The sequence below is a fragment of the Schistocerca americana genome, chromosome 1 (genome assembly GCF_021461395.2).
Source record: "Schistocerca americana isolate TAMUIC-IGC-003095 chromosome 1, iqSchAmer2.1, whole genome shotgun sequence".
Lineage (NCBI taxonomy): Eukaryota > Metazoa > Arthropoda > Insecta > Orthoptera > Acrididae > Schistocerca > Schistocerca americana.
Genome location: NC_060119.1, coordinates 512,315,230 through 512,442,090, shown reverse-complemented (window position 1 = coordinate 512,442,090; position 126,861 = coordinate 512,315,230). Strand labels below are relative to the sequence as shown.

The 126,861-nt window shown below is 37.2% G+C and overlaps 1 protein-coding gene across 2 annotated transcripts; it reads left to right on the top strand.

The window, feature by feature from the left end:
- The first annotated feature begins 33,946 nt into the window (after positions 1–33,946).
- Positions 33,947–98,140, top strand: LOC124604909 (AP-1 complex subunit sigma-2). 2 transcript variants are annotated; one of them, XM_047136518.1, is made up of 5 exons: positions 33,947–34,149; positions 37,511–37,689; positions 50,042–50,150; positions 61,135–61,272; positions 95,154–98,140. In XM_047136518.1, exons 2-5 carry the CDS (start codon positions 37,511–37,513, stop codon positions 95,196–95,198), a joined length of 471 nt encoding a protein of 156 aa, XP_046992474.1. In that variant the 5' UTR covers positions 33,947–34,149; the 3' UTR covers positions 95,199–98,140. The 2 variants fall into 2 exon arrangements, with proteins under 2 accessions (XP_046992474.1, XP_046992475.1); XM_047136519.1 differs by lacking the exon at positions 95,154–98,140 and adding an exon at positions 76,072–77,632.
- The last annotated feature ends 28,721 nt before the right edge of the window (positions 98,141–126,861 follow it).

Sequence of the window (126,861 nt, the reverse complement as noted above, 5' to 3'; positions counted from 1 at the left end):
TCATAAAATATTTACAACAGCTTTCAAACAATGGAAAATCGAGGATGGAATGTAATAATATCATGAAAAGGATAGTTGCTACTCACCATATAGCGGAGATGTTGAGTCGCAGAGAGGAGCAACAAAAAGACTGCCGGAAAGTTAGATTTCGGCCAACAAGGTCTTTGTCGAAAATAACATACACAAACACACGCTCACGCAACCGCAACTCAAACACACAGGACCACAGTCTCTGGCAGCTGGAGCCAGAGACTGTGGTCACGTTTGTCTGAGTTGCTTAGCGCACGTGCGCGAGACTGTGTGTTCGTGTGTGTGTGTGTGTGTGTGTGTGTGTGTGTGTGTGTGTGTAGTCTATTTTCGACGAAAGCCTTTTTGGCCGAGAACTAACTTTACAGCAGCTTTCAAGACAATATAAAATCAGGTTCCAGGTGGTGATAGTTAAACTGACATTGTTCTCAGTGCTGCATTACTGGCTGTATACACAGCAGGACGCTGAAACATCATAGATATGTTCATTTATCGGTGCACCAGCAGAGTAAGCAGAAAAAAGGTAAGAAGTTGAAGTTTTCTGTACAAAACACGTATGTATTTGCGACAGTCTTTTTGTTGTGCCTATCTGCGGCTCAGCATCTCCGCAATATGGTGAGTAGCAAGTTTCCTTTTCATAATATTGTTTATATACTATAGCGCCAAAGAAACTGGTATAGGCATGCGTATTAAAATACAGAGACATGTAAGCAGGCAGAATATGGCGCTGCGGTCGGAAACGCCTATATAAGACAAGTGTCTGGCGCAGTATCAAGATTTGAATTTGAACGTGGTGTTATTGTCGGCGCACGAGCGATGGGACACAGCATCTCCGAGGTAGCGATGAAGTGGGGATTTTCCCCTATGACCATTTCACGTGTGTACCGGGAATATAAGGAATCCGGTAAAACATCAAATCTCCGCCATCGGTGCGGCCGGAAAAAGATCCTGCAAGAATGGGATCAACGACGATCGAAGAGAATCGTTCAGCGTGACAGAAGTGCAACACTTCCGCAAATTGCTGCAGATTTCATTGTTGGGCCATCAACATGTGCAGCGTGCGAACCATTCAATGAAACATCGTCGATATGGGATTTCGGAGCCGAAGGTCCACTTATGTACTCGACTGCACGGCACAAAGCTTTACGCCTCGCCTGGGCCCATCAACACCGATAGTGGACTGTTGATGACTGGAAACATATGGCCTGGTCGGACGAGCCTCGTCTCAAATCGTATCGAGCGGATGGACGTGTACGGGTATGGAGGCAACCTCATTAAGCCATGGACCCTGCATGTCAGCAGGGGAATGTTCAAGTTGGTGGAGGCTCTGTAATGGTGTGGGGTGTGTGCAATTGGAGTGATATGGGACCCCTGATTCATTTAGATATGACTCTGACAGGTGACACGTACATATGCATCCTGTCTAATCACCTGCATCCATTCATGCCCATTGTACATTCCGACAGACTTTGGCAATTCCAGCAGGACAATGCGACATCCCACCCGTCCAGAATTGGTACAGAGTGGCTCCAGGAACACTCTTCTGAGTTTAGACACTTCCGCTGGCCAGCAGTCTCCTCAGACATGAACATTATTGAGCATATCTGGTATGCCTTGCAAAGTGCTGTCCAAAAGAGATCTCCATCTCCTCGTACTGTTACGTATTTATGGATAGCCCTTCAGGATTCATGATGTCAATTCCCTCCAGCACTACTTCAGACATTAGTCGAGTCCATGCCACGTCGTGTTGCGGCACTTCCGCGTGCTCGTGGGGGCCCTACACGATATTAGACGTGTGTACCAGTTTCTTTCCCTCTTCAGTGGATATATGACTTGTAAATCAGTTTGTCACTATTGCCTTAGCGATTTTCAACAGTACTATAAATCGAGAGAATGATTACAGTGCACTATGTGCAACCTATGTACGACTACATGCTGTATTGTTGCCAAATTTATTCAGTATGGCGGCGATGCCGTCATCCAAGATGGCGGCATGTAGACTTGGCAACACTACATGACGCCATCCAAGATGGCGGCTTTTGGCGGGAAAATAGGCCAATTGTGCTATGTCCACTAACCTAACCTCCAAAAAAAATGTTGGCAATTTTGAATTTTGGTGCGAAAACAGACCAGTTGGGCTAGGTCCACTAACCTAAGCCTCCAGAAAAAATTGGCGCGAAGTTTGAATTCCAACAGGATAATGGTGGGCTTCTCATTATTATTTATTATCATTTATTATTATTTATGTTCATTTATTATCAATTATTGTTATTTATGTTCATTTATTAGTATTATTAATTATTATTGATTATTATTTATTAACATTCATTACCATTCATTATCATTTATTATCATTTCTTATTATTTATTATTATTATTATTTATTATTATTATTGGCCTACTTCCACTAGAAAATTCCCTCCAAATTCAAATTCCAAAACGATAATGGCTGCAAAACCATATTTCTCTTTATTATTATTCATTATCATTCATCATTTATTATTATTTGTTATCATTTATTATTTATTATTATTTATTATCATTTATTATTATTTATTATTATTGACCTACTTCCACTAACATAGAAAATCCCACCATGTTCAAATTGACATGCCATAATCTCTGGAAAACCGTACTTCTATTTATTATTATTATTATTTATTATTATTTATTAGCATTTATTATCATTAATTATTATTTACTATTATTTATTCAAGATGGTCGATTTTTGTGGCAAGAAAGCTAATTCCCTTACATCCATAACAAAAAATCTGTCACAAATTCAAATTCAAACACGATAATCTGTCACACCTACGAAAAAAAAAAAAGAAACCAATTCGGCCATATGCAGTAACCTAAGTCCATCTCATCCTACGAAGTTTGAATTTTTCGCTGTCACTTATTGTTTCACTCCTAAGCTATGAAAATCGCGTCAAATAATAATAAAGTGCACTTTTACTAACGTAAGTCACCTCCTGTGAATTCTTGGGAAAAGGACTGAAGTCTTTATTTTAAACAGTACCGTAATCACTTGTTCTCCAACAGAGTACACATTCTACAGGTCGCAGTCCAGCCGCCATGAGGTCCCCAGTCCAACTGAATTAGTTCATACGGTCGCCGCCGACCCACACCGGAGCGCGCGCCACCGGCAAGCGAGCGGTGTCATGTTGCACAGTCGGCAGACACGCAAACAGCTCCTAATTTCACTGCACAATATCAAACTGCTCTTAAATAATGCAGTACACATAATGTAAACATCATCAGTACTCGTAATCTGTCCAAATAACGCATAGCAAAATAACTCAACAGACGCGCACAATCAACCTGTCCCACACTAAGTCACACGTCCGACAGCTCTGGATTCACTCAAAGGTCTCTGTTCGACCCCTCAAACATGACTTGATCACAGCCGCATTCACACCTAACACCTGAGAAATTCATATCACCTAGACGCCGTACATGACTATCCAAGCCAGGCCGCGCGCGTCGTCTGTCACCGTACTAACTCAGTGGGGTCCAACACACATGTTAAGGCCGCATTCCATTGCTTGTCGGCCTATTTGCGACACATCTCCACCTTCACGTCTGTTGTCAGAATAGCCGAGAGCGAGTTCACACACACACCGTCTTCACACATCCCAGTGCTGCCCTCCCCTCACAATCTAAAACGATCATCATACTATGTAAAAAAAAAAAAAAAAAAAGAGCCCAGTCAACCTCTCCGAAATTGTATAGTGCCCACAGAAATAGTTAACGCTCGCTTTCGTGTTTTCTCAGCTTATTTGTAAATTCAAATTCTTACCCTAACAGAACTTGGTCACGAAAATAATACTGAATGCGCTCCTAACGTCCTAACCTTCCCGCTCTCAACATACGCAAAAGATCTCAACCCTCCTATATCCCAGAACAACCGATTAATCATTCTTATTCCTTCTTATCGAATTTACAGGCCTAATTTCCTAAGGACCCATTATCGAAGTAGCATCTTGCTTTTCTTTATGAGGTTTTCTGTGCTTACTTTTACAGAGATCGCTAAATTAGCCCCACAGCTCCCTCAGTTTATATATACAAACACACACACACGGTCATCCTCTCTACTCATCGCATAACATAAGCAATACTAACTTTACAATCCCTACACAATGTAAGCCACAGTAACTTTTCAATACCGACTATATGCCCCAATGCTCTCCATTCCTAAGGAAGCGCTGTGAACCTGCTCTTTCTTTCTACACACGTGACTCTCAGCGGTAATTAGCGCTTCTACATCAACGGACAGAAGTCCCTCTGAGAATTGTTCCACAATTTCGGCGATCGCTTCCCCTCAACACAAATGCGTTACTTTCTCTTCTTCCTTGCCTTCTCGCTTTTTTTCTAGAAACATCTCCACGCTCATAAACTACAAGAACACACCAAAATTTTTCGAAGTACAGCAGCCTGTAAACCACTGAGTAACTAGTAACAAACAGACCAAAAAATGATATTCGCACTCTCGAATACCGAAGTCGTTGATGTCATTATACTTACAGTTAAATGTTATGATCGTGGTCTCAATTGGCTGGTATTCGACAATGAGCTAAGTATCCGAAATACGCTCTCTTGACCCCTGTTACTCTGGAAATATCTCTACCGTCCTTACAACTTCCTCTCTACTCATCATATAACATAAGCAATATTAACTTTACAATGCCATATATACAGACTCTACACAATGTATACCACATTAACTTTACAATACAGTATATAGACATTTGACACAAAACAGTGTACTTATCCAGTATATCTCTACAGCATGCGAAAAAAATTTCCTATTCCTACAGCGTCTATATACCACAATGCTCTCCAATCTTAGGAAAGCACCGTCAACCTGCTCTTTCTCTCTACAGACCCGACACTCAGAGCTAATCTTCCCTCTTACATCAACGGACCTAAGTCACCCTCAGAACTCTTTTTACAAATTCAGTATCATCCCACCCTCAGCACAAACGCCTTACTCTTTCTCCTTCCTCGTCTGTTCGCTTTTCTACAAACAATCTCAGACTCATAGACTGCAAGGACACATGTACTTTCCCCATAATATTACACGATTTTAGCTATACTTCTCAATATCATGCACTAGGCTACACCCTATCGATCACTAGTTCATCATAATACCCAAGATATAGACTTCAAATTAATTCTCTACAAACGCTGAACTTCATCTATGTGCAGCATGCTGTAAACCACTGACTAAATAGAAACAAACATACGCAAAATGATATTTCCACTCTGAATACCAGTCAGTCATGTAACATATTCGAGATCTTGGCTATAGTTTACACGTCAACTAAGGTCTGTCCCAGGTCTAGAGAACAGACAAGCTTGTATGCAACACACCACAATCGATCTTCACTCAACTAAATAAAGGAAGCAAATGTGCAGAAGTAGTCAACCGAACAATCTACATCCCATCGAATAACACTCCAACCCAAATCAATCATCTTCTCAAATTCTGACTTGACACCAAAGCTGCCCAACACATACTATTACTTCGCTATTCGGTCGTCTAGAGTACATCAAAGTTAACTCTTACATATCGATACACAGTTCTCTGCTTTCGGACAGCTGCTCCAGTTATTTATTATTATTTATTATCATTTATGGTCATTTATTATTATTTATTATAATTTATTATTTATTATTGTTTATATCATGCGCGTGTGTTCGCCACGAGGTCCGGAGTCCAACTGGGTTAGTACACATCGCCACCAGCAGAGGGCCTCATTCAAGATGTCTGATTTTGGTAGGGAGTTTGAATTTTGGCGGAAGATCATACAATTCGTTTACCTAACAAAAATTGCTCCAAGTTCAACTGTGTTTAGCTGCTATCACAAGCACCAGAGCGCTCTGTCATCGCGTCAGATGATTACGCAATTACCATTATTCAAGATGGCTGCACCCAGTGCAAAACGTGTCACCTTTCCCGAACCTGCACGCTACAGTAAAATTCCAACTTCGCTTTAGTCACAGCCTACACATCGTTCAGCTGATCCCATTTCCAGATCTTTGCGCATCTGATATCTGCAATTTAAGTCCGAGAAAGGTATATCTATTACCTTCTGCAGCCTGATTACAAACAGAACGACCTCATTTACTGCAACAGGACCTTGTCTTGACCATTCGCCGGAAATGCGAGCTCCGTCGGCGGAATTTCAAAGCCACATATCTGTCCATCTAAACAGCCGTCCACTCAGCCCCAGGACCAGCATGCCGAAGTGGGCTCTCTCTATACCTGCTCTCCAGTTACTGTCTAACCACATACACTGCACAAATGGATTCCTGATTAGCGCAGGTCTCTATCCTCTCCTGCATCTCCAACTCGACATGTAAACACTGTCTCTCCCCCTGCCAGCGAACCCGACGTCATTCACGCTGCGCTGACAATTTCCACTCACAAATCTTAAACACTCTCATATATAAGAGCCTATTCACTCCTGGCAAAACTCACTTAAAAAAAAAAAAAAAAAAAAAAAAAAAAAAAAAAAACATTCTCCCTTCCTAAGCATATACGAGGGTTATTCCAAAAGTAAGGTCCGATTCGCCGTAACTATTGAAATTTGGCGCCAATGACAAAACACGCATGCGCGCCGACTCCCGGCAAGCCTTGCACGTCAAACGCCGCCATTCGCTTTGTTACTGTTGCTGAGTGTAGTTCACAGTGTCACTTTACAATGTTTAAGACAATTGATCAGCCCGCCGATTGTGAAGTAAGGGCAGTGATACGGTTTTTGTCTGCAAGAAACAATTCAGCGGCGGAAATCCATCGGCAGATTACTGAAGTGTACGGTCCTAACATAATGAGCGACAGTAAAGTGCGCAAGTGGGTGCGAGCTTTTAATGAAGGACGGGATAATGTGCACGATGAACCACGGTGTGGCCGACCATCAGTGATTTCAGACGATTTGGTCAATGCGGTTGACAAAAAAATTCGTGAAGATCGCCGATTCACTATTACAGACGTAGACATGCATTTTCCGAATGTGAGTAGAACAACTTTGTACAGAATTGTGTCTGAACATTTGAAGTTTCACAAATTGTGTGCCCGTTGGGTTCCCAGGCTGCTTACTGAGCCCCAACGAATGAAAAGAATGGCTTTTGCTCTTGATTTTTTGGAGCGATATCATAAGGAAGGTGACAGTCTTTTAGACAATGTTGTCACAGGGGATGAGACATGGGTTTCTCACATCACTCCAGAGTCTAAACGTCAGTCAATGCAATGGCGTCACACGTCATCGCCAGTCAAGGTCAAGGCAAAGCAGACAATCTCAACACGTAAGGTTATGGCGACTGTGTTCTGGGATAGACGTGGAGTATTGTTAGTCGACTTTATGGAGAGAGGAACAACGATTAATAAAGCCGCCTACTGCGCTACCCTGACTAAACTTCGACGTGCAATCCAGAATAAGCGACGTGGTCTTTTGTCGTCTGGAATCTTGTTGTTGCATGACAATGCCAGACCCCACACTGCAAATGAAACGCAAGCTCTGATCAAGAAATTTGGATGGGAACAGATGGACCATCCTCCTTACAGTCCGGACCTGGCGCCAAATGATTTCCACCTGTTCCGTTACTTAAAGGAGTTTCTCGGCGGCAAGCGCTTCGACACAGATGATGAAGTGAAAGAAGCAGTTAAGGACTGGTTATCGTCACAGGCGGCCGATTTCTATAACATGGGCATTCAAAAGCTTGTTGAACGATGTGACAAATGTTTAAATAAGTGTGGAAGTTATGTAGAAAAATAGATAAAGATGTAAGGAATGTAAATAAAACAATTGTTTTGAAAAAACATTTTAGTTTTGATTTTTTTTTTTTTTATAACCGGACCTTACTTTTGGAATAACCCTCGTATTAGTATGCGTTTAGAACTAATAGACAAACATAATTCCAAGCACAAGTCATACATACAGGGTGTTTCAAAAATGACCGGTATATTTGAAACGGCAATAAAAACTAAACGAACAGCGATAGAAATACACCGTTTGTTGCCATATGCTTGGGACAACAGAACATTTTCAGGCAGACAAACTTTCGAAATTACAGTAGTTACAATTTTCAACAACAGATGGCGCTGCAAGTGATGTGAAAGATATAGAAGACAACGCAGTCTGTGGGTGCGCCATTCTGTACGTCGTCTTTCTGCTGTAAGCGTGTGCTTTTCACAACGTGCAAGTGTGCTGTAGACAACATGGTTTATTCCTTAGAACAGAGGATTTTTCTGGTGTTGGAATTCCACCGCCTAGAACACAGTGTTGTTGCAACAAGACGAAGTTTTCAGCGGAGGTTTAATGTAACCAAAGGACCGAAAAGCGATACAATATAGGATCTGTTTGAAAAATTTCAACGGACTGGGAACGTGACGGATGAACATGCTGGAAAGGTAGGGCGACCGCGTACGGCAACCACAGAGGGCAACACGCAGCTAGTGCAGCAGGTGATCCAACAGCGGCCTCGGGTTTCCGTTCGCCGTGTTGCAGCTGCGGTCCAAATGACGCCAACGTCCACGTATCGTCTCATGCGCCAGAGTTTACACCTCTATCCATACAAAATTCAAACACGGCAACCCCTCAGCGCCGCTACCATTGCTGCACGAGAGACATTCGCTAACGATATAGTGCACAGGATTGATGACGGCGATATGCATGTGGGCAGCATTTGGTTTACTGACGAAGCTTATTTTTACCTGGACGGCTTCGTCAATAAACAGAACTGGCGCATATGGGGAACCGAAAAGCCCCATGTTGCAGTCCCATCGTCCCTGCATCCTCAAAAAGTACTGGTCTGGGCCGCCATTTCTTCCAAAGGAATCATTGGCCCATTTTTCAGATCCGAAACGATTACTGCATCATGCTATCTGGACATTCTTCGTGAATTTGTGGCGGTACAAACTGCCTTAGACGACACTGCGAACACCTCGTGGTTTATGCAAGATGGTGCCCGGCCACATCGCACGACCGACGTCTTTAATTTCCTGAATGAATATTTCGATGATCGTGTGATTGCTTTGGGCTATCCGAAACATACAGGAGGCGGCGTGGATTGGCCTCCCTATTCGCCAGACATGAACCCCTGTGACTTCTTTCTGTGGGGACATTTGAAAGACCAGGTGTACCGCCAGAATCCAGAAACAATTGAACAGCTGAAGCAGTACATCTCATCTGCATGTGAAGCCATTCCGCCAGACACGTTGTCAAAGGTTTCGGGTAATTTCATTCAGAGACTACGCCATATTATTGCTACGCATGGTGGATGTGTGGAAAATATCGTACTATAGAGTTTCCCAGACCGCAGCGCCATCTGTTGTTGAAAATTGTAACTACTGTAATTTCGAAAGTTTGTCTGCCTGAAAATGTACTGTTGTCCCAAGCATATTGCAACAAACGGTGTATTTCTATCGCTGCTCGTTTAGTTTTTATTGCCGTTTCAAATATACAGGTCATTTTTGAAACACCCTGTATAATTAAAAAGACCTCAAATTAGGTTATCCGACATTTATTTACATGTCCTAATAATACAGTGGTAGATGAGTCGCGTCATCCACTCGCTCTGTCCTTCAACACACACTTTCACAGAACTTGTTCTACTTATATACCACCCACCCCGTTATAATAATTTTGTTCAAGCATTTACGCGCCCCACATACAACCCAGCTCAATAGAACATAGTAATTCCTTTTTCCACAAATAGTCATAATCGGTGAACAATTAAACGTACTAAATTACGCATACATGTAGTCAAATAAGCAAATACTTTTACCTACATACACACCCCCCTCACCGAGGATAAGGCATTTAATATTATATACTTAAACACAGACCAATGATAACAATAACTGACTCGCACCTTGTCCTTGTAATAAAGATAAAATTCATTTTCCTATACGGTAAAAAATAGCCATTTTACATCAGTGCTCCCTCAGTCGACCCAAATCGCCCTCAGAACAGTTCAGCTAATTCGAGAGCCTTTTCCCATTGGCAGAAATGCGTCAGTCTTTCTGATCAGAGCCTACTCCCCTTTTATACATACATCTCCAGACTCGCGTATTAGAAGACCAAAAATATTTTTAATATAATATTATAAAATTCACCTTGTACTCGTCGGTATTAAGCACAGTCCTAGTACTTAAGCGCGCCATAGACCTCTGACTAGCCAGATTTCTTGCCCTGCACAGACATTAACACAGATTGATGCACAGCCTCTCACAGGAAACAATACCTTGCACCTTGTAAATCATATTCTTACAGTCGATAGCATAACATTGAATGATTTTAAATAAAGGACAGCCACAACACAAGGAAACTAGAATAGCCTGGTGGCGTTGTGGCGACTTTTCAAACTACGGCCTCTATATTTAAACTCATATGTCGCAATGACCCAATAGTTGATAACTCTGCCTTCCATCCCTAGTGATTGCTCATTTCGCGCACAACTACGGGATCGCCGTTTTTGGTGCTAGCAACCCCAGAACTTGCGGTCCGTCAACCAAAATTTGTTCCCCAACTCATACAGGCATTGTCACTCAATCATTATGTGGTAACCAATGCACGGATGGTATGGATAAGACACCACGGATCTACTGTAATATTATCCATCACAACTGATATCGTGAAAAATTTTACAGCATGTCCGACACTGGCCAATCATGTGACAGCATGTTTTCCTAATTACAGTATCATAGCTAAACCATACCTCGTCTACTTTGCAAGTATCATTGCGAGCATTGATAGATGACTGCTCAGTACGTCCATTCACACTTAATTCTCGAACACGTAAAAACGATCCAATTATACTAGTCAACGCTATACATATTTCTGAGACCTTGCGCATAGTACTCGATCAATCTCTCTGCGTATGGCGGTCACAAAGCAATCTCACCCTCTTGCGTTAAAGACCATCCTCACCTCGGCATTGACCAGCCTATCCGGCAACATCACTACCCAATTAATCCTCAACCGAGCAGACGAATATAGCTACGCTTCACCTCTCTTGACTGAATAGAGCTTTCCTAGTCCTAACAGCTCCAAGTACACCGCATTTCTCGAGATGTAACCAAGTCTTGGAGCTTAGCACACCATATCGATCTATAGTAACAGATCTCAAAGTGCCTTAATTTAATAGCATACAGTTAAGAAGAACAGAATGGAGTGATATTTATACGCAACGCAGTTCGACACATTTTTACGTAAATCATCCAATGTATCATGTGTAAAGTATTTAAGCTGCATACAACTAGAACGCAGGCTATATCACATGACTAAAGTTTCCAGATAGAACACTGGAAAAAAAATCGACCTTCAGTAACTTGTCTTTCTCTAGAATAAATGAGTCAACGGTTAAATCGTACCTAGTTACAGCTCTGTCTCAATCGATCATCCATTACACTCTCTGTTATCCTTTAACACAGAGGTGAGTAAGTTTAGACGTGAATGATTCTCTGTCCTCCTCAAAAGCATCAAATACAGTATTCAATTCGAGTGTATCACTGCTACCTCAGTAGACATACACTATAACACGAATTCAACGAGAAAAAATTGACTACCTTCCTTATTCCACTCGCTTCGATGTCATCGTTTTCCTACATTCCTCTTTTTGCAGCATACTTTGCTCCATGTACAAATTGCTCCCTGCGAACCAGAAGATAAGCAAGTACGTCTTCATTTTCACCGCAATTCGATGTATATTAGGTTAGTTTATACCTATGCGCTAATCAGTTTTCGCATTTCTTTCGATTTTATGTCACATCCATCCATACGATCGCGACATAACCTATCGTTCTGTGTTCTAAAATTGCCTGTAAATGTTACCCGGGCGAATCCAGTCACCTCCACATTCGGAGAGCGCTTGCTCTGTTTTCTGTATGTCTGTGTACATGCACGCCTCGCGGAAGGCCCCCAGGACCAGCAGTAGACTCGAGTTAACTTTCGAATGTGGATCCACCGCGAGTTATATCGAGAGCGGTGTTCAGATGCGAATCCACAATACGCCGCACACGGGGTAGTGTTTGAAAGGTGGATCCACCTTGCACAAGGTAGGAAGCTACATTCGAATGCAGATCCACAGTATAGAATACCTGAGTTAGCATTCAAGTGTAGATCTGCTGCGTACTATATATCCGAAGCTGTGTCCGGGGGAGGATCCACCCAACGCAGCATCTGCGATAGGGTTCACGGGTGGACCAAGCACGCGTTATGTCCGCACAAGTATTCTATGCTCGAAGTATGGTCCACCAGCCGATGGGACTGGGTCCTTGGAGCCGCCCGCGAGGCGTGCATGTACACTGACATACAGAAAACAGAGCAAGCTCTCTCCGAATGTGGAGGTGACTGGATACGCTTGGGTTACATTTACAGGCAATTTTAGAACACAGAACGATAGGTAATGTCACGGTCGCATGGATGGATGTGACATAAAATCGAAAGAAATGCGAAAACTGATTAGCGCATAGGTATAAACTAACCTAATATACATCGAAATGCGGTGAAAATGAGGACGTACTTGCTTATCTTCTGGTTCGCAGGGAGCAATTTGTACATGGAGTCAAGTATGCTGCAAAAAGAGGAATGAGGGAAAACGATGACATCGAAACGAGTGGAATAAGGAAGGTAGTCAATTTTTTCTCGTTGAGTTCGTATTATAGTGTTTGTCCACTCTAGCAATCGTCTATATATTTTTCTACATTAGCTGCTATTTTTTTGCTGCTTTTGTCTTGCTCGTGAAGTATAGTTCCGCCTATCTCTTCGATCTTTTTGTTTTGCTGGTGAATGGTCTCATTTTATACTCGGATTACAAGTGTAACTTGCTCTTGAAATTGATTAAATGGCTCTATGTGCTGACTGAGGCGTTAATTAAGACACGTTTCTTGTTGTTCAAAACATTCGTTAATTTGTTGTTCTATACTGTGTCAGTTCCTCTTGTTTTTGTGTCTGTTGGTTCATCGTGTCACTAATTTCAGTGAAACGTCCGTCTTGTTTCTGTTGTGACTTTTTATTGCCATCCATGATTTGTTGAAATATTATCATAATGGCATTATTCGATAACTGACCATCAGTGATTAAAGTATTTTGCATAAACTGTTCAACAGCGTCAGCATTTGACATGTCTGTTGAAGTTTGGGTATTGTCATTTTGATTGGATTCTAAAAGTAAATGATCAGAATGCAAATTTTGTACATAGGAAGTATGTGTATCAGTGGCTTCTGCATTTGTGAAATTTGCCATCTGATTAATTGCGAGGTCATAGATACAGCAAAATTTAAGTTAGTTTGAGTGTTTGGCATTGTAGATGCATTTTCATTGTGTGTTGTGTGATGCACTATCATCAATGCAGTATTGTCAGAATTGGTATTCATTGCAACAGAGTTATTTGGCAAATGAGTAATTTTGGCATTGTTCACGACTGACAAGGGGAGGCCGCCAATTGTGAAATTCAGATCCGATTCATACTGCGCATAATAAAAGCTCATGGCCAGAGGTGTAATGTGGCAAAGCACCAAGATGCACTTCTCAGCCGTTGTCGAGAAAATCGACAGTTAAAAGAAACCGTTGCGGTGAAATACTCTCTACGATTAATAATTTTATACAGCGTCGTGGAGCAGCGGTAACGCCAGCGTGCCTTTTATACCCGGAAGAGGAGTTATACCCAACCTGGAAGAAAAATGCCGTCAACTGGTTGAAGGGACACGCAGTATTTTACCTGCTGTCCAGTAAAGAAAGGAGCGAAGAAGATTTTTGGACGTACATTTCCGACCAGCATCACAAGCTACTACGCATGAATAGTTATTATGATACATACGCCAACTTCCTCAGAAGAACAGTCATGTGAACTCCATTTTCGATGATGCGATTCAGAACATGAAGAAACGAGAGACAATTTGATCTTTGAAAAACAAATACGATCAAGTGACGAACATCACTATCTGGTTTAGACTTGGATTTTTTTTTCTAAAATGCCAAGGAACCTTTGTTTTATTACTTTTAAATGTCAGTTGAAAAATATGTACTACTGTAGAATGTTATGACTAATAAAAAAAAAATGGTAGAGAAAAAAAAAAAAAGAGTAAGCGCTGGGGTTCGTAATCCGAAGGTCGCCGGATCGAATCTCGCGCCATGCAACATTTTTTTATTATTAGTTTTTTGTAATTCAAATATATATATATATATATATATATATATATATATATATATATATATGTGTGTGTGTGTGTGTGTGTGTGTGTGTGTGTGTGTGTAAAAACTATTAATGAATTGCTTATGCATGTTGATGAAGGCGGATCGCTCTCCAACTGTACCGCCTCCATTTTTCCGTTTGTTTAACATGGTGTACCAAAGCTCTCAAGTCTGCACTGATTTTCGACGATGTTATAAGTTGCGCTAGGGACCGCATCTACCTTCTTTCGAAGTTAGCAGGCAACTACGCTGTTATGCGGCGGCTCGTTTCGGCCCATTCAACATCTGTCCTTCAAGTGTAACGAGCGAGTAACGGAGTTTATATTTCATACCTGCCACAGCAAATTTTTGTTCGTGGGGTTTCTATTCTAATTCGAACGTTTGACTTACGCTATACGTATTCGTTTCGGAATATCGTTTCTGCGTCTTCCGTTAACTATACTTGGTTAACATTATGAAGACAATTAATAACATTTCTGAAAGACAGCTTTGTTTGCGGAAAACATAATGATGGTCGAAGTCGCCAGTTTTTCCACGACAAACGACTTTCAACAACTTACTATATTCATAATTGTTGCCCGCCGGGAATATTATATATATATATATATATATATATATATATATATATATATATATATATATATATATATGTGTGTGTGTGTGTACACACATTTGAATTACAAAAAACAAATACTAAAAAAAAAAAAGTTGCATGGTGCGAGATTCGATCCGGCGACCTTCGGATTACGAACCCAGGCGCTTACCGCTGCGCCACAACGCTGTAAATAATTATTGATCGTTGAGAGTATTTCACTGCAACGGTTTATTTTAACTGTCGATTTTCTCGACAACGGCTGAGAAGTGCATCTTGGTGCTTTGCCACATTACACCTCTGGCCATGAGCTTTTATTATGCGCAGTATGAACTGAATCTGAATTTCACAATTGGCGGCCTCCCCTTGTGAGCTACGCATAGTACAATTAATCGTTTTACGTGGATGATGCACAAACACAATCAAAGAACAAACAGACAGACAAGAAATAGCGAGTAATTTGTCATTGAACTGTTAGGGATAATTGACAGAGATTAGTAAATGTGCAGTGCAAAATTGCCAACTACACTTACTAAATAACGAAGAATAGAGTGTATGCCTGACTGTATTATTTCAAAAGATTCCAAAAGGAAATTCGATCTGCACAAAGTTGTCGCCACGTGAAACATGTACAGTCGTGCTCAAAAGTATCCAAACGACCTGAATTGCATTTCGCCTGATTCGCATGCAACCAGCATAGCGCAGCTGTCTAGCAGCTTCTCTAATCGCTCCCTGGTACAGTCGCTAAACTATTGAAAATGGTGCCAACAAGTTTCCACTAGTAAACACTGCTCTCTATCGCAATAACTCAAGATGTAAACTTATACCACGATACTAGAAAAATAACGGAACACCTTATCACAGATAAGACTGTCCTTAAGGCTTGTAAGCTCACATTTATTGCAATAAATGACATACCTGAAATGTTACCACTCTCATTATTACATCAGATAAGTAATGCACGTAGTAAGTTCGTCGTATTCGTGATTTCCTCTTCAAAGTAACATATCGTACTTGTTATTTAACACAAAATTACATTAAAAAATTAAGTTATTCACGAGCAGGTAGTTGAGAATATGTATGAACTTCAAATGACTCGACGAACTGTCCGTTCTGCATATGGGTTCAAACCCAAGCCATGCAGACCAAGATTTCGCGACTGACGGAAACTAACAATCATTCCTGATTAGGCATACAGAGAGTGATATACCTCGATTTTAGACAGTACCAGTTAGCAAATATCACCTTTAAATTACGTAACGTAAACCTTTTTAATGGACGCTAATTCCTCCCCAGCATCTATTGTCCCTGTTAACGAACTACGAGAGATGTCAAATATTGCTTATTCACAAGTAACTTCCTTGAATAGCCGTGAGGTAAAGCTTTGTGTAGGACAGGGATTCGAACCTAAAACCTAATCGAATTGTTATCGAAGCACAATCAACTGTGACATATCCGATTTTCTCGGCAGTAGCTGATTGTTTTAACTGAAATAACTAAACGAAACATTAATTTTTTCCTTCCCAGAAACCCAACCGCCACCTATTCCTGTTATATTCTAGAGAAAACGAACGTTATATATGGGTTTGTTACACGAGCAGCGACATGTGAGCATGTTTCAACTAGAAATAATATGAAGAAGAGTTGATTGCTGACTGGGAATCGAACCCCACACATATTGTTGTTGACTACACACACAGAGACGTCAGCCACAGAATTTTTCTCCGCCAGCAACTCGGAATAACATCCTTGAACTTACAGTGATCTCTCAAGTAGTTTTGTGTCCCACTGGGAGTCAAAAACGTCAGATTTCGTTAGTGTTGACAGCGAATGAAAATGCATTAAAAAATCAAAATTGTTATCCACCAGCAGATAAGTGTTCTCATGCTAGAGCTTGCTAATACATAATGACAACTTTAGTGCCGGGCCAAGATTCGAACCCATTCACGCGCAATATGTGGAGATGTTGAGGAATCTGCAGTACTGAACAAACAACAAATAGTAGTCGAGCTGTATTGTCACGAAGGGATCAATTTCAGCGTTAAGGGCGGTCTGAGTTGCATTCCAAGCTGAGAATCAATTTCATCGACATACAGAAGCTCAAATAAAGGATGGAATAAGTGTCCTGTGAGCCTATATAGCGTTTGTTTCGTCACTAGAAATAAATAACTAGTATAAGAAAGCTTTCTGGTGATAAGAGTTCCCACATTTCGCCACTCCTGACATTATTGTGGTTCAACCTAACGTCTACTTTGTAGAGAAGGAATATCACGTTTAATGTGAATTTCAGACCTCAATGCCATTATACCTTCTTCACTTGGCGTAGCCAGAAGAGAATGGAATCTGTCTCTCCCTATTAAAAATCATTGGCAGAAGTTGGAATCGAACCCAGACCATCAGCATAGGAACCTATCATCAATCCAACAGACCACCAAATCCTACTCAGTGTACCACATTTTTCTACCATAGTACCGTTGCGGCAAACCCGATGAGAAATCCTGACACACAGGCTACCTGTAGTGGTTTGCGGCATGTTCAGTACATTCATTTACTTGGTTGACCGAATCACCATGAACTAGCCGTCTCGGTTACCCAGTGCATACATTCGACTCTATTTTGTAATCACCTAAATAAAATCACGTAACTGCCACCTACACAGAACTGCCAACAGTGCAGGATGCAGAAATTTAAATAGGAACCGTTCCTTTCCATTTGAGCTAAAGTATTGCGCTATCTGTTTGTTGAAAACATCGTGCAGTGCAAAAGAAAAGCTGTAATTGTCAGTCTCTCAGAAGTCTAGATTCGGCCATACACATTATCTCACAGCACTGTGGAATGCCTAAGTTCTGGAGGAACTGTTGTTGACTTCTGGATCTGCTGTACGTATATGATGGGTAGTAGTGTAATGGTAAGCGTCGCGCATTGTAGAAAAGACGTCTCGAGTTCTATGAAATTCGCTGCTACATTTTTTAAAACGCAATTCTGCTGTCTCCTGAAGTTACCAAATTAATGGAACTTTGAACATAATTCCCTTCACTTCTCAAACCAAACAGCCCCATGTGGAAAAACGGCTAACTTCTGCGACATTTTGTTCTTTTCAGGTTTAATAGACGGCCAGACAGCAGATGCATCTCGAAACTTTTGTGTTATCTGTGGGGTGAGCGCATCGTGTCATCATAGAAAAGTATTTTCTACATTAGCTGTCGTCTGGCAGTGTGCATTTTATTCTTCTTCAAACCTTGTTTGACAGCTTTACCTTAGAACAAGTTTTCTACGTGGATGTAATCAATAAACTGCATGTGCATTGTCAGACTGTTATAGATAACATCTGAGGATTCGCATGTATCTTTGATGATTAATTTTTCTCTCATGTTTAGTATGGGTTTAACAACACCAAAAGAAACCTTACGAAAATTGTGCACTGTATTATAAGAAATGAAATAAAACTACCCACGATAACCTTACGACGAAAGTCTGTTTTAATAAAAGTGAGTATCTGTACACCAGCGTGCCTCTATCGGCACGAATTAGTTAAATACTACTCACTTAGATTTCTATTGGGTCTGTGTTTAAGTGGTATGCTGTGTCATACTCAACAGGTATGCAAATGTGACGTTTCATATATAAAGTTATATGCCGCGTGAGATTTGCCGAGCGGTCTAGGGCGCTGCAGTCATGGGCTGTGCGGCTGGTCCCGGCGGAGGTTCGAGTCCTCCCTCGGGCATGGGTGTGTGTGTTTGTCCTTAGGATGATTTAGGCCAAGTAGTGTGTAAGCTTCGGGACTGATGACCATAGCAGTTAAGTCCCATTAGATATAACACACATTTGAACATTTTTCACACACAAATAAAGTTATGTATTCCTAGAAACCAAAAATTTGTTAGTCAGCAGCGGAAAGACGCGTTACCTGTTGTGCAGCATTGTAAGTTTTTCACTATTGCACTATGAGCTGAAAGTATGTTCTTGCGATTTCCTTATCGATGTTTGATCTGACTGGTTGCAGCTCTTTCACAGAAGGGATAAAAATGTTGCAGTCTGCGAGACTGGAACCTCGACCCAGGAGAGACACTTCTTCACAGCTCAACACATCACCACACAGCTAGCAAAGAGGTATGTGTTGTCCTTAATCTCTCGAGGCCAATAGGGGGTAGAGCCCGTAAACCGCTATTTAAAGGACGAGATTAGTTGCGATTTCCACGTGCAACGGCTTTCTTGGGCTGAAAACAGTAAATTTACAATCTTTTGTTACACCTCAAGCGCTAATAAGTCAGATTATTCAATGGAAATGACAGGAAATATCAAGTGAACTTTGAGGCTTAATTCCGTGCACACCAGGAAGTAACTCGTCGATCACAGAGTTGACAAACATACCTTGCCTTGTTGCCAAATCTCAGTTATAGTACCAGCAGGAAGAAGACGAACCGAGGTGATCCTACAGCGGTCTGGGAAGTGACCGTAGCTGACGTCTCAAAGACGCGACTGCTACGGCGTGGAATACGTAATGCGTCTGATTCGGATTTCTGTAACTGGGTTTAGGGACTAGAGTGTAGTTACTAATTATACTCAGAACTGACTGCAAACTAAGCATCATAAATCAGTAACTCTCATAGTCGTTTTTATATTTCTTTCGTAACTGTACTCAAAACTAAGAAACTCATTCACGGACGTTTTCGTGCCTCGCCGATAGTCGAGCACACCAAACAAATAAAAATAAAAAAAGAATGTGTGTGAGTGTGTGTGTGTGTGTGTGTGAAAGAGAGAGAGAGAGAGAGAGAGACAGGAGAGAGAGAGAGAGAGAGAGAGAGAGAGAGAGAGAGATAAAAGTAAAAAAGAATGAGAGAGAGGGTAAAAAACTGTTGTAAAGAAATTGAATACCGCTATGAAAAGAAGTCTTTCATTAAGATGACACATTCCACGTCATTACGAAATGTCGTATTCATGATCTATGGAACAAGTATTAATCTAACCTAATCTAATCATATCATATTGCTGTCTAGCCGTGAACAGTTATGAATTATCGAAATTTTCGCCCTATCAGTAAACAGATCTAAACTTGAAAATAAAAGACGACAGTTTTTGTAATAAACCGGGTCCTCTAACAAGACTCATTCATCCCTGTTAACTAACCACAAAGGATGTCTGATATGCCTCCATTCAGAAGTAACAAAGTGTGTATGCATTTAAAGATGAATCACATTATGTGAAGTTCTGTGACGGAGATACGAACCCAACACGTAATCAGATTGTGAACTAAGTAAAATCAAATGTTACGTATCGGTTTTCCTTACCAGCTGCTAGGTGTTTGAATCTAAAATAAGGATACAAATTGTTGTGCCTGAGCGACAGGTGGAGGTCGTGGTAAACAGAAATACTGTCGCCAGTAAACTTACATTAGAAAATTTTATTTTATTTGATGAACCCATAGCCATTTAAAGAAACAGGGCTCTTATTTTACTTGTACTCAAAGAACTAGAGGCGTTGAAAAATTTGGTTCTGGACTATCTCCTCTTTCCAGGATCTGAATCTCTCGGAACAGTATAGTTTAATCATTTCGTTTCATTTTCCAAGACTGCAATCTTCTCTAGGTCTCCTCCAAAGGTAAGTATGTGGGTCTGATTCCTGATCCAGTACAAAAATATTCATGATTTCATTTAAAGTCCTATCACGTGCACACCGGCCTGATTGTGAAAATTAACGTGCATTTTTAATGTATGTTCATGTGTTGCCAACAATTTCTGGTCACACACGCACATATCTTACTGTTGGTGAGTAAGCAATTGATACTTAAGCTATATTCGTGGACGATAAAGAAGAGCGATAGGAGTGTGGTTCGACTGTCGCTCAGGCACAACAATTTGTATCCTTATTTTAGATTCAAACACCTAGCAGCTGGTACGAAAAACCGATACGTAACATTTGATTTTACTTAGTTCACAATCTGATTACGTGTTGGGTTCGTATCTCCGTCACAGAACATCACATAATGTGATTCATCTTTAAATGTATACACACTTTGTTACTTCTGAATGGAGGCATATCAGACATCCTTTGTGGTTAGTTAACAGGGATGAAAGGGTCTTGATAGGAGACCCGGTTTATTACAAAAACTGTCGTCTTTTATTTTCAAGTTTAGATTTGGTTACTGATAGGGCGAAAATTTCGATAATTCATGACTGTTCACGGCAAGACAGCAATATGATATGATGAGATTAGGTTAGATTAATACTTGTTCCATAGATCAGGAATACGACATTTCGTATTGACGTGGAACGTGTCATCTTAATGAAAGACTTCTTTTCATAGCGGTATTCAATTTATTTACAACAGTTTTTTACCCTCTCTCTCATTTTTTTTTACTTTTATCTCTCTCTCTCTCTCTCTCTCTCTCTCTCTCTCTCTCTCCTGTCTCTCTCTCTCACACACTCACACACATTCTTTTTTTATTTTTATTTGTTTGGTGTGCTCGACTATCGGCGAGGCACGAAAACGTCCGTGAATTAGTTTCTTAGTTTTGAGTACAGTTACGAAAGAAATGTAAAAACAACTATGAGAGTTACTGATTTATGATGCTTAGTTTGCAGTCAGTTCTGAGTATAATTAGTAACTACGCTCCAGTCCCTAAACCTAGTTACAGAAATCCGAATCAGACGCATTACGTATTCTACGCCGTAGCAGTCGCGTCTTTGAGACGTCAGCTACGGTCACTTCCCAGACCGCTGTAGGATCACTTCGGTTCGTCTTCTTCCTGCTGGTACTGTAACTGAGATTTGGCAACAAGGCAAGGTATGTTTGTCAACTCTGTGATCGACGAGTTACTTCCTGGTGTGCACGGAATTAAGCCTCAAAGTTCACTTGATATTTCCTGTCATTTCCATTGAATAATCTGACTTATTAGCGCTTGAGGTGTAACAAAAGATTGTAAATTTACTGTTTTCAGCCCAGGAAAGCCGTTGCACGTGGAAATCGCAACTAATCTCGTCCTTTAAATAGCGGTTTACGAGCTCTACCAGCTATTGCCCTCGTAAGATTAAGGGCAACACATATCTCTTTGCTAGCTGTGTGGTGATGTATTGAGCTGTGAAGAAGTGTCTGTCATAGTTCGAGGTTCCAGTCTCGCAGACTGCAACATTTTTATCCCTTCTGTGAAAGAGCTACAACCAGTCAGATCAAACATCGATAAGGAAATCGCAAGAAAATACTTTCAGCTCATAGTGCAATGGTGAAAAACTTACAATGTTGCACAACAGGTAACGCCTCTTTCCACTGCTGACTAGCAAATTTTTGGTTCCTAGGAATACATAACTTTATTTATGAAATGTCACATTTGCATACCTGTTGAGTATGACACAGCATACCAGTTAAACACAGACCCAATCGAAATCTAAGTGAGTAGTATTTAACTAATTCGTGCCGATAGAGACACGCTTGTGTACAGATACTCACTTTTATTGAAACAGACTTTCGTCGTAAGGTTATCGTGGGTAGTTTTATTTCATTTCTTATATACAGTGCACAATTTTCGTACGGTTTCTTTTGGTGTTGTTAAACCCATACTAAACATCAAAGATACATACGAATCCTCAGATGTTATCTATAACAGTCTGACAATGCACATGCAGTTTATTGATTACATCCACGTAGAAAATTAGTTCTGAGGTAAAGCTGTCCAACAAGGTTTGAAGAAGAATAAAATACCACTACCAGACGACAACTAATGTAGAAAATACTTTTCTATTTTGGCACGATGCTCTCACCCCACACATAATACGAGGGCTATCCACAAAGTACATTACGTTTTGGAATTAAAAATAAATAAAGTATTGGAAATTCTTTTTATTATATAAGGATGCAAGTCACACTTAAATACTACTTTTCTACATAGTTGCCATTTAAATTAAGGCACTTATCGTAGTGACGGACGAGCTTGGAAATTCCTTCGTCGTAAAATTCGCCCGCCTGCGCCTTCAACCACGTGGTTACCTCTTTTGGGACAGAAAAGGTGTGATTTTTGTAGATTTCCTGGAAAGAAGCACTACAATAAACTCTCAAAGGTATTGTCAAACTCCGCACAACCTCAGAAGAGCAATACAAAACAAGCGCAGGGGAAAGTTGGGCTCAAAGATCTTGCTGATTTACGACAACGCCCGGGCCTACACAGCAAATGCCACTCGTGAAGTTCTCGAATCTTTTAAGTGGGAGTTGTTTCCTCATCCGCCGTACAGTCCCGACCTGGCACCAAGCGACTTCCACTTATTCCCAGCAATGAAGAAGTGGTTGGCTATGCAGCGTTTTGATGACGACGCACAGCTTCAAGAAGAGGTAACCACATGGTTGAAGGCGCAGGCGGCCGAATTTTACGACGAAGGAATTTCCAAGCTCGTCCATCGCTACGATAAGTGCCGTAATTTAAATGGCAACTGTGTAGAAAAGTAGTAATTAAGTGTAGCTTTCATCTGTATATAATAAAAAAATTCCAATACATTATTTATTTTTAATTCCAAAACGTAATGTACTTTGTGGATAGCCCTCGTACAATAGTTTCGAGATTCATCTGCTGTCTGGCCGTCTATTAAACCTGAAAAAAAAAAAAAAATGTCGCAGAAGTTAGCCGTTTTTCCACATGGGGCTGTTTTGGTCTGAGAAGTGAAGGGAATTATGTTCAAAGTATCATTAAATTGGTAACTTCAGCAGACAGCATAATTGCGTTTTAAAAAAATGTAGCAGCAAATTCATAGAACTCGAGACGTCTTATCTACGGTGCGCGACACTTACCATTACGCTACTACCTATCACATACGTACAGCAGCTCCAGAAGTCAACAACAGTTCCTCCAGAACTTAGGCATTCCACAGTGTTGTGAGATAATGTGTATGGCCGGATCTAGACTTCTGAGAGACTGACAATTACAGCTTTTCTCTTGCACTGCACGATGTTTTCAACAAACAGATAGCGCAATACAGTAGCTCAAATGGAAAGGAACAATTCCTATTTAAATTTCTGCATCCTGCACTGTTGGTAGTTCTGTATAGGTGGCAGTTACGTGATTTTATTTAGGTGATTACAAAATAGAGTCGAATGTATGCACTGGGTAACCGAGACGGCTAGTTCATGGTGATTCGGTCAACCAAGTAAATGAATGTACTGAACATGCCGCAAACCACTACAGGTAGCCTGTGTGTCAGGATTTCTCATCGGGTTTGCCGTAACGGTGCTATGGTAGAAAAATGTGGTACACTGAGTACGATTTGGTGGTCTGTTGGATTGATGATAGGTTCCTATGCTGTTGGTCTGGGTTCGATTCCAGCTTCTGCTGATGACTTTTAATAGGGAGAGACAGATTCCATTCTCTTCTGGCTACGCCAAGTGAAGAAGGTATAATGGCATTGAGGTCTGAAATTCACATTAAACGTGATATTCCTTCTCTACAAAGTAGACGTTAGGTTGAACCACAATAATGTCAGGAGTGGCGAAATGTGGGAACTCTATCACCAGAAAGCTTTCTTATACTAGTTATTTATTTCTAGTGACGAAACAAACGCTATATAGGCTCACAGGACACTTATTCCATCCTTTATTTGAGCTTCTGTATGTCGATGAAATTGATTCTCAGCTTGGAATGCAACTCAGACCGCCCTTAACGCTGAAATTGATCCCTTCGTGACAATACAGCTCGACTACTATTTGTTGTTTGTTCAGTACTGCAGATTCCTCAACATCTCCACATATTGCGCGTGAATGGGTTCGAATCTTGGCCCGGCACTAAAGTTGTCATTATGTATTAGCAAGCTCTAGCATGAGAACACTTATCTGCTGGTGGATAACAATTTTGATTTTTTAATGCATTTTCATTCGCTGTCAACACTAACGAAATCTGACGTTTTTGACTCCCAGTGGGACACAAAACTACTTGAGAGATCACTGTAAGTTCAAGGACGTTATTCCGAGTTGCTGGCGGAGAAAATTTCTGTGGCTGACGTCTCTGTGTGTGTAGTCAACAACAATATGTGTGGGGTTCGATTCCCAGTCAGCAATCAACTCTTCTTCATATTATTTCTAGTTGAAACATGCTCACATGTCGCTGCTCGTGTAACAAACCCATATATAACGTTCGTTTTCTCTAGAATATAACAGGAATAGGTGGCGGTTGGGTTTCTGGGAAGGAAAAAATTAATGTTTCGTTTAGTTATTTCAGTTAAAACAATCAGCTACTGACGAGAAAATCGGATATGTCACAGTTGATTGTGCTTCGATAACAATTCGATTAGGTTTTAGGTTCGAATCCCTGTCCTACACAAAGCTTTACCTCACGGCTATTCAAGGAAGTTACTTGTGAATAAGCAATATTTGACATCTCTCGTAGTTCGTTAACAGGGACAATAGATGCTGGGGAGGAATTAGCGTCCATTAAAAAGGTTTACGTTACGTAATTTAAAGGTGATATTTGCTAACTGGTACTGTCTAAAATCGAGGTATATCACTCTCTGTATGCCTAATCAGGAATGATTGTTAGTTTCCGTCAGTCGCGAAATCTTGGTCTGCATGGCTTGGGTTTGAACCCATATGCAGAACGGACAGTTCGTCGAGTCATTTGAAGTTCATACATATTCTCAACTACCTGCTCGTGAATAACTTAATTTTTTAATGTAATTTTGTGTTAAATAACAAGTACGATATGTTACTTTGAAGAGGAAATCATGAATACGACGAACTTACTACGTGCATTACCTATCTGATGTAATAATGAGAGTGGTAACATTTCAGGTATGTCATTTATTGCAATAAATGTGAGATTACAAGCCTTAAGGACAGTCTTATCTGTGATAAGGTGTTCCCTGTTTTTTTAGTATCGTGGTATAACTTTACAGCTTGAGTTACTGCGATACAGAGCAGTGTTTGCTAGTGAAAACTTGTTGGCACCATTTTCAATAGTTAAACGACTGTACCAGGGAGCGAGTAGAGAACCTGCTAGACAGCTGCGCTATGCTGGTTGCATGCGAATGAGGCGAAATGCAATTCAGGTCTTTCGGGTACTTTTGAGCGTGACTGTAAATCTGAAATAAGTGAAACATGTATGTATGAAATATGATTGACATTATGTAACTGACAGTAGTCTGAAACACAATTGTTAGAATGGGAATGGCATGTTAATGTGTATTTTATTTCGTCGCTTTTGCGCTTTGCTCTGTACTGAACTTTTCTGACTGTGAGAACGTACATTTAATTTAGCTGTGAGAATGTAAACTGTCAATAACGTTAAACCAAATCAAAAGTCCATGAATTTGCATAACTCAAAAACTGAATCTGATGCAACACTATTAATTTGAAATTGGTTCTGGTAATAAAACAAAACTTGATCGGTTGGAAATAATGGTCTCTCTGCTTAATGAAAGCTATCCCTGATATAATAAAATTTCTTAAGTTTATCTGCACATTGGTAATGCTCTTCACACTGCTCTCGGTTAGTACTTTAAATTGTATAGTTAGCAAACAGCTATTGTGTAATGCTGTTGCTTAGCATACATTTTGATTAAATTGAATATGGCAGAGACTACAACTTCTTGAGAAAAATAGTTAACCAAAAATGACATGGATCTGAGAACTAGTATTGGCTTGAGCTAAGTAACAATATGGCACTAACTTCAAAACTTATATTTTGACTATTTGAAAATTAATAATGCTCACAATTAACACACTCAGTAAACTGATTATACATTAACAATTACTTTTACAAAATCACTGGATGTGAGTGCTATGCATTGTCTCAATCATCACTTATGAATATGCACATTGCAGTAGTAACAAAACAACTTTGTTTACCTTAATTAATTCCAACTTCTTTTGAGATTTAATTTACAGTTAGTAAACATCATAGTATGTTGCAAATAGAAGAATAATTACTGCCTGTAGCCAGTAAGTGTATGTCCAGCTCATTTCAGATACGATATGTATTTACATTTGAGAGTCTTCCATACATCTCTCGATCTGAAGTTACTCTAACACATTACCTATAACACCTTGAATCAGTGATTGCCATTGGCCAGCTACACTACTACACAATCGATACCACATTTGACCATCTCTGGTTCAATATAATATTTTCTACAAAACGTGAACTTACTCTCTGTATTTACCGTTCAAAATTTAAAAGAAATCAAAAGCCTCAAAATTGACGAATTTTTACAGAAGCTCGAAATTTAGTGCGAACTTCAATGTGGTACACTTTTAATATTTTCTGCAATGAAACTCTACCTCGAAATCTGACCATATGTAAAGTACACAAATGTCAAGATGCAATCGGTACCTTCACTGCACAATAACAATGGTGATGTTACTGATGACTGTACAACTAAAGCAGAGTTACTAAACACAGATTTCTGAAACTCCTCCATGAAAGAAGACGAAGTAGATATTTCAGAGTTGGAATTAAGAACAGTCGCCAACATGAGTAACTTAGAAGTAGCTTAAATCACTTAATAAAGGCAAAGCCACCCATCCAAATTATATACCACTCAGATTCCACTCAGAGTAAACTGATTCCACAGTTTCATACTTAACAATCATATAAACAGCTCGCACATAAAGTGATCCATATCCAAATACTGTAAAGTTGCACAAGTCACACAAATACCGAAGACTGAACATAACAGTAATCCGCTGAGTTAAAGACTCAACCTCAAATTGGATTTTGAAACATATACCATGTTCAAATGTTATGAATTACCTTGAAGGAAAGGATTTATTGACAAATGTCCAATGTGGATTCAGAAAATATCGTTCTTGTGAAACGTATATAGCTCTTTATACTCATGAAGTAATGAGTGCTATCCAGAGGCGATGTCAAAATGTTTCCACATTTTTAGACTTCCAGAAGGCTTTTGACACAGTTCCTCACAAGTGATTTCTAATCGAATAGTGTGCCTATGGAGTATCGTCTCAGTTGGGTGACTGGATTCATGATTTGCGTCAGAAAGGTCACAGTCGCAATAACTATCGGAAAAATCATGGACTAAAATAGAGGTAATGTCTGGCATTGCTAAGGAAAAGTGTTATAAGCCCTCTGCTGTTCCTGACGTACATATCGATTTAGCAGACAATCGGTTTAGGAGACAATATGAACAGCACTCTTGGATTGTCTGCAGATGATGCTGTCATTTACCTTCTTGTAAAATCATCGCATGATCAAAACCAACTGAAAATTGATTTACACAAGAGATACATATGGTACAGAAAGTGATAATTGACTCTAAATACTGAAAATTGTGGAGTCATCCACATGAATACTAAAAGGAATGAGCTAAATTTCGGTTACATGGTAAAACACACAAATCTAAAGGCTGTAAATTCAACTACATACTTAGGGATTACAATACGAATAATTTAAACTGGAATAATCACATAGAAAAAGTTGTGAGGAAAGCAAAGCAAAGACTGTGATTTTTTGGCAGAACACTCAGAAAATGCAACATATCTACTAAAGAGACTACTTTCGAACTGCCAGGCTTGTCAACCTCAACCGACCACCTACCAACGATCCTCTGCTCATATGGCACGTCCAAAACACTTTGCTCATCACTCGCACAGTGAAGTGTAATCCCGTTAACCAAATTATTACTATTACCAACACAATTAAACTCAAAAGAACCAGACAGTAATTCACGAATGAATACATCATCATCATTTGGCAAATTGTCCCTCACAAGCTTGCAAACAGTACATGCTTCTACATCCATGATAATACTTCACCTCAGCAACAATACTATTCTTTCTTTTCAGCTTAGCCATACACAACTTAAACAGATTTTGACCATTAACAAAGCATACAGTAATATAAGAATGACCAGGGTGAGAACAGACAACAATACATCCATTATTTGCCAAATACACAAGACCAATATCCACAAATGCATTACTCATATATGTACCACAATGGAAGAAACTTTCTTTTCCTTAAATGCCATTAACGGTATTGACACCACTCATGATTCTGAAGACATACATGAAAGTCGTTTCCCTCCAAAAATAAATTGACAATCTCCTGCTGATCAGGTTCAACTCAAGCCCAGAGACCAATAAATAATTCACTTGCACCATGAGAGATGCGACTACCATAGAAGAGTCTACTCATTGTTAATATATTGCCTCCAAGGTCACCATTCATACTCATAAAACTAGCACATAAAATAAATGAGTCTGAGTCTGTTGCTGTATGGTTTAATGGTGATGGTATTTGTAAATATATTAGTTTCTGATGATGTTACATTTTATTATCGCAATGAAAATAAAGTACATTTCCTTATCTCTCATGAAATCTTTTTTTTTTTTAACTTCTATTGATCACACTGCCCTCTTCAAAACTATTGCTGTGCAGAGAGGGACCTGCACCAGATGGAGGCCATCGAAAAAGTTCTAAGAAAGACAGCTCTTTTTGTATATTATCATGAAATAGGGGAGAGACTGCCACAGCTATGATATGTGAATTGAGGTGGCAATCATTTAAACAAAGACTTTTTCGTTGTGGCAGGATCTTCTCATGATATTTGAATTATCAAATTTCTGCTCATAGTATGAAAATATTTTGTTGGCACCCAGCTAATAAAGCACAAGAATTCAAAGCTTGCACAGAAAGATTTGAGCGTTCATTTTTCTGTGCACTGTTCGAGACTGGAATGTTAGAGGAATAGCTTGAAGGTGGTTCAATGAACCCTCTGACAGACACTTAACTGTGAATTGTAGAGTAATCATGTACATGTAGATGGGTAACTTGCAGTCTATTTAAGCAAATGCATGTATTTCATGCACCTCAATGTTTATTGTGTTATGTCTCATGAACTATGTTTCTTGCACATTCATTTAGTAGTAAAGAAGTAATAAATTAAAACGTCATGTCTGAAGCATTAAGTTCTAGTGCATGAACATCGAAAGTGTAGTAAACGATAACTGTTTTTCCTTTCATCATTTTGTGACGCTGTCAGTGAGAAAAATTTCGTTACAGTTTGATATTATGTGGAAAGTTTGTTGGAAGTTGCAAAGTGATCTCATTCTCAAATACTGGAAGAATATGGTCTGAATATTTGTGCACCATCACTCACACTACCTCAAGACCAACTCACAGTGTCTAACAATAATATCTGTCTTAGTGTGTCAAACATCTATTTTTGAATAGATTATGATAGCATTTTAAATTTTTAAATTTGGTCGATAAACACACGTAAAATTGAATATCAAATTTTTGATGGGCATGGCAGCCTTGGGATAGGCAACCAGCAACTTAGGTTGGCTTCTTGGCTAGTCTCTTAGTAAGGTAGATATGTGCCAGAAGTCTTGTCTCTGGCTGACAGCTAAAGGCTGATCCACTACAGACGTCAATGGACCATCATGTCACATCACCATCACTCAGGGTGTATCCACAACAGATGCCATGTCATGCCATATCACTTCGCTTACACCCAGTACTGAACTGTGGAAATAAGGTTAAGAGACACCATCCACGATACAGTCGGCGAGATGTACCTAATTATTGTGTATAACATCTACAAACTCGTGGAGAATAAAGTTGATTCAAACCAGGCAATTAATCTGAAAAGTGTCTAGTCATATGCCGCTGCAGCTACGGGTATATAAGTAAGCCGTCTGAAATGCATTGTGAGTGAGGATGTTATGACTGACCAGCAATCTGGGGCACTTACAACGCCAAATTAGAAACGTTCTTCGAGAATATGAAAACTGAAATGGTTGATATCGGTAAATGTGTCGTTCGATGATTGGAACATAATGTTCACGAAATGAATTGTAAATGACCAACAGAAAAGTTCATCCAGCTTTAAAGGAAAAGGTAAATTTTTTGGGCAGCATCTAGGAACTATGAAAGATTATCACTGATTTAGGACTTAATGCGGAAATTACTAACTGAAAGAAAGATATTTGCGAAATTACAGTATTTACTGCATATACAGAACTACAGGAATAGTGGGAGACCTGTTATATACACAGATGAGATTTCCATACTTTCATTGCATACCACTCGTCGCTCTTGGAGTGGCAACGGAAACAACCAGTTTCCAAGAGAAACTGAACTATAATTTTATGTGCTGGTGGCGATAATGCGTTCAAACCAAAAACATTATTAATTTTTATTCTGGGATTAACTGTTCTGCTTATCAGAATGATATGAACTCTGAAACTTTGGAGGAATGGTTCAGAAGCAAATTAGTCCCTTGCTCTCTACCAGACTCAGTATTATAGACTGATAATTCTGGATAACATCAAACTTAATCCATCTCCAGCCTCTTCTTCTCAGAAAGAGGAGATGTTTAACTGGCTTCCACAAAGAGGTATTCCATTTAATGAAATAGAAATGTATCCTCTTATTAAAAGCAAGAAAGAAAGATTTCAGATGTTTGATATCCTGCATTCCAAACATCCAGATTAAAACGCAGTTGAACTTGTATGGACTATAGTAAAAGAAAGTTCACAGAACAAGAGTGTGACATTCACTCTAGATGATGCAATTAATTTGTGGCAGAAATGTTTCAGACAATAGGAAAGATGAGTGGGCTTTATGTTGCAGTCACGTGCCTATACGCAAAGAGTAGTGTCTTCTACTTGAACAAACTCTTGACTGAGGACAGAGCAATTCGTCGCCAATGAGAAGAGTAGCAATGACCACAGAAACAGCAACAGCAAAAAATCTGATGCGGAAGGCACTGACACAGCAGACAGCAGTAGCAGCGACACTGACATGAGAGGTACTGAGCCAATACAGATCTACATTACAGGTACATGTGATTTGACAGTATGATACTTTTTAGATGGATAGTAGCAGGGGTATGCATTTTCCCTTCAGCGAGCGTCTCCTTGTTTTCTGATGCCACATTTCTCTGATGCACAGTTCTCCCTATATTTCTTAAGCTAATCAGAATTGAGCAACTAATAATGATAAGTTTATTAATCTCCAAAGCAAGCTTCATAACGTATGTTCTTGATCAATTTTGTGTGATAAAGTGCTGAGAAAAGAAACAACATTGCAAATTATCGGCGTTTATTTACTAGTGAAAAAATTTATGTACATTCAAAGACATTGAAATAGAGCCTGTTTATCCTACCCATTACTGGTTTTTTTCCTCACATAAACTAATAACATTATAAACGACTATATTTTTGTCCTTCAACAAGGCCGATTTTTTCACCTCATTAACTTATGGTCTTATTTGTACACAGTGTAGGCGTCAGCTCTATTCTGCTATTTTAAAACTGACCTCGTTTATGGAAGAACACTCAACGGAAGAAAAATGTCATGACATTTGCAATTTGCCACAAAACCAAAGCATAATAATAAAATAAAGTTTGAAGGGCCATACATATGCACCAACCAGCGGACTATCAAACTGGACATTTGTCTTGACTGACATGCCAACTACTCAGCAAAAAGTTATTCTTTGCTACTGCATGCAGAAGTAAGTGCTGTTCTAATATACATGACAGGAGCGAGGTGGACGAAACTTTAAGGACACAGCTTTTGGAGACATTTAAAGACAGCAGATGTTTGTGGGATACGTCATGCGAGAAGTATAGCAATACAGAAGCAAGAAGTGAAACACGTCTTCATTTTTTAACGAATCCGTAACGGTTTCGTGCGGCACATAGATAGAATAAACGTCTGTCCACATTCTAAATTTCTGGTTTTAGGTGTCATTTCCGATACTCATCGGAAATAAAATCTAAAAACCGAAATCTCGACATTCAATTGTCGTTAATCCATAGAGTATACTTTCTTTTTTTTTTTGTAAAAAGTGTTAGGAAAATCCAGTGTATATCTAAGCTTGCTGCTATGAAGAGTGAAGTGTGAGATCGTTTTTTTACCGTTCTAATGGTTGTTAAATGCTTCATTTCTTATATATCTGTTGTTGTATATGTTAGCTGATTTTTGGTCTTTATTCTTCGAATCTGAAATGAGTTTGTTAAACTTGCAGGGGCATCTCTCTTGCTAAATGCATGAATAAATTAATAAAGTTTAGAGGAAAATCTTTTGTTTTATCTATTTTGCTTTACCATGATGTACTTCCTGAGACAACTATAAATTGCGTTGCAGATTTCAGGAGTCATTTTAATTAATAATTGTAGGGATACAACCGGGCTGAATTTGAGTTCCTCGTAACTCCTGCCATTGGCTAGAAACCGTACCTAACAGCCTCTCCTCGCAGCTTACAGCCATTCTCATGAATATATTCTTTTTCGTTAAGAATTGTTTGAAATGCATGTTTCATCCATTCTTAGATAATTGCGAAAATCATTGGTTCTCAGCCCCTAAAGTAACAGAGCAGGAGTGAAGTATTCTCCTTGCGTTAGCCCCTTCTTTGCCCACCGCTCTGTCTGGTCTTTTTTCGTATTGTTATCTCCAAAACAGCCAAGACAAACACCAATTTTTGTTTCTGTGTAAAACCAAAGAGGATCTCGTAAAACGCAAACTCAATGTACTTAAAATAAACAAATCACAACAACAGCGCTTCGCTGTAAACGCTGAGTGGAGTCCATTGGTACGTGCGTAGGCTGCCACGGACTTGTTCGGTCCCTCTGTCTGCCAATAAATTGGTGCTTGTGTAGGGATCTTGAGAAGCCACAAAAGAAGAAAACCTACTACTATAAGACGAATGGCGAAAATGGGTTAACTTGCGATGTTAGCAGACGACTACAGCGTCAAAATTTTCTACCTGAGGAACCTTGACGTGACGTGACGGTCCGTTGACGGCCTCTGGGAAAGCCACCATTTGAAATGCATAGTGGAATGTTTCGACGTGACGGCTAGTATAAATTGACCTTCAGTGGTGGAGGGCATGGAATACGAATCAATGCATATTGTATGTTATCACTCCGATGTACTTTGTGGTAACTAGGAGGACAAATGTATTGATGACGAGGAAAGCGTACTATGGAGAGAGTCGTTTGAAGTACTCATTTCAGTTTTTTCTGGTATAAAAATTTGTTTCCCATGGAAAATAATGGACGGTAGAAAACAATGCACAGACTTTTCCGTAATTAGGGCTGCAGACTGAGCTGCCTTTATAGATATCGTCTGCTCGTTCCTCGCGAGAACGCGATTCAAAATTATATCGCAACTGAATTCGGAACATCTGTGGAGTGTGGACTGTCACAGAGTGAAAGGTCGACTAAATGTGGTGTATGTAGATGTGGAACATTTAACATTGGTAGCAATTCAATGTTGCTTGAAAATACCTGATGAAATTATTGTAATGACAATCTGTTCCACGAAGTAAATACAGATAAGGAGCTTTTTTTAACTTGCTGGACGCGCACGTTTAAAGGTCCTTTAAGGTACAGAACTTCTAACAAATTTTATTGCGAGAAGAGATTTACCTCGTAAATTAAGTTGGATAAAAAACTGAACACATTAGACAGTAAAATGTATAGTGACTTGCAGTGTTAAATATCGTTATTTGCAACTAACTAAAAGTGACTACAATGCAAGTGTTCTCCAGCTGAGAAACCGGAAACATCGATAAATTTTTGCCGGCTTCATATATTGTGTGGCTAGTAGTCAACTAGAATGTTAGCTGTATTAACTGCATGTGGTAGTCACAGACATATTGTGAACAGGAATAGTTAAAATGATTAAAAGGCCGTTTATACCTTTTTCGATAGTAAAAAAAAAGGATAGAATTATACATTTGCGACTGATATAGGTTGTGAAAGCTTCGAGAACACATTTCCGTTAAAATAAAAATGGTTCTGTAATAAATTTATGTAAAAACTTATCCAGAAACAATGACGTTCAGTAGCACTCACCTTTAGTCCACAGGCGTCGAGATAAGAACTGCTAGCTTATCAAAGTAATTACATCTTTGCCTGACATCCAGAAGTTTTGATTTTATGTTTTCGTGTTTATCTTGTCCATTGCTTAATAGAAAAAAAGTTTCGCCATAGCGGAGAAAAATGGCAAGTGTATTACATTATTTGTTCAAACAAATGTGGGGTTTGCTTTCGTATACAGCCAGACTGGCAATGTGTATGAACAGCATTAAATGTCCCTTCCACACTCCAGATCCTTGAATAGGGGCAAGCTGTGTTTTCAAATGTTATCGATTTACTGGATCTTATGAATTTATGATGTACAGTTACTTTTACCACTTAATTTTCAGTACATTACTTTTTACCATTTAATTTTCATTTTTCTTAGAAGTTATTGTAATTTGGGCCCCAAGCAACTCAGGCATTTGGTTTCCTCAAAAGAGTAGAAATATGCCATCGACTCTGCACATCACCTCGTCACCTGTTTGTGGCATCAAGCCAGCATTTGATGCAGTTAGATGGTGTCATGTAGTAAACAAAATTTATGTTAAAAGAATAGATAATATTTTTTTATCTTGACATCACATTTTCTGACATTTGTATTAATAAGTACATACAACAATTACAAATGCAAAAAGTGTTGAATGATATGCAGCCCAATGCAAAGACAATGCTGGCTCTCAGTATAAACATGTGTAATATGACATGCATAAGTAAGCAGAAAGATAACTAAAATCCTACAATAGCTGCTCAATCCTAGTCATAAACAACCAAAATCAAAACTTTTGCATTTGTGTATGCAGTAGTGTAACAGACTGTTATGCAGTTGCCAGATATTGTTGATACAAAGTCACGTTACCAGGATCCATTCTGGATGATTAAAATTAATTATGAATCATGTGGCCAAGTTTTAAGATTATACACTGTGTTGACTGTGTCAAATTTAGTAAGTCGAATATATAGGCTTTAAGGTCTGGAGCGACATGTGCTGCATTGACTATTTTCTTGTAGTCATCAAAGTAATTCCAGGCCTGAAATTCCTGGGAATAAACATTCAAAATGTAACTGGTTTGTGGAAAAGGTCATTTAGTAGAGATATATTCCGCTTTTTAGTATTGTTTCCATCTGGAATATTAACAGAGCAATTGTGAGATTAATGATGGATTTGTTTTCACAGTCGTTAAATTCCCAGTGTGTGTTACATACATACGCATAAATTTTTGAAAATTGACCGTCCCTGGGAATTAAAAAAAAAAAAAAATTGCCATTTGCAGCATTCCTATGTTGTAATCATTATGACAGTAAACTGAGGGAAATTCTAGCCCATAGAGTGATGTATAAGCAGTTTTTGCTAAGCTCCCCATGGAAGTGAGCTGGAAAGGCAATGCTGGTATTTTTACACCATGTGCACTGCACTTGTATTGCACAAGTGTAATGTAGATGTAAATATTGTTCTTGGGAGGACAGTTTTACTAGCTTCCAAAAATGTTAGGTTTCTTCAATGCTATCGAGTGATAACAAAATAATACGCCATCAACACATTCCATTGACTGCCCAGTGGAGACATCTCAGATCAGGAGGCCATCTGAACAGAATGTCATATGTTTTCCTGCCTGCAATGTCACATATGCTGAATGCCCTGGTCTGAAATGCAGCAGCCTTCTCCTCAGACATAACACTTCACCTACTTTGCAATTAAACCAGATAACTGCAGGAATTTAATTGTAGTCAACTTATTGTGGCACACTGCATCCTACTCATGAACTTCGTTGTCGTATCCATAACTAACAAAAACAAAATATAAAATTAAACCTCAAACTGTAAACAACACACAGCACTGGTAAATTGTGAGCCCGAAAATGCCCATAACTGAAAGTGTCAAAATAGCTCATTAGCAAACTGCCTCAAAATTGGCCAATATTATTCTCAAAAATAGCACTCACGGAGTCCAGTGAAATACTGACATCACCCACAAACAAATTAGAAATGTAAACATCCCACTAGAGCTTGCCATTGAAATGCCATCACATCCTCTGCAAAAACAATCTGTTTCAAATACGCCACACCTCCATAACATCACACCGTGCAACGCAGTTGTGTTATGAGTAAAAGCAGGTAGGTGGTACCACAAACTTTGGTTGACCCAAAATAAGTTAGTATTTGATAAATGCCATGTGCCATTTCAGCATTGTTCCACTGGTTGTCAAGAATCTTTAGGTGTAGTCTAAAAATAATGGAACTGGCTGCCAATACCTGAAGAATGTGTTGTATCCTGTTGCAGTTTTCAGTTAATGGATTAGACATGTGCCGGCTGGAGTAGCCGAGCGGTTCTAGGCGCTACAGTCTGGAACCGTGCGACCGCTATGGTCGCAGGTTCGAATCCTGCCTCGGGCATGGATGTGTGTGATGTCCTCAGGTTAGTTAGGTTTAAGTAGTTCTAAGTTATAGGGGACTGATGACCTCAGAAGTTAAGTCCCAGGGTGCTCAGAGCCATTTGAACCATTTGATTACACATGTACAAACATTGCTCGACTATTACCAACAAACTGATGTTCTCACTGGCATTGGTGGACAGTTGGCACATGACAGAGATATGATTTGTGTTGGAACTTGATTCCCAAGCTGTAAAAAGTCAACTAAAAAGTAATTTCAATCAATCTGTTAACTTACCAGTGTCAGTGCGCACTCAAGACAAATTTGCACATCTTGAACTACTTTTGGTGCCTTTGGTCAAGTTATTTGTTAAACCTGTATAATGACAAATGATTTCCCCCCCCCCCCCCTTTTTTTTATTTTTTAAATATGCTTGCTCTTTTCAGAATAGTGCATTGACATAGTGGAAAATAAATACAGCTTTATTATTATTATTATTATTTTTCATTTTTAGATGCAGTTCATGTTGCTATTTAGCCGCCAAGGAAAGCTGAGACTGCAGAAATGGTATGTTGCTCACCCTGACAAAGTAAAGAAGAAGATCACACGAGAGTTAATAACCACAATTTTGGCAAGAAAACCAAAAATGAGCAGCTTTCTTGAATGGAAGGATGTAAAAGTTGTGTACAAAAGGTAAAATGACAATAGGTATTTCCTAGTATGCAGTAATTGTGCATAAGCTTTTGTTGTTGAGTGAAGAAGATATTTAATTATCTGTATTTTAGATTTTCCATTTCTGAACTTAATTGTCTGTCTACATGCTGCACATTCATGTTTTATAAACCACCCTTTATTCCCTTTGTTGTTTATGTATTGTGTTTTGTATAGATTAGAGGAGTCTCCCCACATCACAGTAGTTATTATTTTCACTGAAAGTACCAAGCACTGATATGATTGTCTATTATCCCTTCATGGAAGAAGGGAAATACTAAGGACACTAATGATACACATATACAACAGCAGGTTACCATATTACAGCTTACATACAATAAGGTTAATGCTATGTACTCACCACAAAGGTGATCGGGTTACTCAGAGTGCAACTTTGTGCACTTTACGTGGCAGAAAGAAGAGACACAGGAAATACAAACAGGAGTGCATAATGCATATACAGTGTGATAAACAGTGAGAATATGGTGGGACACCAATGACAGTGAACCCTCCTCTGCCCTTTCAGCCTCCTTCCCTTCTCCTTCTTGGAGATAAATTGAAGAGGTTGGCAGAAAAATGTGCTAACCCACAAAAACTTACTTTCAGCTGTTGTAGACAATAAGCCTAGTTAAATTCAAAGAAAAGAGCACAAATAAAATGATACAAATCACTTTGTATAGAAGACAGTTTTTTCTAGTGGTGCCAGTGGTACACTTGATAACACCAAAATTTGCCACCTTTCAGAAGTCAAAGTCTGGCCATCTGCACAGACTGGCAATGCCATGGGATGTGGAAGTGTCTTAATAAAAAATCATCTTCTGCTTGAGCTGTTGCAGTCCTTTTGGTGCTCATGGTGTAGTGGTAAAAGTAGCACAAGTACTCATTCTTTTTTATTTATTTATTTATTTTTTAAGCATTTCGGCTGAGCCCTAACAATAACAACAAAGTTCATTGTTGTTTGATTACATTAATTCTGAAGATAATTGCATAAAAAATATTACCATCTGCTATGCAACTGGAAAGACAGACTACACAGGTTCTATAAATCACACTTAAGTAATCAGTTCATTGCAGTCCTACTTGCACTGTTCTGAAATATAATGACCATTAGTTATTTGAATTAAAAGACACAGCATTCTGATTCACATATTACTATAATCTGGCTAACAATGACCTCTGTTAAAATAAGATAGTGGTAAATTCTTCATTTGTGTGGCCGAGGGTATTTTCGTTCTTCATTGCAACAACAAAAAAACATGCAGTTTTTGTAGTTTCAACGACAGAACAAAAATATGCTTTACTAAGGTAGTGGAAGTTTGGCATCACGAATCAGCACCTTATGGGTAGTTTCCACAAATTCTAGAACTGTCTGCTCATCTCTGCTGTCATATTACACCTTGATAATTCCAATATAAATGTTATGGTAGCCTATAGGTGTCATTCGTATGAAACCATCAGGAACTAAATTAATAACATTTTGTGACAACTGGGGTGCTGTGTAGAAAATTAGTACCATACTTTACGTGGTGAAGCTATAAAAATTTGGGGTTCTCTGTTTCTTAAAAGAATTGCAAGTTGAAAAGCTGTTAAACATAAGTGTCTTTCACGTTTATGCTCTTCACAGCTGGATATGATTGCCATCTTCAGGTGAAATCGCTGAGCACACAATCACACCGGAACGGAATGAACATCAGAAACAGTGGCTCCTTTATACCCCGGGTCCAGGCAGTGGCAGTGCACCTGCGCGAGAAGTGAAAGAGCTGCCCCCTGTGGAGCAAAGAATTGCAGCGCCACTGGCGGTAGAAACTGGCGAAAGTGATAAATCGCAAATTAAGATGTAGCGGGTCAAAAAGCAGACTGTTGCTGTTTTATATCAGATAAAATAAGGTTCCATATCTTGCTTAAAGGAAAACCTTTATCTCTATTAATACTGTCATCAGTTGATTGTATTTTGATGGATTCCTTGAGCATACAATCCCAGTAATGAGGAGGTGGAGCAGTAATTTGTGTCTCTTTTAAACGACATGTTATGCCCCCCATTGAATCAATGTTCGGTGACTGCAGATTTTTCAGGCTGGAGTAAAAATACGTGATGCTGATATTCCACACATCGGTCATGAAAATTGCGAATAGTCTGTCCAATATAAGCCTTTCCACAGTACAGAGAATTTTATAACCTCCAGGCTTCCTCAATCCCAAATCACCTTTGACAGATACAAACAAAGCTCTAGTCTTGGCCAAAGGCAAAAGGACACTTTATACCATCTTTCCTGAGAATTATACCGAGCGAGGTGGCGCAGTGGCTAGCACACTGGACTCGAATTCGGGAGGACGATGGTTCAATCCCGCATCTGGCCATCCTGATTTAGGTTTTCCATGATTTCCCTAAATCACTCCAGGCAAATGCCGGGATGGTTCCTTCGAAAGGGCACGGCCGGCTTCCATCCCCGTCCTTCCCTAATCTGATGAGACCGATGATCTCGCTGTCTGGTCTCCTCCCCCAAACAATCCCATCCTGAGAATTATAGAAATTTTTGAGAAATACTTCCAGCAAAAGGTAGAAAAGTGACTGATTTACTAGTAACTGGCACTGGTTCACTTGATGGTCCAAACTGAAATGCATGATTAATTTGATGATCGGTATATCTGTTGAGCTTGAAGACAGTCCTAAGATGATCCAGTTTACATGTCAAATTTTTGGTATCAGGAATGGCATAAACTCATTTGACCAATGTATGTAAAACTCCGATGCGCTGATGTGGTGGATGACAGCTTGTAGAATGAAGATAGCAGTCCGTGTGCGTGGGTTTATAGTATACGCCATGTCCCAAGGTTACATTTTCTTTTTTGTGTACTAGAACACCCAAAAAAGGTAATTTGACATCTCTTTCAATTTCCATCGAAAATTTGATAAGTGACTGAAGACAGCTAATGATCTAAAAACTGATTAAGAGCTTCCATTCCAAGTAGCCCACTGAAAATATCAATGTAAAAACATGTAAGTTGAACAGTAGCCGTCCTGAGTGCGATATCTTCAAAATCTTCCATAAAAAGATTGGCGACAATAGGGGAAAGAGGACTCCCTATAGCCACGCCATCAGTTTGTTCAAAAAATGCGTCATTAAATTAAAAAAAATGTCGATATCAACACATGGTGACACACCTCAGTAGTTTTATCATCCAAAAGTTGACCAATTAACAACAAAGACTCAACCAAAGGTACATGGGTAGAAAGAGAAACCACATCAAAACTAACTAAAAGTTCAGATGTTCCAATGTATAAAGACTTCAACCGTTGAATAAAATCAGTCGAGTTGGATAAATGATGTTCACATTTCCCAGTGTAAGGGCTAAGGACGGATGCAAGATATTTAGCTAAATTATAAGTGGGAGTGCCCAAATTACTAACAATAGGTCAAAGAGGAGTTCCAGGTTTATGCACCTTCGGTAAACCATACAGCCTGTGTGGTACTGCTGCCCCTGGTTGAAATTTTTGTGATGGTGTCCTTTGGCAGGGAGCTCTTCTTAATAAGTGAAATGGTCTTCCGCTTTATCTGGTCTGTAGGATCACTCCAAAGCTTATGGTAAGCAGAATCATCCAATAAACAGGCCATTTTAGCCAAATAAAGTTCACGAGACAAAAGAACAGTGGCACTACCTTTATCAGCAGGAAGAACTAAAATATCCTTAACTTCCCTCAATGACCGAATGGCCGTCTTTTTCACTGGAAGAAATATTCCTTTGTGATGGCAATGCACAACAAAGATAAGAAACTTCCTGTCTAATTTCCTCTGCCAAATCTTAAGGAAAGCGAGCAATGGCCCTTTCAACAGTGCTAATAAAATAAACAGTTGGCAAGTTCCTTGGTGGAAAGTTTATACCTTTTTCCAAAACCGACAAAGTAGCATCATCCAATTTCTTGTCAGTCAAATTAATAACAGTCCAACGATGAGTAATGTCATTGGATGTGGATGGTTGTTGGCGAAGTTGAAGAAATTTTGAAGATTGTTTCTTACTCGTATTCTTCTGTGTAGAATCCGAATATGCCCACGAAGGTTCCTCAGCCCACTTCCAGGATGCAGGAGACAGATGTGGAGAAAGTTCTAAATGCAAGAAATACAATTCTTTGTGTATCAGATCCAACTGTTGACATGTGAAATGAATTCCTTCCCATACTAACGCCAAAATAGCACGTTACTTGATCCTTTTTGCCATCTTAGTATCAGTAAAGTGAGAAAATTGAGCAAATTTTGGAATAATACTGTTGTTATGGCACCTCAATAAAAATACAAGTGAACTCAGCAACTTTCCTTTCTTCTTGCAAAATTTATCAAACTTCATAATAAGAATTACCACCTCCTCCACGTAGAGGCTTCTGATGTGAATCCGTAGATTTTCCTGACATCTTATATGTTTATGCTCTTCACGGGTATTCCTGCCTGTTGTAAGAGACGACTAAAAGGGGTCTCACATGTGTTGGCCTTTATGTGATGGTCCCCTGTAGGGTTTGACCTCCATTCTTCAAAACTTTTTCCAAAGAGCGAGCCAGTTGAGGAAGGGTGCCTTACATGGTGCATCATGTCCATCGTGCCTTGAGATCTGCAGCCCACTTTCTCATCGTCGCATTGCAGTCCGGCTCATTCTCCATCTCTTGGGCGAGGACACATCCCTGGGTCCATTTTCCACCATGCACTATGCAGTGTCACTTTCTGTGCCAACGATGACCATGGACGTTTTTGCGCTGATATCCAGCACGGTAGCCAGTCCGTTGTGGTGGGACCTCCACGTACCCTGTTGGTTGTAGCCCCCTGACAACACAGAGATCACTCTGCTGATGCCTGCAGTGTTAACTCCCCATGTATGCCAAGGAGTAGTTGCCTGTCACCCTGGGGCATTGGGACTCCTGGGAATGGCCATCCTGCCAGGTGGCCTTTGTTGCAGCTGGGTGGCGCCCGCGGGAAGGCCCCCTGGTCAGAGTGCGTGGCATCGGGGCAGATGACGCGTGATGAAGCGTACCACGTCACTACTTGTTGGTGATCAAACACCAGCAGTCTCTAAGCATTCTAAGTCTTAGTACAATGCAAGGAAGTGCGACTCTAAATCATTCCCCTCCCTGGTCACATCATGGGAGGAACGGCAGGCTAAGGATGGCAGCGAACCTTATTCACCCTGGTACCTCGTATGTACGAGAACTGATGGGGACTCCTTCGTTTCAGTGAAGCCACAGTTTTTTGTAGACCATTTGGAGGACTTGTCCAAAATACGGTCCGGGTCAGTCTTGATAAAAACAGCATCCTCTGCCCAATCACGGGCATTACTCGCTTCTGACAATCTGGAGGATGTATCCGTTACCATCATGCCCCATAAGAGCGTAAATATGGTCCAGGGACCTTCTTTTGCAGTCTGACGACGAGCTGCGCACCAACTTAGAGCGACGATGCATTCATTTTGTCTGGTGCTTCCATCAGGGTCCGAGGGGTAATCAGTTTGCCACCGGTGCCTTCATCTAGGCCTTCGAGGGTGACACATTGCCCGAGAAGGTCAAGGTGATGTAAAGCCATATATCCCTCCACCTATGCAGTGCTTTTAGTGCTAGAAGTTTGGCCATTTGTCTTCCCGCTGTACTTCCAGCGTCACATGTCCAGACTGTGGACATCCATCGCACCCCAATACTCCATGTGCCCTGCCTCCCATCTATGTCAGCTGCGGAGAGCATCTTCTCCTTGCTCACCAGACTGCAGGATTTTTGCAGGATTTTACAGGGCGAAAGGAAAATCGTGGAATACAAGACCCTGGACCGACTGACCTACATTGAGGCTAAGAGGAAATTTGAGCGTCTACATCCTGTGGCTATGACCTCCTCTTACGCCGCCACTATGAGAGCAGTTGTAGCCCCATCCTTTCCGTCAATTCTGGCCGGCTCTCCGAGCCGGAAGACACCAACTGCCCCCCTTGATGGTGAGGGCATTTCCCTCTCTGTTGCTCCGACACCACCCACCTGGGGAGCAGCACTGCCTCCCCCCCCCCCCCCCCTCCCCCCCATCGGGGACACCAGTCCCCACTTCTCAGCCGGAGAACCGTAAGTCTTGTTCGGCACCTCTCGCTAGGAATGGGTCCCTTGGGTCACTCCCTTCCCAGGTCTGTGAGTGGGAAAGATGAGTTCAGCTAGTGGCTGAAGTGCCCAAAAGTAGCTGGTGGTAGGGCTTCATGATCATCCTTAGTCCCAGCCAGAGAAACCCAAGGAGCAGTGAGAGAAATCCAAAAAGAAGACCTCCCCAAGATCAAGGGACTTGCGGTGGCACCCACACTGCTGCTACCTACAAGCTTTGCTTCTGAGGATGAGGTGGAGATTCTGGTGTCCACTGAGGACCTAGAGTTCGCCGGACCCTCAGACACCATGGATACAGACTGCTCAGGAAATAAATTGGTGGTAGCAGGTGACCCTGAGGTGTAAACTGCCTCATTGAATGTTCCATGCCTTCCCAGACTCACCATCACGTCATCCTCCAGTGGAATTGCGGCAATTTTTCCACTGCCTGGCTGAACTACAGCAACTGTTAAGCTTCACACCTGATTTCTGCATTGCCCTCCAGGAAACCTGTTTCCTGGCAATGCAGAACCCTGCCCTCTGTGGCTATAAGGCATATTACAGGAACCGTAGCGACTATAATAGAGTGGCCGGTGGAATTTGCATCTATGTCCTGAACTCAGTATGCAGTGAACCTGTGCCCCTCCAAACTCCTCTTGAAGCTGTGGCTGTCAGGACAAGGGTGACACAGGAAATAACTGTCTGCAACGTATATCTTCCTCCAGATGGTGCAATACCATTGAACACATTGGCTGCACTGATTGATCAACTCCCTAAACCTTTCCTACTTTTGGGAGATTTTAATGCTCATAACACCTTGTGGGGTGGCACCGTGCTTACTTGCCGAGGCAGAGTTGTTGAAAATTTACTGCCACAACTCGACATCTGCCTCTTAAATATAGGTGCCCCCACACATTTCAGTGTGGCACATGGCACATATTTGGCCATTGATCTCTCAGTTTGCAGTCCTGGCCTTCTCCCATCTATCCACTGGAGAGCACATGACAACCTGTGTGGTAGTGACCACTTCCCCATTTTCCTGTCACTGCCCTGGTGTCAGGCCCATGGACACCTGCCTAGATGGGCTTTAACCCTTTGCACTCCATAAGGCAGACACAGGGCGGCTCCGCCCGCTCTTATTTAAATCGCCGCTGCCTGGGTGGCACTGCACCGCAGAGATTTGCGAGAATCTCTTTGTGGAAACAATGTGGCCACTGGCCAACAATTGGGGTATACATTAAAACAAAATGTGTGCTTTCATTCATATATTTACGTAAGCTTTTACAGTACAAAACTTTCCATTGTGTGGTATTTTTTTAACCACTCTTCAGGGTGGAGAGCTGGGTTTCGTGAGCATGTTTCACAGTGATACACAGTTTCATGCCTGCCACCTTTCTTGTTTTCTGTCTGAGCACACTGCACAATCCTTATGCTTGTTCCCAGGAAGCTTGTTGATAATGTGCAACTTTCCATTCAACCGTTCCTCGTCATCAGAAGTTGAACGACGTCCTTGTTTCTGTCCTTGAGTTCTTTCTTCAGCAACTAATCCTCTTATAACACTTTTACGGAATGCTTTGTGAGACGGTATTGTCAAGTTGTTTTTCTCACAGTGGTTCTTGTATAGTAAATAGCTGTTTACAAGTCCTACCTCCAACAGCCAGAAGTATAGTTTTCTCCACCATTTGAGACTTTTCATTAGAAAACTGTAACTGGAAATAAAATGCTCAGATCAATCAACTCCACCCATCTTTGAAGTATAATCAATAATCACATTTGATTTCTTTATTTCTTCCCTTTCCTTTCTGTTTCTCCTTTCTGTAAGTGACACCAAGTTATTGGCTTTTGTAGAAAGCATGAGAACTGTTTGTTTATCTTGCCATGCCAGAACCATCATTTTGTTGTTGCGGAGGCATTTTATTTCGTGCTTCCTTAGACGCAGAGCTCCTTTCTTGATTGCAGCTGGAAGGTTTTTGCGATTGGCCTGAATCGTTCCTGAGAGATGCCTGTTCTGTTTCAACAGCTCATCAGCTAATGCAACACTTGCATAAAAACGCTCAGTGTACAAATGATGCCCTGATTGCCCTGTAGCATTTCTGATATTAGCTAGCAGCTGAAGAACTATTCTCTCAGAAAAATTCAAGTGTGGACAAATCAATGACTCAGTTGTTACAGCGCCAAAATAGGGTATCAAACTGCAGATATAACCATTTTATGAATCCGAAATTACATAAACTCTGAGTCCCCATTTTGTTGGTTTTTGAGGATTGTACATTTTGAGTAATACACGACACTTGAACGATACTGTAGATTCATCACCAGCTAAATACTGATATGGTCGATAAATTTCGAGAAACCTGCCAGACAAGTAATTCAGTACATTTGTCACTTTACTCAGACGTGACTGAACCTGACTGTTGACATGTGTAGCACTCGTCGGATTAGAAACATGAAGTGCCCAGAAAATTTGCATAAATCATTGGCGACTAGAACAGTCTGGAAAGAAGTTGGATGATTGTAACCATTCTCCTGAAAAAAAAATCTTGCAAGTTCTTACACTTCCGTAATGCCATATTCAGTAGCACACCATGGAAGCGTTTCATTTCTTCCATGGTAACATTTCTCCAGTCCCACCATGCAGAATGTTGTGGAAGTGGTGTCACTTTACGTATTTTCGATGTAGCATACCTATTCGTTTCATCTGCTATTTGTTGAAATAGGTTATCTGTAAAAATTAATTGAAAGAATCCGACAGGCGATGATGGAACAGAACTACTTTCTGTTACAAAACCACACTTTGATTCTCAAAAGGAAAATCTGTGAAGTCGGTGTCAGTGTTGCTCCACACTCGCCACGAATCCTCTGCTGAATCACTAGAAACATGCACATTCTCACTGTTTTCTTCGTCATTGTCACTCGAATTGTTTTGAAATGAATCACTGTCATAATCAAAATTATTTTCACTCTTGTTTTCACTTAGAGATTGCTCTAAAAGATCTAAAATCTCTTCCTCAGAAAGGACTGTACGTGATGAACTAGCCATTTCGAGCGTGTAGACTTGAACGTAATAATTACAATCTTTGACTTAACACAGCTGCAACTGTTTGACACCGAGTTAACACTAGTTCTCCTAGATGGCAGCACACTGCAGCAATAATGCCTAGTAGACTCAAAATACGTTTGAGAGCTTCGAAAAGTCGTGTCGAATGAGGCTCAACATCGGGGCAGAAAACAAATTTCGCAATGTTGAGTGGGACTCGACACTGGAGTGGAAAGGGTTGAACAAGACTCACTGGGAAACTTTCACCTCTGCTGTCACCGTTGCATCTCCCCCACATGGTAACATCGTTTCCGTGGCAGAAAACGTGATCTCTTGCTCTTTAGGGTGCCCCCGGCGAAAGGTAGTCCCTTGGTGGTCGCTGGAAGTCATTGAACCAATTAAGGTGCATCAGCGAGCTCTTCAGCAGCATAAGTGGCACCCTTCCCTGGAGCACCTTGTAGCCTTTAAACGGCTCTGTGCCCACGTTTGCCATCTTATCAAATGACGGAAACAGGAGTGTTGGGAGAGATACATCTCGACCATTGGGTGCCATATGCCATCTTCCCAAGTCTGGGCAAAGATCAAACGTGTTTTCGAGTACCAGACCTCAACAGGTGTTCCCGGTGTTAACATAAAAGGCAAGTTATCTATTGATGAAAACGCTGTTGACGAGAACTTCGCTGAGCACTATGCTCGAGCCTCTGCGTCAGAGAATTACCCCCCAGCCTTTCGCACTCTCAAACGGCGGCTACAAGCCATAGTGAATCCTATAACGCCCCATTTACAGATTGGGAGCTCCACAGTGTCCTGGCACATTGCCCCAATACAGCTCCTGGGCCAGATCAGATCCACAGTCAGAGGTTAAACATCTCTCATCTGACTACTAGCAGCATCTCCTCGCCACCTTCAACCGGATCTGGTGTGATGATTCTTTCCATTGCAATGGTGGGAGAGCATCATCATTTCGGTGTTCAAACCCAGTAAAAACCCGCTTGATGTGGATAGCTATTGGCCCATCAGCCTCTCCTACATTCTTTGTAAGCTTCTGAAACGTATGGTGTGTCGGTGGTGGAGTTGGATTCTGGAATCATGTGGCCTACTGGTTCCATGTCAGGGCAGCTTCCGCCAGAGTTGCTCTAGCACTGATAGTCTTGTGTCCCTTCAGTCTGCCATCTGCACAGCCTTTTCCAGACGCCAACACCTGGTTGCCATCTTTTTTGATTTATGAAAAGCTTATGGCATGACCTGGCGACGGGTCCCTTAGACTTATCATTGACGTGCCACTCACAGTCACTTGGACATTTTGTGATAGATCCTGTACCTGTTGCAGATGATAGGTTAGTACTTGAGGTACCTATGATATTCTTGATTCATGTCTTGCAGTAGCCCTCCTGACACACCCATTTGTAGCTGCTTTTAATCACTTGACAACAGTCAAGTTGATTTCTAGCTGCTTATGAGCAGCAACTAACTTGTTCTGTGCCTAAGAACAGCATTCATGGGGGTCTGCATTGTGGCTTTAAACTAAGCTTGCTGATTCTATTTTAATTTTTTTGGTCCATTGAGCTCCAACTACTACAGGTTTCCTTTAAGAACTGAAGTGATTAACTCCCACCAGAGAGATTTCAGTTTTAATAAGGGAAAAACTTGGAATTGAATTTGTTTCACTGAATCCACCTGGAACTTTTTTGCAAAGTGTACGTTCCTGTTGAAAGGAAAAACTAAATGTAACACAATATGTGCCACAGTAACTACTGATTTATTACAAAATTTGTTATGTACTACACTCATAACATCTTAAAATTATCAGAAATGTATATTTATTTATATAGGTGTGCTCTGAAATTTGTAGTGAACGAAATATGGTTTTCATGATACTCAATATTTCGAAATACACAATACTATCATGATATTAATGCTACTTATGAAACAGTCAACATGAAAAGCAGATTTAATTTTTGTGTGAAGTTTCAGGATCATGTTTCTTTTGATGAAAATTTATCTGAGCGGCGTGGATTTTGTTCGAAAACAAAGAAAATACTGGAAGTTTCTTTTATACACAAATATATGAAAATAAACTAACAGAATTTCTGAATTTTGCACTTTGCTAGTTTTGTTCTGCACTAGAGTGCCAAAGGTGACTGCTATATCGTTAGTATATCCCACTAAAGACAGCAAATCTTATGGAGCACAGCGAAGCACATGTACCCCAAGAGACAGCTAACAATGAATTCTCTTTCTCTCTCTGCACAGAATGCTTTGCACACCTGTGTTCTCTCTTGACTCATGTCTTTCTTAAAAATGTGAGTAGGAAGCAAAACTTAGTCCTTTTAAAGGTTTCCATTCTGATTGCCTTTCAGCACACTACTTTATCATCAAGATTACCTACAATTTGAGGTAACTGGGGTTGTTCTGACAGCCAGTTGGCATCTCTGAGTGTCACACTAGGTATTTGTCAGGTGTGGTGCTTGATACAGCCTTCTGAGGATTGGCAATAAGTGCTATAGCATCTCATGCATACTGTGGCATTGTTATTCTTTAGACTAACTAATGTTCACAAAAGATTTGACAACTGTGAGCTCATGATGGTCTGTACTTGTAAGTTAGTAGTAGGTGGAAGCTCTTTGATTTGTCTACCTGCACAATGTAAAGCTTGTATGCACTGCACAGTATAGTAGGTCAGCAGACATGGGAGCAGACAGTGATATATCCATTATAGCATCCCTTGTGGATAAGGTCTCTGTCGTCTCACATGCAATTCATTTTGTGGTTTCTTGCAGGATTATGGTTCTTTACATCGTCTTCTGCTTTTATCTTGTACAGCAAGTTCTTCTGTGTGGCTAAGTAGTTAGTAGCATTTTGAGATGCGAAAATACATTTGGGAAGGATGCATATTTACTTCTTTTAAGACTATACAACTTGACTGTGCCGTGCTTTTTGTATTAATACAGCGTATTTTACTGAGATTGCTGTTGTTAGGCAATGATACACTATTTGTAATAATTTTCTTGAGCACTCAAAAGACTATTTATATCCAATATGGCCATTCAGAGGTCGCCAATCCATTCAGCCCCAAAATGCTGATCTTTGTCATTTTCAGCTTTGAGCGTCCTGTGTATTTTATCTCATTTTAATTCTTTTTTGTGCTACAACTTTTGCTGGTGTTGTACAAAGTAATTTCCTAATGTTTTCCTATTTAATTTTTATAGGTATGCAAGTTTGTACTTTTGCTGTGCTATTGAGCAAAAGGATAATGAACTGCTGACACTGGAAATCATTCATCGTTATGTTGAGCTGTTGGATAAATATTTTGGAAGTGTAAGTTTAAGTGTTTTCCAAAATAGTGTTAAGTTTTGAGAGGTTTTGAAAACTGTGTGAACATTCAGCTTGTTTTTTATTTGTTTGGTGTTCAGTGTAGTTTATTATTAAACATATTATATGTATAAGTCTTGATCGTTAAGTCAAGTCATGAAATGTCCCGTAGTTTCTATTCTCTTTATTTCTCCCTGATCTCAGGGGGGTAGGGAGGGTAATGATCGCTGTGTCTGTGTATTTTTGATAAAGCCACACACGTCCCTCGGGTCATCCCAAATGGTAAGCTCTACAGAGAGGTCAGCATTTGTTACTTGGGTACAGGCTTCGTGAACCTGGATTTCCTGTGCTGAGGCTGGTGAGAACTGTAAGTTCTCTTCATCATTGTAAGCTATTGGCATGCTTCAGTGGCAAATACACTGGGTGGTGGTGGAGCATTGTGTGCTACAGGGAATGGGGTTTTCTGCCTGGATTGGGAAGCTGGATAACACCTTTATGAAAAAAAAAAAAAAAACTCGATATTAAGGTGTGTTGTGCACCAATGAGATGGTTGGTTATTGAGGCAGAACAATCTCTGGGAGGTAACTCTGGGGACCTCTGCCTTGGTGGACATTTACTAACATAGCTGCTTGTGGGATGCCTATGAAGCTTATGTCTCCAGTGGTTCAGGTGATCAGTTGGGAAATATTAATACCCGAACCCCAAAGAGACATTGTGTGGTTAATCCACCTGAGATGTCTGTCAATATAAGAGAGACCAGTGACAGTAATGTGCCACATTGCGTAGTAACAGTCACAAAATAGGTCGCTATAATCTGGGCAATATCTCATGGGTTCACTGTTACATAATTAGTTCTACTAAACATGTAGAAGGTTCATTTGGGAGAGGAAAAAAAGGGGGGGGGGTTGCCTTTGTACATATACAAAGCTTTGCAGGGACTTGCAGGGCAACTAAAAAATATCACAAGGCTACACAATGGTACACTGCTGATTGAGACACTGAAAGCTACCCAAGTGAACAATTTGTTAAATACCAAACTACTTGGAGAATATGCTATCAACAGCAAGCTGCACACTGAGATAAATTGTTGTTTTTATGAGAAGTAACGTGCTGGGGCATTAAGAATATAGATTCTAAAGAACTCCAACAGTAATGGGAAAGTGAATATATTACTGAAGTTCAGAATTTCTTGAAAAGGGTTTATTGAGCTCCATGAGTCACTGTTTTGTATCCTGACATTTAATTTACTGAACTTGCCTATCTATATTGTGGAAAGCTTTCTCTACATTACAGTTATGCCCTGTGTGCCCAATCCAGCGCACTGGATTAAGTATCAGTGCTTTGATCATCGCAACAGGGGTTGCAAACGTCAGGCTGTGTGTGGAAGATGTGGGTCCACTATCTGTGAACATGTTGTTCTGTGTACTATCGCACCCAGGTGTGTCAACTGCTCCCAAGCCTATCCAGTTTGGAGCAAAGAATGTCTTGTCTAAGCAGAAGAAAAGCCAGGAGACTGAAGTCAGCTAACACATCTCATTCTATGGTGTTTAAGTTAACATAGCCACCTACCTTTGGGAAGTTGCCTCAGCATTGAAGCATCACATGCAGAAGACTATGGTTGGCCCCTAAACATTGGTAGCTGAGCCGAGTGTGTCAGCGAGCAACTGCACTACTAGTCTGACAGCCAAACTTTGCTACCACTGAAATAATGGTAGCTGCAGAACCTCGACAAAAAAGATAACCTTAGTTAAGAGAGAGGGGCTATTTTCATAAACACCACCTACCACTCCTGGGTTATTCCATGTCATCATCCAGAAGTTTTAGGAAATGACACCCATCATCGTGCAAATCTTAGAAATTTTGGGTAGTGGAAGTTTACCTAGATATATTCATATTTCCAAAATGTAAATGTTGCAGGTCAATTACTTTTTCACTTATGATAAAAAGAAGTTGTATAGATTCAGGAATTCAGGCTTTCATAGATAAGCTCCTTTATAATTTAAAAACGCAATATTTTCTACGGTTTTTGGAGTGGGAGCTTGAATTTTTTTAAGTTAAAGAGGAAGGTTTATGTTTTTATAGTCTTGCTTCTTGTAGTGAATGTCCATCATCTACATCTCAGAAAAAAAAATGTGAATAATTTTTTTTAAACAAAATCCAAGCATGGACATAATAATTTTTTTTAATGTATTGCCCCCTCATAGATACCTTTGAAAAATTTACAATATTGTTATAAATATGCCATTGTGTCACACAAAAAGAATCAATGTCTGGAAATAATGGGAAGTGTGAAAAACAACATTATTGTAAAAGAAATATTGAAGTTGCTAATTCACGAGTACCATGTCACCACGAAATTGCTGAAGTTGGCTACACTGGATTTCCCTAGGAACAAATCATATTTGAGAACACTTGTTTTATTGCCACTAAGCGTATTGCATCATCCAGTTCCTTTATTTTGAGTCATGTGTTTATTGAGCATGCAGTTCTAAGCTCTTGTACTTAATTGTACCCAGAGTCAATTATTGGTTAAAAATTCAAATGTTGCAGTTTTTAACTATTCATTCCAAAAAAAAAGTAAGTCCCCTAACGTTACAATAATAATGTGAAATACTTTAGTAATGAAACAGTGAGAGAGAATGATTTTTCATTATTTAATTACTTTTTAGGTTACACTAATCATCTTTTGAATTATTTATGACAAATATTGGTTTTATGACTGAAGCAGCTCTGAAAGTACAAGGCGGCAGTGTTGTCTTGGACAGTATCTGCGAGATCCACAGCATTTACGAAAAGACTATGTAACATCAGTATGACCTTATTGTAAAGTTGTTTTTGTAATGTGATTTAACCTGAAGATGAGGTATAAGCCTTGAAACATGTCACTAAATAAATAAGCAATGCAATAGTTGACAAAGTTTGTGACTGGTAGTGGTAATTAAAAAAAGAACTTTACATATTCCCTGACTTGTGTGAATGAACTGACCAGTGAAGAACAAGAACTTTTATTATGGTGAAGCACCAGTCATTCATACTGTGATTTAACTATTTCATGTGCGTGTGTTAAACACAAAGACAGGTACCTGCGCAGATTCCCTCTACATAAGAAAATTTGCTGTGATCCCTTCAAGTGCCATAAACGATCTGTTTCATCTGGATTGCATGAAATTAGTTTAGAAAAGGCAAATACCTTCAAAATGAGAGGCTTTAGCATTATTCCTAAAATTTCACGTACATATCAAGTTGAGCTGGCTGCTGATGCAAACACTATCCCTGACAGTGATTTAACAGAACTGGAAGAAAAGGCAAAACCTCATGATGAACTCATGGAAAAAATTAAACAAAAAATTGAATGTGCAAATAATTGTGAAAAAATTCAATTATTTACTGTTGTGCCGCCAACTTGGTCTCTACAGTAAGTACGTTTCAAATTTCAAGTTTCTGAATATTTGGTATGACAGGCAAGAGCTCTTTTAATGGAGAAGGGTATTTTATCTGCGGCTGAGCGGAAAAGAAGAAAGACATTGCCACATGGTACAGTGCAAAAAGTAAAGAGTTTTTATTTGGATAACGAAGATACAAGAATAATGCCTGGAAAAAAAGACAAAGTGAGCACCAGCAAAAATACCTATGGACAAAAGTGTCTTGTTTTAAGTAATTTAACTGAACTGTATTCTCTGTATAAAAACAGTATTCTGAAGACAAAGTACGATTCTCAAAATTTGCTTCTTAGACCAAAACAGTGTATACTTGCAGGATCATCAGGAACACATACCGTATGTGTGTACATTTAGCACCAAAATGTTAAATTGCTTCTAAATTCCATTTCTATTAAAGAAACATACAAAGATCTAATTAAAATAATAACATGTGATACAAACAACCGAGCCTGTGTGCTTTGTCTGTGTGAAAAGTGCCCCACCAGTTCATTGCTTCAAACCCACTTAGAAAATGAATTAGGAGACTATGATCCTGATGAGATAGTTCAGTATGGTCAGTGGATATCAACTGATAGAATGACTTTAAGTGTTCAAATCACTTCTCTATCAGAATTCTGACACACTAATTAAGAAAATTGAAAAACTTATTCCACACTCTTTTATTTCTAAATCACAATCTGTTTATCTGAAAATGAAGAAGGAAACACTTGATGAAGGCTCAGTGTTAATTTTAATGTATCTCAGTGAAAATCTCAATTTTGTTGTTAAAGATGAAGTACAGGGGTACCATTGGAACAATGGCAGCTGCACTCTTCACACTGTCCATATATATTACAAAAAGGACAAACAGTTGCATGCAAAAAGTATTTGTATTGTTTCTGATTATCTAGAACATGATGTTGCCTTGGTGTACCAGACTCAGAAGACTGTATTGAATTTTTTTAAGTGTGAATTTCCAGAAATTCATCTTGCATGTGTTGACTATTTCACTGCTGGTTGTGCTGCACAGTATTACAATTATAATAAATTCAGAAATATCTGCTACCATGAACACAACTTCAACATAAAGTGTATATGAGGCAATTGTCCAAAATGTTTTTTATAATTCAACAATAAAATTAAATAAAATTAATTTACAAAAATTTAATTGGACAGTTCTAACTTGTTTTCAGAAACTACATGTCCGAAAGGATATTCATGGAAAAAACAGTCAGCATACCATTTTTTGTTTAAAAACTGCAGCCAATTTTGAAATTGTTACCGTTTGCTTTGAAGCATCCCATTGCAATAAAAATTGGCAAATGTTTATGATATTAGATACAAAAGCAGTACACAAAATCTCAGTTCACAACTAGATAATGGGTGTCATGGCCTGATGGATGACTTGACATGGAAAGACCCTCCTTACTTCTGTTCCTCCCAACTGACTTACAAGCAGCCACTGTATAAGTGCATTTGCATTGTGAGTCAACAATATGTTAACTCTATCTGCCTCCACATGACGTTTTAGACAAAGAGACTCTCAGTTCCCCCAAACACTTTCTCCTCTGTGGCAAATTTAACACACACAATGTGCTTTGGGTTCTGACAATATGCTCCAAGGGTAGAGCAATTGAGAGACTTCTTGTGTGTGTGTGTGTGTGTGTGTGTGTGTGTGTGTGTGTGTGTGTGTGTGTGTTTTAACACCAGGCGCAGCATGAATTCCAGCATTGAAACAGGACCATTCACAGCTATATGTGTCTAGGTATGCTCTCTAGCCTTTGCACGTACTGCTGAATGGGAAGAAATAGTTGATGACAAAGAAGTGGTTGCTTCCGAATCTGGATTCACCTGCCAGACTCATGCCCAAAAGAAAGACGCCACAATGGGTGGTCATTAGGGCAAAATGGACACTCCGCATACAGCTTTCTATGTCTGCATACAGCTTTCTGTGGATCCTGTTACTAAAATGATCCACCACACCATTGAAGCATCCATTCCACAGCCTTTGTGTCAGCTGAAAAGGCAGCTTGTCCGTTGGTGGATGGCGAATGCTGCTCTGCAGTCAGGACCAGTCAGGTGACTCTATTTAGGTTCAAGTCCTAGCCAACTTCAGAGAACACAGCCTTCTGGATAGTGAGGACAAAATGTTGCAGAATTATTACTGGCAGCCAAAAGAGATCGTGGCAACAGTTCCTGACTACCATACACCATTTCACAAAAAGTACATTATAGGAAACTATCAAGAGGATTTCTGTGAGAACTGAGAGGTGCCCAATGACTGTTGTAATAGTGAATGGAAGTCTCCAGATAAACCGATGAGACATTGCTGATTATAGTGGCTTATTTTGTGACTGTTGCCACCACTGTCAGTCAGGATTTAGATTTCCGACACTAAAGAGTAGCTGCTGAGAAGAGCAATAGAACTTCAGTCTCACCACGGATAAAGTGTAAAACTCCCCCTTTCTCATGTGAGAGCGAAATTATATATTGTCTGTAGCCCTTGACACATCACCAGGTCTTGATAGGGCCTATTATAGTATGTTATGGCACCAGACAGGACATAGCAAAGAAATCCTCCTTGCTCCTGTAATCTCCTGTGGACATTGAGACGCTTTCCCAGTTTGTGACGAGAGGCAATTTTAATTCCACTTTTAAAACCTGGGAAGGACTGTACATACCTGAGTAGCTGTTATAGTGTTGCCCTCATCCTTGGGTGTATGTAAATTGCTGCCTTAATTCTCTTAGCTGTTTTCAGTGTGGCTTTAGGAGACATCACTGCATCTTTGATAACCTGGCCCCCTTGGAAACTGCTGTACAACAGACTTTCCTGCAATGACATCACCTAATGAGTGTGTTCATGACATCGAGAAGGCTTACACTACTGCTTGAAGGCACAATATCCCCAGGCTCTTCCATGAATGATGGTTTCAGTGATGTCTTTTTAACTTAACACAATCTTTCCTCTCATCACACTATTTTAGATATTGAGTTGGTGATGTCCATTCTGCAGTTTTGAGCAAGAGAACAGACCCTCTCAGGGTACTGTCTTAAAAGTGACTGGCTTTGCCATTGCTATGAAAAGCAAATGTTTACAGGTAAATGTCCTGTCCAATGCTCCCTGAGCCTTTCAAGAACAACTCGCCAGTTGCAGCAGACTATTTGATGTTTGGGGGAAAGGGATTTTTAAATTCTCAACCGAGAAATCTGTGTGCATTCTTTTTAACTCTTCATGTTGTGTTTTAAATTTTCCTGAGTTGGCAATTGGGACACTGTTCATAATTTTCAAGACACTGTGAGATCTCTGTGCCTCACATTTGACTCTTAACCATACGCGGTTGCCACACCTTAAGGACCTTAAGAGATGGTTCCTCAAAGTACTCAGTGTTTTGAAATGTTTTAGCGACAGTTCGTGGCAAGCAGACCAAATTTGTCTGTTCCAGTTTTAAGGAGCCTTTGTGTGATCTCACAACCCAAACTTCCAGATGTGACACACTCACATGGGTAACAGATGTATGTCAATTGAGTATGAACCAAAACACCGATTTAGTTTGTGCCGTGTGCTGTCGTCCAGCAGAACATGTGTGAACGGTAAGTAAAAGCATCTTAAGAGCTACGGACCATAGGAAAAGCGTATATGTGAATTATTGTATTGTTGATCTCATGTGGGTGAGATGGTAGAGCGTTCGGTCGTTGTACCAAATCCCCCTGATTACTTTTTTTCTTAAGTGTGAAACTTTATATGGGAGAACACTTTCCTGGCATGTAAAAGGACTTCTTGGAATTTGTAGCAATGTTCTTTTGGCCGTCTGCTTTCACTTGTTAGTTGAACATTTTGAACTTATTACTGATTTTATTATTTTGTTTATTAATAATTATTATTATTTAGGTTTACTATTTTCAAAGAAACAAAGTGAAAATAGAATGCCAAGAGTACATGGTTATAAACTCCAAACAGCCCTTTTACATGTCATAAACACGTTATCCCATATAACACTCTCATGCATAATACATTAAAAAATGTTTGTCATCATCGGGGTTTTAACATGGGACCACTGGTATGAGGCTCTAATGCTCTACCTCCTCCCCCCCCCCCCCCCCCCCATTAAAAGAAATAAAACAAATTGTTTTATTTGTCACCATAGAGCCCGAAATAATGCCAAGCATTACAAAACTTGCAATAGTGCAAAATATACACATAAGCAGTATCATGGCCAGAATATAACTAATTACTGTATTAATATACAATATTAATATGCAATCATTTATAGATTACTCATTTTGTCTCTATGAATAATCATGATCGTCTCATGGCACATAAAGGCTTCGGACTCCTCCTTACATTGACAGTTGCCCAGGTGTAGGAGAATTCCTGTGCCGCACGAAGAACAATCGTCAGCTTGTGTGCCAATTGTCCTTCCGAGCTACAGCTAGAAAAATGTTTTCCCTGTGATAGCAACATATGTTAGCTACTCACAGTTATGCTTTTGATGTGCTCCATAGTTCTGGTGCTACTTTTAATTAATGGTTGTGCCCATTCTGCTGGACGACAGCACATATTACTAACTAAATCAGAGTTTTAGTTGATACTCTATCGACATACAGTGTTTGGTACCGATCTGAATGTCAGATATATGAAGGTTTGGGTGTCAGCTTGATTATGGATATACTATGTCTAGGTATGCGAGACCCTCTTATTTAAAAATCTTGGACATGGTGCACCATGAAGGACTTCAGCTGACCACTGGGGTATTTAGAACCTGCCTTTGCACAGAGGCTAGTGAGTCACTGCTCAACATCAGGCAGGCAGCGATGGGCACGTTGTGGTTGGTGAAGTCATCTACTTGGTTGTGGCATTACTTATGCCAGTCACTCCGACAGGATGAAATGACCCTGATCTGCCTCTGAATTTGGCAATCTCCTAACACATGGCATCCAATTCAGCAAGAGGATCCTCCCTCCACCCTCCTCCCTCCAGACTGTGATGCCCGTGCATGGAAATCGCTACATTTTAACTGAACACACTTTATTGTGAGAAGTGGGCAGTAACAAATTTAGGTTAGGATCTACCCTGATGATAAGGTGAGTGTGGTAAAGCTTTTAAAGTTTTGTGAAATGTCTGGACTCCATCCCAAGCTTTTAGACTGGAAATTTTAATGTGTTGCAGAATGTCTGGGTCATTCATTCTATTCCAGTGAACAGCACTGCAGTACTATGTTAATTCTTTCCACTGCGTTTTCCCTTTTTCCTCCAAGTTATAGATCTGAAAACATGATTTATGGTGCGTGTGTGTGTGTGTGTGTGTGTGTGTGTGTGTGTGTTTGTGTTTGTGTTTGTGTTTGTTTTGGGTGGGGTGGGGTGGGGTGGGGTGGGGTGGGATGGGATGGGGGATTAGGACATTCAGGAATTTTCATTATTGTTACAGATAATTCATGTTAATGTTTTGCAACTGTGCCAGTGATTCATAACTTTCACACCTATCATCTTATGAGTTCTTTGGTGTTGTGATTATTACATCCTCCTGGAGATCTGAGGGTATTGTGCCTGTCTCATGTATCTTGCAAATCAGGTGGTTCAGTTTTGTCATGGTTTGTTCTCCCACAGTTGTTAATAATTACGAGTGAACATCGTCTATGCCAGGTGCCTCGCTTCAAAATAAATCTGTTAGCACTCTGTCAAATTTTCTTAACAGTTTTGCAATCCCCTTCTCATCCTCATTCACTTTCTCTTTCAATATGAGTGCTAAGGGATGTAGTATTAAACAATTAACCTTAGCCTCTAGTTACAATCAGTCCTCATGCAAGAATCGTGGAGAGGATCAGGGAATGCATTTGAAGTACAAGCACAGATGTAATGAGTAATGAAGCGTGAATGTAATGTTTGCAAAAGATTTGTTGAGGGAATAAGACAAATGTGCAGCATTAAGGTTGTATTTAAAGTTTGGAGTTGTCATTGTAGGACTTCAGGAGAGAACAATATAGAAAAGAAGTGAATGAAGCTACAATTTAAAGGACATTGATTGGGAAGGTAAGGACGAATGGATACTATTTAGTGGAAGTTGCTGCAGAACATTAATTCACTGACTCATTCATTTGCCCCATCTATGTTCTGTAAATCTAACATAAAGAAGAGTCTTCAGGGATGTCGAACAAGTAAAGCTATACATTAGTAGACTGAAGCAGGCACTGCAGACAACTTTTGTTTGTGTTCTTTGTTTTATGGTTAAAGCAGATGCAGTTTGTGCAAATGAAGTGACTTACTTAAGTTACTGAAAGAGGTGGCCGGAATGAAGTAGAATTTTATTTAAAAAGCTGAAACTAATGTTGGTGATTGATGTGTTTAAAAACTGAAGCTGTTTTGGGGTCTGTTAGCACTTTATGTTGCGTGTTTTTCCAAGTTTCATTATAAAAATTTCATTTTCTAAAAACATTCTGGTAACTGAGCATCACTCACATGGTACTCTGGAGACCACCAAGAAGGCTAGTTGAAGGCACAAGCAATGCGGAGAGGGACACCACAGGCACCACAGTTGTAAGACTTCCATACAGGATGTATTACAGTTAGTAGCAGCTACGTGGGACGCCAAGTTGAAAGGGGTGCCAGGATTTATACACAATGCATAAGACAGTTAATGGCAAAAACTGACTGTGTGAAATTGTATGAAGTAATGGGAAGGAGAAGAGGGAGTGCCAAATAATAGATCACTTGTTTGAAAAAATGTTCTTGAACCAGTCCTGCACCAGGAAGAAGAGAAACAACACATTCTTCTACAGCCTCTTTCAATCTTTTGTATGAACTAATGAGGAGTCCTGTCAGACTGCAGTAATGGTGTTAATAGTTGCAGCCATTACAACACCCCCCCCCCCCCCCTCCTCACACTGCTAAAAGGAGGACTCTGTTTTAGCATGTAATGTATGTCAGACTCCTGCAGTTGATTGCTTTGCCATCATGTGATCCTATATTTGTATGGCCTTCTTTCAATACTTCTTAAAGATGATGATAAATCTGACTCTTATTTTCTTTCTTTTTAAACATGTCATATTGTGACAACTTTCTGACAAGTCAGAACTGGTTATGGTAACATATGTGTTAAGCAAAGCTAGAAAAGGACAATAAAAGAATTTTTAGAACTTTTGTGTTTATCCAAAAGACATTTAGTCACTTTCAGTAAGTTTCTTGTTTGGTAAGCAACTTGTAAGGTCATACTGCTCTTAACTGAAACTTCATTTTTTATGAGAGCTGCTTACTTTCTAACTGTACAAATAATTACTTAGATCCCATGCACTGCACAGAATGTATTTTTCTTGCTGGTTTTCAAGTGACTAATGTAGTATTTTTAAGTATATGTTTCTAAAATCTATTTCAAAAGAATACTAACCATAAACTTCTTAAATTAAATATAAAAACTGTAATCTATTTGTAGTATGTAAGAGAACAGTTATCAACTGTATCAGCATTTGATGCCATCAAATTTGTGTGCCACGTAACAGCATATTTTTGCCCCTTAATGCATCAGACACATTTCATAAGTATCTATTCACATTAAATTAAAAATGCATGTATTATTTCAGGTTTGTGAACTGGATATCATATTCAACTTCGAGAAGGCATACTTCATTCTTGATGAGTTATTATTGGGTGGTGAAATTCAGGAAACGAGTAAAAAGAATGTACTGAAAGCAATTGCTGCCCAGGATCTGCTGCAAGAGGTTAGTTATGGGTCCACTCACGTTGAACTTTAAGTTGTTTGTATGGAAGTATCATCTTTGATTGTTGATTTGTCATTATCCATTGTTTCTCAACATATCTGGAAGTTCGTTTTAGTGATGGACTGCTAGTTGTTTGGGTGTAGTGGACTTGTTCATTACAGTTTTGAAGAGCAGTTGTTATACATTTTCTGCCTAATGTATGCAGATAATGATAAAAAAATGTGCCTGTTATGCATGCAATAAAACGTTAGGTGTCACGTGGTTTGCTTTGTGAGGTGCATATGTTGTAAAGACTTTGATTACTTCTATTTATTGCATGATATATACAATGCATGATCTCTTAAAAGAAATTAATGATTAACTTACAATATTCGCACTATTTACAATACCTTACACTCCAGTAATTTGTCATTCTGCATTAAAATTGCAGATGAGAGCCATGAGTTGACAGGTCTGTTGAATTTTTATATTTAAATGGTGCAGGTTGTGATTTATTTTTTATAGGAATCATTTGATGAATATTAGGAAACACACTGTAGTTCTTGAGCACTCTTGCTTTTTTTATAAATATATAATGTGTTCCTGTATACTACTTTTGTGATCAGTCTTCAGAGAGCCTTACTGTGGAGTAAGGGGCATCTGAAATTACGATCTTCTGACACTTGGGCAAAACAGTATCCACAATTCTCAAAGCATTTTTATAATTTCAAAGAAGACTGATGAAAATGGTTTGTCTTGCCAGTTGTCATTGCATAATGTGCATAATGTTTTCCTGATAATTACCTGTTGATATTGTTTTGTGGTCAGCTAGTAACATTTATTGGGAAGTTGGTGGGAGTGCACTGATAGGCTGTACAGATTGACAAGTATGAGTTGTAGTTATTTCCCCATCCTTACGGCTTCTGAACAACAGCTATATTTGTGTTCATTTCTTGAACAGGTAACACAATCAGTACTTGATTTCTTTTTAGTTGTTATAAGCAAACAGTACAAGGATATGTTATTAACTTATGTCAGTATGTGTGGCTTAATAAGGGAAACTTTAATGACATTTTGTTGGTTACATTCTAGTAGGCACTTTGTGGTTGCTCTTCACTGTGATTGTGTTACACATGTTTTGTCAATTCTGTTTTTTATTATCTTCTCTTTTTGTATTCAGTTTGTTTCATACAATGCCCTCAGTAAGAATCTCATGCCATGAATTGCCGTCCAGTAGTAATAGTAGCTGTTACTTGTATTTACTTTATCATTAGGTAATTACACAGGTAAAAGCTTGGTATTCTCAGCTTTAGATTGTGTTTGTCTTGCTTGAATGTCTTGCACACTTGTAAATTTACTTGATGCTGAAGTCTGATGATATATCTGGGCAATTTGTACAACATAAGCTCATGAAATTTGGAAGAAAAACAGAATGGGGTCATAAAAGTATTCTAGTCATGTGGACAAGGTAGGTGATACAAATGTTCTGACATTTGGTACCGTGTTAAACTTTGTTACAATTTGCTTTGTGTTAGATCCTCTGCAAACAATATTTTTTTCTAATGTGAGCAATACTAGAATATATAATGGGAGAAAAAACCACCCAGAATCATTCCCATTCTGCTTTTCTTTATTGTCTGTAATGATTATGAGAATCCGTGCACATGTCTTTTGTAAAAGCTTGAGAATTTAAACTAAAGGTGCTAATGTTCCTGTTGATATATTTAATATAATTAAAATATTTATTGAAGAAGTTTGTACTGGTGTCTTCAGTATGTGCTCAGTATTTACCATCTTAACAGTAAAATTATTTGAATCTCTTATCAGTAGCTAAGTTTCCTAGTGCCATATGAAACTTCATAGATATTATCTTGTTGTCAAGTTCCATTCTGTGAAGAACAGTTATGGGCTTAAAAATAGAATATAATATAGTAAAGTGGCAGCTTGTTTTTTTTTCCCTGAGAATATTTAAAAATCTCATCTGCAGGTGTAATAGGTATTGGTGGTATTACTTTAGCATACTGACTTTTGGAAGGTTATTTTATTAGTTCTTTCGTATGATGTTTTGTTGTTCTTAATTTTGGGCAGTGGAAATGAATTATGTATTTTGTTCACATTTTCATGTTTGAAGAATGTAATTTCCTGTGATAGCATTTTTAATTTGGTTATGTATACTTTGATCTCTCCTTGGAGATACACAGGGTTATGACAAACTTGTCACCCAAAATCAGAAAACTTCCTCCTACTAAAATTTGTAGGCACAAAACATAAAATTCATAGATAAAACTTCTTTCCATAGAGACTGGCTAATAGATCCATTTAATCAACCTTTCGTCCCCAAACTAGTAATTTCTCACGGCCTGATCTGCTGGTGAGATCTCTACATTTCCCCTGGTGGGTTTTTCTGATTTTAGTTTTTTCATAAGCATAAAAAAATGATGTTGTGAAGTGTAAAACACTCAATAATAGCTGTTACTTTATTCCCCACTTTAAGTTCTATTTTGGGTAACTAGTTTTAATTAACTCTGTAAATGTGTCATTGTGAATAGTTTATTGCCATGTTGGCTTCTTACAAGGTGCTGATTATATAATTTGTTTATTTGAAAATATGAACTGTTATGACATTTGGGGGTGTGAATTGTAGGAAGCATGTCATACATAGACTGTAATCAGAAGATACATTGATGACCATTTGAGAACATTAAATAAATTTACTTGTAAGTGGAATTATCTGTGTTCACTATTTTTCTGTACCCTTTTTTTCAGTTACTTTATTCATGAGCATAAGACTGTCTATCCACTATAACAGCATGGCATTTTAATATGCATGCTACTAATGATTACTATCAACATTTTTAAGCAGCAAAAACCTGTAACATTTGTAATATCACTTCAGGATCTCTTTGTATTGAGTTGCACATGACAGGCTTTAAATTGTTGACTAAATTGTGTAACTCTACTAAATTGTTTTGTTGTGTGATAAGCTTATAAAGATTATCTTCTGTTCACTGTAGTAGCATGATGAATGTAAGTGAAATGCATGGTAATGCATGTAAAATAAATCATTGGTTTGAAAAGTGGAGAGCATTTAAGAAACAGAATTTCAGTTTGTATAGTTTGTGATAACTTTACAATAATTTCAGCTTCTGGTGAGTACACTCCATTTTTCCCCTTATTTATGTGTCATTAAAATATAATTTGCTTACTACATAGCTCCTTAAAATGGCATGGTATTGTCCTTACTGTCTACATTGCCAGACAACCATTATTGCATGTTTGAACAGTTTGTACTTGCAAATCAGTTACACCATCATTCATTTGGTAGTGGAATATTACGAATAGCGTTATTGACATGTATGTGATTGGTACTAATGCTGCATCAACACTGCAATGTATCAAGTAAATCACTGCTTCAGAGCTGTGGAAACTTGAAATTTGTACTGTGTCACTTTTTATTAATTTTTGTGAGTAGTGGGCTTCTGATTTTGCTTGCTTGTAAGTCAGAGACAAATCAGTCGCACTAGCAAAGTTGTACTATTTAATGGAATAAGTACTTTGTTATGAATCAGAGAAGTTGTAAACAGTATTTTCAGTTAATGTATACATCTATATACAAGGGAAAACTCTACTCGATATGTGGCGGAGTACCCAACAGCTTCTAGTGAATGAAAAAAGGGAAAGATACAATTTACAGTGAGTTAGTTGTTGATGTTTTGAAGTGACCAACACATTGATGGCCACATGTTAGTCATAGTTTAAAGATTTTTGAGGGAAAGAAATTGATACAGAAGGATGAACCATGACAAACAATAACAAAATACGTAGAAATGAACTAATACAAGGGAAGATGCTACCAGGAAACTCTGAACACTGAAATATATATATATATGTGTGTGTGTGTGTGTGTGTGTGTGTGTGTGTGTGTGTGTGTGTGTGTGTGTGTGTGTGCGCGCGGAGAGGGAGGGGGGGGGGGGGTGCGCATGCGCGTGTAACAATGGATTCCTAAATTGCATGGGTGTGGACACACGTGCGTGTGTAACAATGGATTCCTAAATTGCATAACTTCCTGTGGCTACTTATTCCAGCACAGATTTGATGCATTTGAAAATATTGAAAAAGTGTGGGAGAAATGAGAAATTATGAAAAAGACAGTTGCTACTCACCATGTAGTGGAGGCGCGCGCGCTTGCGCGCCCACACACAATAGAAGCACCCAAATAATTTTTCAAGTGTCATACTATTATTTATGATGCTCCTTGTGGCAAGTCTTACTGGGGTAAGTGAAATTAAAACCATCCTCTTTTAGTGATGTCAATAATAAAATGCATTATATAATAAAAACAAAAGAATGGAGCCTGATCATTAAAAATGTTCAAAGATTAATAAACTATATCAGTGCATGGTACTATTGCTGGCACTGACACAGGATTGTTTTTATTTTACTTGATACCACAGTAATAATGTTGTTGCACAGTGTGTTATAAATAATTTTATTGTGCATGAAAATGATTGTAACATCTACATATGTATGTCTACTCTGCAATACATACCCAAGTGCGTGACAGAGGGTTCATCGAACCACTTTCATGTATTTCTGTACTGTCCACTGTGTAACAGTGCATGGGAAGTATGAAAGCTTAAATCTTTCTGTGGGAGTTCTGGTTTCTCTTATTTAATAAGTTATTTCTCCCTATGTAGGTGGGTGTCAAAAAATATTTTTACGTTTGGAGGAGAACTGATAGCAAGTAAATATATATTTATCATCAGTAGTTCATGACAGTTGTCATGACACAGTACAACTTTGTTATGGCACTGTGGTGGGTCTGAAATTATGTGAGGAATATTTTTGTACCATCATTTGAAGTTCACTTTGCCACTGAGTCAAACAATCAAGTGACCTACACCAGTTTTCCATCTCTCCCCCTCCCTCTCCCTCTCCCCCTCCCCCTCCCCCTCCTAATTGCGTGGAGAGAGTAATTTCACCTCATGAATGGCTGATAGTGACATCATTATCCTTGATCACAGGGAAAAGTTGCAAATATTTGGAATTTTCAACAGCAATGTCCGAACAAGCATTGAGTGAAACAATACCTGATACATGCGAAGCTATATAACTGTTCTGAAGCTAGAGTTCATGAAGACAAGTACAATATCTCAGTTACATACTATATCAACTGTGACATATTATAGATTCTATTTTATATGTTTTTGGACTTGTTTTGAACTTCATATATTCTAGTAAATTATAGGAATGGCTAATGGGGTAACTTGTATTTTGTTACTGAGTGTATGCAAATTTTCACTCCCCTGCCTGAAGTCCACCAGCAGCTTTTGCGCCAGAATATAAAACTCCCATTCTGCACTCAAGATGTAGGGATTAACACTCTGTCTTAAAAGCTTAACTTTTAATATTGTGGGAATGAAATGTACCGTTTACCTTTAATTCACTCTCTTTATGAACCACAGACTCCATAATATAAAGACACAAAGGAACTTACGACATTTAACTGCTAGTGGGTGTTATACATCAGTGGTGATGTTGAAAACTGGAGTATCCTGCTCACTAGCCAGATACTTTGACCACTAACCCATCCAGCCACAGTGGTCATTGAAACTGTACGGATTACTCTAGCAAGCCTCCCATCAGACGCAAATTCTCAGCTTACACCACACACGACTGACATAGTGTGCCTGTCCATTGTCCTCATTACTTATGACATTTCGCCAGTTATAGGAGCTTGAGTGTGGTGTGCATCTGCATTGAAGGGATTATTGACCAGTCTCACTGTAATTATATGTACGGTGTCTGTTCCTTCGGGCATATCCAAAAGATCAAAAATCATTTTGATCCTGTAGCTATTATGAATGAACACACAAAGGAATTAATGCCATTTAGCTGCTCATGGGCATCAGTATACATCAGTAGGGAAGTCAAAAGTGTGTGCTGGACCTGGATTTGAACGCATCTCTCCTGCTTATTAGGCAGATGCTCTGACCACTAAGTCATCCGGATGCAGTGGTTATTGCAGTTGCATGGACTGCCCTAGCACACCTCCCGTCAGACCCAAATTCTCAACTTATCCATATACTACTGACATAGTGATCCTGCCCATTATCATCATTACTTCCAGCATTTCACCAATTCCTAGCATTTGAGCATAATGTGCATTTGCACTGATGAGATCATTTGCCCAGCCTTGCCTTAATTATGTGTGCGATGTCTATTCTTTTGGACATGTCTAAAAGAACAGACACCACTTATATAATGTAAGTATGAGTTTCTTTATGACCTAAGATACAGCTGCATGGTGTTTCTTTATCAGTTTAACACAATATTCTTCTGTGTAATATATACTTTTATTTTGTTTGCACTGACACAAGAGATGATGACATGGAGCAGCATTGAATGAAAATACGCTAACAATCCCATATTCAAGTCAACATAATGAGAGAGGTTTCCAAGTTAAAAGCTCATGGCAGACAGACTAATAATTTTGGTTTAGTCTGCAACAATTTTTTTTAGAAATACTATTTCTGTGTTTGCTGTAGGGTCAACAGCTCTGGTTGTGTCTATTAAGGAATTAAAAGTAGCTGCCTTCTTATTTAAATCATTGTAATGCTTGCTCTTAACTTTCCATGAATATATGTGACTCTTCTGAACAAACAGATGACTTATCAAGTTTCGTGTACCAGATTTGTGGCAATCTCCTGTTCGCAGTCTCTGATTTATAAGCACAGATGTGATTTTCATCCATTGATTTAGCAATTTCTCTCAGTCCTTTAACCCCAGCTTACAGAATTACAAATGTCTCATGCACACACAAATGTTGTATCCACATGCTACAACCTGTCTGCCAGATTATATGTGGACTGGTCAGTAGTACAATCACATGGGACAAGAACTTAGTCACCCCCAGGAGACATCACTCTGATACTTTAACACACTGCCTCTAGCCTTGGTAGTGGCCTCAGTTCATTGGGAAAGAGAAACCACAAGTTTCTTCAGCTGTGCCATACCCAGCTCAAGTGATTGTTTGATGACAGATCCCATAGAGGTACCAAATTGAGGGGGTGTTGATTGCTGTGTTTCACCTGTTGTTCTGAGAGATTAAGATTGAGTGGCTGAATAGGGAGTTGAGTTGAGGTGTGATGGAGTGCCTCGGTGTTTGTCAGACCAGGAATGTATGTGTGTGGCACTGTGAACATGGCTGTTATTGTCTTGGAAGCTGTGAGTGTGAACAACATGCTTAGGAAGGCGTAGAAAAAAGTATAACACTTGAAATACACATCCTAGCTCATATTCACCACAGTCTGAATGAGTGAAACCCCAAAGCATCTCCAGAAATAACTTTGGCCTGAATCCTTAACATAGTGCATGTTAAAAGTGTCACTGGCCCTCAGCGTGCTCGTCACCTCACACCATTTGAAATGAGAAAAATCATGACTCATTAGACCACACTGCGTGCCTCTAGTCACCTATTGCCCAGTTTCTGTATTGTTTCGGCCATGGAAGACTTGCAACTTAAAGTGCTGCTGTGATCAGTGGCCTTTTGTGAGGTTCCTGCAATCAAATACTTATTGCATGCAGTTCCCCTTGCAGCGTTTTCTCAGAAACTGGTGGAGATGGTTGTGCATTTACTGTCGGCAGCAGTTCCTTTTGGATTTACACTCTATTGTCACTGATAAGACATGACACTCTCCTCCAGTTCTCATCAGTTAGGATCTTTTAATGTTCGCTATTCTTGTGTTACGTTACATGACTGTGAGCGGTACACTATTCCTTGCAGACACGTTGGACAGTCCACATTGTTATACCAACAAACTGTGCAACTTCATTTGTGGTCTGGTCATGGGCATGTGCAAAGACGATAGTTCATGACTTGACATTAGTGGAGGACCAGTTCTGCACCATCTGCAGCGTTCCAAAGCAACTAGTGTGTTCTTTTAAGGTAGTCACTAATATGTGTAGTGAGGTGTATTATTTGGAATTGTGATAGATAGTCTACTGTGTTCTATTTCTTGTTCATGCTCCTGTTCACTTCTTGGTGCCTTCACCATACAGCGAGTGGTTATTCTTATGATTACATTGTTTACATTACACTCACAATTTCCTGTTTTATTTTAACTGCTTGTGACTGGTTTCAAAAGAATTCTGAATGATTTACAAAATAGTTTCATGAATGTATACATAGTTTCTGTGTCTTAGATATTGTTGGATGACTCATTTTTGCCCCATATTCTCCAACCTTCTTTATGAGCACTTAACCAAATAGAAAAGTCTGTCGTTTGGCTGCTGCTTGCAGAGGTCAAAAGTAGCCTTACACAATGTTTGTAGATTTGTCTTGAATTTGGCTCTACAATGTAAATGAATTTTCATACACTCTGCTCACTTAAGTGCTGATAATTACCAGTGTGATATCTACAGTTTTGGCAGTCATTACGTTTTAAACTACTTATCTGCCCAACAGTTTCAGGTGTGACCCTTAGCTCTTTTTCAAAATGGCATCTCCTTCTTCCACTCCTCCCCTCTTTTTGCAGTATGAAACACCCTTTAATGCTGTTTTTGTACCCCTCCAATGTGTAGTAGTTACCTGAAATCTCTTCAGGGGAAATTTTCTAAAAAGTTTTAAGTGTAGCAGGACCTGTTTTATGCCAGCAAAGATGACGTTTATTAGTTAAGTCTTATAGGAAGACAGAAAATTTCCTTATATGACATTTGATATGAGTACACAGCTGTACTTACTCTTTATTTTAATAACCAATTTCATCTACCTTTAAGATTATCAACATGCTGTATAAGAATTACTTAGATGAAGAGGGAATGGTCCAAGATGACATGTCAGAACTTGCCTGGAAATTTCTTTATTCAAGAAGAATGCACCGAAAGAAAGACTGTCAGAATTTTAGCTGCTACGGCAAACTCCAAGCATTTTTCAAAAAAATGTTGAAAATTGCCAAATTCTTAGCTTGCTGGGCTACTGGAGAACTGTGCAGTCAACTGGAGCTGTAGCGGACTGTGCATGGGCAACATGGCAGGTGCAGATCCTTCGTTGACAACACATTGACAAACAGATAACACGATTTACTGTGAGCTTAATTTGTAAAGCGAATTTCAGTTTTTCTACTATTCAATGAATTTTGCAACTCATTTCATATCTGGAAGAATTACCAGTGGCATTTGTGATAGGTCCGCCCCGATAGCTGAGTGGTCAGCGTGGCGGTCTGTCACACCAAGGGGCCCGGGTTTGATTCCCGGCTGGGTCGGAGATTTTCTCCACTCAGGGACTGGGTGTTGTGTTGTCCTCATTATCATTTCATCATCATCAGTGGAAGACAACGGGAAACCACCACTGGAATCACTTCCCTAGACACTCATATGGTGGACCTCTCTGACATGACAAGACAGAACAAGGCAGAACACAAAGTTTTTTTTTTGTGATAGGATAAGTGTTAGCAATGGAGTTGAAGCTGAATTAATATTCATTGTGTTTAATGTTAGGCAGTGTGCAAAAATGGTCCTGCTTCATAAAATCTGACTGTGAACTATACAAATAGAAAAACTATCCAAAAGATTTACTGTACAGGTTGACCACAAACTCCCATCAACCTCTCCCCCCTATACTAACCAACACAAACCCCAAACTTAAATACATAACACCAACAACAGGAGTATTCTTGAGATATAAACCATGTAGAGCTGCTTGTGAGATGCATTGCACCGTTACCAATGAAGATTTCTTGTCTGGGTCCTCCAAATCCCAGTTGAGATGATCATTGCTGATTTCAAGACTTCTTACAGTATAGGAAGTCAAAAAATAACAATGTTTACTTCTAGTAAAGGTATAGAAGAGATGCCATTAGTTTGTACCTGATGTGAAGGTGAAGCTTCTTGTTACCTCCACTACATCTGTTGCACTGGTGTTGGTTGGTCGCATTTCCTGAAAGAACTGCAAGAAAACTGCACTTTATCATTCCGAGATGAAAAAAGACAGAGTCTACTGCGCAATCAGTTAATGGTATGAAACATTCTTTTGCAACGATAGCAGTGAGGAGTATGAGCGGATCACTGTTCTGGAGCTTTAAATCTGTCCTCAGGGACCTCAAGGCACAGTAGGACCAAAAATTAAAAATGAGACTGCTTAGTGGCAAGAATCTTATAACAGACCTATTGTAATGTGAAAAGATAGGAAAGAATAAGTTTTAACATTTCATTGAAAACTGTTTTTAAACACTTGCAGAAATTGATTCATTGCTTGTATTCGACTCTTCATACGGACATAACGACCCCTCTGTCTTTGAGGAGGATGATGAAAAGAGGGTTGATATAATTCAGATTCCTCCCTGAACAACCAGTGAGACTCTCAATAACGAATTTATTGACTGTGGTAAGTATTTTTAAGGAAATTGTTGGAAATAATTTCCGACAGTTCCATGTCGCTTGAGGTTTATCAGGAGAACGGAATTTTTAAATTTAAGTCATTTGTTCTTCATTAATAATTTTTTCATAATGCGGGGCCACAGTCATAATATATTTCTTTAAAGTCAGTACCGCCATTAGACTGTTGTTTATTTACAGTGTTACGTTTACACTTACACAATCATGATTTCGGCTTCAAAGTGCCATTATCAAGTGTTTTAAGTATTATACGGTGTCTAAGATGCCATACTGTCATATTTAAAATACACTATGTGACTAATAGTGTATTTTAAATACGAGAGTATGTCATCTTAGGCACTATATAACACTTGAAACACTTGATGATGGCACTTTGAAACCGAAATCATGATTGTGTAAGTGTAAATTTATCACTGTAAATAAACAACAGTCTAATGGCCACACTGACTTTAAAGAAATGTTCTTTATTAGTTTGCATCAGCATGTTTTATGAACTGCTTCAAGTGAGCTGAGCAGTGACCAAAACTGTTCCTTACTCATCTGCAGTTCTGTCTAAATAAAACTATTAATTACCGTAGAGTGCCTGAAAGCATTAATTTTTTTTCATCAGGTGTGCCTGGTGGAAGGAAAATGTTTGTTTTCGTCATTCAAATGACTCTTCACTTTGTGTCGACTATGGGGAATAAACAAGCAACTGTTTCATTGTTAGTAAAATATGTTGTTCAAAAATTATCATGAGAACTATGCTATAGTAATATTTATAAAATGATGTATGTGTAAGTATTATATCATTTCAACACATTTAAGTGACGACTGATGGAAGTTATCTGTAATGTAACTTCAAACACTCCCTTGATTTATTTTCCTCTGTTAGTCACCTTTGTAAGAATTACATCCGCAACAGTTTGGCTGTTGATAGAAATTGCCTCTGATTAAAAAAAAAATGATTCATGACTATTTTGTATAGTTTAGGTGCTTCAAATTGACAGTGACACTCTGAATATTCACACTAAATGGTGCTACACTCTCGTCATGGCTAATTACGTGCTACGGAAGGAGGGCTGTATAAACTGCTGTCATAAGTGGTTCTTTATGCGACAAAAACAAATAAATTCAACAGTTTTTAAGAAATACTTGTGGTGTGTCTTAGCAGCTGTGATTTTGGCACTGCATTTATTTTGTTGTATTCTTTCTGCATAAAAGAATCTCATGGTGGGTTTTGACATGTCAGATTGGACCATTCTCGTTTGAGTTTCATACATATAATTTTTTTTCTGTAGAATGTTAACCATGCTATGGTATTATAAATATAAAACCTGGCAGGATTATGCATATGTTGTATGTTGTACTGATTTGTACTGATTTATTAATATTAGTAGATCATAGAAGATAGGTATAATTCTGTCAAGTTTGGTATGCATGTTGCTATATGTATGACTCAAGTCTATTTCCCTGCAGTAGATCTGAAAATCATTCATATAAACATAATTTTCCAGGTTTTGCATTTTTAATACTGTGGAATGTTTTACATTCTGTGAAAGAAATTTTATCTATAAAACACTCGGCTGATTACTTCTTGTATAACCTAAACCTACACAGAAGTTACTTAAGTATCTGAAAGCTTTACATTACTGGCTATACAAAATACTAGTTATATGTGGCATGACTTTCATAAAAATGGTTTCTCAGTTAAAAAAAAAAAAAAAAAAATCTACTGACTTGTATGTCAACCTAATGATTTACTGCTCTGTGCTGTGCAATGCAAGACATTACAATGAGGTATTTATATTTTTGAAGTATGCTAAATCAATAACTTGTAAGATTACTGACACTACATTCATACACACTTGATAACAGTTTGTATAAGGAGCTGTTACTAGCCACAGTGGATACGGAACACAAATGTCCACAACCACCAGTGAAACGTGGAAAGTCACAGTGCTTAGTTTAAAGTGTTTGTCGTTATCCTTAGCATACACGTGATACATTGTTGATGGAGAACACTTCACAGTAGTGTATTATATGTCTCCCATTATATAGTAAATGAACTAGAGATATGCATTATATATATTGTTATCTTTTTAGAATGTCTGCCACACTATAAGGTGAAGGGTTAATGATGTTACATTAACAAACTTTTGTAATTGTACTAATTTATGAGCATGGTAAAATATGAAAACATATTGTTTTTTCTTCTATAAGTTCTCTACTGATTTTATTGTAGTTGAGAGAGCACACAGACAAATGTTGTTAGTAATACTAAGGTGTAAACTTAATAGTGGCATACGGTATTTATATTCTTCTGGCTGATGATTTGCACTCATATGATTTTGATCCTGTACAGTGGGAAATTGCAATTACACCTGTGTACCATAGTGGGCTGACACTCCTTATTCGAAACAGTTGTTTCCGACATGAATAACAGATATTTTATTTAGAATAAACTGTGAAATGATTTTCTGACAACCTCAGCCCACTTCCCACTTCTTCTTCTCACTTCCATTCTCTTGCACTCCTCCACCTTCTCCTCCCTGTGTGCATTCTTTCCTTCTATTCTATCCTCAGCCATAAGTTTATGTAGTTTCACAGGAGAATAAGAGAATACTAAGAGCCATCTCTTCAGCGTACTCTATATGCACTTCAAAGAATCTGTAAAATATAATTAATTAGATACATCTTAAATTGACTGCGTTTCATGAAATGATCATGTTTTAAATAACTCTGATGTGGGATAATTTGATTTTTTTAGTCTTCTCTGTTGTACCCTTTTTCTGAATGCACTGAGATAAGGGAAACTGATTAACATAGTTGTTACATACTTTTTAGTGTAATTCAGAATGGATTGTACATTTTCTGGTCTTCCTTTAATTCCTATTTCCTCTTTTCAGCTTTCTGAAAGCATCTTACATCATCTTATTTCCTAAATTAAAATACTGTCAGATATTACATCTGTTTGTCATAAACAGGCTCGTTAGCAAAAAAATTTTTGTTGCTTGGTTATCCGATTTCTTTATTTTTATTTTTGTAGCACATTTTCTCTTTAGGTCATTTTCACTGATGTAAAGTAGTCCACGTGCCATTAATGCTGGTGAAAGTGCCACCTGATGTTAAGACTTCTCATAGTAAAAATGCGTGCACATAATCTTCAGTACTCAAATTGCATATTACTGTAACTGCCTCTTCCATCTTTGTTGAATGGATTTTTGATCCATAGGGAGTTTGCATACTGGTGAAGTCCACATTTGTACCATATATATAGAGAAAAAAATGGAAGCTGCATAGATCTTTCATCTAACTTTTTTCCTTACAGGTACCTGACTGGCAGACATATCTAAAATAAATTTTATACTTGGCTTTCTTGTCTTCCTAAAGTTATTTTAAGTTTGTGTGATTGTTGATACAGTGATGAAAAACTATGTTGTTATTTAGGGACAATATATTCTCATTTCTTTGTAATACATACATAAATCATTGTAAATGATTCTGTGTGCTTCTTTCAGTAAACTCTAAGCTGCTGGTATCCAATACTAGTCCCAAGCATTTTTTTTTTTTTTAATTGAAGACTTCATTGCAGGCATTGCCTGCAGGACAATCCAGAAGAAGAAATCTCTAGTTTGTAATATCCTCCATCTCCCCTCCCCCTTCCATACTTTTGTGGTACCATAAGGTGCATAACTGACAAATATTTAAAATTTATGATTTAACATCAACAGCTTTAAAGAGAACTGGTGTCTTGCAGTTAATCTGCTGCCTCAACACTAACAATTGTTGCATGCTGTACGTAATATAACATTCATTTTTAAAAGTTTTTGTGTTCGGCCTACTACAGTAGTATTCTATAAATTAGATATATAACGTAGTGTTCACAGAAGTATCATTGTGCAAGCCTCTCAGTTGTGTTGATAGTTTTCTTCTTTGTTACTATGCTAGTCAGTAGAATAAAGCCTGTTGATAGATATCTTGCATATTATTTCTTTGCTTTGTCTTTGAATCTGTGTTAAACTAAAAACTTAATGTAGATCAGTATAACATACGTGAATAAATTTATTGTTTCACTGTAGTAGCTGTAGTCATTCTTTACTATTTACTAACAGAGCTTCTCATACAGTGATGATTTACTCGTATTTTTATTGTTAGGCAGTGTTATGATATTTAAAACAACATTGTTGTTTTTGTTGGTACTTATTTCCTGCTGCAAGAACTCTCTCCATACACACACACACACACACACACACACACACACACACACACACACACAGATTGTGCCAACATTCCTCAGATTTCTCATAGCTAGTAAAATATTTCATTTTGTTGACTGTGCATTCTCTTCTATTTAACATGATTATTGGTTCTGTAGCTCTCAGCTTTAGTTTGCCTGGATGTGGAATTTGGTTTTGCAAAAGTTGATTTTCTGTCATTCTGAAGGATGAAGCAGTGGAAGGGGCTCTGAGGGAGATAGGGCTTCTGTAGTGGCTGGTGCACCCAAAGTACAAACCTTCAGACACATGGACAGCAACAGCTGAGGTGGCTTCTAGTCTTCTGCTGCATGTTGTTCACACCAGAACTGTTATTTTTTAAATATTTTGGAACCTAAGAAGTAAATTTATTGGTGAAGATAGTTGTTCATTGTTTGACTACTGTGAAGCAAATACACATTTCAAATTGTGATTTAAATTTGATACTTGTGTGTGTTACAACAAGAGTTAATATGAGGATAAGAGAAAAACCTCGTATATTGTGTTTCCAGGCTAATATGCAATAATTCTGGTTATAGAGAGTAGATTTTTATAGAGATTTTTACAGAGTTCAGAACTCAGTATGTGCACGAATTTATATTGCTGTATTGTAATCAGCGGAAAAAAAAGCTTCCAGCTATTCCTTAAATTATGTAATTTAAAAATACGTTATTAAGAATAATTGTACAAAATTTTTGAGAAAAGTCTATCCTCCAACAAACTGAATGGAATAGTAGATTTGTGACTGACATAGTATAAGCACAAGAATCAAGATTAGCAAAACTGTCAGATTTAACCTCCTTGGTACATAGCAATAATACTTAGTGTGTTAATGAAATGCAATACTGAAATTATATTTTTCCATGAAATTAATTTTGTTAGCATTAACATTCTGTGTGAAATAATTCAAATTTGTAATGTGAAAGCTGGAAGCATATTGTGACACATTATTGAATAGTACATAGTGACCTCATTCCTGGTGTTCGTGAAAGTTGAAGTATGTCATTGGCACAGCAGGATACAAACGTATTCCAGTTTCCACATGTTGTTTCCAAACCTACTTCATAATCGCAAAGTTCTCTACAAATATAAAAACAAAACTTCAAGGAACAAAATATTTTCTAAATCTGTTGTCCTGAGATCTTTTCAGAAACAAAATGTGGCTAGGAAGAAATAAGTGAAAGCTTAAAAGTATGAGTAAAAGCCAAGGAGTAGTCTCTATTCACTCTGAATAAAAACAGCAGTCAGGAAAGAAAAAGTGAAAACATAGAGCAGTGAGCATCCCTTTCAGACACACACAAATTACAAAAACGACATAGTGTCATTGTTGGGATAAGAAAGCACTTAGAGTACATTTGATGTGACACTAATACCCATAGAAGATAACATTAGTTAATTCTCTGTGATAGATCACTTATGTACCTCCCACACACTTATTTCCTCTCCATTGCAGTGAGTGAGAAAAAAAATGTTTTTGTACCCCTATCAGTTCAACATATTTGTTACTACACAATGTCTAGTGTGTGTTACAGCTTGATCTTTGTTGATATCAGTTGGATGTTAAACTCTGATCACCTTAAATCTTTATTTTCATTCATACCTGAGTGGAAAGTGCCTTTCATTGCTGGCAGATTGAGGCTGTGTAGACAATGATGGAGAAAAACTAACATGTAATTGACATTTGAAAATAACCTATTGATAAAATTCTTAGAATATGAGAGCATGATAACGCTATGAAGTTGTACAGAGACTCAGTCATTGAATTTCATCTGGTAATATGGTGACATAACCGGGAAATGTTTAAAAAACAACTCCCAAGTGTTGAAGCCTGATTTCATATAAATACATATCTACTTCAACATCTGGGACTTGAGGAAAATGAAGTTATTGTTTCACTAGTCAGTCTGAAGAGAGAAATACTTGAAAGATTATGAAAAAATTTTAAATATCATATTCGTGGAATTCACCAGTAATAGAAATACCCCAAACATTGCTCCTCACTGATCAAGCACCATCTGCTAATATGTTGCTGTTTTCCTACATTGATCTCTTTCTACTGTTTCTATGAATAATTTTTATCAGGTTTTGTGTCATTGTTCTTATTGTTTCCATCTACCAAGGGAAATTTTTGATTTTGAGAGATCAGAATTGAGCACGCATTTCCTGGTATCAATCAGATGGGTAATGATTTTTAATAAAGGTGAACATCATGTCTTATTCATTGAAATGTCTTTTTAAAACTTTCATTTGGACTTAGGTTAAGGTTATGGTCTTGTTTTGGTGTTGTTGCTGTTCGCTTTGATTAGTGGTTGCTGTGCCATTGACAAAAATTTCCGTACTGTAACAACTTCCTCCACTTATTCCTGTTTGTGGATTGAATGATCTTCCAGCTGTAAAATTTGCTATATGAAAAATTAAATCATGAAGATAATTTAGAAACGTTTATATAGAAGTATGTATTGTGTTTCTTCTGAAAGGTACTGGAGGCTTGTTTCATAATTATTTAAGTGGACAAAATGGTGCTTAAGCAGTTTCAAATGTTCTGCAGATCGATGAGAAATATAAGGAATCTATTCAGAACTACATTTCATTAAATAGCCACTGGTACTTCCTTTTCTGCAAGTATTCACCATTTTAATGAAGTGTAATGAGACTGTCACTCCTTTTATCATTATACAGTCTTAAATGACAAGTGGGCAGAGAAGCACTAATTAGGCAAAGGATGGTTGGTTACCACTTTTTCTGTAATATCACTGCCACTTTAACAATCTTCTTTTGTTAAGTTTAAGTGAGCTGTTTTAAGACATCTATATTTGTGATACAGATTTGTGTCAAACAATCCCCTCCTCACACACACACAGAAAGAGAGAGAGAGAGAGAGAGAGAGAGAGAGAGAGAGAGAGAGAGAGAGAGAGAGAGAGGGGGGGGGGGGGGAAGAGAGAGATGAGCTTCCTGTATGAAACAGTTTTCACAGTTCTCCCAACATTCACATTGAAAGCATTGTTGTGCAGTTGAAGGATTTGTAAGTAAGTGAACAATATTTTTCTTTTCATGTGAGACTTTCTCAAAGTTCTTCATTAAACCAACCTACTGCTATTAAATCCATGACAATGTTTGGCTGTTTGAAACAGTTTTCCCAAAATTGAAATTATGAGCATCGTTGTGCATTTGAAATATTATATACTTCCTATTATTCATTGCTAAGTGAAACAGTATTTTTCTTTGAAGTGAGACTTTCTCAGGATATTGCATGAAGCCAGCCTTCTTCTATTAAATCCATGACAGTGTTTTTGTATTGTAAATGAATGGATAAAATTTATATTTGTTTGCTAGAATCTGGTTGAAGAAATAATTATCTTTTTATGGTTTAGCCTTTAATATTTATTGTATGATGATATGTCAAAAGCATTTATTTTTGTAAACATTTTCTTGTAACTGGAATGTATTTATGCCATTGTTATGTTAAAGTTTTCATTTTGTTGCATATATTTACAACTGCATATGTTTTCATAACATTTCTAATAAACAGAAATATTATCTGAAACTTAATAATTTTTCCATACTTCTTATTTGGAATAGAATATATCTGTTGATATATTTACTCAAAGACCAAGGATGTATCTGGTATACAATGCAGGTTTTCAAACTGGCCACATTGGAAATAGGGAGCAGTTCTTGGGAAGACAAATGCGATTTTGGGTTGAGCCTCTGCGGATTAGAAAATTTTCTCGTAAATTCATTTACCCCTTTCTTCCTTTTGTAAATAGGTATGAACTGTAGTGCCAAATGCTGAAAGTTGTTAATGAAACATTACAGTAAATAAACAAACATCATCTGGATCACAAATTTTTATTTATAGACAACCCATTTCAATCTGTGCTGCAGACCATCTTCAAGTATGGTGGCGCTAAGTGCAGTATGTTAGTGTTGATAAATAGCACTTTACTGCGCCAGACCTGAAGATGATCTTCATTGACGATTGAAACCGGCTGTTGGTAAATAAAAAGTTGTGATCCAGATGGTGTTTGTTTCACACATTGTTGACAAACTGCACTTTGCAGTGCCAGACCTGAATATGATGTGCACCAAAAATAGAAACCAGTTATCAGTAAATAAAAAGTTGTGACCCAGAAGTTCTTTGTTTATTTCTTGCAACAAAAGATACATGTTTCCTAAGACATGGTGTCAAGTATCAAACATTACAGTAGTATTTGTGATATGATACAGCCTATTGGAAGTATTTAGATCATAATTACTACATTATTGTCTTCAACTTTAACTGTGAAACTGTAAATCAGTTTTTGAGACACTTTTGTGTGATTCTTATGAATAATCAGCCTCAACATAATCATCACTCCCACCACTGCATGTCCAAATTTTTATTAGGGTGGTAAGTATTTTTCTGATTTCACACAGTGACCTACATAATATGATGTATTTTGGTTACATAAGAGTTCTAAAATTAAGGAATTTCTGAGCAGACTTGTACTTATTGTGGATGACTTTTACTTCTTACCATAATGTTCTCTTTTCCTTTTTTAAATTGCTTGGTAAAACAATTAAGAGGTCAAGGAGGAAACCTTCTTACATTGCTGTTGGTATTAACTTATTGGAACTCACCATTATTCAGCCACCAATTTATGATACAGAGTTGGAGTATAATTTAAATTAAACTGATTTTGTAATGCTTTATCGTTTTCTGAAAGCTAACTTACAGGCATACTTTCATCTGTCGATCATTTTAGTTGAGTTCATAGTAAAGGATTGCGTTGTTAAAGATTCAGTTAGAATACAATTAATTAATGTGGCTGTGATGTTTTTACGAAAAGAACATTTTTTAGAATGTTTCTTCCCAAATAAAAAATAATAATTAACGCAAAGGATTTTCAAAAGTTTACTGTGTGATTTGAACATATATTTTGATATTGGTGAAAATGGCACTGTCATGATTATTGATACCAGTTTCATATTGGTCTTCAGGGACATCTTTCTCTTGCGCTCTATCTTTAAATCTAAGCAACTTGATGCTGCACGATGATATTTTTTTACTATTGTATGCTGTATCTGAATTCCGTCTTAAAACTGTAGTAACCATCGAAATATAAATATGTAACATTTAAGAACTATTACAGAATTTGTGGGAGGTACAAAGATTTGCATTAAGAAAAACAATAATAATAATAATAATAATTATCATCATTTGCAGCATTGTGTAAGCCTATTATAAAAAGGCACTGATGCAGTGTTTTGCATGTAAATATAGCTGCTTATTTACTTGAAGCAGCTTCTCCCTTGGGCTCACAAGATGGAGACTAAACTATTTAAGACTTTCCTACTACAAAAAATATCTGAAGTGTTCAGTAGAAAGTGAAAACAGGATTTCTGTGTCAGTAAGCAGCATCACAAATCGTGATCCCAAGAACTTGTGTGAAAGAAAACAGTCACTGTATATGTGAAAGCTGTAACAAGCTACTTTAGGAGTGTAGATATGACAAATTATTAGTGCTGTTTTAATACTCATTATCTCAATTAAGTGCTATTACACCTGTGAAATTGTTAGTTTGACTGTTGCACCAGTTTCTACTAAAAATTTGAAATTGCAAGCAGGTGTAATAAATTGCTGGTAGTGAATTTAAGTGCATCGCATGATGTAAAATTAGATAGACAAACATATTTCATGGAGATGTTTCAATGAGAAATGTGTTCATAAGGATGGCAGGGCCCAAATGGTGTTATAAATATGAAGGTTACCTCTGTAGTTTGAAAAAGGTTAGTGCAGTATGTAGCTGTCATTGTCCATTAGTGTAACATAGATGCAGTGGAAGCAGTTCTGTGATCTATACTAATTTGAACAAAAAGATAGGAAGAAATTAAAACATTTCTTTAAAATGAATGCATCTCTTTTTTTAATGACTCCATTCCATGTGGGACATTAAATTCACAAAACAAAAAGGAGGAGAGGAAGGTGGAGTAGCTGCTCAAGTGTAAACCAGTTAGGTTATTAGGCTGACAACTCCAAGTGGTGTATTAGTTCATGTGTTATGCTGACCTGTTTTAAAGAATTATGTATGCTATTGGTCCATGCAACTGGCATAAGGCTTGCATTTTTTCCTTCACATTTGTGGTAGTTGTGCTCTTACATACTAAGGTTGTGCTACAATCTTATTATGGGTGCCATCGGTGTTCTGTCCACAATGCTGTGTGGATCATCAAATACTGTAAGCATTTTATAAATGTTTTTTAGCATTTGTTGAGAAAGCCCATTGTTGTTGTTGATGGTGTCGTCAGTTTGAATGGTTTCATACAGCTTTCCTGCTTGCATATCTTATGCAGTCCTCTTAATCTCTGCATAACTACTGCTTATAATCGTCAAGTGGATTAAATTAACTGATAATTAATTAAAGTAAATAAAGTATTTCTTTTGATTAAAAAACAGTCTTGTCCTGGAAAATGACTTCCCTCAAAGTGTTAACCTGAAGCAACAATCAATTACTCGTCTGTTTCATTTGCTGTTATGATGGGTGAAATTTTGATATTCTGGCGTTCTTGGCAGCAGCTTTCTGAAGCAAATTGCTTGGGGAAGAAAAATGTTGGAAGCTGTACATTTGAGATCTCCACACGTATAAAATTATAAATTGACATATTGCATGAGACACCAAAAGCATTTGAAGCCATCCTGGCCACCCATGCCTCAGAGGATTGGCATGAGTCCCAGATGTACATACTTGTTAGGTTTTGTCCCAAATATGTTCAACATAAATGATATCAGGTGATCCGGAGACCACACAAGTACTCTGATGTACATGGACCATTTCTCAAACCATTCTGACACAATTCCAAAACAACAAGGTGGGACACTGTTGTGATGAAAGTACAAGTCATTTGTGGGTGAAAAAGTGGTTACTTGTGTATTATTCATTAGTGAGTGAATGACAGTGGCAGACTGACAGGACCATTGGTGTGTACCAATGTGTAGTGCTGCTGCTTAGTCCAAGGCACATTTTTACATGCTTTGATTGTCTGTGATCACATCGTCATTGACAAGATATTAAATCTTAATCATTTTTCTTCCTTCATGCTTTGATCACCTTGTGAAGTCTCTGTTGATCCATTAGGGGTTACCAGAGATTGAGAAGTCATGACATCCCGGAACGTATGGTCCTAGTATGCCAATATTGATTATTTTTAAGAGGTGCCTGAAGATGGCATAATGAATTGCTGAAACTGGTAGGGAAAATAAAATAAAATCTCAATTGCACAGCTGTTCGGTGAATTTCATTGTTAAACACCTTGTGAAGTATTCTCACCTCTCCCCTAACCTATGGTCCATAATGTGTTATGAACAGAAATTCACTTATGGGTGGTGGCTCTTGTACCTCATAGCATCTGGATGGTCTGGCTGTTCATTTGTTGTTGGAGTTGGTGGTGGTAGTGGTGGTGCTGGTGGTGGTAGTGCTGGTGCCGTACTCTGGCATTAAATGGACAAGTAATTTGCTGCAATGTGGTCAGTCGGTCTGGTATTTTAATCCACAGTAATAATTGGTGACCCATCAATGTATTTCCAATGGCAGCTGAATCAGCAAACTGCATTTTTTTGTGAAATTGATTTATTTGCGGTACACCAGTGACACAGTAGCATATGAAAATTTCAGTGGTTGCAAGAACTCGGAAATGGAATGTCCCTTCAGGCACATATAATCTAACCAGGATCAAATACGCTGATATAAGATGTGTTGCCTATCCTGTACTTGATTGTAAGACTGACTGTCGGTACAAGGTCTGAAGGTGACACACCAAACTACTTTGTTCATACTTGCAACATGAGTATTCTTTTTCCAACCCAGCAGTTACATTGCTTAAATTGCCCTGAGATTGCCTTGGGATGTCCTTATTTTGTATTTTGGCATATATACATGTTTATCACCTCATTTTAGAAAGAGATCTCCAGTATTTGTTGGAAAGTGGGAAGCAGCAAAAGCCAGAATGTTGAGTCAGAATGTAATCTTCATTGTATAAAAACATGATGTGTCTTGCTAGGAATAGAGTTAAGCATCACATTAGTCGAGATACTGCACTTCTATTCAAGGAGCAGGATTCATATCTGTGCCACTGTATTCTGGCTTAGGATTTTTACAATTTCTTCAAATCATTTCAGTTGAATGCATATTATTTATTTATTTATTTATTGTTTTTGAATCACCAATCTTCTGACTGGGTTGATGCGCCACACCACGAATACCTCTCCTGTGCCAATCTTTTCATCTCAGGGTAGCCCATGCAACCTCAGCCCTCAGTTATTTGTTTGATGTCTTCCTCGACAGTTTTTACCCCCTAATACCATGGAATTTATTCCTCAGTGTTTCAACAGATGGATTATCATCCTGTCTCTTCTTCCTGTCAGTGTTCCCCATGTATTTCTTTACATGGCAATTCTGCGGAGATCCTCCTCATTCCTTACCTTATCAGTCCACCAAATTTTGAACATTCTTCTGTAGCATCATATCACAAATGTGTCGATTCTCTTCTGTTCTCGTTTTCCCTTGGTCCATGTTTCATTACCATACAATGCTATCCTCCAAATCGACATTCTCAGACATTTCTTCCTCAAATTATGGCTTATGTTTCATGCCAGTAAACTTATCTTGACCAGGAATCCCCTTTTTACTGGCACTAGTCTGCTTTTTATGTCCTCATTACTCTGTCCGTCATGGATTACTTTGCTGCCTAGATAGCATAATTCCTTAATTTTGTGTACCTCATGATCACCAATACTGATTGAAGTTTCTTGCTGTTCTCATTTCTGCTACTTTCCATTACTTTGGTCTTTCTTCGATTTACTTTCAGTCCATATTGTGAACTCATTGTTCATTCAGTTCAACAGATCCTGTAATTCTTCTTCACTTTCACTGAGGATAGTGAATCTTACCATTGATAACCTTTCACCCTGAATTTAAAGTCCACTCTTGAACCTTTCTGTTATTTCTGTCATTGCTTCCTCAATATACAGATTGAACAGCAGGGGTGAAGGACTACACCCCTGTCTATTACATACTTCTCAATCCGAGCACTGTGTTCATGGTCTTCCACTCATATTTTCCTTCTTGGTTCCTGTACATATTGTACGTCACTCACCTTTCCCTATGGATTACCCCTAATTGTCATACACTTCTTCCAGGTTGACAAATCATATGAAAGTATCTTTATTTTTCTTCAGTCTTGCTTCCATTATCAACTCCGACATCAGAAATGCCTCTCTGGTGCCTTTACCTTTCCTAAAGCCAAACTAATTGTCATCTAACAGATCCTCAATTTCCTTTTCCATTCTTCTGTATATTGTTCTTATCAGCAACTTGGATGCATGAATTGTTAAGCTGATTGTGCAGTAATTCTCGGACTTGTTGGCTTTCACAATCTTCAGAATTGTGTGGATAATGTTTTCCCAAAAGTCTGCTCATATATCATTAGTCTCATACGTTCTGCACACCAAAAAGAATAGTCATTCTGTTGCCGCTTACCCCAATGATTGTAAAAATTCTGATCTAGCCCTTTTGCCTTGTATGATCTTAAGTCCTCCAAAGCCGTTTTAAAGTCTGATTCTGATGTGGGGTTCCCTATATCTTCCCTGTTGGTTTCTGTCCTGTTCCTTCTTCTATCTTGTCATCAGACAAGTGCTCTGCCTCTCGGAGGCCTTCAGTGTATTCTTTTCAGTTTTCCACTCCCTCCTTTGCATTTAACAGTGGAATTCTCATTGCACTCTTAGTGCTAACACTCTTGCTTTTAATTTCACTGAAGATAGTTTGACTTTTCTGTATACTGAGTCAGTCCTTCTGACAGTCATTTCTTTGTTAGTTTCTTCACATTAAAGCAACTTTGATTTCATGAGGAACTGTTGTGCACAGCAACCATAGACTATATGGAAGGAGAAGCACACAGCAATCAGCCACAGTCCCATTAGTTTTTATTATTCTTGCATATCTAAATTTCGGCTATTAGGTCTGCAAGAGTAATAAAAACTAATGGGATTGTGACCGATTGCTGTGTGCCTCTTATTCCTTTTTTACATTTTTAATGCACCCATCGCACCTTAGTTTCCCTGCACTTCTTATTTATATAATTCCTGATTGACTTTTATTTCTATTTTCTCAAATTTCCCTTAACACTTTTGTACTTCCTTCGTTTGGCGATCAATCGGAGTTTTTCTTCTGTTACCCATGGTTTCCTTGCTATTAACTTCCTTGTACCTATGTTTTTCTTTCCAACTTCCATAAATACCATTTTTTAGAGACATCCATTCCTCTTCAACTGAACTGCCTACTGAACTACTCATTATCGCAGCATGTATAGCCTCAGGTAACTTCAACCATATTTCTTCATTCCTTAACATTTCTGTATCCCACTTCTTTGCATCCTGGTTCTTCCTGACTAATCTCTTAAAATTCAGCCTGCTCTTCATCATTACTAAATTGTAATCTGAGTCTATATCTGCTCCTGAGTATGTCCTACAGTCTTACTATGTGAGTTTGGAATCTCTGCATGGCCATTCTGTTATCTAACTGAAATCTTTCGGTTCTCCTGGCCGTTTGCAAGTATAGCTCTTCCGCTTGTGTTTCTTGAACAGAATATTTGCTAATACTTGTTGAAAATTATTGCAGAACTCAATTAGTCTTTCATCTCTCTCATACCTACTACCAAGCCCATACTCTCCCATAACCCCTCCTTCTGCTTCCTCCCCGAAAACTGCATTCCAATCCTCCATAACTGTTACATTTTCATTTCCCTTTATGTACTGAACTACCCATTCAGTATCCTCGTTTACTTTCTCTATATCTTCTGCTGCCCACGATGTCGGCATGTATACCTGAATTGTCTTTGTCAGAGTTGGTTTGCTATCAGCTCTGATGAGAACGACACTGTCACTGAACTGTTCGCAATAACTTGTTCTTGCCCTCCTTCCCTATTCATAACAAATCATACTCCCGTTATATCATTTTCTGCTGCTAGTAATAGAACCCTATATTCACCTGACCAGAAATCCTCGTCTTCTTTCCATTTCACTTCACATATCTAGATTAAGCCTTAACATTTCCCTTTTGAGATTTTATAGCTGCCCTACCAATTCAAACTCCTGACATTCCAGGCCCCAACTCGTAGAGCTATTCAATCTTGTTCTCATGGTCACCTCCCCATTGGCAGTCCCCTCCTAGAGATCTGAATGTGGGACTAGTCTGGAATCTTTTGGCAGTGGAGAGATCATCATGACACTTTTTTTCAATTACGGGTCACATCTACTGTGGATACACATTATGTGTCTTTAATGTAGTGGTCTCCATTGTTTTCTGCAATCCCATGCCATTGATCATTGCTGATTTCTCTGCCTTTTAGGAGAAAGTTCCCGCCCCAGTGGCAAGAGAGTGCGCTAAACCTCAGTCGGTTAATCTGCCGTCTTTGACAAGCCTGTTGGCAGTATGGGGGTGACTTTCTATGTCGGAAGTCCGCGTCATCATCACTGATGATTTTTATTCAGAATTTAAGCAGTGTCAGGGTTCAGACCCAGGACCAGTGACATTTTGATTACTAGTCTAAGATGCTACTCCTGGATCAGGGGTCCATCTTATGCTTATATGGTTCCTAAAGTATTCCACAATTGATTCTGTAATGTATCTTTACCCTGTCACAGTGAGATATTACACACAGTGACGTCACAAAGGATTTGCACCCCCCTCCCCACCCCCACCCCTCTGGCAAATAATTTTTGGGGGCCTTGTGGTAATAGTAAATCTTGAAAGAACAAATAAGAAAACAGACATTCTCACATCGTAATCTAGATTAAAAGTGAAATAAACTCACTTGTTGATGCACGCCATGTAGGGGGGCAGGAATATAAAATAAAATATAGTGCATGTGTCTCTCATTGGGTAGACTGATCACCTGGTGCAAGTCATTTTAATTGATGATGCCACTTCAGCGAGTTGTCATTGAGGATAAAATTAAGAGCAGAGAAAATCTCCAGTGTGGCCAGGAATCGAACCTGGCCCCTTGCATAGCAGTCTGCCATGCTGACCTTTCAACTGTGGATGCAGACACTTCTTGTAGAATAAACATCATCTCAGTTTTTCGAAGTGAAACTATATGCTAAAGCACACACATCTTTCCAGTTCCCGTAAGCTTAGCACTCAAAAAAATTTTGTACAATGTCTACCAAGTTTAGAGAACACACGTCTTATGTTCAGTGCTTAGAACTTCTTGGATGCTGAGATATGGAGTTTCTAAGAAAATTTTTAATTAATTTCAATTTAGAAAATCATCATCTTGATGTAGTAGAAGCAACTTGTGGAGTCCAGTACAGCTGGAGAGCTGTGCTATTATGGAGATTAGTTACAAGAAAAATATTTTCGACAAACAAACACTTTGTGAGGTCTTTAATCGACACCGTGTTTCCTTTCTTTCCAAATTCTTTTGACATAAGTCTTTTTAGGCTAATAAGTTCAAATGAACAATTTATGGTAGAATCTGATTCATACTTCCTAATGATTTTCTGCTCTGAATATCTTCATTTTCTAACTTAAAAACACAAATAGGATGTAAGAAAGAAAAATAGTAATTGACATTCTGATGGCTGATAAAATGTTTGTTTCGCAGGATGATGATTCTTCTGGAAAAGCTGGAATTCTCGGGAATTACATTTTATCTGGATAAATCAGGGAAATTTCATAAAATCTCAGAAAATTCTGTGTTTCAACCTTTGATTGAAACAGAATTTATTGTTTTATGAACGACAAATTTTAAAATACTTATTATTTCAAAGTGTATTCATTCCATATAAATTATCGATATTTAAAAACTGCAGTTAAACTGCTGCTTGTGGCTACTATATAGTTCAGCTGAGATTAAAGAAAAGTCATTATTATGTTATGCTGCCCTCCCTCCCCGTGCTCACCATTAATTAATTTCCATTAATTTATCAGGAGCTTCTTGACTCCATCTTCCTCCTCTCACCTGGAATTCTCAGGGATTTTTTTATTTTATTTTTTATTTTTTTTCCTCCAGTGGTTTCGTTGTTGAATTGAAATATCAACACAAGAATTGAAAACTGTGTCTTGAAAAGAGTGTATCCACAGTTCTATGATTTGCAGTAAGCTCACCAAAAAATTTCTTCACTTTGTGGATATATTTTGAGATCAACTCTGGACAATGCTCCAAACTTCGCTAGTACTATTGATTTTTCTACTACAATTTCAAAATAGTTTCTTAAGGTGACTTGATTATTTCTTGCAGCTTGAAGAAGTTGGAAAGAACACCTAATTGAGCACTAATTCTTCAGAATCACTGTAACATTTGTCAGTTGCAATAGTTTCACTCAATTGTTAGTATCGAACTGCAGAAGCACCAAAGAAGACATAAATGCATTGTATTTTCTGTTATAAATGTTGCAGTTCCATTTCATTCATGACTAAACTGTTGCAGATCCACTTTATTTGTGACTGAATGATTTAGTACTGAATTTAAGTCATGTGTTGAATAATGTATGAGCTCAGCATTTGGGACAAATGCTTCAATTCTTGACTGTGGACCTGTGTGTGTGCGCCATTCATAGATGCAGCATTGGCGTATCTTTGACCTCTGCAGCTGTCCACTTGTATGTTGTCATTCTTTTCTAAATTAGTTATTATTTCTTTTCCAAAACTCTCAGCATCAAAGCCCCTTACCTCATGGAATTCCTTTTATTTCAAACTGCTTACAATGACACTAAGTTGGTCCTTTCTTGATACAACTGGAGTTGTGTCTACAGTCAGTGAAAAAATGGCTGCTGTTTAATTTCATGGATGACCCGTTATGAAACACAATTATTTAACAGTTGTAACACATCGTTTTGAATTTATGGGCTTTCACGTGAAAGATTTACCTGGAGAAGAGACATGTGTAGAAAATATTGTTCTAGAAATTATAGCCTTCATTTGGTTGTGTCCTTCATCGAAATGCATATTAATGGTTTTGTCTTGTTTCCTCATGCTGTAAGTAGTAGATGGATTTAAATGTGAAGCACAAGTTTTGTGTACTTTTTATTTTCTTGCTTAGACCTTGCGTCATTAATTTGTCTATTGTGCCTTGCATTTTCTCCACCTCCAAACAACCGTCTTGCTATACAGTATACTGTGTTTAAAGTAGGGGAGAGCATACATAAAATTGTTCAGTTTTGTGGCCTGTATTAGTATAATTGTAATAGTAATCACAGTTGAACGATCTTTTGGTCTCAGTGTCTCTAAGGAAAGGGCATTGAGGCTTGCCTGGCATGCTGTTTATAAATTTTAGCTTAGTCTCTTCATTCAGTTTGCCTTGGAATAATCCTTTATCGATGCTAAAATGTGCAGTTTGCTGATTATTTTGAATTTGAGTAGTACAATGTCTTGCTGGTGAATCAGTGTTTATTACTGGTGGTCCGTTTTCAAAGCTAGTATTACATTCTCTATGAACTTACAAAGTGTTAGAATCTTCCCTCGTTGAGTTTTTATGACAGTACTGACTTTTACTTTCAACTTTTAAATCCTCAGACGTTTCTCTGATTTCACTTTTGTCACTAATTTTAGTAGATATCTCTTCTGGGCATGTAGCTGAACACTGGATGCTTGTATTTATGTTCATTGTCTTTTTAACTTCTTCACCTTGGCAGACTTCAATTTTCTGTATTTGAGCTCTACTTAAATATTGCCTATTACTACATATTGTAGTTTTAACTTAATGCAAACATTTAAGAGCAACCCATGTAAGAAAAAACAGCAATAAGTTTAAGATTAATGCGAGTACACTATACAAGAAGAGTAATTAAACTGAATTATGAAGATGCCTGTTGTAAGCAGTTGTAATATCAGGATCATTTTCTGTTGGCAGTTCACTTGCTTTGTAACACTACATCCATTACAAAAATTTAAAAAAAAAAAAATGAACTTATTGATTTATTATTGGATGGATAAAAAACTACTCACCAAGTGACGGCAGGAGGATAGAAATATAAAAAAATGATTTAACATATGCAAGCTTTCAGAGCCAGAGGCTCCTTCATCTGGCAGAAGGGTTGAAGGGAAAGGAAGAGAGGTGACCAGAAGAAGGAGCCACTGGCTCCGAAAGCTTGCATATATAAAACCCTTTTTATATGTGTGTTTTCCTGCCGCTGCTTGGTGAGCAGATTTATTGTGTGTCCAATTACATCACATTGTCAAAAATTGATTATTTTTGTCGTTGTGGAATTGTTACCAAAAGGGCCTGTCATTTTCAATACCAACTGAAGGAAATACGCAGTGACGAAGGTAGTACATTGCTGAGTGCTAGCTGACGTAATAGCCACTGCTTGTGTAAAAAAAATAGCACTGGTGAAATCTGTACGCTGCATGTAGTGCTGGCCGCCATACACTGTAACATTCTTGTTAACATTAAACCTGGAAAGGTACAAAATAATTGCTAGCACACTTCTGTTTGCATTTCATACATGAGTTTACATGGCTAAATTATAAGTAAGAATACATTTTTAAATAAATCATACTTCTGCATCCCCTTCGTGTGGTCACCACCTCCCCCTTTCCCCCACCCCTCCTGCACAGCAAGGCCATTATTTACGCCGCTGGTTAACTGATTTCCTTTCTTATCTTCTGTGAACAGGGAAAACCGACTGTAAGGAATAAAAATTCAGTTCATTAAAATAGCTGTCTCTCAACATATATAGAATTTGTCATCGTGCCATTAAGGGAAGAAGCCTTAAAAATCACAACTGAGTGAAATTCTGAATATATTCCATTAATGACACCATATTGTATTGAAACTGTTAAAATATTAATATTTTATTACATATTACAAGTTTTATTTTGGTGCTTAAAACATCACATGTATCATTAATGGCTTGATGTTATGGACTACATTACCTTACCATCGATTATTATTTGGGCCTCGTGTCAGTAGTGTCCTTAAACTTAGATAGGAAATGTGAAACATTTGTAACAGAAGTCAGATTGAGAACATACTAGTGTACACTTTATAGTGGCTAAAACAGAATAATGATTTTGGGGTGGCCATATGTTTGTGGGCTTGGAGATAATGGGTTGGGTGTTGTAGGGTAAGTAGGGTAGGTAGTGGTGATACTGGTGCTGGTGTTACTGTGATTAGGTGGCAGGGCAGGGCAGGGCGGGGGGGGGGGGGGGTCAGTTTCATCATGCATTATGGCCTTAAACTTAAAGAAATAGATGAAAAATAATTAGGTGTTGGATAATATAGTTTGGAGTCTCAGTGATAAGGTATTAATTTATGCCTTTTAAATTTGACTGTTTATTCCTGTTTTTCTGGCATGTACATATTTGAGGCTTTCCAAACTATGGATGAATTGGAACAAAAAGTACATCTAATCTAACCTGAACACACCTAACAGCAGTGTTCTAAAGTGGTGTTGTGTAGTAACTGCGAATAATTCTTTCAAGTGGTATTGCCACATTTTGGAGTGCAGGAGTCATGAGTGGGCCTTCATTGGTTCAGACAAGATACAGAGGCTGCAGGACACAGCCTTGTTATGAATGTTACACACCTTAGTGGGCATCCCACCTGTCCTCTGGTGATACAAGATGTTGACGACCAATGTTTATCTTACCTGTCATATGTCTCAAAAGCTGCACATCCAGAAACTAGCGATGTCTGAAAAAAACGAAGCCTGGAAACACAGGCAACCCTTGTGGTCACTGGGATTGAGAGAACTCATTTCTGAGTCATTACCATTTCAATGTATCACATCGAAGCCATCATTTGCATCATTGCTGTACCATACATAACGTCCATTTGTGAAATATCAGTTTTCATGTGTCAATATTTTAGACTGATTTTCAAAATCAAAGGTAAATATCGAAGTGCACACTCCGGTTATATCAGGAAATGTTGAAAAATTTTCTGAATCCAAGCACGTGTTGTACTACAACAGATGATCTCTCATTTTCAAGATCCCCTGCATGCTGGTTGTCACACACTGCAATAGCTCTACGATGGTTGTAAAACAGCTTTTGTATATTTTCAAAGAATGGTTTGTCTCCTTAGCCCAATAGTTCTGCCTCACGTGTCAAGTGGGAAGGTTGCTTGTTTCTGCACCACCGCAGCATCGTGGACACCTGCACAGCTGTTTCTCAGTGTTGCTTGGGTCTTCATGTGTTTCACGTGTCGTTTGGTTTATGGTATTATTTGTTGTATGTCTGTTGGTAGTGGCGTAGTCCGCTTCATAATGTCAACCTTGCGTTCAAAGTGTGTTCTGAGAAAAGGTACAATAAGCTTTAGTTTTGGCAAATCCAAGCATTTCATGCAGCCTGTGGTTTTGGAGATACATAACTGGGCTGTTGATACCATTCACCTGACATCTGATAAAGTCCATAAAGCCCATTTTGATTCTGGTAACTATGTTTTTTTCTTTAAGTTTTTTGATTCCCTGTAAGTCGGAAGGTTGCTTTTGTGTCATGGTTCTCAAGTTCTCTTTAAGCATCGTTATGGTTCCGTAAGTATGGTGCTTTGTGCTGAAGCAGAACTGAATTGCACAATATTTCAAGTGTTCAGTCTCTCACTGGAGGTTGATGACAGATTACTTAAGGAGCTTTTGCTTCCTTAAGGTTATGTGAGGAATATAAGATCTGAATGCTGCTGTTATTCTGGTTCAGGTGACACCACCATAGTTTCCTAAATAAATGTTTTTTTTTTTTTTTTTTTTTTGTTACTGTACTATTTCAGTTGGCACAACGTTATGATGTTAGACTGGAATTTAGAAATCAGCCCATTTCTTTGTCAGACTAAGTTCCTTATTGGTCTTATTAAAAATGAAAGGGAAAAAAAGTCTGTACTTTCGAGGCAACAACATACTAATTATTGTGTGTGTGTGTGTGTGTGTGTGTGTGTGTTTTTATTTCATGAAACAAGCATGTAAATTCTTGAAGTGGGTACTGATCTCCTGGTAAAAGTTTTTTGGGAAAAAGAAATCTCTCTTCAGCTTCTTACATTGTACAGTTTTCTGTGCTACTTCTGATGGCTCTTTCCATGCTTGCATTTATAGCTCCATTTATTACTATATTACTACACTATTGAAGAATGGGAGATGAAAATATCAAGCTACTCATATTGTTCTTTAACGACCCATAAGAATATCTAACATTATGTTAGACTTGGTATAAAATGATCTCCATGTTTCCCAGATATCATTTAGTGGTATTGTGTGAGGCACTTCACATATTTTGTAAGTTTTTTCATGTGATGTAGATTCTGCAATGAAATTGTGAAAGTGCTGACATTGAGATAGAGGGTAAACATTCTCCAGTATACAAAGTTATTGAAATAGTACATTAGTGAGGACTCCTTTTTATCACTTTTATTTACCTATGTTCAAATGTGGAGATATTCACTTGTATGGGAATGTCATACTGGATTTATTTAATTTTCTTGGTGCAATACCTTTCCAAAAGACAAGCTTTGTCAATTTCATCCACACGTTTTTAACATAAATGACTGTGTTTAACTTCCTTGCAAAATGATACCTATTTTTGCGTATTCATTATCATGAGTCCAGATGAGGCATACTATGTTTTCCCTGCTGCTAAAACTTTAGTCAGTGTCATACGTGTAAGTTGCTATCTCGTATGACAATTTTGTAGTATCAGCTGACTGTGAGGGATCTTGTTGAATGCTTTTTATTAAAGTAAAAATATGATGTCTGCTTTTGCACTTAGAGCATTTCTTGAAGCATATCACCGTGTTTGCCACATGAAGGTTCTCAGTTATGAAAAAGAAAAGGTTATTCATGAAAAGTGATGCTCTTCTAGTGTGCCAATAGATGTGAGATTCAGAGATTCTGTGCTCACAAGATTAGAACATTTGATTTAACAAGCAGTATTCTGCTATTAAATAACTGTAGAACCTACATGTTATTAGAGACTTATCCTGTCCTTGTAGCAGAAAAATTGATTCTCTTAATGACAAGTTTCTTGTAGGCAGCTTGTTTGGCATCCTTTAAAATATAACCTATTTTGAATAGGCCTATTCATTAACAATATTGCTGACTTCCTGCAGCCGACTGTTGCCACATTTTCTGTGATTTCTGACTGAGGAACTTCAGACATTTATTTTCGTCTTGTAAATGTCAGTCAAAATCATGGCCTGTCTATATTTGAAATTTTTTAGGTTTCATGATGTAGTTGTTTTATAACAGATTTTGAATATAATTACAGAATTAATGAAATCACACTATTTGTTAAATTCTCTTCATTGTAGGAAGAAACACCACAAGGCTTTTTTGAAGATCATGGACTTGGTTAAAACAAGAACACCTGCATCTCCATCTGCTTTGCGGAATGAGCTTTTTGAATCCATGTTCCAAGAAAGACATCTTTTCCCTTCTCTAAATGATGCAGCAAAGTATTATTAGATGTTTTGTAAAACAGAACTTCATAAAGAAAGTTTTGTAACATAGAAAGAAAACGCTTTCAGTATTTTATGTACTTAATTTTAGTAAGATATTTAATCAAAAAGCAGAATTTGCCACATTTTTTTTCTGTTGTGTCACTGTTTCATTATTATATTTGATGTACTTGTCATTAATAATCAAAGTTTGTCACGCTTATATATGGAAGTATTAATACTGTATAAGTAATAAATTGCAAGTACTCAGATATGTATTATGGTGGGTGTGGAATGTTTGATGATTGTGTGAATACTCTTGTGCTAATATTTCTCAATTTTGGAAGAGGTGATTGGGAGTCCTCCAGTTTCCCCCTCCTCCTCCCCCTCCCTCAACCTCCCCCCTCCCACCCCTTCCATCTCTCCTCACCATGTTTCCCTATAAATGTGCTTTGACTTTCTTGTTGTATGGATGTGGTTCTGTGCAAACTAGTAGTGTTTAATGGGTATAAAATGTTACTGACAATTGGTGAGGGAACTGCATACAATATTTTTTTTTTTCTCTTCCTGAAGATTAGAGCTGTGCATTCCACTAGATTCAGCTTGTTGTGCCATCCCAGAATCTTTACTGATTTAGGAAAGTAGCTGCTTGGCTGAGTCAACTTGCTATTGAGTTGAGATCAACTTGCTGGCACCAGAGCAGCATGGCTCAATACACTGATCATATCTGTACAGATTCTTGGTCAGGCCTACTATCCAATCACATCTACATGCTAGTACACAAACTGTAGGATTTACTCATCAATTGTGTGTACCATACAGTGCCTTGCATCCATTTGCTACAACCCTGTGAATCTCTAACACAAAATGCCCAACACTTATCCTTCCTCTTAATACTGTTGTAAAATATGAACAGTTTTTTTATGGGTATACAGTATGTACTGCTTTAGAGAAAGGTGACTGGTGCACATACTAAATATGAGTCATACCTCAGTACAAATAGTAGACTGAAGGTACAAGTAAACTCAATATGGAACACAGCACCACATGGTAGTGGCGAAGTGGTGGCTCAGTAATCAGCCGTAGAGGCTAGCCTTCAGGGATGGGTTGAGCAGGCTGAATCCAGCTGTATGCATGATGTTATTTGACAAGCAGCTCATGCTGAACTTCATTTTTTGTGTTTCTCTCTGTGCAAATGTTTGTTGAACAGAGAGCAATTGGTGCAATAAAAACATTCCACAGCAGATAGAGTACTTATTTACCTTATATTAAATTGTAGAATTTAGCTTGCTAAAAACTTATACACTTTTGTTGTTCTGAAAGACAATAATGGGACTGCCCATATTTTGACATACCAGTTTTGTTATAAAAGAAATATGCATTTAGTGATTTTACATAATGTTTGTTACATTACATTGGTTTACAAAACAGGTAACACAGCTACATTTACCAAAAAGCTTTTTACAGTTGGATGCTTTCATTGTAACTTTTTATGCAACATTAATTTCAGCTAAATTCTAAAAAGAAGAGTGTTGGTTTTTGTTATAATGTGGGTAAAACAAATTGTATTGTCTTGCAAGTGTTTACAGGAATTGTTAGTGTCTGAATGTGTATTTCAGTATCACAAAGTGTTAAAAACAGTGGTGCAGATAAGAGCAGCATGAAAAAGTTTATACATCTTGAGTTTTGGAACCCGAATTAATTCCTGGAACAAAAGAAGGATAGGTAAAAAAAGGAAAATATATTTATCATAAATATACAAATGTTTGGCTTGAGGCTAAATAACTTAAGCCTGGTGTTAAGTTTGTCTGCTCTTTGCTAAAGGCTTTGAGCGACTATGACCTTAGAAGCTAGAGACTCATAAAATTTTTTCATGTTGTTCCCTGCTGAATTTGCACATGCCATTCAAACATAGATATCAGTTTCATTTATTTCTCATAAATCATGTGTTGCACTCATTTCTTTTCAATGAACAGTGGTCTTGTGACACTCTTCAGTGAAGATTGTTTTGACCAGTGTACTGTTGTTTGTACAATGTTAGGTATTATATCTGTAATGTTACACACATGACAATTATATATGGTAGAGGGCTTTTGCTCAGGTATAATTGCTACATATTTTATACTTGCACAGAATGCTGCTCTTGTTAAAAATGTTTACTACCGGATACCAGTTTTAATCCTTGCTCGATAAAGTGCAGTAATAATTATTGACCCTTTAAATGTTGTTGTTCTAATCTTGTGCTGACCATGCCGGGTTGAAACAGTTTTCACACAACTTCTAATTGTAATTTGTTAATTTATCTGGCACAAATCAAATGATGTATACCCAGAAACTTAATCCAATTCATCATTTATGTATGTTAAATTTTGGAAGTTGTTATTGTGTGGCTATCATGTAAATGGATTTTTTTAGTTTTGTTTTTCTTTGTGATAGCACAGAGCCTAGAATCTCTGACTGTTTCTAAATTTAGTTACAATTATGAATTTTGTGTATTTTTTTATAATAGTTTCTTGCTGGGAGGTCTAGTTTTTCAGTCCCGTGACTGTGTAAAGTGAGTGTTTTTTGTAAGTGTATTAGATGGAGATGTGGTTGTTTTTATATGTTTTTGCAGATACTTTTACTAAAAGAGGCATTGATGTGAAGTGAGATCATTATTTTATTCCTGTTATGTAGAATTAAAGCAGAGGTGTTCTGTTAGTGGAGCATGTTGATTACTGTTCAGACATGTACATTTTATGAAACAGATAGCTTTGGATATGTTTGTTAGCCAATTTGATTACAGTATTGGCTGTGTATATGTAGTGTTTAAATATGTTACTGTATGAAATGTGAGAGAGTGATTAAAGATTGGAAACTCATCTTACCTAATTCATTGGTACCATTAAATTGTGGTTTATTAATCACACATTAAATGATCTTTTTTTAAGCATGACTTTTATACAATACATTTAAAATGCAGTCTGCAGACTTAACATTCTCTTTGAGGCACCAGGGAAGATTATGGCACGGTAAAGCCGCTGGAATTGCATTTGGGATTGGTGGGTTTAAATTCAACCACCCAGCCTTCCATATTTAGGTTTTCTGTGAGTTTTCTTGCATCACATATGGTGAAAGATGGTGTAGTCACTTTGAAGAGGACACATCCTGCACCTTCACCTTCTTGTCAAATTTGAGCCTGTGCTCTGTTTCCAGCTACATCATTATCAGTGGGACATTAAACCTTCATCTTCCTTCATTTTTTTTCTTTTCATTTCTTTCTTTTGAGGAGGGCGTCGTAAAGAAGCTACTTTTCCATGACTCAAATCTGCAGTGTATATAATAACATGAAATAATCCGTATTGTCTATTCTGTGTTACCAGGGTGGAACCAATATGAATGAGTCTCTTGAACTGTGAACGTACTGAATGCATCATGTATTCAAACTTCTGTGATCCAATGAAGAAGGAAATGGGAGGTGGGATGCTGACCTGTGAACATCAGTAGTTGCTTTGATGAACAAGAAAGAGGGAGCACTCTGGTGTTGAAATTCATTGTTATGTGTTCCTACAGCTTGGGTAAAAGGAACCATAAGGGCTTTGTGTGATGCATTGGGGATTGTATTATTGATATTGATCCTTAATTTATGAGGATATTATTAGCTCCACACCCTTTGAAATTGCAGTGCTGTTTTGACAATTTTAAACATTTTCCATTTACTACACATAGGATTTAATTAAACATGAGTTGTACACATTACATTTATAGCAAAGATATGAAACTTCATGGCAGATTAAACCTGTGTGCCAGATCGAGACTCGAACTTGGGACTTTGCCCGTGAAAGGCAAAGGTCCCGAGTTCGAGTCTCGGGCTGGCACACAGTTTTAATCTGCCAGGAGGTTCCAAATTTATATTAAACATTTTGTTATTTGGTGTACTGTACAGTTCCTAAAGCCTATCAATTCAAGCTCTTCTTACGTAATATGCCAGCTGACAAAAGTTGGCTGTAAGCGGTAGCCACAAGTATTATGAGTTTTAAAGGTGTTTGACCATATATTTGTTCTTGACTGGCAGTTGATTTTCAAAAATATGTATGTTGTAGCATTCTTCTTCTCCTAGAAACGATTCTTCTGAGAAAATAGAAGACATTTATCATTAGCAATTATAAGTTCAGGAGAGATTTATTTACGGAAATCACTCGTTTCAGGGGAAGGGACAGGGGTGAGGGGCTGTAGAACTTTTTGTAAAAGATATGATACGATGTGTGCATTTCACAGCTGCTTGCAAACTAAATACACCTTAAAAGAGCAATATGAATGGGGATTTTGAGAAAATATGTCTGTTTGAATAAATTTGGATGTGAAATTTATTTTAATTTCTGTATTGCGAAAATCATGAAAGATAAGAATCAAATAAAACTAGCAGATGTGGTGTTAAATCATAATGAACAATTACAAGAGCCCAAAGTGAATTTATTGGGTGAACAGATTACCATTTCTTTTTATGTAGTAAGGTTAAGAGGGCAAACTAAGAAAAGTAATTATTTCAGTTTTCAAATTCAAAATTTTATTGTTATTGCTACAAACATATGAGACATATGCTAATGAGTAAAACCTTATGTACCTCCTTAATAGCATGTTCATCCAACTTTTGAATGCAATACAGCAACTATTTGATGAGTTCTTGATAGGTTTCCGTAGGTGAGGGACAACAGATGTCTCAATACAGGTTACGTGATTTGCACAAATTATGGGCCTGGAGTTCGGTGGCATCCTGCAGCATCCTGGATGTGTTCCGTCAAGTTCATATTAAGTCAATTAGTGGCCGAGGCATCAACATGAGTTTGCTATCATGGTCCTCAAACCAGTGTATCACAGTTCTGGTCTTTCCATACATGCAGCTATCCTGCTAGATGCTACTGCCATCAAGTAAGACATCTAGTATGATCTGTCAATGTGCCCCAGATTGTTATTGCAGATCTCGTGAAAGTTCAAGTGAATATCTCCCATAGCATAATATTGACCCTACTGGGCTGTTTATGTGGCACAGTGCCAACCATCTGCCTGGATAATAGTGTATCTGGATATGAGCATTGACCCCATTCAATAAAAAATGTGATTCATCCAACCAGGATACACATTTCCACTGATCCATGGTTCAGTCTCACTCATCTCCTTCCCACTACAGTTGTAATTGATGATGATGATGACGATGATGATGATAGGTCACTGTGGCAACACACAGATATCTTTTTGTCTTCTGCTGAATTCCTTGTTCACCAGTGTGCACCAAATAGTGTGCTCTGAAACACTTGTGCCTGTACCAGCATTGTACCTTGTCATCAGAATTGTACCTTGTCATCAGATCTACCACTGATCACTGTATCCTGTTTTACAGAACAGGCAAGCCTCTTACTTTCTTTCCTCTGATGATGTGTGGACGGCTCATAGCAGTAGCAAGCCAACAATTGAGCAGTTATAATGCTTGCATGATGCTAATTTCCAAATGCTGGGACATAGCAGTCTGACTGTTATTAAAGTCACTTATATCAGCGGGTCTCCCATCTGCGCCCATATTGTCATTAGAACATTTTCTCATTCCTCTCTCTCCTCGCTTACCTACTATTTGTAGTATGTCATGTGCCAGCGGTGCCACCAGGCAGTATTTGTCTTACAGTAGACAGTTATCATAATGTTTTGGCTGATCAGTGTATTATTTATGTCTCTTCAGTGAAGTACTTAGTGAAGATGCTTTTTATACAAATGCTATGAAAAGACTGTTTTAGAACATTGAATATATTAAGGAAAAAAAGATGACTCTTGTGTATTTGTCTATGTCAATTTAACAGCTGTTATCCATGTTTTTATAGAGGACCAAAAATAATCAGTATTATAGTATATATAATACCTACTTGCACCAACTAGATTCTTTCTCCACACATTCAAGGGAAGTGTAGTGCGATGTTCCAGATTTATGTTCTCGTAGCATCCCTAAACTGCATATGATGAAAACTGGAATGGTTCCTCAAACAAGGTAATAGCAGTTTCCTCTGCCACTCGAAGCCTGAGCTCTGCTTTTAAACACTGTAATATCATCCAGATGATTAACCTGTTATCATCCTCTCATTTATTTTGGGCACCACTTTCAACCCAAAAATGTGAAGGAAGTTATATAATCATTAACTTGGTTTCCCTTTACATATTTGGTTATGTGTTGTTTTTCCAAGTAGTTCAGCACAGTGTGGTGCAGGAGAACAAATCATGAATAATAATATATTAATTTTATATGTAGGCTGTCAAGGAGCCAAGTTTGAATTTCAGAAGACTGAATACGAGTGCTTGACTTTTAGTACCTTATATTTTTCCTTGGATTCCATAATTTTGTTATAATTTAATATTTAAATGATATAACTTCCATGGAATCATTTAAATATTGCAATTAACTTACATAAAATCTTAATGTTAAACAAAACATTTTGCTTGGCTGGTGTGTGTGTCGCAGCTAACTGCTAACCATCATAATAGGAATATGTTTCACTGATTTTTTTGTTGTCCACTGAGTTATCAATATAAATGACCTTTCTTATACATCATTAACTTCCATTTTTACTAAAATAAAATAACCTATGTCAAAAAAGTGCTTATCTAATTGCAGTTCTGGTTTAACAAGCAGCACAATGTACTGTTTTTATTGCATCAGCTTGAGGGGATCCACTTAAATGATTTGTATTAATAAAGATGCTGCATTAGAACTGGACAGTTACTTGCAGCCTAGATAATTTTTAAATGGTTCAATAATTAGTTTTTTCAAGAAATTTATTTTGATGACATGAATGAGAAAACATTATGAACATATAACAGTTCACACAGAGTGACTGTTCTCAAGAAGTAACATCTTTATTACACTATTACTTGGAATACCAAACATCATGTTGAAATTGCTGGAACCCCCCCCCCCCCCCTCCCCCCCCCCCCCTTCCCACTCTGTGTGGTGAGTAGTAATCTACCCTTTTGTATAACTGTTGACATTCCAACCTGGGCTTTCTGTTGTTTGAATAAAAATGAAACATCTCAATAATTAAAAATCCTGTACAGAATACAAATTATGATAATTTTAAAAAATCACCATGTATAGGTATTGAACAGTGGCTGAGCACATTAACAAGAAGTTTACTGTAAGGAAGAGCACTTGTAGAATACTGTTCAGTGTTAGGTAGCTGTTACATTGTAAATAGCTTTGGTTGCTGCATGTTTGTATAAAACAGAGATGTACTTTCGGCACTCACAAACCAACATTAAATATTCCAAAAACTCATATAAATGTTAGGCATCTATAGTTACGCTCCATGAGCTACCATATGGTGAACAACAAAGAGTACAATCAATTCTGCATTGTTTTATCTCCTCTGTATTGCAATGTTCTGCCTTTAAGTATGTGTACGTTCAGATTTCTGTCTTCTCATTGTTCAGAATGACTGCACCTGAAATAAAACTTACTTCTAACACTGATGGTATTTGTTGGACATCGTTTTTGTTGCCCTCTTGATTATGCTGGAATTAAAATGCTTCAGCATGTGTAGAACTTTCTCAAATAAATGTGAAAACTTTCTTCCATTATACTTTGCAAGATAGGGAACATCACAACTGTGTGTCTCAAACTCTGACAAAAGTATAAATCATGAAGGAATCAATACCTTCATCTTTTCCTGCACAGCACATTGTTATGGTGGCTACACTTATTCTCAGCTTGCTACGGTACTGCAGCCTGGGAGGAGGATGCAAGGAACATCCACAAAAAGTTCATGCAGGTACTTCTCCCGGAGATACTGTGACTGCTGTCCTACCCTGAAGATGCACGATGGCCCACTTTTTACTTTTTAACATTTTTATCATTTTTAATGTCACCACCTTAGTGCTATTTCATTGAGTGTATGGCATCCTTGAAACCGGTTTATAGAAGGTCTGTAAAACTGATCAATAGCTGCCAAACTCTCTTTCTTAGATTAGTTTGTCTGTTGGGGTGAACTGCCATGAAATACTTGTTGGTGGATAGTATGATATTTCCACAAAGGCTTTTAAGCTTTCTCCAAACACTTTCATTTGTATTACATCACTACTAGCCAGTTTATGTATTAGAAGCAATTGTCAAGTAATATGTGCATATTTATGTACATGTGTGTCTAGTATAAGGCTGAACCTATGTTATGGGAAATATTTGACTGACATGGTATGATATGTACGTGCCCCTGAAAATGGCTTTTAAGACCGAAAATGCGCTCGGAACCGTACTGAATGCTCATTGGCTGTTGGAGAATACATGACATAGGTGCGCAGAGCAAGCGTAAACTCTCCTGCCATCTTTCGTGACTCGAACTGTGATTTCCTGGTGTGGTAGTACGTGGAAGTTAAAGGGTGACAAATCTGATTATTTCTTTATTGTGTCAGAAACAAATAACATACAGATATGTGGACTCACAACTTGGCTAAAAACAAAATGTGAACATTACAACTGTGAAACAGCAGCAGACCAGACCCAATTGGTTAGTTGCCTCGTGGTGAAGACATGCTGTGTTTTGCTCCACAGTTTTTATTGTTTTTAGTGGGATACGTTGGTGCTGCAGTGTTCATCTTTGCCACACTAGTGTGCCAGTTATATCTGCTATGAAGATTATATCCAATGTTTCCTATAATTGCAAAAGAACATCTTGTTAGCCATTACATTCCAGTGGATGAAACAGTAACAACAAATTCTATACAAGTCTTGTGGAAAAACTAAATGAAGAAAATACGTGGGAATAGGTCTGGGTGTTAACTGAAATTTATCCTGGGTATGGGGGGGGGGGGGGGGGGGGGGATGTATCAAAGTTATAAATATGCCATTTCTAACATAAATGAGTTGCTCTGTTACAAGACATGTCATTCTATAAGAACTAAATTTTACAGGTGACGCAAAAAACTTATAACATCCGAAAGGAATCTAAAAGTCCATGAGAATTCATAATGAATGTAGCGAATAAAAACTCTATACTACAGAACCAGGGGGGGGGATATAAATTAAAATAATTTCAATTAACAAAGGTTCCAATACAAAAGCATCAGCGAACTTATAACTAACAGACCAGTTAACAGCTGCAAGTGCATCAAATTGCAACAGGCAATAAACAGCTATAAAATCTATGTTAAATTATCTTTTATGTAAAGCAGAGGAACACTATTTGAACTCTCGTATACACGCGGTTGCCTCATTAAAGAGCCGAAGAGTAGGAACAAATTGTCAACCTTGGAATTAGGTAGAATTCAAATCTCTGTCAGAGAATGTATCAGTGTTATTAACTTGATTTTCAGTTAAGATAAGAATGTACAAATAAAATTTAAACAACAATGCCCATATGGCTTGGAGTAAAACAGCAGGCAGTAAAGTCAACTTGGGTTAATCATGAATACAAAATAAATTACACATAACCAGCACATACAGGTATAAGATTCATAAATTACCAACACGGCCCAAATCCGGTTGGCAGGAATTAGACAACCCAACCTGAATAATTGTGGCAAAAAAATCATTGCATTATAAGTTAGCTAAGTTGGAACCACTAAACTCTTAAAATAAAATTGGGGTTGACACAAACTTAAAACAATATATCACATGTAGTTTAAAGAATGTTATGGCAAGTGGACAGCTCCAAATAACTGTTTATACAATCTACACACTGAGGTGCTAACCAAATAAGTCCAACAGACACTGATGACACTGGCCCACTAATCCCATGTTGCCTATGATTTATGTAAACACAACAGACGAAGTCCAAGATCAGCTTCTGTCAAATCTGAGAACATGCTTTTTGGACGTGTAAGTTAGTAGAATACAGACTCATAAATCCTCTCGACATCATATTCAACTTAGTTAAATGTTCATAGCATCCACGTGCCATACAACTGACAGCACTTATTCTCAGATGGTCATTCTGCAATAATTCTTGGTGGTAATTAACGGAGTGGAAGTTCACACACAACACCATTAAATAGGCACCTTGGTGGACACCCATAACCCCTAGCGGTATGCAAAGCATTGCTTAGCTACACAGGCAAGGAGATTACATCACACTTTTGAGTGTGCACAGATCATTCCTCTAGACGCAGACAATTTGTGTGCACCGATTCCATCTGGGAGGGTGAATAGGAGGCTATGACCTTATACTTTAAGTCTCCTTAAATCCATAATCAGTAGCACCAAGAGGGTAATTTTGTTGATTAATGTTAACTAACTTACCTTAGGCCAGAATACCTTGATTGTCCAGAGGTGACATGGTGCCATGTTACTAATGCTGAATCACTTCTGTTGGTGTAGAGCTACACACGTGCCATACCTCAACATGAGTTTGATAGGTGTGCCAGTTCCAGCCAAGATAATGATCTTATCACATCTGGTGTCATGTTACACACCTGAGCTCCTTGGTGCCCCCATTCCTCTCCTCCGAGGAATAACTGGGAATTGGTCAAGGTCATCCAGAACAATTACTCAGGCAGTAGTGTCCTATGAAATAAAAGTGGTGACAACACACAATCCCCCGTCCCGAACTCCCTGCCATGTCCGTGGCTGAAGCTACTGCCAAACAGTGATGGGCCGCTAGGAGGGGAATACAGAGATTGCCATCATACTCCTCCCCCTTCCCCAAGGTGGGTGATAAATCCTCAGCCCATGCTGTAGGATCAAGACCTTATCCAAAGATTGTACAGATGTGCAACCTGCTTAGTGCAATTGGTAAGGTACTAGCAAATAACAGAAAAAAAGATAGTGGTCCCCATTATTACCAGCTGATTGTGCTATATCAGTTGCACATTCTTTATATGAAAATAATAAGACAACATTAAAAAACATTTATTTCTCATTCAGTCCGGTTTTTACAACCTTCATATCAAGTTTAGTAGGAGGTTGACCATCAGCCTTGCAGTCTCCATGCAACTGAAAATGCTTATTACAGTAACTGTACTTGGAAATAAACTCATTGCCCGGAAACACTGGAGGTAGCTAACGAAATGTGTGTGTAATGTCACATAAGGTAGGCATCAGTTCTTTAGGAAAAAGGTAGTAATTCAGTCCATTCAATTTATAGTAATCATCCATAAGTTTCTTATAAATTTAAAGAATAACCTTATATACATTTGTAGATTTAAGCCATTTGAATATGTGCCAAACTCTCCATATTGTCGAATCCATAGTCTTCTAGCTGCACTGTCATCACGTATTCTGGAGCAATTTGTTCCAGAATATGTAAAATGTCCAAACTTAACAGGTTTCCCATAAACACCAATGTCCTGCAATTGTCATTCTCTATTAACAGTGTCGTAATGGTTGAGTGCAGTGTGTTGAAAGATGCTCTGGTGTGAGACCTTGCAGTGTACACTCATACCTGCATGTAAATTGGTGACTGAAACCACTTTTCTCATCACATTTAGCATCTGGTATTGTAACCTTATTAATTATTGTCATGCAGGGAACTGACTGCAGCACACTCTGCATGGTTCATCTCATATTCCTGGTACTAAAAATGATGTACATATAGTTCTTCATTTTTTCATTGTTTCACACATTGCTATGAATGTTATATATATATTAATGAGGGTTTAAAATATCTCTGTATCAGTTGAGTAAGAACTCTTCAAGGAAGAAGACAGTGAACTGTGCATCTTAGCTAACCACCTCAATGCAGTTGACACGTATTTAGTCGTGTAGAGTTAGTAAAAGAAATAATGTGACTATAGATGTGTGAATTTAACACACATCTCGTCATCTTCCTGCAGGTGAGGTGAAACCATCATATTTTAGAATAATGTCACTTATGGCTTAAACATCATCATCAGCAAATGTGTTAGTGTGGGAATGATCTCAATTCATGAGTTTCACCCAGTGCTGGTTTTTGAAGATCCTCGGTATAGCGATACCAAAGTCATAATATCCCTAGATGAGTGGATTTGCATATTTGAAACTTCGGTGAAAATTACCACCATGTTCAATGTAGTTGGTTACACTCCCTCAGTGATACTAGGAGATCACATGATTGCCTCAGGTACAATTAAAATTTATGATGAAAATAACTGCATGCATCTACAGGAACAGACATTTGAGATCACTATGTTTGCCAGTCATGGAATTCAGCATGCTCTGGACAGGTGGCTTAGTGTTCAACCATATGTGTACAGATTCTATGAGAAAATGTGGACCAGTTTGATGGAACTGATGTACTGAACCCCCAAACTGTCAGAAGAACTTATTGCCCATCTGTATGATGCAGGCTGTATATTGATACCAGGGAATATGTATAAACCAACTATGCCTGATGTGGGCACACAGAACGAATTTTTTGTTGTCTTCAGTCCAGAGACTGGTTTGATGCAGTCCTCCATGCTACTCTACCCTGCACAAGCTTCTTCATCTCCAGGTAACTACTGCAACCTACATCCCTCTGAATCTGCTTAGTGTGTGCATCTCTTGGTCTCCCTCTACAGCTTTTACCCTCCATGCTGCTCTCCACTACCAAATTGATGCCTCAGAACATGTCCTACAACGTGATCCGTTCTTCTAGTCAAGTTGTGCCACAAATTCCTCTTCTCCCCAGTTTGATTTAGTACCACCTCATTAATTACGTGATCTGCCCATCTAATCTTCAGCATTTTTCTGCAGCACCACATTTCGAAAGCTACTATTCTCTTCTTGTGTAAACTAGTTACCGTCCATGTTTCACTTCCATACATGGCTACACTCCATACAAATACTTTCAGAAATGACCGTCTGACACTTAAATCAATACTTGATGTTAACAAATTTCTTTTCTTCAGAAACACTTTCCTTACCATTGGCAGTCTACATTTTATATCCTCTCTACTTCAACCATCATAAGTTATTTTGCTCCCCAAATACCAAAACTCATCTACTACTTTAAGTGTCTCATTTCCTAATCTGAGTCCCTCAGCATCACCTGATTTACTTTGGCTGGGATTTAATAACATCAGGGATAGGCTACAACACTGTCTCTGACCCTTCCCAACCACTGCTTCACTTTCATGCCCCTCGACTCTTATAACTGCCATCTGGTTTCTGTACAAATTGTAAATAGCCTTTCACTATTAGACCCCTGCCACCTTCAGAATTTGAAAGACAGTATTCCAGTCATTGTCAAAAGCTTTCTCCAAGTCTACAAATGCCAGAAACATAGGTTTGCCTTTCCTTAATCTATCTTCTTAGATAAGTCATAGTGTCAGTATTGTCTCACGTGTTCCAACATTTCTACGCAATCCAAACTGATCTTCCCCAAGGTCGGCTTCTACCAGTTTTTCCATTTGTCTATACAGAATTCGTGTCAGTATTTTGCAGCGGTGACTTATTAAACTGATAGTTCAATAATTTTCACACCTGCCAACACCTGCTTTCTTTAGAATTGGAATTATTATATTCTTGTTGAAGTGTAAGGGTATTTCGCCTGTCTCATACATCTTGTTCACCAGCTGGTAGAGTTTTGTCAGGGCTGGCTCTTCCAAGGCTATTAGTAGTTCTAATGGAGTGTTGTCTAATCCCAGGGCCTTGTTTTGAATTAGGTCTTTCAGTGCTCTGTCAAATTCTTCATGCAGTATCATATTTCCCATATCATCTTCATCTACGTCCTCTTCCATTTCCATAATATCACCATCAATTACATTGCCCTTGTATAGACCCTCTATATACTCCTTCCACTGAGCAAGGAGGCGCAGTGGTTAGACATTGGACTCGCATTCAGGACGACGACGGTTCAATCCCGACTTCCTTCCCTAATCCGATGAGACCGATGACCTCGCTGTCTGGTCTCCTTCCCCGAAACAACCAACCAACCTACTCCTTCCACCATTCTGCTTTCCCTTCTTTTCTTAGAATTGGTTTTCCATCTGAGCTCTTAGTATTTATACAAGTGGTTCTCTTTTGTCTTTTATAAATAAATAAAAGTGTAATAGCAGTATGTGTTTTCCTTCTCTCTATAAAATCCCCTCAATTTAGTGCAAACCTGTAGTCATAACCATGGCTGAGCAGACAAAAAATTTTCGTCACAAGGACTTTGCAATAACTGACTGTTCCTGCAATGATGCTTAGGAGAAGAAAAGATTACTCCTTCCCAATTTCATGTGTGCATTAATTACTGGTTCTTCAGCATGTGGAAAAACTTATTTGGCTCTATTACTGCTAATCCACCCTGAGAGAGTCCACTTAAAACACTTTCATATATTTTCAGAAACATTATTTCAGCCCAGTTAGAAGCTATTCCAGGAGATTCTGCACGACATCAATGGAGTACATAATGTACCAGACATTCAACGAAAGCAGCAATGGTCTCCCACGTGAAAAAGTCAAACCAAATGCTGTTTTCATATTTGACAATGTTACAGTGGAGATGCAGAACGAGATTCAAAAATACTGTTGCTTTGGCTGCTATATTACAGTAAATGCCTCTTATTTGAGCCACACGTTCTCAAAGATCTAAAAGAAACTGAGTCAGGATAATACAAACCTCCTTACCACTTTGAAATGAGACAGTTTAAATTTAAGGCACATTTACTATGATCGTGTAGGAGCCGACATGTCACTGAATGACTTCATCACCATAAGTGGTAATTGCAGGAATAACCCACAGTATTATTTCCTGGTTATTGATAAAACTAGTAAATTAAATGATGGCCAGTGCAGACAACATTTCCAGGACATTCTGCTTACAGGATAATGTACCAGTATGTAACTGCATCAGTATATTTTTTGGTACAAACAGGTTTGCAAGGTTGTCACTCATTCTGAGAGTGTGATGCGCAGACTGAAAATTAACATATGTCAACAAAAAAACTGAAAGTCTTAAACGCTTAGTAGTTATGACATGAAAGTTCTGGACCATAGGCTAAAAACAAACAAAAAAAAACAAAAATTTTCCCTGGATTTCTTATTTCTCAATCTAAAGACCCCAGCCCTAGATGACAATAAGTTAGAGATATAAAAAATATTTAATAATATTTTACATTTTCAATTTTTAATTTTGCTCTAATGTGAAAACTCTAATTTTATTGTTTGATTAAAAATCAATATTTGACAAATTTATTCAGTTAAATTCGATTTTTATAAATTTATTTAAAAAATTAGAACTAAGAAAAAAGATAAAAAATTTAACTTAAGAAAATAAAAACATTAAAAAATTCTAAAAATAATTTATTCAAGTTCAGTAACATGAATAGGATGATCTTTTATTTGTTTTTTATCTCAATATATAAATTTTGTGTTAGTAAAACTCTAGTTTCTCTTCATCTTCTGAAAAGATTTTTGTATAATGACCTGGAAGTATGATTTTAAATATGTCTTCTAGAACTAATGTAACTTTTTGACCAAATTTAGTTATTATAAGTTCAGCTTTTGAAGTATTATAAGATTTTTTTCAATTCTTTTAATTTAGTCAATCATCCTTGAGAGACATTATTGAAACTATTGAGCTCATTTAATAGTTCTTCAATATTATAGCATATGGTTATTGATTGATTTATTTATTAAGTAAAATACATTATATTTAAAAAAAATAAAAAATGGGGTGAAGTTTCAACAATAATACAAGGATCTGGCACACTTGAAACCGAAAGTAAATCTTAAATGTTTTCAGCATAAAAATCACAATTTATAGTATTTCAAAATTAGTTTCTTGTTAATACGCATAAAAGAAAACATGTACACCAATTTAAGAAATTATTGAAAAACATATAAACTCAAATGCTACTGAAGATAAATAGACAAGAACATATTTTATTTATAAAAAATTATAATAAGAATGACTTGAAACGTAGAATTTTAAAAGTATGTCAAGAATTTTGTAAAACAAAAAACTCATCTAGATTCCTCAAAAATAAATAATTGGCACAAGGTATAGCAAAAATTAATTTTATTTACACATAATCTCAATTTCAGTTTTTTTAATTGCTTCCCTTTGTTTTCATTTACCCAGTTTGAAATATTTTACAGAAAAAAATTAATTTAATTGAAAATTCACTACATAAAACAGAGGTTTTTCAGCAAAACTACAGCCTTGTTTGGAGAAACCCTGGGCCATGCCGGCCTCTCCAGCATCATCCAAATAGATCGATTTTTGGTAATTTCTCAGCGAAATATTTATCGACTTTAAAAATATAAAAAGATAACATAATCTATATCAAGAGGGCTATCCAGAGAAATAATATAGAATAACATATTCTAATAAAATTTTACCTAAATTTTTTTAATTGTATGTCTATGTTGAAAGTCGTAAGTTTAATTCTTTATTCCATAGGAAATTATTTAAGCCAAAGGATCGTTAGGAATTTTGTCATTAAAAGTAGCACATAATTTTGAAGTAGTTTTTGTATGGGTCAAACATTAATTCTTGAGACATATTTATAACTAAATTGGAAAATCTTCTATAAAACTGAATGGATTTACATTAACATCACCATTTAATTGTGTTACTCTTCAAATCTTGGAAAGCATCATAAGCCTTTAAAAATTGTGTTACTCTCTCAAAATCTCTGAAAGCATCATGAGCCTTTAAAAAGTTATGTGGAGTATCTAGATTGCACAATTCTCAGGGAAAAACTTATTTCTTCTGTTCTTTATATAGATATTCTGTCATTTAAGGTAATCGAATAAAGAGGAATGAATTAACTGAATTTTTCAATTCTTTAGGAAAACAACAAAGGTAAAGTAAATAATTCAAATTCTCCAGAATTATAGTAATTGGTGTTATCTAACTCAAAATTTCTGTTTTCATTTAATCCCACAATGTCTGTGGTTTGTGTTTCGAAAAAAGAAATGGGAATATTTGTTTTTTAGTCTTTCTGGTACTAGCTTGAGAGAATATTCTACAATTGTTTTTCATTCTGTAGAAGATGTGGTTGCATCTTCAACAACAGTCTGATTATGGTCGTCCCAGCGGAAAAAGGACTTGTTTGTGCTAGAACTCCAAGTAAAATCAACAGTTAAATCTCATATCACATAATTTCCTTGTAATCTGTAAAAAATCCACCAAATAATTCTAAAGTATAAAGTACTTCACTTTTCTTATTTTTATCTTCCCATTATTAAGAATATCGGTTCCCATGGTTAACTCATTGGTTAGAGATGAAGTTAATCCGATAAGGCCTGATGAAGAAGTAAATGGATGTTCCTTTATTTATGATTAGAAACTCGAAAAGTTTTGTGACATAAGTATTGATTAATTTTTAACTGGATTTTCCATTGTACATTGGATAATCTTTACCACCAGCTCTAATAATGCTTAAGCTCATGTAAAGTTGTGTGTGGTTAGGATGAATCCAAGCATCTCCAATATTTATATTAATTTCTTTTTCCTTGTTGGGTAGATTTAGGTTATTTTTAGTTTTCTCATTCACAGGGAATGAGTAAAACTGGTAACTTTCAGACTCATTCATTTAATAAGGATAAAATTTATTAAGACATTTCTAAAATAACTGTCACAGTGGCACCATTAAAGTCGATTAAATTATAGTTTTCATTAGTTATAGAAATTACTATTCAGCATTTGGCTTGAATGAACCAATAATATTAGTTTCTCGATGAAAATGGTCTTATAAATTTTCCATTGGCCAAATTAAAATTTGTGTTGATTAATTCGAATGGAATGATTTTAGGAGGGTTTTGCTTGGCTGGAGTAATTTCATTACTAAAACTTAAAAGTTTTCCAATACTGTCTTCTATGTTGTTGCTGTTGTTGTTGTGATCTTCAGTCCTGAGACTGGTTTGATGCAGCTCTCCATGCTACTCTATCCTGTGCAAGCTGCTTCATCTCCCGGTACCTACTGCAGCCTACATACTTCTGAATCTGCTTAGTGTACTCATCCCATTGTCTCCCTCTACGATTTTTACCTTCCACGCTGCCCTCCAATACTAAATTGGTGATCCCTCGATGTCTCAGAACATGCCCTACCAACCGATCCCTTCTTCTAGTTAAGTTGTGCCACAAGCTCCTCTTCTCCCCAATTATATTCAGTACCTCCTCATTAGTTATGTGATCCACCCATCAAATCTTCAGCATTCTTCTGTAGCACCACATTTCGAAAGCTTCTATTCTCTTCTTGTCCAAACTATTTAACGTCCATGTTTCACTTTCATACATGGCTACACTCCATACAAATACTTTCAGAAACGACTTCCTGACATTTAAATCTATACTCGATGTTAACAAATTTTTCATCTTCAGAAACGCTTTCCTTGCCATTGCCAGTCTACATTTTATATTTTCTCTACTTCGACCATCATCAGTTATTTTGTTCCCCAAATAGCAAAACTCATTTACTACTTTAAGTATCTCATTTCCTAATCTAATTCCCTCAGCATCACCTGATTTAATTCGACTACATTCCATTATCCTCGTTTTGCTTTTGTTGATGTTCATCTTATATCCTCCTTTCAAGACACTGTCCATTCCGTTCAACTGCTCTTCCAAAGTACCAAATTACAGCAATTACTGTCTGCTATATCCATACTTAATTTAACATCGCTGTCAATAGTAACTCTATTGAAATTTTTATCTTATTTAATGTAAGTATTATGTTTTTTAATATTAACAAATTTTTCTAAATTTCTGTCGATTCTCCATCAAAATATAATTTGTTATTTTTTGGGGGGGTTAAAAAATTTGTATAAAAACCAACTAATGAAACATTATTATAGCTTCCTCTTACAGGATAGATGATGTGTTTTTTGAGAACAAATGACTTACCACTTAACTGAAAATGATGGCTCATTTAATACTAAAAGAAAATTATACAATGAAAAGAAATGTAGAGAGACCACTTCAGCTGTCACAAAACCGACTGAAGTCCACAACTAAGAATTCCAGGAAAGAAATAAAAAATAAACACAATAAGCTTTTCAAATTCTATTTTATGTTGTATTATAGGACCAAGTGGTTGTGAAGTAAAAGTTAATATTTTATAATTACATGTTACCTCATGGATGGTTAAATAGGCATAAAGGTAAACATTTAAATATTTATTCTAAAAGTTTAGATCAGCTGAAGTATTGGGAATTTATAAAAAGTTGAAGATAAAACTAATGAAAAATTGCTACTTTTAGTGAAAATATTGGTGAAATCTAATGACTGGAAGACTTTCAAGCTAATTTAGTTGTAGTATTCGATGAGTTTACTCTAAAAAATCAGGGTATAGTTACAGAACATTTTACTAGAGTAAGATATAAAGGACTATAGTTGTTTTATTTATCCCATATATTTTGGAAAATACGAAAACAATTACAAGAGATAAGTTTTGAACAGGTTTTTAGACAGGATGACGCAAATTTACCATGAGTTTGTTGGTGGTGATTTAAAATTCTATTATTTTAAGGAAATTCCTAGTAAATATTGGAATAATCAGTTCAGGGTTTTTTAAAATAGATATGACGAAAAATAAGTGAAGGAAAATAGAGAAATAAAATTAAAGATTTTTTAAGAACAAATGGGAAACAATCCAGTACTCTTGATTTCATAAACATAAAAGTTAAACAAGAACATTAAAAGAAAACACTCATTAAGGAAAATGTAACACTAAACAATTTTTGTTACCCTTAATAAATGTTTTCAAAGTATGACCCAGAGGTTGATAAATATGAAGTAGAAAAATAAAGGGAAGAATTTAAAAAGGGAAGAAACAATCCAGAATGGAATACAAAAAATATTAAAAATGAAGATCAAGCCGTTATTGATGTGATATAAAAGATAAAAAAAAGGAATTGAACATTTAGGCGATGACAAACTGAAAGCTATAAAAGAAAATAGAGAATTTGAAAATCGAAAGGTTCCTTATAACCACTGATATTTAGAAGAATTTAACAATAAACCAACAGTTAAACAGTATGATGGCAGTTATGCACTAAGTGAATGTGAAATAAATAATTTGATAACGAATTATGAGGAGGAGGTTAAATATAGAATAAATTTAAAAGAAAAGAACAGGAAAATCCTTAAAAAAATAAGTGGAAGAATCCTAGAATACATTAACACAGTGAAGGTCAAGTTTTTGGATTAAGATCTGTAGGTACATTTAAATTCATTGGTGAATATCCAGTAAAATTTGATGGAAATAAATTAACAATTGGTGACAGAACACTGGAAAAACCTGATGGATTGCTATCTTTTAACAAAAAAACATTACTACTTTGTTTATCAAATTATGGCGATATTTTGTACCATCCAGGAGCAATATATTCACATGAAAATCCAAATAAATTTAAATGAAAGTAGAAGTTGAAGTGGAAAAATACAATAATTTTATAACAGGAATTTTTGAAGTTTATTTTTCAAGTTTAGATGAAAGAAATGGGAAAAGTTTAATTAAAAGTATACAGAAAAATCAGTTGAAGGCATTTGGTTGAATGATGTTAGAAATTTAAATGATAGAGTAGTAGTAACCCATGGAGAAAAATTAGCTGAAAATAAAAAAAAATTCACAATGAAAACGCAATAATGAAAATGTTTGCAAATAAAATTAAAGAATTCAATATCACTAATCCAAAAGAAATCCCATATATTATCAGAATTTTGAATAATTTACCACATAGTTTCGGGGAATGAGAAAACCATGGAAAAGGTTTAATTGACATTTTAGTTGACACATTACCATTCCAAATGCATCTTTTTCATTATGATTTCTGTGATCCAGGAACAAAATTAGAAGAAGGATTAGCTAGAGAAAATCCAGGAAAATTTAAATTAGATAAAGCTTGTAAAAAACACGAATCTTCAATGAAGATAGTAAAGAATTATAAAATGAAACAAAGTGGGTAAAGAACAAGAATTAACAGCAAAAGAAAGAAAGTACACCTAAGATTTTTCATTACTAGAAGATTTAGTTGCTACTACGGTTAGGAGAATAATGTTTGAGAAAAGATAATTAGGATGGGCTTCAATAAAAAACAGTGATTACAAATTGTTAAATAAAACATTTATAATTTTTTAAAATATTAATTTTATTAAATTCTTATAAAATTTTAATCTATATGAATGATTGATTTTGGTCTCGAATATTTTTTGCTACGTAGTAGGAAAATTAAACCAAAAGCAATTAAAATTATAGCCAGTATTGGTCAGCTACACAGTATCAATAATTTTTTTACCGATTTTCAAAACAGAAATTGGGATTAGAAAACTGGTTGAAATTTACATTTAACATTAGGTATTCGTCTTGTGAAAGAAATTAGAGAATATTTAATAAAAAAGAAAGAAGTTTCTCGATTAACAAAATATGAAGGAGGATTTCTTCCATTATTATTGGTGGCATGATTTTTATCTACTGCTGGAACATTAGCCACAAGAGTTGACACTACCTAAGAGAAGATATGAAAAAAAGTTGATCAGGAATTAGAAAAAATAGATGCAATTTAGCAATGAAAAAGAATGACACTGGACTAAAAAATTTCTAAAAATTAATTAAAATATATAATAATCCTTTATCAAATTTTGCTATAGGAATACTAGCCACACCATTAAAAGTTAAGTATTTTAGAGATTTTTTTATGACTGACGAGTTACACAGTAAACCACAAAATTTGAATCTGGAATAGTTAACATTTGTGATAATGCTGGTATGTATTGGATTTGTTATAATAAAGCAAATAATAGAATCAGTATTTTTGATCTGTTTGCTGGAAATATACTGCAGGAATGAGGACATTATTTGGGCCAAATAATGTATATTATTATGCTGAGAGAACACAAAATAATGTAATTAGGTTTATTAGGGAAAATGAACAAAAAACGTGTAAATGTGAGTGTGTATTTACCCTTAAAAAGATATTGTTGTTGGTGAAAAATAGGAAAAAATGTATCATTTATTGAGTTTGATATTTTATTATTTGTGTTTGATAATCATTATGAAACGACTACTGCTAACCAATCAATAAAATGATTATGTAAATAAAACTTTCTAAATATAAAATTAAAAGTTTAAACTGTTCTAGTATAGGTAAAAACAATTGTATTTGGTGAAATTTAGTTTTGTGTAAATGGATGAAGGTATTTTGTATCTAAAGCATAGAAAATTTACTGAAACGTGTCACCTTCTAAGGGTAACAACAACTGGAAGACAAAGATTTGAAGCAATCTGCACAATTTTAAAAAATAAAAACAGTAAATTCGTTAAAAAATTTTGGTAGGTAATGATCTAAATATTTGAGGAGTCTTAAATTGGAAAGAAGAAATATTATTTCTTTTGGTATATATGATTTATGCCAAACAGATTTAGTAGAAATGGATTCTGGAAACATAAAGGAATTTTAAAAATAAATGAAGGACGTAGATGGTTATTAACTGGTATTGTTGTGTTTTCAAAATTTTCTTGGGCTATCCAGTAAAAATAAAACTAGTAAAAATGTTTTGGAAGTTCATAAAGAAATATTTAAAGCAAGAACACCTAGAAATATATATTAGTCCAGTGTTGTGACTGGCTTGACGTGGTTCACCACATATTCCTCTCCTGTGCTAATCTCTTCATCTCAGAGTAGCACTTGTAACCTACATCCTGACTTATTTGCTGGATGTAGTCCAAACTCTGTCTTTGTCTACAATTTTTGCCCTCTACAGCTCCCTCTAGCACCATGGAAGTCATTCCCTGATGTCCTGTCATCCTGTCCCTTCCTTCTCGTCAGTGCTTTCCACATATGCCTTTAATCTCTGATTCTGTGCAGATCCTCCTCATTCCTTAACTTCTCAGTCCAACTAATTTTCAATATTCGTCTATAGTACCACATCTCAAATACTTCGATTTTATTCTGTTCCGGTTTTCCCACAGTCCACGTTTCACTCCATACAATACTGTGCTCCAAACGTACATTCTCAGGAATTTCTTTCTCAAAGGAAGTCCTATATTTGATAATAGTAGTCTTCTCTTGGCTGGGAATGCCCTTTCTGGCAGTGCTAGTCTGCTTTTGATGTCCTCCTTGCTCCGTCTGTCATAAGTTAACAGACTTACTTAACTTCATCTACTTCATGACCATTAATCCTGATGTTAAGTTTGTCACTGTTTTCATTTCTGGTACTGCTCATTACTTTCATCTTTCTTCGATTTACTCTCAGTCCATATTCTGTATCATTAGACTGTGTAATATTATTGTATTTCAGATACTTTGCATACGAGATATTTGTCATAAAAGAAAAGGACAGCCAACGAGCTGTAGTTCGTAAAGATACTAAGCATCACAGTACGAGAGTAAAGAGACAGAGTATTTTTTTAATGTGCACCTATACCAAAACGCGTGTCCAGCATTTAAAAACTCTAAATAAACACTATGACACCCTGGGGGTAGATATTTAAAATCACTGCCGCAGCGCTTGATAGCAAGAAGCTGTGAAACAGAGGAAAGAACAGTCTATCTTTTGTTAAGAAATATTCTGGATACTTCATTATCCCTGGTACTTTTGGTCGCCGACATGCTAAGATGTACTACATAGCATTGCTACAAGTTGTATTTTTATTTTCTGTGGAAAAACTATGTGAAACGACGAACAAACATTTCGGTTACACGGGTGTGGATACAATGTACTTACGCACACGGAAGGACATTTAAATTTAAGAAGGAACAGACTGACAAAGCAGCGATTATTCGACTGCGCCATCCACAAAAGAAATATCAGATGTAAGTCATGCATTTATTGTGTATTTGTCAATGTCTAGTAGTTTTAAGACAATTTGCTCAAAATATATTAATATTTTACGATGCAATAATTTTCTTTCACTAATCAAAAATGATGTTCAAATTGTATATGAGCTTTGTTACAGGTTCGCTCTTTAATGTGGTGACTCGATTCTATTTGGGAGACCACTAATGTGTTCAACTTCCGATCTGTTAATCTTTCTCTTAGGATATTCCACTAATTTGCTTTCATTTCCATTTTTATATTCTGATAGGCTCCTTAGGTAATTTCATCGAAGATTCTGATTGCGTGAAGGCAATCCGGGTCAAAATGTCAATTATACACACACTCGATCTGTACATCTCCTGAACACAATCAAGAACGACACATCAGTGATCAATTAATAATCTCTCTCTCTCTTTCCAAGTCGTACTGAAAAACGGCCACACAGGATAGCTGTAAGTATGCAATCTGGTGTTAGGTTGCATTTTGCCAATAAATATTACCAACCAACAGTTACAGCATCACTATTATTAATAAGCAAGTTCCTAACGCCATGACTGTTCATTCCACGCAGCAGATCCTCTAATTCTTCTTCGCTTTCACTCACGATAGCCATGTCATCAGCAAATCGTATCATTGATATCCTTTCACCGTGAATTTTAATCCCACTCTATCGTTGCCTCTTTGATGTATAGACTAAACTGTAGGGCACTTCATTCTTGGTCATCCACTCTTATTTATTTCCTCTTGGCTCTTGAATGTGGAAGGTATTGTCCATCTCTCCCTGTGGCTTAGCACTATTTTTCTCAGAATTCCGAACATACTGCACTGTTTTACATTGTCAAATACTTTTTCCAGGTCGACAAATCCTATGGAGATGTTTTGAGTTTTCTTTAGTCTTGCTTCCATTATCAACCGCAATGTCAAAATTGCCTCGCTGGTGCCTTTACCTTTCCTAATACCAAACTGATCGTCATCTAACATATCTTCAATTTTCTTTTCTAGACCTCTATACCTCTTGTCAGCAACTTGGATGCATGACCTGTTAAACTGATTTTGCGATAATTTTCGCACATGTCAGCTATGCAGTCTTCAGGATTGTTCACATGATATTTTTCCAAAAGTCATGTGGTATGTTACCAGACTCATATACTCTAGACACCAATGTCAATAGTCCTTTTGTTGTTACGTCTCCCAATGGTTTTAGAAATTCTGATGGAATGTTAACTATCCCTAATGCCTTATTTGATATTAAGTCCTCCATACTGGAACCCATACCATCTAAATCGACTCCTGTTTCTTCTTTTGTCACATCAGACAAATTTTTCCCTTTACAGAGGCTGTCAATGTACTGTTTCTGCATATCTGCTCTCTACTCTGCATGTAACAGTGGAATTCCGATTTCACTCTTGATGTTACCACCCTTGCTTTTAATTTCATTGAAGGCTGTTTTGACTTTCCTGTATGCTGAGTTAGTCCTTCTAACAATCAGTTCTTCTGCGATTTCTTCACGTTTTTCAGACAGCCAATTCGTTTTAGTTTCCCTGCACTTCCTATTTATTTTATTCCTCATTGACTTGTGTTTCTGTATTTCCGAATTTCCCTGAGCATATTAGTACTTCCTTCTTTCATTGATCAACTGAAGTATTTCTTCTGTTATGCATGATCTCCTCACAATTACTTTCTTTGAACCTATGTTTTCTTTCCAACTTCTGTGACTGGCGTTTTTTAAATATGTCCATTCCTCTTCAGCTGTACTGCCAACTGAACTATTCATTATTGCTGTATCTATAGCCATAGAGAACTTCAGGCATTTCACGCCATTTTTAGTACATCTGTATCCCACTTCTTTGCATACTGATTCTTCCTGACTAATCTCTTCTACTTCAGCCTACTCTTCATCACTGCCACACTGGGATCTAAGAATATATCTGCTTCTGGGCATGGCTTATGTCCCATTAACTCATTTTGAAATCTCTGTTGACCATGATGTAATCTAACTGAAATCTGTTCATATCACTCAGTCTTTCACAAGTACACCTCCTTCTCTCATGGTTCTTGAACAGAGTATTTACTATTACTAGTTGTAATTTATTACAGAACTCAAGCAGTCATTCTCTTCTCTCATTCCTTGTCTCAAGCCCATATCCTCCTGTAACCATTTTTTCTCCTCCTTCCCCTAAAACTGCATTCCTGTTCCCCATGATTACTAGATTTTCATCTCCCTTTATGGACCATCTTATCCTTTCAGTATCTACACATACTTTCTCCATCTCTTATCTTCAACTTGCGATATCGACATGTATATGTGATCTATTGTTGTTGGTGCTGGTTTGCTGTCAATTCTGACGAGAACAACCCCATCATGAACTGTTCACAGTAACATACTTTCTGCCCTACCTTCCTATTCATAATAAATCCTACTCCTGTTATACCATTTTCTGCTGCTGTATTACCCTATACTCATCTGATCAGAAATCCTTGTCTTTTTTTCATTTCACTTCACTATCCCTATTATATCTAGATTGAGCCTTTGCTTTTCCTTTTTCAGATTTTCTAGATTCTCTATGACATTCAAGCCTTTGACAATCCATGACTCAGCTTGTAGAGCATTATCCTTTTGTTGGTTATTCAATCTTTTTCTCATGGTCACTTCCCTGTTGGCAGTACCCTTCTGGAGATCTGAATGTGGGACTAGTCTGGAATCTTTGGACAGTGGAGAGATCATTACAGGTCACAGCTCATGTAGATAGACATTACATGTCTTTAACATAGTGGTTTCCATTGGTTTCTGCATTCTCATTCCATTGACCATTGCTGATTATTCTGACTTTTAGGAGCCATTTCCTACCCCATTGGCAAGAGAGTGTGCTGAACCTCAGTCAGCTCCTCTGCCCTCTTTGACAAGGCTGTTGGCAGGATGTGGGTGACACTTTATGCCAGAAATCTTTGGCTACCCATGCTGATTATTAATAAAAATTAACTCAGTGACTGCTTTCGAAACTGGGGACTAGGACATCTTGATTAATAACGACAAGTGCAGGCTGAAGAAATTTGCAAACAGGTAATGGTAAAGAATTTTATGGGATAACGATTTTCAGGAACTGATAAGAAAATGTAACATTAATGATTATTGAAGTCTGACAGAATTAACAACTACAGCTATTGATCAATTTAAGAAAATAGTAAAAGAAAAAAATATGGAAAAAATTTGGTCTTCAAAGTAATTATATATAGGTTGATTTAGTTTCTAAATTGATTCACTAACATAATAATATAAAACAATCAACAACGAAAATAACACCAACAGAAATTAATGACAAAAATTATAAAAAGTTTTACTGTATAAATTAATTATGCAGAAAAAATGTAAGAATAAAGAAGTTAAAAGGAATTCTTGAAAAAGAGACACAGCCAGTTGGTCAACGGATATTTTTTCAATTGAAGTTATTATTTTTTCTCATTAGTTACAAATAAATTAAAAGATATGACAAGAATTTTGTGTTCAAGAACTACAAAAATCAAATTTTCCTGGTATGTATCTTGTGGAAAAGCTTCGAAAAAGAAAGATGATAATGTTTTTGTTAACTCATTAGGATCAGATAATTCGAATAAAAGTTGGATCAATAAATGCCATTTTTTATTATTCTAGTATTTTTATTCATTAAATGGAGCAAATCTTAGGTATTCAAAACAGCAAACTAATTTACAATAACAAAGAAGTATTATGATTATAGATAATAATAATGAAACTTGGTTTTAATATAAAAGGTGTGGTTAAAATTTTAGAATACAAGAAACATATTGATGAAGAAGATAAAATTAAGAATTTTAAAACACTCCAATTGGGTGTGTTTAAAGGTTCGTGAAGATGGTACTATTTTTATTAAAGAATCTGATTTATATTCCTTAATTTTATCATCTATAAATGAAGGAACTAAAAGATTTAAAAATTGGTTACTAGAGAAGTTTGCTGTTGATAAGGAAATTTGGATAGTATAAAAACAGAAAAGATATAGAAGATAAGACTGAAAATTATCGAATTGAATAAGAAAACGAATATAAATAGAATTCATGGTATCTATATTGATTACTTAGATAATATTATTCATCTCACAAGAAAAGATATAAATTTAAGGAGATTCAATTTCCTTCTGCCAATGCAAAATAAAAATCCTCAATTAAGTAAAAAATTAGTTCTTCTAAAATGATTTCTTAATTATTGAACCCAAGCTAAAAAGTCTCTGAAAACCAATCAGTACAATTGATTTGGACACCCTAATTGTGAATCATTGGTAATTTTAGATTGTGAATCTGGTTCTGCTAATGTGTATTAAAAGTTACAGGAAGATCTAAATATTAATATGAATTTTGTAGAAATTTTTGAACCTTAGGAATAATTGTACAAAGGAACAATTAATTGATGTTATTAAAATTACACAAAAGCTGAATTTTTAAAACAGTTGTTAAATCTTTCTATTTAGTTTAAGGAGATCAATTTAATTATTTTTATTTCTTCATAAAACTATAGCATCGAAAATATTGGGCCCTGCATTCCTATATAAAAACATAAAATGTCATTAGTAATAATATTTATTTTTATTTCCTTATTAACCCATTACTGTGTTTATTTCCTATTAAATTTTTTACATGCCACAAGAGAGTAAAATTAAAGTGCTTTGCTTTTTGTATGAGGAACAAAAATAAATTAATAAAGACATAAATTATAAAAAAGGTATGTATCCTCAACAACTACTAATAGTGTTCAAATAAAACAGAAATGATGAACATATAAAAATAATTCAGAACTTACAGAAGAACGTGTTCAAAAATATGAAAGAAGTGGTGAAATGTCCAATGTTTTTGTAGACAATTTGTTTCAGCAAGAAATTTGAAAATGCATTAAAAAATTGGATTGTCATGAAAAAATATTATAATCCAATCATATTACATTTCTAAGTTATTATGTTTTTAATAATCGTCTTACATACAATTTTAAATATTGAGAAACTGTTTTATGTTTAAATTTTTTAAAGGCTTTAATTTTGTGAAAACTGTCATGTTGATACATATTTAAAATTTAAAGATATTTCTTAAATATTATCAACTTTATTTATATATATTTGAATTTTTAAAATTATTAATTGTTTAATATCGTCATGTATGTATGTATTTGAATTTTTTAAATGTTTAATTATTAATTTTTTAAATTTCATAATTCTATAATGTTCATGTCTATAGTGTTTGTTCCATTTTCTAATATAAATCTTCATTGGTGTTGAACAGTTTTGTTACATTCACAATATATAATTCATCTTTATAAGATATAATCAAATCCATTTTTCTATATTGTTTTATGTTAGTACTTAAACATTTTTTATCTTCGTTTTGAACTACAGATTTTTTAACCCCTTTAGTTGTTTTATATCCTATTTCCTATACTTTATAAAACACACATTTTGGATTTTCAACTAACATGTTGTAAATATAATTTTTCCACATTTTTCCACATTTATATTTCCTAAAATGTTTTATTTACTTAGCGTTAGTGATAAATATTATTTTCTGGATATTTACTTGTATCAAATTCGTTTAAAGTGGATTTTATATCAGTATAAAAATCTTGGGCTCTTATATTACAAAAAAGTAAAATTAATATTCATGTAACATAAGTCAATATTTTCTCGATATTTTTTTATTAAGAATATACTGAAAAACGTACAATTTTGGTTTTGAAACTAAACTTGACATTCCAGTAGAAACTGATTTATCAGATTTTTTCATATAAACTGCTACTAAATTATCGGAAAATATTATTGTATATTAATAATTCGGTTTAGTATAACACTTTCTGTATTCTTCAGCACATTTTATTATTGTAAAGTTTTGTCTTTTTCTACATTTTCCGGAATTGTACATTAACTTATAAAATTTCTTTTGAAATCGTTAGTTGCCTGTTTTCTCATTTCTGTGTTAAAATCGACATATTTTTTTAACAGTCTGATAGATCAAATTTTAGTACTCTACAGATATTTGTTATTTTAATCCTGGATTTAGACACTGTTTGAGATGACTATAATGTAAAAATTATTTTTCTTCATTTCTTAATGTTGGTAATAATCTGTTAATCTGTTTACTCTTTCTCGTGCTAAAGGAAATCTGTGTGTAAATCATGGCGTTCTTTTGTGTATTCTAAGTCGATTTAATAATATAGCCATATTTACGATCTTCTGATATTTTGTTTATCTTCTTATAGTTCAAATATTTTGGATCAAACGGTTCGAAATCTCCATAAGATAAGTATTGGGTCACAGTCCAACCATATAAATTATTCATGTCCGAATACGCTAAATAACATGGTTCTTTTTTGAGATCAAAATTTTTCATATATTTATTACAAGCTTTAGTGTACCTTTTAATACATGGGGAAAAACCTTCCTGAATTCCTTTCCTTAATGTTAAAACCATATCATAAACGTTTAATAAATATAATTTAATATTAGCCATCTTTAGCATAGTGTTCCATGATGAAACAGGAGCCTTAAAATAGCAAGAAGGATCAAGTTCATAAGCCTTAATACAAGTAGTTCTAAAATTTTCAGCAACATATGCTAATATTAAAACATTTGATGTTCTATATAATTTCGTGTATTCTTCAAATTGACTACACATGATTATAGTTTTCACCTGAAATATGAGCTTTATTAAGTCTCGAATAAAATCATTTTTTTAAGATAATCTCGCTACTTTTAGTGTTTGTTCAGAGTCAATATACTCGCATGGTTAGACATTATTTTTAATAATTAAATCTAATTTTTCTTCTTCAAAACTCGACGTTTCTCTAAACTGTCATTTCTTAAGATTAGAAGCTGATTTATTGCTACTTGTCGATCAAAAAATGAAAGTTTCCTTAAATCTTAAAGTCGGCAATTTTGAAATATGTTAGTAAAATAAAAATTTTTTGGTTCATTATTTGATGTGGTGTATATATCGTTATTATCTGTACCTAATTCTCTCATTAACAAATTGACATCATAATTTCCTAAATTATAAACACAAACTAGAATAAAAGAAGAAGCTAGATTATTAAAATTACATTCTTTGTGGGCTGCCCTTCGAAATTTTCCTGTTAAATGGCAATGGTCCCTTACACTTTTTGTCCAACAGAAAATTCTTGTTGACATATAAAATTTGTAATATTCAGTACTCATTGTTATTGGAGTATTTTTATGCAATGTGTTAATATCTATAGATTCTTGTTTTAACATCTGTGGGGCACCATCATCAACATACTTTTTTATTATTCCATTGGAATATGTAATGTAATAAGTAAAAGGAACTGGTAAATGTTTGATGTCTATTACTATATCATTTATCAGGATTTGGCTGAACATTACTAATATTTGTTAATAAGCTTCCAAAATGGCGTAAATTACGAAATGTACTCTTTATAGTTTGTTATAATTATCAAACTTAATTTTTTCTCCTTTTCAGAACATATTTATTTTTAATACTTTTCGTTCCTTACAACTGTTTTTGTCATTGTTTAGTTTTTCTTGAGAATTAAAAAATATCAAACATCTATCACATGTATAAATTTTTCCATTACGATTTGTTGTTTGGGAACTACTTGATGTGGACCATGATTTTATTCAACAATAATGCGAAATGTTTTCATTTTTAGTTAAAAGAAGGTTGACATGCTTTTTTTGTTTATTTTCTATTGGTAGAATGTTATTTATAGCAAATTTTGTGTTATATGCAAATCATTAATTGAAATACTCGATTACTTTTCAAGTTTTTCTATATCTGTTAATTGTATATAAAAATGAATTTTTTGTTTTTCAGAGATTGAGTCTAATTCTAGACTTTTATTTTTATAATTAATATATAATAAATAATTATTAACTCTTATTAACTCTTTC

What these genes read in the sequence shown, in the direction of transcription:
- LOC124604909 (XM_047136518.1), top strand. Translation starts at nt 37,511, where the DNA reads ATGCAGTTCATGTTGCTATTTAGCCGCCAAGGAAAGCTGAGACTGCAG. An exon ending in GTAAAAGTTGTGTACAAAAG is followed by an intron (nt 37,690 to 50,041) that starts GTAAAATGACAA and finishes TAATTTTTATAG; the next exon opens with GTATGCAAGTTTGTACTTTT. An exon ending in CCCAGGATCTGCTGCAAGAG is followed by an intron (nt 61,273 to 95,153) that starts GTTAGTTATGGG and finishes TCTTCATTGTAG; the next exon opens with GAAGAAACACCACAAGGCTT.